This window comes from Malus domestica, chromosome 10, assembly GCF_042453785.1.
Source record: "Malus domestica chromosome 10, GDT2T_hap1".
NCBI lineage: Eukaryota > Viridiplantae > Streptophyta > Magnoliopsida > Rosales > Rosaceae > Malus > Malus domestica.
Window position 1 is genome coordinate 41,280,345 of NC_091670.1, and position 125,056 is coordinate 41,405,400.

General features: G+C 37.8%; 17 protein-coding genes, 1 long non-coding RNA gene and 1 pseudogene across 23 annotated transcripts; 9 read left to right on the plus strand and 10 right to left on the minus strand.

Moving 5' to 3' along the window:
- Positions 1-981: 981 nt before the first annotated feature.
- LOC103446594 (uncharacterized) lies at positions 982-6,118 on the minus strand. 2 transcript variants are annotated; one of them, XM_008385729.4, is made up of 3 exons: positions 5,639-6,118; positions 4,850-5,015; positions 982-4,758 (listed from the first exon to the last, which is right to left on the minus strand). In XM_008385729.4, the coding sequence occupies exons 1-3, from the start codon at positions 5,750-5,752 to the stop codon at positions 1,238-1,240; spliced, it is 3,801 nt and encodes a 1,266-aa protein (XP_008383951.2). In that variant the 5' UTR covers positions 5,753-6,118; the 3' UTR covers positions 982-1,237. The 2 variants fall into 2 exon arrangements, with proteins under 2 accessions (XP_008383951.2, XP_070662130.1); XM_070806029.1 differs by having other exon boundaries at positions 4,850-5,004; positions 5,639-5,971.
- Positions 6,119-6,511: 393 nt separating this feature from the next.
- LOC103446593 (uncharacterized) lies at positions 6,512-10,750 on the minus strand. The gene is made up of 6 exons (XM_008385728.4): positions 10,190-10,750; positions 8,965-9,961; positions 8,676-8,863; positions 7,712-7,748; positions 7,542-7,609; positions 6,512-7,446 (listed from the first exon to the last, which is right to left on the minus strand). The coding sequence occupies exons 1-6, from the start codon at positions 10,285-10,287 to the stop codon at positions 6,978-6,980; spliced, it is 1,857 nt and encodes a 618-aa protein (XP_008383950.2). The 5' UTR covers positions 10,288-10,750; the 3' UTR covers positions 6,512-6,977.
- Positions 10,751-13,162: 2,412 nt separating this feature from the next.
- Positions 13,163-14,341, minus strand: LOC114827794 ((E,E)-alpha-farnesene synthase-like; annotated as a pseudogene).
- A 500-nt stretch (positions 14,342-14,841) lies between these two features.
- Positions 14,842-15,785, plus strand: LOC114827483 (uncharacterized). The gene is made up of 2 exons (XM_029109319.1): positions 14,842-14,854; positions 15,400-15,785. Exons 1-2 carry the CDS (start codon positions 14,842-14,844, stop codon positions 15,783-15,785), a joined length of 399 nt encoding a protein of 132 aa, XP_028965152.1.
- A 5,792-nt stretch (positions 15,786-21,577) lies between these two features.
- Positions 21,578-25,237, minus strand: LOC103446592 ((E,E)-alpha-farnesene synthase). The gene is given in 7 exon segments (NM_001293893.1): positions 21,578-22,006; positions 22,095-22,343; positions 22,565-22,706; positions 22,845-23,063; positions 24,152-24,533; positions 24,647-24,914; positions 25,023-25,237. Coding segments are annotated over 7 exon segments (1,731 nt in total). The 5' UTR covers positions 25,194-25,237; the 3' UTR covers positions 21,578-21,706.
- A 2,390-nt stretch (positions 25,238-27,627) lies between these two features.
- On the plus strand, positions 27,628-28,256 carry LOC114827484 (uncharacterized). The gene is made up of 2 exons (XM_029109320.2): positions 27,628-27,669; positions 27,762-28,256. Exons 1-2 carry the CDS (start codon positions 27,628-27,630, stop codon positions 28,254-28,256), a joined length of 537 nt encoding a protein of 178 aa, XP_028965153.2.
- A 13,421-nt stretch (positions 28,257-41,677) lies between these two features.
- On the plus strand, positions 41,678-50,929 carry LOC139188478 (uncharacterized). Of its 3 annotated transcripts, XR_011571943.1 has the most exons (6): positions 41,678-42,238; positions 44,192-44,325; positions 48,635-48,797; positions 48,994-49,123; positions 49,443-50,146; positions 50,277-50,929. It is a non-coding gene; the product is annotated as an uncharacterized lncRNA (long non-coding RNA). The 3 variants fall into 3 exon arrangements; XR_011571942.1 differs by lacking the exon at positions 44,192-44,325; XR_011571944.1 differs by lacking the exons at positions 41,678-42,238; positions 44,192-44,325 and adding an exon at positions 47,648-47,942.
- Positions 50,630-54,605, minus strand: LOC114827797 (anthocyanidin reductase ((2S)-flavan-3-ol-forming)). The gene is made up of 6 exons (XM_029110431.2): positions 53,881-54,605; positions 52,142-52,308; positions 51,855-52,055; positions 51,601-51,760; positions 51,294-51,510; positions 50,630-50,989 (listed from the first exon to the last, which is right to left on the minus strand). Exons 1-6 carry the CDS (start codon positions 54,008-54,010, stop codon positions 50,845-50,847), a joined length of 1,020 nt encoding a protein of 339 aa, XP_028966264.1. The 5' UTR covers positions 54,011-54,605; the 3' UTR covers positions 50,630-50,844.
- Positions 54,606-55,868: 1,263 nt separating this feature from the next.
- On the minus strand, positions 55,869-58,252 carry LOC114827798 (protein HEAT-STRESS-ASSOCIATED 32). The gene is made up of 5 exons (XM_029110432.2): positions 57,934-58,252; positions 57,485-57,676; positions 57,148-57,355; positions 56,284-56,507; positions 55,869-56,184 (listed from the first exon to the last, which is right to left on the minus strand). The coding sequence occupies exons 1-5, from the start codon at positions 58,054-58,056 to the stop codon at positions 56,074-56,076; spliced, it is 858 nt and encodes a 285-aa protein (XP_028966265.1). The 5' UTR covers positions 58,057-58,252; the 3' UTR covers positions 55,869-56,073.
- Positions 58,253-60,725: 2,473 nt separating this feature from the next.
- Positions 60,726-62,152, plus strand: LOC114827800 (protein DESIGUAL 2-like). 2 transcript variants are annotated; one of them, XM_029110434.2, is made up of 3 exons: positions 60,726-60,976; positions 61,105-61,310; positions 61,791-62,152. In XM_029110434.2, exons 1-3 carry the CDS (start codon positions 60,878-60,880, stop codon positions 62,005-62,007), a joined length of 522 nt encoding a protein of 173 aa, XP_028966267.1. In that variant the 5' UTR covers positions 60,726-60,877; the 3' UTR covers positions 62,008-62,152. The 2 variants fall into 2 exon arrangements, with proteins under 2 accessions (XP_028966267.1, XP_070662131.1); XM_070806030.1 differs by having other exon boundaries at positions 60,744-60,976; positions 61,770-62,152.
- Positions 62,153-62,260: 108 nt separating this feature from the next.
- LOC103427812 (histone H2A.6-like) lies at positions 62,261-63,116 on the minus strand. The gene is made up of 2 exons (XM_008365893.4): positions 62,723-63,116; positions 62,261-62,637 (listed from the first exon to the last, which is right to left on the minus strand). The coding sequence occupies exons 1-2, from the start codon at positions 62,909-62,911 to the stop codon at positions 62,428-62,430; spliced, it is 399 nt and encodes a 132-aa protein (XP_008364115.2). The 5' UTR covers positions 62,912-63,116; the 3' UTR covers positions 62,261-62,427.
- A 1,751-nt stretch (positions 63,117-64,867) lies between these two features.
- Positions 64,868-66,446, minus strand: LOC114827799 (probable transcription factor At1g61730). The gene has a single exon (XM_029110433.2). It carries the CDS (start codon positions 66,304-66,306, stop codon positions 65,146-65,148), a length of 1,161 nt encoding a protein of 386 aa, XP_028966266.1. The 5' UTR covers positions 66,307-66,446; the 3' UTR covers positions 64,868-65,145.
- A 967-nt stretch (positions 66,447-67,413) lies between these two features.
- Positions 67,414-69,209, plus strand: LOC114827801 (putative F-box protein At1g47790). The gene is made up of 2 exons (XM_029110435.2): positions 67,414-67,528; positions 67,881-69,209. Exon 2 carries the CDS (start codon positions 67,939-67,941, stop codon positions 69,025-69,027), a length of 1,089 nt encoding a protein of 362 aa, XP_028966268.1. The 5' UTR covers positions 67,414-67,528; positions 67,881-67,938; the 3' UTR covers positions 69,028-69,209.
- Positions 69,210-76,620: 7,411 nt separating this feature from the next.
- LOC114827802 (oxygen-evolving enhancer protein 3-2, chloroplastic-like) lies at positions 76,621-78,023 on the minus strand. Its single transcript, XM_029110436.2, has 3 exons — positions 77,601-78,023; positions 76,948-77,243; positions 76,621-76,856 (listed from the first exon to the last, which is right to left on the minus strand). The coding sequence occupies exons 1-3, from the start codon at positions 77,902-77,904 to the stop codon at positions 76,758-76,760; spliced, it is 699 nt and encodes a 232-aa protein (XP_028966269.2). The 5' UTR covers positions 77,905-78,023; the 3' UTR covers positions 76,621-76,757.
- Positions 78,024-79,328: 1,305 nt separating this feature from the next.
- On the plus strand, positions 79,329-84,535 carry LOC114827803 (kinesin-like protein KIN-14C). Its single transcript, XM_029110437.2, has 17 exons — positions 79,329-79,605; positions 79,813-80,055; positions 80,170-80,314; positions 80,562-80,671; positions 80,798-80,917; positions 81,032-81,235; positions 81,409-81,618; positions 81,719-81,793; positions 81,878-82,024; positions 82,095-82,233; positions 82,338-82,447; positions 82,889-83,050; positions 83,117-83,337; positions 83,496-83,577; positions 83,670-83,774; positions 83,876-83,980; positions 84,086-84,535. The coding sequence occupies exons 1-17, from the start codon at positions 79,561-79,563 to the stop codon at positions 84,263-84,265; spliced, it is 2,403 nt and encodes an 800-aa protein (XP_028966270.1). The 5' UTR covers positions 79,329-79,560; the 3' UTR covers positions 84,266-84,535.
- Positions 84,536-85,164: 629 nt separating this feature from the next.
- LOC114827804 (thioredoxin-like protein CXXS1) lies at positions 85,165-87,345 on the plus strand. The gene is made up of 3 exons (XM_029110438.2): positions 85,165-85,479; positions 85,691-85,813; positions 86,822-87,345. Exons 1-3 carry the CDS (start codon positions 85,366-85,368, stop codon positions 86,972-86,974), a joined length of 390 nt encoding a protein of 129 aa, XP_028966271.1. The 5' UTR covers positions 85,165-85,365; the 3' UTR covers positions 86,975-87,345.
- Positions 87,346-87,657: 312 nt separating this feature from the next.
- Positions 87,658-90,047, plus strand: LOC114827805 (transcription factor ILR3-like). The gene is made up of 5 exons (XM_029110439.2): positions 87,658-88,117; positions 88,836-88,898; positions 89,048-89,125; positions 89,265-89,427; positions 89,550-90,047. Exons 1-5 carry the CDS (start codon positions 87,972-87,974, stop codon positions 89,814-89,816), a joined length of 717 nt encoding a protein of 238 aa, XP_028966272.1. The 5' UTR covers positions 87,658-87,971; the 3' UTR covers positions 89,817-90,047.
- A 12,103-nt stretch (positions 90,048-102,150) lies between these two features.
- On the minus strand, positions 102,151-106,292 carry LOC103441039 (cysteine-rich receptor-like protein kinase 29). Of its 2 annotated transcripts, XM_070806031.1 has the most exons (9): positions 106,072-106,292; positions 104,528-105,348; positions 104,465-104,494; positions 104,136-104,273; positions 103,866-103,993; positions 103,418-103,628; positions 103,071-103,308; positions 102,811-102,961; positions 102,151-102,722 (listed from the first exon to the last, which is right to left on the minus strand). In XM_070806031.1, exons 1-9 carry the CDS (start codon positions 106,137-106,139, stop codon positions 102,366-102,368), a joined length of 2,142 nt encoding a protein of 713 aa, XP_070662132.1. In that variant the 5' UTR covers positions 106,140-106,292; the 3' UTR covers positions 102,151-102,365. The 2 variants fall into 2 exon arrangements, with proteins under 2 accessions (XP_070662132.1, XP_028966273.2); XM_029110440.2 differs by having other exon boundaries at positions 104,465-105,348.
- A 9,934-nt stretch (positions 106,293-116,226) lies between these two features.
- LOC114827485 (auxin-responsive protein IAA8-like) lies at positions 116,227-116,739 on the plus strand. Its single transcript, XM_029109321.1, has one exon. The coding sequence runs from the start codon at positions 116,227-116,229 to the stop codon at positions 116,737-116,739; it is 513 nt and encodes a 170-aa protein (XP_028965154.1).
- Positions 116,740-125,056: the final 8,317 nt, after the last annotated feature.

Here is a 125,056-nt window from a genome sequence, read left to right on the forward strand (position 1 = left end):
AATTCTTGGGGAGAATCTAGCCTAAAAAATTATTTTCTTCCTAAGGGTTATTTTAACCCAATATTGAAAATGGTTTGAAGGAAGTTTAAAGCTTAAACTTCAACCTTTATTCCAACCATTGCAAATGGTGTTAGAGATGCTATTAGTCTAAAAGCACGTTTCTTTTATTTCTAAATGCTACTAGCTAGAATTCATGCACAGAGCAGGCATGAAAATTATGAAGTCAAGAAACTGAATGGAGAACAAATTAAGGATGATGCTGAATTGCTGACAGATGGGTTGTATACACTTGGGTTGGGTTGGGTTGGGTTTGGGCTATCAATTTTGATTGTGTTGAAAATCGGGTCTTTAAGCGTCCCCTAGATGATCATCGCTGTAACTGCAGCTTCTTAAAATAAAAATAAAAAGAGGACTATCATTTTGAAGCAAATACAACAAAAAATTGAATAAATATAATATGCTATATGAAGCTGTTCAAACCATCAAATGAGGTCCGAATGTAGTTTTTTAAACTAAAAATGGATAACTTAATCCAAAATTCTAGCCAGAATATTACCAAAATATCCTATACGAACTTTAAATTAGACATTTACGATGTGGCGAAAATTTGTTAAACCAATTAAAAATCATGTGTTATTTTTATTTTTTTGTTAAAATTTGGTAATTTTTTGCGACATCTTTCCCCTGAGCTTTAAAGAAATACTTGTATGGTCCATGACATATTCCTAAACAGAGTTACGTCGCCCAGAACATTCCTTGAATGTTTTACATGAATTTTAAGATGCTTAGAAGCTTACGGTCCTATAAAAAAAAATGCAAAAGTAGGTTCTAAAATAAGATCAGATGGTAGCTTCGTCACAACAGTCCACCATTCTAGAGAGCAGAAAGACTCACACCGTGTCAGTGAAAGACTCACACTTTTTTGTGTAAAATGAGACCTTTGGAGTTATGCGAAATCTTTTCCGTCGGAAATGAGGTAAATGTTACAAGTCATATACCATTTATTGACATATAGGAATGGTGCAGGAAGGAAAGGTGCCTTTACAATACAGATGATACATTTTCGGTTACGATCCAATGAGTACAAACTAGCATAACGATACTCGTCTTGCATAAATCGTGCATCCTGCTTCGTGGTGAATTCTGCGTACCAACAACATTTACAGACCTATCGAGCTTCATGGTTCGTAAGCAATATAAGATCTTCTAACTTACCAAGGTGATGTTTTTATTTTGTTTACTTTGAAGACGGAGAATTCAGCTTCTTTTCGAGTAGCTTGGCCTTTCGAAGAGCATCCAAGGCCTCCCCTTGTTTTCCAGCACGTTTCAAATTTACCGCCTTTACCTTCTCTGCCTTGATCTGTTCTTCCAGCTGACTTCTATCTTGGATTGTGTTATTGCTCTTACCAACATTAACTTTTGCAGGCTCTGGTCTTTCGGGGCCTTGCGATAAATTACTAGCATTTTCGATTCCAATTTCTTTCAAGGCAGCCAGTAGTTGAGGATCAAGACCCTCAACAGAGACATCATCCATTGATTCTCCTTTGTCAACGGTTGCGGAATCATGAGCAGCTGATAGATCCAACTGATTCTCAAGTGCCTTGGCTAATTCAAACTCGGCTTCTGCTTCTTCCATCCGACCCTCCCTCCGCAACTTCATAGCCTGACGTTTGTGGCCAAGAGACTCCTGTTGCAACTTGAAGCGATCACGACTGGACAAAGGTTTTGGGTCCGAAGATGGTGAACCGTGATGCTTTTGGCTAGAACAAGGGATGTCTCGTGACTGTAATGATTGGGATTGGCTCTGCTCTCCAGTTGTATTTTGTACGGCACTGGACACCTCACTTGAAGTAGTTTTGGACTGAGGACTATCTTCGTCAAGACGCTTCTCCAATAACTTTGCCTGACGAAGTTCCTCTCGAGCTTCTGTCAGTTTCCCTTCTCTCTTTAAAGCTAATGCCCTCCTCTTAAAAGCTAGGATTTCTTGCCGAATGGCACTTTGGCTGCTCTGAGAAGCAGCTTCCTGAACTGAATTTGCTACATTAACATCTCGCTTATCTTCCTGTTTATCAATTTTATCATCTTGGCTTCCCAGATATACATTCGAACAGGTCTGGGATCCCAACTGCACAGGAGGACTGGCGGTAAAGGAACCAACAGAAACAAACTTTAGGCCATCATCTTGTTTTTCAGCTGGCCTTTGATAACTTCTCCAGTCATCCCCTGTCAACAAATCAACTAAGTTTCCAGATTGGACAGGTGTAGATATCTGACTAAAGCCTTCCGCTATTTTTTGGTCATCCGGAAAATAAGTTTCACACAAAGCACCCAATTCCACTGGAAATGGTTGGCTTCCTTTAGCTAGCTGTGTGGTTAGAGGAACAAACTCAGAATTCTTTGCTGACAACTTAACAACATCGTCAATTGGACCCATTGCTGCCTCAGTAAACCTTCTAACATCTGTATCATCCTTCAAATTCCCTGGCTTTTCGGTGTTAATTAGATATCCGAAACTCTCAGATTTCTCTTCCTTTGAATCATCATGCAGACTCAAATCCCTTGGGGCTTCCATCTCTTCAATTTGAATCTCTAGCACCTTTGCCATCCTCAACACTTCCTCAGCTTCTTTGGTTTCTCCCTTCTGTCTAAAGGCAAGAGCCTTTCTCTTCAAATCCAAAAGTTCCCTTTGGATTGCACCTTTATTTCTGGGTGCAGAAACGGCTGGTTTGTATGAGTAAGTTCCCTCTGAGATAAGTGCTGGGTCCAGCATACTACTTTCTGTTACATCACCTCTATCACGTTCCTCCTCAGCACTATTAAGAGGAGGTTCAATGATATTTTCCTTGGGTGCTTCCATTTCCAACATCTGGCCCTCTAGTGCTTTTGCCTTTTTTAGAAGTTCTTCTGCATCCTCAGTCTCTCCTTGGCACCTCAGAGCAAGAGCTTTCCTTTTCAAACCTAAGAGTTCCCTCTGAATTTCACCTTTGCTTCTCCTTGATCCTCCAGCCGGGACATTAACCGCGGCTTGAGTTACAGCGGGTTCACTGACCTTCATTGAGAGACTATCCATTCGCTTAGAAGTTTCCAAAGACGAGTTGGTCCCTTCATTTGCTTCATCATTCCAACCCAAATTCTTTAACATAGAAAGGTATGCTGGATCATGCATATCTTGATCTGTTACATTTTCTCCTTCCTCATCTGCAACTGGCAGACCTGCAGAAACATTGGGAAGCTCATGTGCCAAAACTGGGACTTTACTGCCAACAGTCCCAGGCATTTCCTTCCGCATAGAACCATTCTCTAGCTCTTCAAGCTCCTGCTCAAGTACCATTCCTTTCTTCAATTCTTCTTCAGCCTCATTTAGTCTTCCTTCCCTTCTCAGAGCAAGGGCTTTCTTTTTCAAGCCCAGAAGCTCTTTCTGAATCATTAGTTTAGTCTTCCTTGCAGGTTTGGAGTCCGTAGGTTCCATTGTATGAATATCACCCACCATAGGTGACTGCAATGATTTATCAGCAGCTTGTTTATGAATTCTCGCAGGATCATTTGCAACATTGCCCTCTTGAGACTCAAGGCTTTCAAGGTCCCGTTCAAGTAGTTTTGCCTTCTTTAGCTGTGTCATTGCCTGTTGCACATTACCTGCCCGTTTATGATTAAGTGCCTCTCTTTTCAATGATTGAATTTCGCTTAATAGAGCTTCCCTGTCAACGGAAGGTATCTGGGGAGAAGTTTCCGGATTATTAGAATCTTGAGACCATCCTAAAGATTGTAAGGCAGCACTTATTTCTGGGTCCTCCATATCTTCATCTGTCACTTCAAAATTACCATCCAGATCATCAGCAGCACTAATAAGATGATCAAAATTGAAGCTATCCTCCTGCTCGTATTGAATTGAAAATTCTTCCTGTTTGTCATCATCCATACTACGAATCAACGCAGATAGCTCATCATCAGAATCTTCAGCCTCAGCCAAGAATTCCTGTTCCTCGAGTTCCTTCTCTAGAATTTTCGCTCTTTTTAGTTCCTCCTTAGCTTCTGTAAGTTTACCCTCACGCTTCAGCATGAGAGCCTTCTTTTTAAGTGCAACAACCTGGGTTTTGTCAATGGCACCAGTACCTTTGTTTTTATTGGTCTTTTGTGAGACCTCCCCCAGAAGAGAAGAAAGTTCGCCCTCCAAACTCAGACTTGCTTGTTTTTTGTTTTCATCAAGGAGATCCATATCCGACCATCCTAGTTCTTTAAGCTCAGTAGAAAGGTCATCCTTTTCTTTACCAACTGGAGGAGTGACCTTATTTCTTCTTCCAGATTCAGAAGGCCCATCTTTAATCTGGCTCTCCACCACATTGGCAGAAAGTAAAACCTTTCTACGCTCTTTTCTCAAAGATGTTTCCAATGTGTCAGCCTGTCTCTCAAGCTCCTTCCCTCTCTTAAAGGCTCTTAATGCTTCCGCAGACTTCCCTTCTCCTTTAAGAACTTTATACTTCTTTTTCTCTTCCAAAGCTTGCTGGCGCAATTCATCAGGAGAAGCAGATCCACCACCACTCTGTAAATTAGGCTCATCAACGGAAAGACTTCTATGTATTTCTCCTACCCCATCGTGGCTGGAATTTTGTTGACTACTTGAAGATGACGCACTACTAGCGGCTCTCTGCATACTGGAAACCATATTACTGTTCAACTCTTGTCCTAATTCCTTTCTGTCACTACCGAGAATCTCGTCCAAAACTTCATCATCATGATTTGATGTCAACTTTGAACTGCCTGCACAGAAGGTAAAATTATAGGGCAGAGTAATTAAACAAAAAGCATGTGGCAGAAGCACAAACCGTGTTTGAACAGACAAAAATGATACCTCTCCCGGCTCTACTCTTGTGTCCATATCTCTCAAAGCGTACTGCTTCTTCTAGCTTTTTACAAGGGTCACAAATACGCACAGGCGAATCACCTTGCCCGCGTAAGAGCATTCTTTGCTGGGTGCAACTGTTGCAAAACAAGCCGCCACACCTCCTGCAATGGTGCTGAAATCCCACAATGTGCATTGTCAAGAATCGGGAACAAACCAACAGATAAATAGACAAGAAAGAAATGTCAAATTTAATCCTATCACAGCATTAAGTTTATACCATTAGGCAAAGAGGTTTAAGGGCGTGTTTGGAACTGCTTCTGTAAGGGCTAACAGCGCTTTCTAACAACCAAAAGCACTTACGAACTTTAGGAAGCACTTCCAATAGGTTTTTAAAGAAGCACTCGAAATTTCAATGTGTTTCTAACAAAAGAACTTCTAGAAAAAGCGCCTATGAGCAGAAGTGCTTTCATAGGAAGCAGTCACAGACGGTCCCTAAGTGTACATCATTAAACCCATTCTTAGCACAACGCAAACTATGAATCTCCAATACAATCTTAAACTAAACAATCACCATTCTTTCCAAAACATTAAAAAATAGACAACCTATGATTTCTACAACGTTAAAAATAGAAAGCCAAGATCTAAGTATCCTAATCTTGATCGAATCCACATAATAAAACAAAAAAAAGCAGCAATCTTTCGGCACCCAAAAATCGAAGACTGAAGACATACAAAAATTTGTAAAGAATTAAAAGATGGGTCATTGGATCGAGAGGGACAGAAGAAGAAGCGAACCTTGCGATTGATGAAGGTGAACTGAGAAGAACATCCCTGGCAGTGAGAGCAGTCAACCACCCAAGTATTCCCTCTCAGTGACGGCTTCGCCGGCAGCCCGATCTTCTCCAACATCTTTCCGCTCCGATTACGCCGAATCAATCAAATTAATCCCCCCAAAAAATCATTAAAAAAAATCGAATTTCTATGATTTTTCAGCTCTTATTTACCCTCTCGGATCGTTAAGCTTTGATACTCGCAAAAAACGATTAATTAAATAATATCTGATGGATTTGATGAATCGAGAAGGAAAGGGAAAACGTGAAGGGGAAAATTAGTTGTGACTTGTTCTATGTCCAACGATTAATTCACGCTGGGTTAGAAGACGCCTCGAAACAGCGTCGTTTTGCAACGAGGGGAGTCGGACAGCGACATTTGAGGACTCGACGACGACGACGAGATCGTGGGAGTTGGACAAGTTTTCAAGATTTTTAGTGAAACGACGTCGGAGAGAGACTCGGTGCAAATATAACAGCCCAAATCTTTGGGTATAATTGGGCTTTAATGTAGCCCATTATGTATTTTTTGGTTTAACATTTATTTGAGGCCCATGGTGAGAACACAAAGCCCAGCAACATATCTAGGTCCATGGAGGGTTTTACACTTGCATATATTAATACTAGTCTATCTGCATGCGCTGTCGTGCGTGAAAGCGCATCATTCTCGTCACGACCACGAGAAAACAACTTTTAAATTACTTGATGAGCGAGATAGAGACAAGCGTGCGTGCAAGAGGGGAGATCGCAGATTGTCCCCGAGGGTGAAGCTATCAGTTAACGAGTTCTTTAATATCGATTTGTACTTTAAATCGGGACTACAATCAGGAGAACATGCTAACACAGTAACTTTCTGAAAATTATCAAACAAAAGAGAGTCGATGAACACTTCTCCGAACCTTTTTTAAGGGAAAAGGAAGGGAAGGAATGAAATTAAAACAACACTCACTTAAAACAAGAATCTGTAGCGTAACTCTTGCTACAACTGGCCTCATAGGCAACAGAACACTCTTTTTCCACCTATGGGGAGGAGAATACAGTTTTTCAATGGTGCCAACGGAACCGCGAAAAAGGAAAGACAAATAGAAAACACAATACCATTCTGCGGAAACCTCTCGGGCTAGACGATTGCAATCAATTTTGTGTGGCAATAACCATTCTGCGGAAACTGGAAAATTCTTGTGGAGGCAGGCACTCACAATTGAATGTGACTTGGTCGGCCTGCTTGTAATCCCAGCTACTGCAAACGAACAAGTTCGCCAGCAAAACTCTGAATCTCTATACCACCAAGTGATCTCGGACATTTAGTAACCATTTATCTGAGGCCTTGGGGTCGGGCCCATCAGCCGTGAAAAGGGCATTTGGGCCCGGCCAGGAATGCCCCTTGGGCCAGAAAACCGATCAGCTAATTTTGGATCGGATACTGATCTGGAAAATGCTTGCGCAAGCTCAAGAGCTGAAGCCGCTTTCCCGTGCTGCAGGCCAACAGCGTCAGGGGAAGATGGTTTAGGTTGTTCAGGCTTCCGCCAGGTCTCTGGTGATGGTGGCCTCTCTGACTGTTGCTGCAGTCTCTCAGGCTCTCTGATGCTCCTCCTACTGTCATTACGCCAGTTCTTCTGCATGTCAATTCTCTCACCATCTACCCGATTATCCCTCCTTTCGAATGTCTTTCCAGTCCTCTGATCAAAAGGATAATTCTCAGCTTTCTCACTATGGCGAGAAGGATTTGCGGACGCAGGAACTCTATCAGGCCTGGCAACTTGATGTTTAACCCTTCAAACAACAGTTATTTGTTCGTAAGTTAAAAAAAACCCCAAATTTCCAAACTTAAATAATAGAAATTTTTGAGATATAAAATAAGTCACTACTTGTCAGAATGCTGAGCTGTGTCAGGATTGGTGATCACAACATCGTCAACCCCTCGCTCCTTCAGAACCTGACATACAAACAGAAAAGGTTTCATAAAGGGGACATGAAGCCACTCAATGCTCATGAACAAATGGAACTTAAATGTCAAACCGTGGATAAAAAAACTCACCAGTTCTCGTGGGCGAGCACCACCAAATAATACAACCCTGCATAATTCACGGATCTCATCAGATGTTACTCGCAACCATCAATGTAGAGACCCAATATTAAGAACAAGAAGCACATATTCTTTTGTGAATGCCACCAAGAAGTAACAGTGGAAGGGTAACGTTCTGTCATGGACTCATGGTACAAATTCAATCAATGCTTCTCGAATAACTGCTGGACTCCAAACCCAAATTTTGCCTTAAGCGGTATAGTGTACAGGAGGAAGTGGGATCAGGAGTAGCATATTTAGGTTCAAATATTCATGTAAGCAAAAAACAAAACAACTTACTAGACTCTGAGAACAACTATAGTGGCACAGCTTCATCCAGAAGTCAGGAAAATAATAAATCAGACAAAAATTGAAGTCATTTGCTAATTCTGTGGAACAAAAGTGGAAGACAAGATTTTAAAATTTTTCCATCAATAACAATATATACACACAACACAATAAAACATTACTTATGATGTATTTGAAAATTGTTCGTAACATAACCAACCCATGGGATTGGTTCAATGGCCTAAAGAGCTCTAAAAATCAATCATTATGGCCTCAAATCAGGCCAACCTTATTTTTGGGCAACAACCGTGAGAAAACATTCTTCAATTTAAAAGATTTCTCCAGAAGCCTTTAGAGAAGCCCATTGCTACAAAAAGAATATTACTTCTATGAAGCAAAAAGTGTAATCGAAGTAGAGTATATGAAAGAGGAGTGGTGGCAAAGGATAACAACTAAAGAAGCAAATTGAAACAATTTCACGTTTTAATCTGGCCGAGAATTTCATTTATTTTTTAATTGTTGGGCTGAATATCATAATTTCCATAGAACAAAACCACAAAGGCCCTGGCCTAATACCAGAAGAACATGGCCAGTACGACCAGATAGAAGGCCCAAAGTCGAGAAAACCACAGTCAAAAGCATTGCATACCTGTCTCTTTTGGCATTTACTTCCAAGTGTTGGAGATGCTGAGATCGGGGAATTAAATTCAATTTTGGACGCTCCACCGCCTGTTTCCCACCATCAGAGCCTGCTGAACCAGGTTTTGGAGCATTAGTACTTCCATACGCTTCATTGACAGTTTCGACATGGACGGACTCAGTCACCCTCTGGTACTTCTATAATCAACCAAACAATAAGAATTTAGTGCATTCAGTGCAAGGTAGAACCCCATAGATTTGATTATCTCTATAATACACTTTAATAACCTTGTAAATACCTGTGCATTAACAACAACTGTAGCTTCCAAACCCTCCACTGGCTTTGTTCTTGGAAGTAACTTCAACTTGGGTCGCTCTACAGGCTCTGAAGACGCTACGAGATGCAATTCAGCCAGACCAAATTTGCCATCAGATGGAGCAGGTTGAACCCTGTTGTTATAAACAGTTGGCTTCCTATCTCTAAGCTCTGAATTAATAGGAGCCCTAGAACTCTCGTGATCAGGTAGCTGAACACCATCATCAATTTGAAGACCCCTTTCAGCCTGCCTTGCCAAGGCTGCATCCCTTTCAACCATTACATCTGTCCTCTTGTATGTATCACTACCATAACCCTTGGAATGCAAGCCACTCTCAGTTTCGGGAGATCTAACGACCTCGATATTTGTCTGATAATTGATTGAAGGCTTTGATTGCCATCTACCTGAAGACACCTTATCGAGTGCACTGGCATGGGCCAGCTTTTGAACAGCACTTTGTCCAGACCAAGCAGATTGCACTGGCTCAGATATACCCGCCATCTCCTTCCTCATTGCCCATGCATTCGGACAAGCCCCATCAACACCACGCCCGCCATTGCCACCTATGATATGAGAATTCCCTCCAACATGGGATGTCTCGCTAACCCTCTCCAAGTAAGAACTCACTGCCCCACTCGGGGAGAGTGGTGCTTGAGCCCGCGCCTGCATGCTAGATGGCACACCGGATGACACACCTGCAGATACAAACGCCTGCTTGGGTTCGGCAAGGGTCAGGGGAACCCGAATGCTATCATCGCCGATGGTCCGGCGCGGCATCGACCCACCATCGAGTGGCTTGCGCTCGTCCTCATCAAAGTTCCGGCCAATGTGCACGGAGTGAGTGAGAAATGGAGTCTTGTCATCGAAATGCCTCGTGGCAGGAGACGTGTGGGGCCGAGAGCGATGGTCCGCCCGCCCCATAGGGTTTCCCCAAGCGGTGGGACGGTCATAAGCCGAACGATCCGTAGGCCTAACAACTCTGCAGAACAAAAAAGAATCCAAAATTGGTGCAAAAATCAACCAGGGTTTTTCAATCTCTCGCTCTAGGGCAACGAAAATCAAAGCAATTACAAAACCCAGATCTAAAAATCGGAGCTTTACAGATATGAATCAAAAGCAATACGGTTTTTCAATCTCGTAATTTCCCATAGCAATAAAAATACACAGAAAATATATAAAGATTAAGAAAAGGGTAAACGGGACTTACACACCAGGAGCAGAAGGAAGAGGGAGATCAGAGGGAATCGAACCGCCATGGAAGTCCTTGAGCGTCATGGTATTCCCACTCACTTTCTTCTTCGACATTTTTCTCTCCCCCTCCTCTCTCTCTCTCTCTCCCTACTTTCTCTCTCAAGATCTTCCCTTTGATTCAATTTGTAGATTTTGTTAGGAGATTGGGATTGAAGAGGACAGAGATTGGATGGACGGAGAAGAAGCAGAGGGAAAAAGCTTCGGAACCTTGAAAGATCGCCTCTCTGCTTCCCTCGCTTATTGGAACTCCACCACTGCGTTCTTTCTTTCTTTCCCGTCCGTACTGCTCGCTGGGCTTTCTATTTTGATGAAGATAGCGTCTTTCACCTCATGATGATCATGGCCGTCCGATCATTGACCGACCCTTGCAATCTACATTTTTTTTAAATCTACATATCAAACTTAAATACAACAATATTTTCTTCAAAAGCAACTATAAAAGTTTATATCACTTAAATCTTCTTCAAAAACGTAGAATTTAGCGGTACAAAAAATGAATGATTGAAATTAAAAATAGAAGAAATAACAGTTGATGAAATTAAATATAATTGTTAAAACACTTGCAGCATTGAATGTTACACAGCATTAAAAAGTCATAATGAATGCTACAATCACTAATCCACGACCCAATGTACCTCGCCATCAAACGCACAATACGTGGCCTCGAGAGGATTTTAAACATCAAACATAGTTTTTATTTTTTTTTAACAATCGATATTATCTACCCTAAGGGGAGGGGGTGGGCTTAGCCTTACAATGGGCTAGCAATAAATTGGTGCAAATTCGCCTTTGGCGAGATTGCAACCTAAGACCTCTCACTTATCAGTGAAGAGGAATACCACTAGACAGTAGTACTAGTGGCAACACCAAACATAGTTGAGTGAACACGTTTTTCATCAATCTAACTTCAGATCATAGCTAATAGAGACCCCAAATAAAAGAACAATGGCTAGAAAGAAGAAACTGCAAAATAACAACAATCAAATTGATTTTTGTTGTTTAAAACCCTTCAATATAATTATTTTTTGCCTTTTAAAAAGAAAATATATTTTTGTTTTGCCGAAAATGTCCTTTATTTCATTTTTGTTGGACTGTAGATCGAGACCATGATTTTTGCACAACAAAGCCGAAGTCAGGCCCAAAACTGAAAAATCTTCGAAGGCCGAACAAATCGAAGTCCATCCAACTCGTCCAATATATTGCTCAAATTTCACGGCCCATTCTTTTAACCCTCAATAAATAAAACCAAATGAGAAATTTTATTTGAAACAATATAAATTCATTCTACATTTAATAACATTAAAATCAAAATTTATCAATAAACTAACACCCAATAATCAAACAACTACTATCGAATTATTACACTAACACTCTATGAGGTTTATCAAATGTACACGATATCTTTTCACATTTAAGACATTATACTAAAACCTCTTTAGATTTTTTTATCAAGAAAAACAATTTATTAAACCCTCGAGTCAAAAATCTGCTTATAAATTTACTAATTTACCTTTATAATTAAGAAAAGGTTTTATTTTTTTGTTGAATAAGAAAATCTTTGTAAATATTTAGCAAAATAATATCAAATTAAAACATTATGTATTAAAAAAAAACAAAAATTAAAGATCAAAACGTTAGCAAGAGAGACTGGTAGAGCCGTTGATCCCGCCAAGGCCAACCCACTAGGAGTTCGTTACTAATTTTGAAGCTCAATGAATAACCTTGTCTTCCTCGCAGGAATAGCAACAGTATTGAACTTTTTAAAAACCTTTGTCTTTGAGAACCCATATGTCACTGTACACAGTGATGAATTCAGAATTTGAACCTTGAGTGGTTCCAGTGTTAAATACAAGTTTTTTATATAGGAATAAAGCACAAAGTGCGTAAAAGAAAATCAATTTATTCATTTGGTAGGCTTGTTGTGCACATGTTAATAGATATCACATATGTTGAACCAATCTGATGAGTGATATAGGGAGAATTTGTCGAGTGTTATTGATGCAACATGTCAAGGTATGCCTAACATGCATTACAACAAACATTTATTAGGCACAAAAGAGATCATACTAAACATTCAGAGGGTACTCGAAAGACATTCACATATATATTTTTGGGACTCAGACCACCTTAGTGCCTATTTCCCTCCCGCCCCCCCCCCCCCCAACTGTGCGTAGTACATTCCAACACCTATATTGGATTGCAACAAGCAAATTGATCCCTTGTACTCTGCAATATTTTGTGTTTTAAGTTGTAAACCTCAAGTTACTGCAAGGCTCCCCTCACAATGGAAATCGAGAGACTAAACGCTCACTTTCTTTATTTTACACAATAATCAAACCCTTACCATCTCACAATCTTTATTATACGTTCTATTATGACTAAAACCCTAGCTGCTTTCATAGAGAAAAACAAGTTCCTTTTTACTAATAAATGGTCTATTTTGAAGATTTAGAGTCAAAAACTTGCTATGAAGATAAAGTATTAGGGGTGTGTGGATCAATTTAAGCAACTTCGAATGTTAAAAAATGTAGCCACTAATAATATTATGGCTCTTGAAGATGATTATAAATGCTTTGATAGATACGTTGATATTTCTTTTTCTTTAAAAATATATTTGTCGATCTATTTTTCTATTTATATTTGCTTATTATTCTCCTATGTAATCAACGACTTCAATGAACTGGAAGACTTCAGATAAAACAAAAACTTCTTTTTCTTTCTGTTTGTTTGTTAAGATTTTTTTTTCTATTTGCATTCGCTTATTATTTTTCTCTGTATTCATCGACTTCAATGAATTGGAAGACTTCGGATAAAACAAAAAGTTCCTTTTCCTTCTGTTTGTTTGTTTCTTAAGCTTTTCTTATATGCATGTATGTGATAAGTGGCAATAAGCATCAGAAAGATAATAACTTTAATTCAAAGAAATAACTTTGATTTTAAAGGTAATATCTTTATTTCAAACCGCATGAGTACTTGCTAGTTTACAAGAGGTTCGAATAGTAAAGACAGGAGATGGGTCCGAGTCCCTTTCTCTTGGTCACCAAATCCATCTCCATCTTGGTAAAGGCTGTGCGCCACTCGAGCCATATTTGTGGCAGTGTTGCTGAACGATGACAGAAAAGGCACTTGGTTTGTTGTGAAGCATTTTCCATTTATTTTCTTCCATGCCTTGTCTATCATGCCCTTAATGTTCTTCCTAGCATTTTCACTTCTCTCATGTAACATAGGATTGATGAAGGAGAATCCCCTCTCTCTTGCTCGGCCTGTTAATCATTTCGTTAATTATGTCATGATTAGGATTTTTGCTTAATTTCTTCCTATTGTAAAGAATGAATGAAGATAGAAGAAGAATACCGCGGAAGTTCCCAAATCATTGGTGAGGCGAACGATGAGAGAGATATTATACAAAAGATCTTCGTTCTTGGGGAGAAAATCAGCCATCTCTCTGGTTCCCTCATGAATTGTAGAGAAAACTGTGTGAACCAAAAGCTCTGAAACTGATGATGAAATGCACCCATTTCTTAGGTACTCTTCAAGGATAGGTGTCTGGCTCTTATTGTACCACTCTGCCTCCACCAATAATGCTTTACAAAAATCTGCCCACTTAGAAACAGAAATAATTTTTTTAACTATAAATATATACATAAAATTCAAAGCAAACAAGAAAGAAGAAATGTTATGGCAATCTAAAAATGTTATCTGCAATTAACCCATATAAAAATATGCAAAGAATTTACATTTCGGAAAGTACAGGATGACCTTTTCAAAATGACCTTTTCAAAGTGAAAATAACAGTTAAAAAAACAAAACAAAACCGGGTTAGGTTGAGTACCACTTTGGTCAAGTGAGGTAATCTATTATCCAATCTTTCTCCTCCTCAAGTTCATGAGCAATTTCACAAGTAGTGTTGCAGAGTACTTTAAACACATCTTCATCCGCGAAATGGTGGTTCTCTAATGTGCCCTTTTCATCCATGAATCTACCAAATATATTTGTGTTTCACACCACACATAATCAGTTAAACAATAAGACTTGTTTAATTATAAGATAAATTTATGGAAATGATTTAGAAGTGCTTAGGTCTAAACGCATGGCTACGAATTATTTACCTTGTGAAACTTTATTGCCATGCTGCCTGAGGATCTTGAAGTGTAATGCAGTAGTTGATTTCCTTTTCGAAGTGGTTCGCGATGCCTAGTTTTTGGATGCTGTCAATCAGCTGTAAGTTCTATTTGAGAGCAAACACTTTGTGATTTGTACAAAGTCTTTTGGGACGATAAGGAGATTAACTTTATCACATGTGGCAGACTTATAAGGAGTTGTATTACTTAGGTATACAAGTCAGAAACATTCTTAGATAAACTAGAACTCTTCTAGCTGATTTATGCACAAGTAATCTTCGGTGATAAAGTTCATCTTTGATAGGGTTTACTTAATGGGAGGACTCCTAATCAAAGACCATCACCTATAGTATATAACTGAGGTCCCTGTGCTCTCACTAAATACCTGCAAGTATACAGAAATCCTCAAGCCCCATTGAGTGAGCCTTGCTTCCGGACAGTGCAGAGACACAGAAGAGCCTCAGTTCTTTACCCTATTTCTGAGACGATGTCTTCATCAGGTTAGTGGTTAGATTGGTATATGAGTCAGTCGTTATATATGTATATAACCTAAAGAATTAACTTACATTTGGTATCAGAGCCCTCACATATCATCTGACCCTATGTGAAAGGCATCAAGAAATTTCATTCTGTCTTGCAGGTTATGGAACTGGAACTGTATCATCAAGGAAAAATATATACAACACGTTCAAGGACGACTAAAGTTATCCTTGATCATAAGGATATTATGTTTTTCAATCGATACATGTACCAGTGATGGTGCTTAAAATTCAAGACATGATTATTGATCATCTAAAGATGATTTTTCTTTCATGCTTCGAATTTGAGCAGCATATCATTTTATATATATATATTTGAATCAAATTAATATTGTCAAACCACAAAGGCTTGTGATTTTAATTACAGAAATTCGAATGTTGACTATAAAAGTGATATGATTAAAGAAAGTTTTCACATATTCATCAATCTAAAGATGTTGAAGATGTGATTTATGGTTTGGGGTTAAAGATTAATACTCTTTACATCATGAACGTTTCCTTTTCAGTGAATCCCAGCTCTTTGAATCTCAATACAGTTGAGCCTCTTACTGGTGTCAACTACAGAAAGTGGAAACAAGATCTCGAAATCGTTTTGGGAGTTATGGACTGGGATTTGGCACTGAGAACTGAAGAACCTCCGGCACTCACTGATGACAGCACTGCAAATCAGAAATCCAAGTATGAAAAATGGCACAAATCCAACAGAATTGCCCTATTGATCATCAAAAGGAGCATGACAGATGTGGTGAGAGGTGGCTTTCCTGATGAAGCAAATGCAAAAGATTTTTTGAAGTCCATTGAGGCAAAGTATAGGGAATCACCAAAAACTGAGACAGGTAATCTCATGAATGCTCTCACTACCATGAGATATGATGGGGTTCAAAGTTTGTGAGAATACATATTGAAAATGGTGGACGTTGCTGGAAAACTCAATGCACTCGAGGTACCAATTTCTGATACTTTTCTGGTACATGTCATTATGAATTCTCTGCCTGAAAGTTATACACAACTCAAAGTTTATTATAATGGTCTACGTGAGAAATGGGATGTGAATGAATTGATAGCTATTTGTGTGAGTGAAGAAGAAAGGATGAAGAAAGAAAGGTTTGAGAAAGAGAGAATTGAGTCTGTGAACCTTGTCCAAAGTGTCACTAGGGCCACTAAATTTCATGTTCCCGATACTGCCAAAAAGGATTCTACCAAGTCAGTTCCCTCTCCTAAAAGAAACTTCAAGCTTAATAAACTTTCAGTTTTCAAGTGCTATTTTTGCAAAAAGGCAGGCCACATGAAGAAAAGCTGTCCCAAATATAAGGCTTGGCTTGCCAAACAAGAAGCAAAGAAAGGTAAAAATGTTTTTGCTTGTTTTGAATCAAATTTAATTAACATACCCAGCACTGAATGGTGGCTTGACTCGGGCTCTTCTATACATGTTACAACTTCATTACAAGACTTCACAACATGGAGAACACCAAATAAGGATGAAGTCAAAGTTTCGGTTGGCAATGGAAGAAGAGTTGAAGTCAAAGCCCTAGGAAGTGTTAGACTAAAGCTAGAATTTGGTTTTTATTTAGAGTTAGATAACGTTGTTTATGTGCCTTCCATGAAAAGGAAGTTGATTTCTATTTCAAAGCTAGTGTTATTGGGTTTTTATTTTACTATTAATAAAAGGGGCTTTAACGTTTTTTATGAATCTTCTCAAGTAGGACATGGTTTCATGAGTGATGGTATGTTTCAACTTAAATTAAATCAAACTGAATATGTTTTCAACGTACAAGATGATAAAATCAAAACTCAACAGTCTTCAATATTATGGCATAAGAGACTCGGCCATATTTCTAAACAAAGAATGGAGCTGCTTGTCAAAAACGAAATTCTACCTCCATTAAACTTCAATGACTTTGAATTTTGTGTGGATTGCATTAAAGGGAAAATGACAAACACTAGAAAGGAAGGCTCAACTAGGAGTAAGCAACCCTTAGAGATCATTCACACGGACATTTGTGGTCCTTTTCCCACACAAACCTTAGAAGGAAACAAATATTTCATTACTTATATTGATGATTTCTCAAGATTTTGCTTCATTTATTTGATTTCAGAAAAGTCTAAAGCACTTGAAACTTTTAAAATTTATAAAAGTGAAGTCGAAAATCAATTGGAAAGGAACATTAAGGTTGTAAGATCTGATAGGGGAGGGGAGTACTATGGTAGATATACTGAAATTGGTAGAAATCCTGGACCTTTTGCGTTATTTCTGCAAGAACATGGAATTGTAGCCCAATATACCACACCAGGTACTCCGGAGCAAAACGGAGTAGCCGAGAGGAGGAATAGAACTCTCATGGACATGGTAAGGAGCATGATTTGTAGAACTAATCTGCCAAGTTGTTTGTGGGGAGAAGCAGTGAAAACTGCAAATTATATATTAAATAGGGTACCTTCTAAATCTGTGGAAGGGACACCTTTCGAACTATGGACAGGCAGAAAACCGAGTTTAAACCACTTGCATGTATGGGGCTGTAGAGCAGAGGCAAAGATATATAATCCAGGCTACAAGAAACTTGATTCAAAGACTGTCAGTTGTCGTTTTATTGGATATGCTGAAAGGTCGAAGGGTTTTAGATTTTATTGCCCTAACCAAAATACAAGAATTGTCGAAACTGGAAAAGCAGTTTTCATGGAGTCTGATGCAAGCGTCGATTCTGGGACAAGGGTTGAAGGGTTTGTATTTGAAGAAGAAATAAACAATCAAGAAGCAGCAGTTGAAGACGTTGATCGTAACACAGCGATTATGGCACCGATAGTTGTAGTAACCGAGATAATGGGAAGCAATGATTCTGATGAACCAAGTCACGAGATAGAGGTTGCACATGACATCGAACTGCACGATAACACTGTTGTACAAGACGTGTTTGAAGAGGTTGTGACAGAAAATCAACAACAACAACACCATGCACATGAAGACAACATCACGGCTGCGGGTGCTGCAAATATAAGAATGTCATCTAGGGTTAGAAAACCTACAACCCTAAATGATTTCGTATATTTGACACAGGTTGACACTGATCTTTCAGAGTTTAATGATCCGATGAGTTACAAAGAAGCAATTGCAGGACCAGATGCTGATAAATGGATAGAAGCCATGAAGAGTGAACTGAGTTCGATGGCAAACAATCAAGTGTGGGATCTAGTGGAACAGGCAGAAGGATCAAAACCCATAAGATGCAAATGGGTTTTCAAAACAAAAAAGGATTCAAACGGAAACATAGAAAGGCACAAAGCCAGGCTTGTTGCGAAAGGCTTCACGCAAAAGGAGGGTGTAGACTACAAAGAAACATTCAGCCCCGTGTCGACAAAAGATGCGTTTAGGGTTATTATGTCTATGGTGGCTCATTTTGATTTGATTTTACATCAAATGGATGTAAAAACGGCGTTCTTGAATGGGGACCTGGAAGAATGCATTTACATGCGTCAACCAGAAGGTTTCAAGGAGGGAGAAGGAAGAAACCTAGTGTGCAAACTCAACAAATCCATATATGGATTGAAGCAAGCATCACGGCAATGGTACTTGAAATTTCATAGAATTGTGAAAGAACATGGCTTCACCGAGAATCCTTCAGACAATTGCATTTATCTGAAGTTCAGTGGTAGCAACTTTATCATCCTAGTTCTCTATGTGGATGATATATTACTTGCCACGAATTCTCACAGTTTGTTGGATGATACAAAAACTTTTTTGCAGAAGCATTTTGAAATGAAAGACATGGGAGAAGCGACATATGTTTTGGGCATTGAGATCAAAAGGGATAGAATGAGAGGTTTGCTAGGCTTGTCACAGAAAGCATACATAGAGAAAATGTTAAGAAGGTTTAATATGTCTTCGTGTGGAACTACTGAGATGCCTATATCGAAGGGTGATAAATTGAGTAAGCAGCAGTGTCCACAAACAGACTTAGAGAGGAAGGCTATGGATGACAAACCATACGCCTCCCTGGTGGGAAGTTTAATGTATGCACAGGTGTGCACAAGGCCTGACTTGGCTTTCACCATTTCCGTGCTTGGGAGGTTTCAATCCAATGCAGGTGAAGCTCACTGGAATGCTGCCAAAAGAGTTTTGAGATACCTTCAGAGAACCAAGGACCATATGTTGGTGTATAAAAGAACCGAGAGTTTGGTTTTGGAAGGGTATAGTGATTCTGATTTTGCCGGTTGTCCAGATGATATGAAGTCAACTACAGGTTATGTTTTCTTAATGGCATGTGGTGCGGTTTCTTGGAAGTCTGTCAAACAAGGAACTGTGGCAGCGTCAACAATGGTTGCAGAGTATTTATCAGTCTGTGAAACAGTGAATCAAGCTGTTTGGTTGAAGAATTTCATAGTTGGGCTTCAAGTAGTGGACTCTATATCGAGACCTATACAGATTTTCTGTGATAATAATGCAGCCATATTCTTTACTAAAAATAATAAGAGATCTAATGCAACAAGGAATTTGGATATAAAATATCTCATTGCTCGAGAGAAGGTGATGGCCGGTTTAGTTAAGGTTGATTATTTGGAGACTGGATCCATGATCGCTGATCCGTTAAATAAAGCAGTTCCCACCATCGTTTTCAAGAAGCATGTCACTAGCATGGGAGTCTTGGCTGGTTTTGATGCAGCGAATTAGTGGGAGCTATGCAACAGGTTTCAACTTTTATGCTAGTTTTCATTCAATAGCAATTTATGTTATAGAGGATAAGTTTGAGTATTAACAATGAAGTTTTCTTAGCTAATAAAGAATAAAGCTGAAAGGTTGTTCAAGTTTCCTTAAAGGGTTCAGTTTTTAGCTATGATAATGCATGAATATTTTGCATGCTGTTTATGATTTTTATTCATTACACAGTGTCGGACAACCTGAGGGCTTTATATAGAAGCACATGGATCGTTTTGATTCTGAAAGGGACCAAATGTTAGACATAATTAATACATGTTCGGTTGTGTCTTGCATGCTATATATCTTGTTGGAATCTTATGTGTTGATAAGCTTTACTGCAAGTAATTATGGGGACGGTACTCTTCAGTGTAATGAGTGTGTTGCCCTATAATTCTCATGAATGCTTAACAATGACGAAGACTGGAAAACTAAGAAGTGTCGAAAGTTAATCTCATGGCCAATTCAGATCCTTCCCAACTCCAGTATGATTATACAACTTTACAAAGTATTTGCTCTAGTGGGAGAATGTAAGTTCTATTTGAGAGCAAACACTTTGTGATTTGTACAAAGTCTTTTGGGACGATAAGGAGATTAACCTTATCACATGTGGCAGACTTATAAGGAGTTGTATTACTTAGGTATACAAGTCAGAAACATTCTTAGATAAACTAGAACTCTTCTAGCTGATTTATGCACAAGTAATCTTCGGTGATAAAGTTCATCTTTGATAGGGTTTACTTAATGGGAGGACTCCTAATCAAAGACCATCACCTATAGTATATAACTGAGGTCCCTGTGCTCTCACTAAATACCTGCAAGTATACAGAAATCCTCAAGCCCCATTGAGTGAGCCTTGCTTCCGGACAGTGCAGAGACACAGAAGAGCCTCAGTTCTTTACCCTATTTCTGAGACGATGTCTTCATCAGGTTAGTGGTTAGATTGGTATATGAGTCAGTCGTTATATATGTATATAACCTAAAGAATTAACTTACATCAGCTCCAACTTAGCTACTAAATGGAAGAAGCTTAGAAATATATGTATAACTCACACCATATTTGCTGTTAAGAGATTGATCTAGGAAATCATACTTCCAAATACTTGGTTTGTAATTGGCAGATCGTCTTTGATTAGTCAAGTAAGAGGTTTCGGGTTCGAGTTTCATCTGGTTTTGAAGAATTTGCTGCTCATGATCAGCTTGCAAGTACTGTAAACTCCATGGTGAAGACTTAGTCTGATGTACAAGAAGCTCGAGATATTTGGGATATCAAATGAATCTCCGGAGGGGTGGGTCATATAGGCAAAGGTATTGGAAACTCCACACTGTGTTTACTGGTCAATATATTAGTCATGGGTACTGTTTATAGCGTTCACAATATTTCACTTGGAAAACGAGAAAAATATCAATGAGTTTATGATATCAAGGGGAGGGAAAAAATGGTGGAGAGAATCCTACTCCTTTTTTTATGTTTAATATATATGAAATGTTGGCTTTAAATCAGATCAACTCAGTTATGAGATGCTTTGATATGTTGCAAAACCTACATCTGAAACGAGAAAGTTTCAGCCATCCGCTTAGATATATATTTGACATTTTCGCAAGAGACTACTCTAATTAGGTTAAAAGATTGAACTCGGGGGCACATTAGAGTGAGCGCTTTAAATAACTATTTTGATTTACACATGTCATTGTTTTAATTCACATAAAGATGATTGAGCTCGAATACAAAAATATTAGACACATTAACCTGAACAACCTAGTCTAACTCACACATATTTCATCATAACCAAAATCAAGTTGAATTCTAATTTGGCTCCCGGAGATTCTAGTACAGAAAAATCATACAACAAATTCGAATCCCATAATAAGCAAAACTTTGCTTTTCCAATTAATGTCGGGCAATGATATTTCATTCAATAGCAAATTCAAGATTTTAATGATGGGTGATCTCAATATAAAAGTTCAAAAAAAATAAATAAATAACATTAAAAAAATAAACGACAAACTACAACTTTTTATTCATAATCTTTGTGCAACAACGTTACAAACTGTAAAGATTAATTTATCCATGACGAACTGAACCGCAAACTTCTTGCTGCTATTTATTTCAAACTATATGAGTACTAGTTTACAAGAGGTTGGAATAGTAAAGACAGGATGTGGGTCCGAGGCCCTTTCTCTTGGTCACCAAACCCATCTCCATCTTTGTAAAGGCTGTGCGCCACACGTGCCATGTTTGTGGCATTGTTCATGAATGATGACAGAAAAGGCACTTGGTTTGTTGTGAAGCATTTTCCATTTACTTTCTTCCATGCATTGTCTATCATGCCCTTAATGTTCTTCCTAGCTGTTTCTTCAGAGGCATTCACTTCTCTCATGTAACATACGATTGATGAAGGAGAATCCCCTCTCTCTTGTTCAGCCTGTTAATCATTTCATTAATTATGTCGTGATTAGATTTTTTGTTTAGTTTTTTCGACTGTAAAGAATGAAAGAAATAAAAAAGATTACCACGGAAGTTCCCAAATCATTGTTGAGGCGAACGATGAGAGAGATATTATACAAAAGATCTTCATTCTTGTGAAGAAAATCAGCCATCTCTTTGGTTCCCTCATGAGTTATAGAGAAAAACGAGTGAACCAAAAGCACTGAAACTGATGATGAAATGCATCCGTTTCTTAGGTACTCTTCAAGGGTTGGTATATGGCTCTTATTATACCACTCTGCCTCCACCAATAATGCTTTACAAAAATCTGCCCACTAAGAATCAGACAAATAAGTTCAGCTATAAATATATATACACACATAAAAATCAAAGCAAACAAAAAAAGAGAATTGTTATTGGCAATCTAAAAATGTTATATGCACTCATCCGTTATAAAAATGTAACGGAGAATTTACACTTCGGCAAGTTTAGGATGATCTTTCCAAAGTGCCAATAACAGCTAAAAAACAAAACAAAACTGGCTTAGGTTGAGTACCACTTTGGTCAATTGAGGTAATACTTGGTTCCAACCATTCTCCTCCTCAATTTCACGAGCAATTTCACAAGTAGTGTTGTAGAGTACTTGGAAACACATCTTCATACACTCTGGAAGCTGCTCAGTTTCCCTAGAATCCCACCTGATCAATTCAAGAAATCTTTTAAAATTTTGTATCAACAATTATCGTTTATGGAATTTGAACTCACAACTTCCTCAAAAAATGTCAAAACTCGACATTTGGCATTTGAAAATTAAATAACTGAATTAAATAACTGACCTATCAACAGCATTGGTGAAGTGCTTTAGCTCTTCCTCTGAGCCATAAATATCATAGACGTCGTCTATGATCAGTACTAAGTTGATGACTTTGGTAAGACATATTCTAAAAGATGAGTGCTCAGGCTCGAATGCTACTCCCACAGCACATGAGAAACATTCAACCAGTCTATCTCTTGCAAATTTCAAGTTGTCTGCGAAGCCCAGATTTGCCCACCACCTTAAATGACACATTAAAATCATTATGAGGGTCGTTGGAGCGGTTGAGAATACTGTCAAAATACGGAGAGAGAATCTCGCTCACACTCACATGCATTAGGCCAGCACGACGGTCACATGCCACAACATGCATTAAGTCCTTCTAAATAAGACTATCCTTTTCATAACATAGACTTTCCTCACATCCTCCCCCCTCTCTCTCCCCCACCCCCCAAATGGATTACTTTGATGACATTCTGTATTAATGACGTAACATCATGTGTTTTATTGTTTCAGAGAGTTTCCTCACATCCCCCCATAGGTTACTTTGATGACATTATGTATTAATGACGTAACATCATGTGTTTTATTGTTTTCGCATGCATCGTATCATTAGTTCAAAAGTAAATTGTAGCAGTGGTCCCTCAACTTTAATTAAATTGGAGCAATGGTTCCTTAACTAAAAATTCATTATCATTGGTCCCTCAACTCATCAAAATGTATAGCTATGGTCCTTTTCGTCAACTTCGTCATAATTTTGTCAAAATAAGTTATATTGGAATAATCATTGCTATAATTGGGATCCCTCAACTCATCAAAACGTGCAGCTATGGTCCCTTTTGTCAACTTTGTCAGAATTTTGTGAAAATGAGTTATGTTGAAAGGACCATTGCTACAATTGGGCTAAAGTTGAGGGACCATTGTTCCAATTGGGTTAAAGTTGATGACCATTTCTCCAGTTGGATTAAAGTTGAGGGACCATAGCTGCACATTTTGATAAGTTGAGGGATCAATGGTAATAGATTTATAGTTGAGGGGTCATTGCTCCAATTGAGTTAAAGTTAAGGGATCATTGCTACAATTTACTCTTAGTTCAAAATGTCGTCATCATAATAAATATATAGAAATAACATGGGGTGTGCTATCCACACATCTCTTTTTACTTCTCACACACCATCTTAATTTTAGGCCGTCAGATCGAAAAAAATTGAAGAAGACAAATGATATAAATTAATAAGGGGTGTATGAGAAGTAAAAATGAATATGTGGATACGACACCCGTAAATAAATTAAGAAGAAGACGAATGATGTTTTTTTTTTTTGCCTTACCTGGATGCTTCCCTTAAGTTTTTTTGGAGTTGGGCCTGAACTACGTTGAAATTAAGCTTTGCTAATTCGAGTAACGTGGCGTTGACGCGACAAATGTCTTTTTCATAGGCGTTGATTTGCCATTTGACATCAAACCACTGCACTCTGCGGTGTGATGGAAGCTCCAGGGAATGAACTACGTCCCTGGAAAGGTTACTGTCTGGATAACAAATATGACCACTATCTCTGAGAGCTAGCGTCAAGGAAGCTTTCGCCTCATCTAAAATATCTTCACCTTCGAAACCCAGGTTTGAGGCCTCGAAAAGTTCCAGCATTCCTTTTAAATGCGCGAAATGGTGGTTCTCTAATGTGCCCTTTTCATCCATGAATCTACCAAATATATCTGTGTTTCACACCACACATCAGTTAAACAATAAGAGTTCTTTAATTATAAGATAAAATTATGGAAATGTTTAGAAGTGCTTAGGTCTAAACGCATGGCTAATCATTATTTACCTTGTGAAACTTTATAGCCATGCTGCCTGAGGATCTTGAAGTGTAATGCAGTACCATAGAGATCGTCTCTTGTGCCGAGATTGTCGCTTTCGATAGCTGCAATGCTGTCTAGGGCTTCCTTGATTTCCTTTTCGAAGAGGTTCGCGAGGCCTAGTTTTCGGACGCTGTCAATGAGCTCCAACTTAGCTACTAAATCCATTGTTTCAGCAGATATATAAATCTTAACTTCTTCTATTAACTTCTCAGACAGCTTCCGATACTCATCTCCCTGCACTCAGTTTATAATAAAATAATTAAGACAATTCACGTTAATTAAGCTTAGACTTTAACTACAACATTAATGGAAGAAGCTTAATTAGAAACATATATAACTCACATCGTATTTGCTGATAAGAGATTGATCTAGGAAATCGTTCTTCCAAATATTTGGCTTGTAATTTGCAGACCGTCTTTGATTAATCAAGTAAGAGGCTTCAGGTTCGGGTTTCATCTGGTTTTGAAAAAATTTCTGCTCATTATCAGCTTGCAAGTGAACTCTGAATTCCATAGTGAATACCTAATTTGGTGTACAAGAAGCTCGAGATGTTTGGGATACAAGAAGCTATAGAGGTTTTTGGGATATCAAATGAATCTCCGGAGGGGTGGGTTATATAGGCAAAGGTAGTGTATACTCCACACGTCTACTGGTCAATAATATTGGACTATGCATGTTTATAGCGCTTTCACATTCCTCGTGAAAAACGAGAAAAAATCAATGAGTGGATAAGTTATATGGTTCTTCTTACAACTACAGGGTCGTCTCTAAGACTTTTGGAGGCTCTGTGCAAAATTTATGAAGATTCTTCTTTAATATAGGTTTTCAAAAATATAGGACAATATATTGATTTGAGAAAGCAATAATTTAAATTAAACAAACTTTAGGACTCATTGATTATAAGTTTACAAATGTCATTAAATAATATGTAAAAGAACTACAAACATAACATTCACTAGATAATAAAAAATAGTTCAATCTTAAACAACCAAACAGAAAAAAAAACTTCAGAAGTTCTAACTTTAAAATTTCACTTGAATATATAGCATTATTATATAATAATATTGAAAAACTATAATTTTTTAGAGTGTTGTTATTGACACTCCAAATATTTCACTGTGCACTACAATTTTTTTTTTGTTATTGACACTCCACATAAGGTTGATACACCTCACATTAAAATTTGATATCAAATGACTTATATACCTTATTATGTAATGACAATTTTGACCTCATAAGGTTTTTAAAAAAAATTAAATACACCCCAAATCATTTTTTACATATATCCCAAGATTATTTATTTTCTTCAACTCTTAAAATCACTCTCCCTCTCTATTGCAGCACAAACCCTAATCAATAAAACTACAAACACATTAAGGTCGTACCCAGTGCACAAGGCTCCCGCTTTACGCAGGGTCTGGGAGAGGTGAATGTCGGCTAGCCTTACCCCCATTTATGGAGAGGCTGCTCCCAAGTCTCGAACCCGAGACCTACCGCTCATGGGCGAAGGCACTTGATTAAAAAAATTTATTTTAGACGAAACATGAAATCGACGTTTCGGAAGCTTCACATGATGTGAAGGTTTCATATTTTTTTTTAATTATTTTAGTGACTCCAACAACATTGGGATGCCTATAACTACAATATGTCTGATATCTCTTGAAAAAAGTATGGTCGATTCATGGATCACTCTCACCCTCTATCTGTTACTGCTTGCTGGGGTTTGTGGCTCAAGATTGAGATGCCTACTTATGTTATTTTGTAATTATCTTATTGTTATGTGCTTCAGCCTACATGCCATTATGTTTGTGATTGTGCCCCCACTCACAGTGAAAGCTAGGCGGGGTGATATGGCTGGATGATCGGCATGAAATCGACTCTCACCCTTAAAGCATCTACTCAGATGCTTATGCAGGTTAAGGAGTTTCGATTGGCTTTAAACTTTCGAGAGCTGAAATTCTTCTACATAAATTCTATCTTTTAAAACCGGTTTCATTGTTTTGTGATTATACAGAAGTAAAAAATAAAATATGTATTTGCACTTAAGACGTGAAAAGTGTGGGGTTTATGTAGAAAGGCGTGGGGTGTATGTAGAAAATGTAGGGTGTACATGTAGAAATGTGGGATGTATGTAAAAAATGTGGGGTGTATTTTGAAAGTGTAGGGTATGAGGGTATTATGAAAAAGTATGTGGGGTGTATTAAGATAAATTTTAATTGAAAAAAGCAAATGTGAGGTGTATTAAATATGTGGTGTGTATTCAACAATATGTGTGATGTTAATAAAACAAATCTTTTTTTAATATAGTAGTTTTTTTTTTGGGCAAACTTTTAAATAAATGACAAATTTTTGGGGAACTTTCAAATTTGAGGTTTTGCTTTGATTGGAAGTTTCGCTGGCTCAAAGCCGCCTCTAAATTATAGTGAATGCGTTTTTTTATATTTTATGTATGAAATGTTTGCTAAAGTCACATCAACTCGTTTACAATTGCTTTCATGGTGTGATATGTTGCAAATCCTACACCTGACACGAGAAAGCTTCAGACATCCGCTTATATATTTGCCATTTTGGCAAGAAGGTATTATAATTTACGGTAAAAAGATTAAATTCGGGTGCAAAATAGAGTAAGCGCTATCCACTACTCTAACTAACTATTTTAATTCACATATAGTATCGTTTTAATTTACAAGACTAAGATTATGTTCAAATATGAAAGAGTAAGCACACTTACCTTACATGAACAACTGAATCTAAAGGCCAGTTTGGGATTGTTGTGCTTTAAAAAAAAAAAAATTGTTTCTGCTGTGCTTTAAGAATAATCAGCTATAAAATAAAGCTGATGAGCGTTTGGTTAATTGAATTTTAAAAGTGTTGTGAGCATGAAAAGCAGCGCAAAAGCGTTTGGTAAAATTTAATGTAAATGTGATATAATTGTATACAATGACAAATGGACATAGAAGTAGGAGTAGGGGTGACGACAGCAATGATGGTAATGGTGGTGGTGGTGGTGGTGGTGGTTGTGGTGGAGGTGGTGGTGGTGCTAATAGTGAGATGTAGTGGTGGTGGTGCTAATGGTGCTAGGGCGGTGACAGTGGTAGCGGTTGTGGTTATGGTGGTGTTGGCGGTGGCTACAACGGTGGCAATTGCGGTTGCGGTAATGGTGGCGATAATTGTGGTGGCAATGGTGGCGGTTGTGGTAATGGTGGTGGCGATGGCTGCATCAATGGTGGTAACAATGGTGGTAATGGTTGCAGTAATTGTGGTGGTGGTGGCGATGGTGGCATCAATGGTGGTAGCAGTGGTGGTGGTATGAATGGTGGTGGTGGCGGTAGCAGCAATGATGGTTGTGACAATTATGGTAGTGATGACAGTGGTGGAGGTTATGGTGGCAATGGTTGCGGTAATTGTGGTGGTGGCGGTGGCAGTATTGATGGTCGTGACAATGATGGTAGTGATGACAATGGTGGAGGTTGTGGTTATGGCGGTGGTGGTGACAAAAATGGTGATTGTAGTGGTGGTGATGGTGTAAGGTTAGTATTTGTAGTGGTAGGTAGTAACGTTTACTTTATTCTTTAAGGGATAGAATGTGTGTGGAAGGCTAAACAATGTCATTTAAAAAAAATAATAAAGGTATTACAACAAGGGAACTGTTATTAGCACTCCAAAAATCTCATTCTACACTCCTCATAAGTGTATTTTTCTTTCTAATTATAGAAAGTTTGGAGTGGCAAATGAGATTTTTGGAATGCTAATAACAACTCCCTTAGATCAATTGAAAATAAGGAAAATTAATGAAAATGGCTTGAAAACTTTGAGTTTTAACGATAAGGACAAAAAAAAAAGGGTCAAGTGAACAGTACCGAGAGTTTTTCGTTAAAGTTCCCTTGAAAATAATTATTAAAGACCCAACTCTGCTATTTATTAAAGCAGCTTTTAAAAACAACCTACATGCTGCTTTTAAAAACTGCTGTCTAGAACTCATTACTTTTAAAATAAGTAGGATATTTTACTTTTACTAAACATTTTTTTACTGCTTAACTTTAAAGTTAAGCATTTTTTAGTGAAAAAAAGCAATACCAAACGGGCCTAACTCACACAAGGTCGTCTCCGACATTTTTGAGGACCCTGTGAGAATTTAATAAAAAGGCTCTCCTTAAAAAAAAATAAAAAAAACTAATTTTTTGGACAATATTTTCCTACATAATTCAATATATCAAATTCAAACTTAATTAAAATATGTATCTCACTCTTACAGTCTTACTAATTGAATAATCTCCAATTGCCATGAAATTCTTCGGGTCCATCTACGAAAAAAAAAGAGCAGGATTGAGAAAGCTACGGAAAGACGTTTGTGTTTTTGGAATAAAGTAGCACGGAAGTTAGTTTTTTATTGCTAAAGAAAAGTGAACGAAAGGAATACATAAGTTTTTTTTATTGCTAAAAAAAAGTGAAAATTGATATATTAAGTATCCTTGTTGTTCGGATCTTGATCGGGTCCGAGCTTCCGTAGCTCTATCTTGTTGGGGAACTCTACAATTGTAATATAAATAAAATCATATGATGATGATGATATTATTTTTTTAGTCAAACACTTGTTTATAAATTTTTTTAATCATATGTAATACATAGTAGGATGAAATTTTTTAAGGAACCTTCTAAAATTCGAAAGCATGTGTCACAACACCTTTTAGACAACGCAACGCCGTCTTTGAACTCGCACATATATCATCGTAGCCAAAGCCAAGTTGAATTCTAAATTATCTCTAGGAGATTCGAGAATAGAAAAATCAAACAACAAGTTTGAATCCGAGGAAGCAAAACCCTACTATTCCAATTAAAGTCGGGACAATGATATGTCAGTCCAAGTACTAAGAATCTAGCCCTACTAGAAAACAAAATTCAAATTAATTAAAAAAATATGTGCATGCATGTCCAAGAGATACGTGATGAGTGAAGTTACGGGGTTAATTAGCTAGTATTAAGAGTTGGTAAAGTGATGAGTAAGAGTAGGCTATAAATTCAGATCGTTTCAAATAATGATGAATATAAATAAACTAACCCTCCTTTATAATCAGAAAAACAGAAAATAAATAAAAGTATGTGATGAGTGAGTAAGGGAGAACTAAAGAAAATAAATAGAAGTATGTGATGAATAAGTAAGGAAGAATTGAAAAGGGCTTCTCGCATTTACCCGCATTTCACTACATGTTGTGTCGTGTCTTTAGTTTTTATCGTCGTGCATCTTCGTTTGTTCGTCCTGCACAGCTGGTTGAAAGAATCTTCATATTCAACCAAGTAACGATTTTTCTTTTTCTTTTTTATTCATTGGATAATTGTTGAATTGTGCGTTAAGAAAAGAAGAATGGCTTTTTGTTGGTCACTGGGGGAAGCTGGGTTTACATTTTTCCCGGTCAATCGTCTCTTCGAAAAACGCTGAATGGTCCCATTCCTCTCCAAAACATATGTAATTGTAGCCGATGTGTCATTGTCTTAAATCGTTGGATTACTGTAATAATTAAGCTGTGACAGAATCTCGGTACATGCACGAAACTTAAATATAGAAACTCGGGTTCTGAATGTCGGGACATGCTATAGAAATTCAGGTTTTGAATGGGGGAGCGTATATCTCAAAAAATAGAATTAATATTTCCGGAAATAACATTTCACCGCAGTGACGAAAAATAATCAGACATATACATTATAGTGCAAGTTCGATTATCACCGGTTCTCCTCCCAATAACTATTAACTATTTAACCCACTAACATATCGTTCTACTAAAAAAAATCTTGTTTATGACTCGTCGATCCAAGCCCTTGCATTTCTTAGGAAGTATTTTAAATGCTTCTTCAAGAACCACTTACATTTTTATTAATAATTTCAAAGTGTCCTAATAGAAGCTGTTTTAGTACAATTGTTTCTGAGGGTAAGTGTTTTATAAAAAAAGTAGTTACATATGAGCTCTTATATTTAAGTTCATAATGTATAGATCTAATACACTGCTTAACAATGAGCTCTTATATTTAAGTTCCTAAAATAAGATAGATACCAATTTAAATTGATTTCCAATTACACAAGAGTAATGTTATTCTCATCCCAATATCTTATCTTCCCACCCATTTTTAATGAATTTTTTAATTACAAATTTGTCCATTTGCAAAAAGACTGATAAGGACATTAATTATCTTGTTTTGCTTAATTTAAAAATAAAAAAAAAGTTGGGCATGGGAGACGATTTGTCTACCTTAAACCCTAATTCATATTTTCATCTCCTTTCATTCAAAGAATGTAAAAAAAATATCAATGGATTTAGAAGATGACTTTTTCATTGAAGAGGTGGAATATGACGTTTCTACGAAAAATGTAGAAGATTATGTTTCCATTGAAAAGGTAGAAGAAAAATTTGTGTGTGGGTCATTTGAATTTATCAATCGTATTTTTGAATTTGGCGTTGTCGATTTTTTTTTTAATTTGGATACCTTTGTCGTTTCCATTTGAATATGCAGACATTAGTGGTTTTCATTTACATATTATTTGTTTATATTTTTTAAGAGACAATTTTTTAATTCCATATGTATGTATATATTAAAGGTTATTTTGAGAATAATAGTGGATGGAGAAATAGCATTTTAATTTTTTAACTTTTTAAGGTGGGTGAGATTATAACGTGAGTGAAAAAATAAGACAATAAGATGGATCTAGTAGCTCTCTTACACAATTACACCCCCAAGCTTGTCCCTTTTGGGTTTTTACATTGTATGTCGCTTTTAAACGACACGTTACCTAACTTTTTAAAATGACGTCAAGAAAACCAAAGGGTGTGAACTATCGTCTTCGTAGTCCAATGATCATTCACTCGCCCACCTGTACGTCCGGTTTGCGGGTCATTCTTTCCTTTCAAACTTGCGTGTCAGTTTGAGCAGACAGTGTGTCGAAGTCGAAGTCCATCACGTGGGATTTGTGATCGGCATTGCGAGGGGGTCCGCATTGGGACTGGTGATGCCGTGATGGGATGGTAACACTTATGCCGATGCCTCACAGATTTTTTAGAATTATTAAAATATGGACGGTACATCATATATCACTGTATAATTAAAAAAACAAATCTTCTTTCTAAATGTACATTTAATTATATAATGACATCTAATATACCCTATGGTATCCTCGTCACATTAACAACTCTCTGACCGAAGAGGTGTAGGCTTTAATTATGTTTCAAATTTTTTTCCTTAAATTAATTAAAGAGAGCCTTATATATAAAATCAAAAATATATATAATATTTTAAGAAACTTCATTAGTTTTTAAATATTTTTATTAACAAATAATATTATCTACATTAAGAAAAGAGGTGGGATTAGCCTCACAATAGGCTAGCAATAATGTAGTTTAAATTCGCCTTTGACGAGAATTGAACCTACAACCTCTACTTACAGGTGAAGAGAAATATCACTAGATCGTAGTACTAAGGGTTGGTTTGAGGTTGTGGTGCTTTAAAAAAAACACCAACTTATTAAAAAATCTGGAGCATTAAATATGTCTAATAAAACAAAAAAAAATATGTGTTTTTTTTAAAACTGCTGTCAATGAAAGTAGAAAAACATAGAAAAGCAGAAGCATGATCTATTATGCTTCTAAAAAAAGTGTTTTTTTTTTCAAAACATAGTAATCAATGCTCATTTAATAAAATTTTCAAATAACAAGTATACCCCAACATGTTTTACAACATTACAATTTTTGTCATACATTATTGTCTTTAACAATTATTATATCACATTAAATACTATATCATTTTTAATCATTTAATATATTTCAAAGCAATTTGTATAAAAGTTTACCAAACACTCAAACACTTTTTTTTTTAATTAAAAGCACTTTTACAAAAAAAAAAAGTTTACCACACACTCAACAACTTTATTTTACAGTTGTTTATTTTCACAGCACAACAGAATCATTTTTTTTTTAAAAGTACAGCAGTACCAAACTAGCCCTAATTGCCTAGTTTTTAAACATTTTAAGAAAAAACAAAAACACCTAAAACCTAGTCAAAAAACATGAAAACAATTTTTTAAAATAGCCCAACCAACACAACTTCAAAGAAATTAATGTGTCTCATCAACTTAACTTATCTTTGATTATTTTTGCAGGATCACTTTCGAAACTATATGTAGAAGCAATTTGTATCTTTTATTTCTAGAATCAGTTCAATCCGTTCTCGATTATTTTTACAAAATCAGTTTCAAATACATGCATAACCAATTTTGTATATTTTTTAGTAGAACCAGTCTCCTGCCACAAAATTCGTTTGAGGTGTAGACTTTAATTAGTAATTACGTATCAAATTTTTTTTCCTTAACTTAATTAACAATAATTAGAATACAAGTTAACATAAAATGTTTATGAGGTGGCATGCACTTCATCATTTGATACATAAATGTAGTGACGTTAGCATTACTCATAATAAAATGACTCCATCAATGAAATTTTTATGAGAATATTTCTGTTCGTATTGGGGAAGTTTCCCGAACATAGCATCAAACAAAATCACCGCCCAATATCTTGCAAGCATCGAATTTTTGTGGTGGATATATTGATTTTCAGTCCTTTCTTCCTCCTCTTTTTAGCAAAGACACAAACCATGTACGAGCAACACAGGAGTTGAGTAGTCCTTTCGTGTAGGGTCATTTTTATCTGTCAATCTTGCGGTCAGTTTGATCAAACAGACAGTCGAAGTCGACCGCGTGGATTTGGTGATCGGCATTGCGAGGGGGTCCGCATTGGGACTGGTGGTGGAGATGGCCAACGGTTCGCTGGTCCCAAATTTCATGTCTCTTTTGTGTCTTCTCTAACTTTACTCCAAACTAACACCGTTAACTTTTCATATAATTACAGATAAATTACATTTTCTTTAAAAAGTAAAAAAAAAAATCGAAAAAAACAAAAAAATCTGAAACGATCTTCATTTTTCCTCACTTGATCTCCCAGAGCTCACCTTCGAGCCAACCACCCCTTCAGGCATCCCCCACTCGCTTTTCTCCTCTGCCCTGATCCATTTGAATGAAATGAAGATTTAATTAGAGGAGACATCACCCTTGACTTGTTTCAGATAATGGAGAAATTCAAGCTAGTAAACGAAGTTGGGGCTTCCAACTTTCAATCGAGGAAAGAGAAGAGAAAGCATGAAATTTTAAGTTGGGTTGATCTGGGTGTGGGTCTGGTGGTTGCCATTGCTCACCACCGACGAAGCATCGATTTAATATCCTCCTTGAATCCAGGGCCGGCCCTGAGGGTAGCCTAAGTAGGCGTCCGTCTAGGGCCCCATTTCAGAAGGGCTCTAAAAAAAATTTATATTCTGTAATTAACATATAAATATAAAAAAAGTAAGAAATATCATAATTCATTTGTTCATGCAGTGGAAATGTTGGCTTTATTTTTCTTTGAGGTGTTGAGTTCGAAACACGAAGCTGCCTTTCAGTCACTAGATTTTTCTTAATTTTTCTTGTTTTTCAAATTTATTGCCATCCATCTATCCAATTCCCAATCCATCTCCAAATGCATATAAAGTTATAAAACTCAAGTCTCTTTGCAATCTTTTTTCTTTCAACTTCTCATTCTCTCCATTTCTATCGAATATTTAAACGAACTTCTCATTCTCTCCATTTCTATTGAATGTTTAAACCAACTATCATATGGTTTTAAAGATTGTACTTTAAGGTAATCAAAACTTTGAATTATATATTTTTCTTTTCAATAACTTTTTATTCAATGGATTATTTTAATATTCAATTTGTTAGTGTGATATTGATTTTAGAAGAAAAATAACACAAGAGAAACAATTGGCGTTGAATTTATTATACTTGTCAATCAAGTTTTATTGTTATTTACTCTCTTGATCATCAAATTTTATTGTTGTTCACTCTCAATCTTAAACTCTTGACTGCAAATATTTAGTACATTTGTGTCTAAAAACATGAATTGTGTAATGTTCAAATAATGTTTGTATATTTATCTTCTTTTGATATTAAATTTTAATGATATTTGATGTGAAAATAGAACTTTTTATGTATTTAGCGAATTCTTTTTTATACAAATCAATATACAAAGAACCGGAGATAAGAGAATTTTAGGGCCCCACTTCGAATGATCGCCTAGGGCCCCCAAATTCTCAGGGCCGGCCCTGCTTGAATCCCAAATATCAAACTTTGATAGAATATTTGTTCTTTGACGTGCTGGAATCACGATCTAGTGCAAGATTTGAAGAGAGAGAGAGAAAGGAAGCTTTGCCCGGCGGTAAGGTGGAGCGACATCGGCGATGGGGTTGTGTGTCGTGTGTGCTCGAGAGTCTAAATTATTTCACTATTGGTTTTTTAAACATTTAATTTTTGGTAATATAATTAATTTTATGAAAAATTTAATAGTGTTAATTTAGAGTTAAGTTGAAAAACACGTGTCAAAATAGGATAAATGTGACACATAAGAGACATGAGATTCGGGAAAACCCACCCCTCCCCTTATTGTAAATTTCCCCGCCTAGCGAGCGGTGCACCACATGGCATTGTACATTGGAGAGAAGTCTTCTTTTTTTTTCAAGTGTCTTTCCAATTGAATAATGACATCCGGCATACCTCCCTTTTATCCTTGTCGCATTATAAAATCTCTCTTGCCACATAATCCGATTGAGGAGGTATAGCCGCACGCCTAGCCTTGCCTATGTCACAACTCTCACTTATACATGAAATAGATAAATTTCATTTTACATTTTATTTTCTAATAAAAATGAAAGATACTTATTGAATACTCGAATGAACACTCATTATATGATTGTTCTCCATGTTTTCAATATATTTTAACCCTTTATAACTTAAATGTCATTTTATTTTGTAATTTACGTAACTCAATACAATGATGTATTTTTAAATGTAAATGAGGCTTCACTTGCTACTGGATAATGTTAAGTGGCACTACCGTTTACTAAAGACATGCTACTTGGTATGCATTAAGTACAATATTTGTCATAATTTTATATTTAAAGTTTTCATAATAGAATTTTCTTTTAAATGGCTAAATAATATACACCATTAAATTTATCTATTGTCCCATTTTTTCCCTCAGCCACGCATCTCCTTTTTCTTATCTGATTGCCAGCCGTTAATGTCTTATCCTCCCCTTCCTTTGTTTTGTTGTTTTTTTTCGGAAAATCTGGAAGAAAAAAAAACCCACCTTTGTCTTTTTAGCAAAGACAAAGCATCCTTTTAGCAAAGAAACAAACTGTGCACCGACAACATAGAACTTGAGTTGCTTCTGTTCATGGTTGGCCGAAAAGTTAAAAGTACTTAACCATAAAGCATTTTAAGTCTGTTTTCAATAAATACTTGCATTTTTATTAAATAGTATAGTTAATACACTACGTAATAGTGTGATTATTAGACTTAAAAAAGTTTCAGTAATGTGATTAGTAAATGTGATACAAATAGTATTATTAGATACTAATTTAAATTGATTTTCAATCTATTAGCTAGAGAGCCGTTCACAATCAGATAATACGAGAGATACTACATATTTAAACCAAATGTAAATTTATAACGTAGACGTTGATAATTAGGTTGGTCTACTAATCATTACTCCTCACCATTACACACCAAGCTTGCCTCTATTGGGTTTAACCTTGTTTGCGTCACCCACCCATATTCTTCCTCTTTAAAATGACGTCAAAAAAAGCCAAAAGTTGTTAAATTTTCGTCTTTTGTACTACAACCACTTACTCACCCACCGACACGCGGTGGTTTGGTCAAAAAATAGAGTCGAAGTCAATCACGTGGGACTTGTTGATCGGCATTGCGACAGAAACCAACGGAGAAGGTGTAGGCGGATATTGTCGCAGAGGTCCATTTCGGCCCTTAAAGAGGGAGTTGGATTTTCTTCCTTCTTTTTTTTCCTCTCATTTCCTTCCTTTCTATTTGAATAGTAACGGTTAAGCCACGTCAACATTTTATATTAATTTTTTATAGTAAGAGAAAGATAAAATAAGAGAATGTGAGAGGAGATGATAGAAAATGATAGAAAGAGGAGAGGAGAGAATCATAGTTCCTGAAAGAGACGGTGGCAGACAAAGAAGTGAGTAACGATGGCGCAGGCAAGTTTCACGTTGATCCTTCAATTAAGTTTCTTTTTAAATGTAAACTCTAATTGTGTTACGTGTTTTATTTTAATTTTTAGACAATTAATGTATTTGGTTTGACCATCTTATTACTATAGAATTATTATTTGACCCTTGAAATAGACACCATTGATAAACAAAAGTGTACACTCTATAGGACTAAAGTAGAAGAAATTTTTTATTGTGACGGAAATATGGATGATACATCATATGTTTTTATATACGTAATGAGAAATTTTATTTTTTAAGTTATTAACTTTTTAACAAACACATCAACCATTTATATAATGACACGTAATATATTACCCCGTGTTCCGTCTCTCCTAAAGTGGGACATTGTCATTAATATTGATTTGTGACATATCCTTAGAACCATTGATTGCATAAAATATCTGATGTAATGCAATTAGAAACCATAGTATTCGATGACACATTATTCCTCGTGTACAAGTATGAGAGAAGGGGAATGATCACAATTTATGACTTTCCCATGCCTAGTACTTTTTGGCTTATTATATTAACATCGTATAAAATATTAAATAAATCTCACGTACTTAATACACTTCATATTTGCTTTTTTAATTAAAAATTATCTTAATACACCCCACATAGTTCCCCATAATACCCTCACACCCCACATTCTTAATATATACCTTACATTTTCTACATGCACTCCATATTTTCTATACACCTCACATTTCTCAAATTTTATAAAGCTTTTAATTTGGACAAAAAATGCCAACTGAAATTTTGACAAAAGATGCCGCCTAGGATTTAAAGCATATGTGGATTGTTTTCAATTCCACCATTAAAGCTCATGTCGTATGTTTTTAATATTTGGTGGTAATTTTAGGTGTTTAATTCTTCATGTAATCCCTATGATTCCTCAAAGATGAATACGAACATAGAAGCTTGAATAACGCATCAAAAGAAAGATTAAATAATTATCGATGTCATCAAAATCACTAAAACAATACAAAAATATGAAGTCTTACCTCATGTGAAACTTTGGAAACATCAATTTCGTGTTTCATTCGTCAAAAAATATTTTTTTTCTCAATCAACATGTTTGCAGTTTCATTGGTTATGGTTTTGTTCAACAATGGAGAGTCGGAGGGGTTTTGATAGTTGAAGAAGATAAATAATACGTTAAAAGTTATTTGGGGTGTTGTTTGGACCCGATTTTACATCATCGGCCCGAGTAATTGAGGTCGTTGAGTGAGCATGGTTCTTAACCGTCGGATGAGAAAGTTAAGATAACTTGTCATTGTTAAAAGATAATATTATGGTTTTTAATCATAATAATTATCTTTCAATAAATTATCTCGATTTTCTTGTACAAAATAAATGGGATAAAAATCATAGCCCCAACGAAGAGACAGGCGGAACAGTCCGAGTTAATTTGGATTTGTTAGCAGTGTATTGTGTGGATCAGAGCAACTCGACTTGGCTTCTTATCACGTGGCATAGCATGGGATTTGCAAGGCTTGAATAATGGTGAGATAGGAGACCTAAACAGGCTGGGTTATTTATGGATGTTGTCAGATGAATTGAATTGATGATGGACTTGGCATGAGTGCCGTGTGAAAGGCTACTAGCTATATAATATATATATATAGCTGCCGTATAGTCTGCATGCCATGTGAAAGGCGCAAACTATATATAGATATAGATATATATAGATATATATAGATATCTATATATATATATATATATAGATATCTATATATATCTATATCTATATATATATATATAATTGGTTGCTGTTTAGATGAACGTTATTTGTTCAAATCCAAGCATGCATGTTATCTTGGGATTCGATGTGATAAGACTAAACACAAGGATCGAATTTGGTTGCATTTTGACTAAGTTCAGAGTCTTGGGAGTAGTAACTAGTAAGTCTTATCCAAGGCTCAAGTCAGTGGAAGAGTTTTAATAGCTTAGGAGTCTTTATCAGCTTATCAACCAGCGCATACTCGTCCTTATAAATACAAGACACTGTGCAACATTTCAGTCTTTCCAATTCAACACACAAATTTGCCCTACGCAAACTCTCTCAACAACTTTGAGATTTTTATTTTCTTTTTCCGCCAACACATCTTCAGTTTGGATAAACAGCACTGTGAAGGCAACCGGTGATACATTTAGTTCGGATAAACAACATTATAGCCATAGAACTAGCTAACCGTGGAACACCTTCAGTTTGGATAAACAGCACTGTGTCAAGACCGACTGGTTATCTATCCAAGTCTCAGTCGGGAAAGACTTTTGGGTCTTTATTGGCAGAGGTCATCTCATTAGCTTTTTCGGCGATGTGAGGTGTTACAGTTTACTAAGGCTCGACACATTGAACGCTGAGTTGTTTTTATGATTGGATACTCATGAGTAAGTTTTAGAGTTCGACATTCTGACGGTCGAACCATATTTACCATTAAGACATATATCTGTTTTAAGTATATGTGCCCCTATACTGTAGTGTTGATTCGGTGTGCTTATACCCTTACAAATATAATCACCGTGACCGAATCATAAAATTGAGGCCGTTGAGTGAGCATGGTTCTTAACCGTCATATGAGAAAGTTAAGAAAATTTGGTATTGTTAAGAGATAATATTATGGTTTTTAATCATAATAATTATCTTTCAATAAATTATCTCGATTTTCTTGTACAAAATAAATGGGAAAAAAATCATAGTCCCAACGAAGAGACAGGCGGAACAATCCGATTTAATTTGGATTTGTTAGCAGTGTATCGTGTGGATCAAAGCAACTCGGCTTGGCTTCTTATCATGTGGCATAGCATGGGATTTGCAAGGCTTGGATAATGGTGAGATATGAGACCTAAGTAGGCTGGATTATTTATGAATGTTGTCAGATGAATTGAATTAATGATGGACTTTGCTTGAATGTCGTGTGAAAGGCTACTAGCTATATAATTATATATATATATATGGTTGCTGTTTAGATGAACGTTATTTGTTCAAATCCAAGCATGCATGTTATCTTGGGATTCGATGTGATAAGACTAAACACAATGATTGAATTTGGTTGCATTTTTTACTAAGTTCAAAGTCTTGGGAGTAGTAACTAGTAAGGCTTATCCGAGGCTCAAGTCAGTGGAAGCGTTTTAATAGCTTGGGAGTCTTTATCAACTTATCAACCAGCGCATACTCGTCCCTATAAATACAAGACACTGTGCAACATTTCAGTTTCTCCAATTCAACACACAAATTGCCCTGCGCAAACTCTCTCAACTAGGGGTGGGTTCAAAAAACCGAAAACCGAAAAAAACTGAAAACCAAACCGAACCGAAACCGAAAAAACCGAACCGAACAAAAAAACCGAACCGAATTGAAAAAACCGAACCGAACCGAATTCTTTTGGTTCGGTTCGGTTTTAGTGATCTAGAAACCGAACCAAACCGAACCGAACCGAATTAATTAAATTAATTTTTTTATTTAATTATTTGTTTTGGATATTATTTTCTAAACCCAATTTGTAAGTTAAAATATGCTAAACCCAATGTGTTGCCAAACTTTAAGCTCAAAATATTAAAAAAAAGTCCTATAAAAACTTTAAACCCTAACCTATTATTTATCCCCCATATAAGGTTCCGGAGCCAAACCTCATCCTGAAGTACCTACATCCATCTCCATAGCACTGTCTACTTTTGTCTCAGCTTTCTTTTCCAAATCTACTCTCATATAACATGTAACAGAATCTATAAACATTTATTTCGGGTAGATTACTTAGGGAATTTGTGATGGAAAAGAATCCAACACACACTAAATAAATCCACCCACGCATTTCTTTTACTAATCAAGTTGTCAACATGCAGTTACAAGCAAACAACCCTGATCTTTGAACAACATCATACAATTTAACTTTTCTAAGTCATTTGTACGATTTTTGTGTTGTGATGTTGTTAGTTTGGACTTTGGAAGACTTGATTGATGATTTTAGTTCAACTTTAAATGTTTATTTTCATTGTCTTTGATTATAGTTAGAATGCTTGTGTTATGATTGTGTTGGATACGTTAAAATTTAAAATTTCAATGTTTTTCATTTTTTGAAAGAAAAAAAAAACAAAAAACCGAAACCGAACCGAAACCGAACCAAAAAAAACCGAACCGAAAAAAAACCGAACCGAAAAAAAAATGAACCGAACCGAACCGAACCGAAATTTCGGTTTGGTTTCGGTTTTGGCAAAAAACCGAACCGAATTAAACCGAACCCACCCCTACTCTCAACAACTTTGAGATTTTTATTTTCTTTTTCTGCCAACACATCTTCAGTTTGGATAAACAGCACTGTGAAGGCAACCAGTGATATCTTCAGTTCGGATGAACAACACTATAGCCGTAGAACCAAATGACCGCTGAACACTTTCAGTTTGGATAAACAGCACTGCGTCGAGGTCGACTGGTTATCTATCCAAGTCTCGATCGGGAAAGAATTCGGGTTTTTATTGGCAGAGTTCATCTCATTAGCTTTTTCAACGAAGTGAGGTGTTACAGTTTACTAGGGCTCGGCACATTAAACGCCGAATTATTTTTATGATTGGATACTCACGAGTAAGCTTTAGAGTTCGGCATTCTGATGGCCGAACCATATTTACCATCAAGACATATATCTGTTCTGAGTATCTTATACCCTGGTGTCGATTCGGCGTGGTTATACTGTGAAATCCTGTTCCTGGACTTCACTATTGCAAACTACACTTTAATATTAAGGAGTTTTTATAATTTATATTTTATTTTTGGGAATTTAATATTTATGGGGTCCTAATTAGTTTGTAAAGGGACCAATAAAAAAAAAGAAAAGAAAAAGGGGAGAGGGTGCAACGAATCAGGAGAGGAGGAAAATGAGGGACCAATAGGGGGAAGAAGGAAAAAATGAAAAGGGAAGGAAAAGAGGGTGGTTGCGGGAGAGAAATGAGGGAACATGGGAGGCCAATCAAAAAAAAAGAAAAGAGAGAAAGGGGAGGGGTGCAGAGCACCCAACCTGAACCCTTTCTGTGACCCATACACCCGCACCCAACCCGGTTGAATTTCCGGCCACCTCCACCATAGTTTAAGGCGATTTTCACCCCTTTAACACCTGCAAACATCATTACGCCCCTTCTCCTTCGTTGATCACCCAAAAATCGACAAGAATTGGTTCGATTTCATTAAGGTTTACACCGTGGGTGCCGCGAGGAACCATGACGAAATCCACCAAATGTGAAACGATATCCTCCAATTACCACCACCATTAGACTTCCCTTGGACCTAGGAACAAATCTCGATCAGTGGTTGAGGCGTCGAAGTACATTTTGAGGTTGAATCGGAGAACACCCAATCCTAGGGTTGCATCGGATTAAGGCTGATTTTAGGTGTTTCCCGGCCGAATTGGACTTCGTCCCAGGTATGAAAATTTCTCATCTCACTAAGAACTACTTGCCTGTAAAATTTGGTAATTTTTAGAAATAGTTGGAATTTTCCGGTGAGTCGAGGCGGCCGGTCACCACGTGCAGCGGCGCATGGGCCGAGACCCCCACCTACCCTTCCTAGATTAATTTGGATATCATGATTCCATATGTGAAGTTTGATTGACGAAATCTCATCGTATGACTATAATTTGGATAGAGATTGCCCTTTGGACCTTAAGTGAATGGACGATCTGACCGTTGGATCGTCACCAAACTTTAATACGTTATAGTATGTAATAGTTGAGGACCTTAGGAAGTTACGGATCGGGAATTTGATGTACGGATCTTCCTGAAGTGGATTTGTAAGTTTGTAAAATAAAACGTTGACCGCGCACCGGAAATTGTGATTGACGAAGATCCGATCGTTGGATCGTAATGAAATTTAGTATGTTGTTCTTGAAACATAATGTGGGCTGTGGGAAGTTATGGATCCGAAATCCGATGTACGAATCTTCATGATCAAATTACGTAGAGTTGTGGACCTTATCGTTGACCGAGAGTTGACTTGTGGTAACCAGTCTTAAACCGTTCTAAATATTAAAATTAGTACTACGAGACTAATTGAAATCTAGTGGGCCTATAGTGGTAAGATATCGACTTGAATATATGGAATATGATTATTATCTTAATTTCTTATATTAGTATCATTTGTGAATATGAATTGGTCTTATAAATATGATTTCTATTGAAATGTTATTTTTATATATTTAGCCATAGACCAATGCTAATTAAATATGATTTGGCTTGTGTATTGATGATGTTTGTGATATATATGTGTTTAAATTAACTTTTAATAATGTGAATGATAATTATGATGAATGATATGGCAATTATGGAATCTAAATATTGTTTGATAATTATTTGGATATGATTGCCAACTGAATACCTATTTGAACTTGGCACTATTACCTAGCATGAGATGGAGATGAAAGTCAGGAGATGAGTTAGGTACTTTATTAGATTTTTAATAGGAATAGTAATTGAAGGATTCCTTGTGTTGTGCTCCGTATGACTAGATGCTGGTTGATATGTGGAGTTGATAGCATGTATGCGTATAATTATGTATAATGTGTGATGATGAGACTGCACCATGTAGCCGTAGTGCATGGATGGTCCTGGTTGGTTAATCCGCATTAGGGGACCATACTATTTATGGATCGTGCTTGGTTAATCCACATTGGGCGATCCTTATGGCCATTTATACTTATGGGTGATCATGCTTGGTTAATCCACATTGGGTGATCACTGCCTAACAATTATGTAGGTATGACTCTGCTTGGTTAATCCGCGTTGGGGAGTCATTACCTACTTAGTTATCCTAGTCCTGCTTGGTTAATCCGTGATAGGGGACCATAATATTTATGGATCGTGCTTGGTTAATCCGCGATAGGTGATCCTTATATCTTTGGTATAGCCGTACACGCACATTTAGGGGTGATCATGCTTGGTTAATCCACGATAGGTGATCACTGTCTAACCGATACATAGGAGTGACTCTGCTTGGTTAATCCGCAATAGAGGGTCACTGCCTACTTGGTTACTGAAGAGGTGGTTCTGCTTGGTAGGGGGCCACTTCCTGTTTGGTTACATATGTAGGCTTCAGCTGAATTGCGTCTTTCTAACCCTAGTTTTTAATGCACATATGAAAGATGGTTTTTTAGAATTTTGTGGTTTGAATTAGAAAAGTCGTTGGATGTATGGGTGACTCCTCTGGAGTTTTTAGCGGCTTGATTATGATTTCATAAAGCATGATTCTATACTCGACATTTATAGATTGTGATTGATGGTCTGATTTTATTGAATATCACATACTTGTATTATTGTCACTCACCCGGGCTTTGCATCTTAACCAAGTTCTGATTTGCTAGTGCACTATTCCCTTGATGTAGGCACTGAATATGACAGGTCTGGGTAAAGTACAAGAAGTAGCTTGGTGTTTTAGTTCTGTTGAGTGGTCTGGAACCCAAGACTGTTGGATTTTGTTGAGTGGTCTGGATTCCTTGCTCTTGCTCATTTCCATAAGGTTAGTCTAGAACCTTAGATTTGAATGAATGAGAATTACCACGATAAACCTTGTGAATATAAATTAGAATTATCAGGTTATTACTTAGAATCCAGGCAGGGAGTTATGTAGAATTCCTTTAATTAATTTCGTGCATTGATATGTGATCTGGTTGACTGATTAACGTAATTAAATGTTAATATCGTGTCTCCTTGACTCAGGGAATGGGTTACTTGAGGTGATTGTGGAATGATGTTGAATATGATTGTTATTAATATGATTAGATCAGTGATCAATGCAACTAGAGGATACTATTGTGCTTTGTTGATTCTTTGATATATTACATGATATGAATTGCGATTTTATGTTGAAACATAATGATATATATGATGGATGAAATAGAAACCTTGATTGTCATGTGGGTTGTTATGTAGCTTGAATTAAATAATTTCATACTTGTCAAGTCCAAATGTTTGATTGAGGAATGTTATGCCTTTTGGCTTAAACAAACTGTGTTATATGTCGAGTTGTAGCGAAGACGAACTATGAATGGCTTGATCCATGTGTAGGGTACGTAGGCAGTCTAACGAGAAGGTTGCAGCCATAAAATGAACAAAAATTTACTTCGCAATTCGAGGCATGGCATGTGCTTGGTACATATCTCGGAGACGGGTATGTTAGATATATGGTTATTTGATGACATCACGTGTCAATCCTGGACGTACGTCGGGATCGGGGCGTGACATATACCCTTACAAATATAATCACTGTGACCGAATCCGACGCTGACGAATTATGAACTCCTTAGAACTAGCAGCCTTGTCTTCCGGCTCTAGAACCCGAAAGCCAAGAATGTTCCTTCCTCGGCTGCAATCGCAAGATCGAGAAGTCAGCAGCGCATCCAACGCAACATCAACACATTTTACTCTGCGCACCACGTAGGCTTGGTAGTTTTTAGAGTCAACATTTTGGCACGCCCGGTGGGACCAGTGCTAAAACTACAAAGTTCACATGATATATCAAGATCTCAGTGAGGGTGAGATTTGGCGCCTATTAAAGGAAAATGCCGAGAGGTGTAACAAACTCCTTAACCAGATCATTGAAGCATATAAAGAAAAGGAAAAATCTTTCTCTCAAATGATAAAGGTGAAGGTTCATCACAGCTTACAAGATCAATGGTTAAAAAAAGGCAGAGCTCGATTTGATGAGTGGTTCGATAAGAAAACGCCGTTTTGTCCTAGGTTCAAATAAATTCCATTTGAAGAATGGTTGGATCAAAAGATTGGGGGGCAATTTTTCGCTCCGGACACAATAAAAATTCGGCCTCAGGATATTGCCAAGACGGCCAAAGAAACACCTAGGCCACATGTTGTCTCGGTTGAGACTGAAAGTGTAGTAGGCATAGAAGAAAGAGTTCAAGTTTATGAGCCAAAAGTCGATTTAGAAAATGATTTATTAGAGGAGTGCTCTAATGATGAACAAGGCCGAGACATGGGCCTAGCCGAAAAAACCACGCCAATCGATACGATTATTGGCGATAAAGCCAATATAGAAATATCTCATTCGGCTAAGTTAATCGAGTTAAAAGCCGAAATTGACGAAATTATTATGCCTGGAGGGCATAATAATTGTTTAACACATTCGGCGGCCAATGAAAAATATTTCACCAAGTCAAAAGTATTTGGAAGTGATTCTTTATTCGGCATAAAGCAAAATCAAATTGAGAATTTTGATATAAAAAGTTCTCAGCTCGGAATAAAACATCGTTGGCCTCCTCCTCTTTATAGTTCGTCCACTGTCATTTTCTTCTAAAAAAAAAGGATGAATAAATTATTTTCTTAACCATTCGGCCTTTTAGGCCCATGCATAAGAAAATAAGGGGGTAACAAGGTGGTGCGGCAATCCAAAAGATGGTGTGCTCGGCTTAAAAATTAAAGTCTTCGGTAGACTATTTTGGTCGAAACCCACAACACGAACCACCGATAAAATTGGGTATCCTGGACAATTAAAAAGAATATTTGCAGCATGCTCTACACCTACCCATCCTCGGCCATTCTTCCTTACCAACATTTCGGCCATGGGAGTTTAGTTTTTCCACAAGAAAGATTGGCCGAATAAAGACCGCGGATTTGATAGTAGCTTTGGAGTCTATACCTTTGAAATATTGATTTGGATGCCTCATGTTTTGGATGGAGTTAACTGTTCAGAGGTTGGTTTTCCAAAGATTGGTTATATATATATATAAGAGTCGGCCATGAGGTGGAGTATATATATATATATATAAAAACAAGCAAATGCCATGCTGCCAAGTCGGCCAAATTTTTAAGAGAAGGAAAATGGGGGATTGGAAGACTATCAGAGTGTTTATATATATAGGCAGGCCAAGCTCGGCCAAAGTTTGATTATCATGCCAAGCTAAGATAAAAATTGAGATCGGACCGAGGTCAACGAGTTGGCCAAGATGCAAATTGGCATCTTGTACGAGTTCAATTATGGGTTCTTAATAGCATGGTGTGCTTTTCTTTTGCCAATAAATTTTTGTCTTCTTCGGCGATACCATGAGATTTTATTGGGCACAAAGACTTAATTTCCTTAACCATTCGGCTTACAAGCCAAAGTTCAAGGAAACTGGGGGGGGGGGCAATGTTTGAACCCGATTTTATGCCATCAGCCCGAGTAATCAAGGCCGTTGAGTGAGCATTGTTCTTAACCGTCGGATGAGAAAGTTAAGATACTTTGCTATTGTTAAGAGATAATATTATGGTTTTTAATCATAATAATTATCTTTCAATAAATTATCTGGATTTTCTTGTACAAAATAAATGGGATAAAAATCATAGCCCCAACGAAGAGACATGTGGAACATTCCGATTTAATTTGGATTTGTTAGCAGTGTACCGTGTGGATCAGAGCAACTTAGCTTGGCTTCTTATCACGTGGCATAGCATAGGATTTGCAAGGCTTGGATAATGGTGAGATAGGTGACCTAAGTAGGCTGGGTTATATATGGATGTTGTCAGATGAATTGAATTGATGATGGACTTGGACTGCATGTCGTGTGAAAGGCTACTAGTTATATAATTATATATATAGTTGCCGTATAGTCTGCATGCCATGTGAAAGGTGCAAACTATATATATATATATAATTGGTGGCTATTTAGATGAACGTTATTTATTCAAATCCAAGCATGCAGGTTATCTTGGGATTTGATGTGATAAGACAAAACGCAAGGATTGAATTTGGTTGCAGTTTTTACTAAGTTCAGAGTCTTGGGAGTCTTTATCAACTTATCAACCAGCGCATACTCGTCCCTATAAATACAAGATACCGTGCAACATTTCAGTCTCTCCAATTCAACACACAAATTGTCATGCGCAAACTCTCTCAACAACTTTGAGATTTTTTTTTTCCGCAACACATATTTAGTCTGGATAAACAGCACTGTGAAGGCAACCGGTGATACCTTTAGTTTAGATAAACATCACTATTGCCGTAGAACCAACCGATCGCAGAACACCTTTAGTTTGGATAAACAGCATTGCGTTGAGGCCGACTGGTTATCTATCCAAGTCTCGGTCGGCAAAGACTTTCGAGTTTTTATTGGCAGAGGTCATCTCATTAGCCTTTTTGGCGAGGTAAGGTGTTACAGTTTACTAGGGCTCATCACATTGAACGCTGAGTTGTTTTTATGATTGGATATTCACGAGTAAGCTTTAGAGTTCGGCATTCTGAGGCCAAACCATATTTACCATCAAGACATATATTTGTTTTAAGTATCTGTACCCCTATACTCTGGTGTCGATTTGGCGTGCTTATACCCTTACAAATATAATCACCGTGACTGAATCTGACGCCGACGATTTGTGAACTCCTTAGAACTAGCAGCCTTGTCTTCAGACTCTAGAACCCGAAGGCCGATAGTGTTCCTTCCTTGGTAGCAATCACAAGATCGAGAAGTCAGCAGCGCACCCAACGCAATATCAACACATTTTACTCCTCCGCCGAGCTCGGCCGAAGAGTTGGCACGCCCCGCATCAATGCAAAGTTTATTTTCTTGGGGCTTCTACCCTTGTGGCAGTTGGCGTGGTGGTTGTGTTGATGTCAACGCCGAATTTCTGCTTGTGCAAGATAGGATTTAGGGGTTTATTTATTTATTATTATTCTCCCCTTTTTTGTTTGGGCTTTGGCTACCCCCAATTGTATTAGGCTTATCTATTGTCATTGGTATTGATCCACAGTTTTTTTTAATGAAATCTTTGCTTTTTGACCCCTAAAAAAAGGAAAAAATAGTGAATAATTAGCTTGCCGGCTTTTTTTTTCTTTCTAGATTTTGACAGACATACAGAAAGCAACTTATAATTTCACGACAACAATTGAGCAAGGAGCTTTTGGGCCCGTTTACAAGGCCCAAATGAGCACTGGTGACACCTTTGCCGTCAAAGTTCTTGCTTCAAATTCCACCCAAGGCCAGAACGAGTTTTTGGCTTGAGGTAAATCCCTACATTCATAATACAATGGGATATTTCTATGGTACACTGGAGTGAGATGCATCGGTGTTTAAATGATTATATTATAAGTGTTAAAATTAATTATATAAATTCAGTTGTCTAATATATCGATGCATCTCATACACCGGTCACTTTGTAAAATCTTGATATATACGCACGTACATATCTGTGTGTTCAGGTTCTGTTGCTCGGAAGATTATTCCACAAGAACCTCGTCAACTTGGTGGGATATATTGTAGAAGAAGTTGGACAATATATGCTTCTTTATAAGTACTTGAGCAACGGCAGTCTCTTTTCTCATTTGCATGGTAACAAATCTCACAACCCTAGACTTTCCGTCCGTAACGCACCGGTTTATTTGATTTCCTAGCACGAATAGACACATCTTTTATCGTTTTGAGCCCCTTGAATAGTTTCGGGAAATAATACACAGACAAAAACTGGTTCCAAACTTCAAATAAACAATATGCACAGTTTAGTGCTCATTTTATCATTAGTTTAGTATCCTTCACCTTCAATTTCTAATTTTAGTTAAAAGTTTGTAACCAGTTCTATTTGTTGATAATTCTCGATAATTGTTCATCACCAAGGCACTTAAATTTAAGATTTATCTGTTTGGAAATGTAGAGGAGAGTCAGAAGCCATTGTGCTGGGATTTGAGAGTTGACATAGCTCTTGACAATGCAAGGGGATTGGAATAACTGCATTTTGGGGTATACTTTTCATATCAGTTTCCAGGTTAACACAACTTCCTACTTATTCATCTCCATTCTCCTTTTCACAGGCCGTTCCTCCCGTTGTGGATCTTGAAGATGACGCTGTAAGAGTATGAGTATGATTCTTACAAGTCTTGGGATAATTGATATTATAAAGAAGTCTAAATCATGTTGACAGGAGTTAATCCAATCATATTGGTATATTGAGGACTCTTATGTTTGCTCGTTTATAGGACTCATATTGATATAAGGAATGCAGTCTTGTATTTCTTGTGGGATTGTTATAGGGCGATCCAGGTCTTGTAGTATAAAACCACAAGCCCCTGCTCTCACAAAACGCGCTCTTATTGTTCCAATTACCTATAACTTGGAGAGCATTGAGTTTTGCAGAGAGGAGAAGGTTATGTGTAGATTTCTCCAATGGTTCTTAATCCTAATATGTTGAACATTAGATATATGGTGTCTAGTACTACTCTTTCTTGTGATCAATGCCGTGAAACATGAAGAAGTTATTCAAGATAAGAAAGAGAGTAGCAATTGAAAGAGAAGCGATCTGCCGTAAGAAAGAAGAATGGCAGCAACCCAGAGGTCCTCGCAGAATTCAACAGTTTGTAGGTATGTGTTGTAGATATTACTTCAGTATTTACATATACAGAATATATTTGGAGTGATGATTGTGATTTAGTTGGTTAAATCTTATGTTCTTGGCTAGTTTATTATAGAGCTTATATGGTTGCTCTTACAGACGCATCACTCGAGGAACTACACGTACTGCTCAAACTCCTGCAGCTGAAGAAACTTTCATTGAAATCGGTCTGCTGAAGAACAAAGATGCTTTGATTGAACGCTGAAGGCGGACAAAGTGGTCACCGAACTTAAAAACTCAGAGTCTTGTACTTGTACATTAAACTTGTTCATGCTTATTCATCTTTTAATTGTAACCTTTTCGGTTTTGATTCGTTAATTGTGCTTAAACGATCAGCCGTTTTCCTGAAAGGACTTATCGTGTAGAAACGGCATCCTACATGTTGGACTATGAACATGCCTTCACACAGAACACAGCCACTCCTGCGGTTCAACCAAAAAGCAAGCATCTAATTCTCATCAGAAAGCAACACGCCGCTGTTGCTTTTTCGTCGCTGCTCGATTTTATTACCATTTGCCAAACTCAGCAAATTACGATGCTTTTTAACAAGAAAATTTACGGTAAGCCAGACAATAGAGAGATAGCTAGCTCGATACATGCTGATCGATTACACACTTTTTGTGATCCACATAACAGGAGGATCACAAGCTAGTGAGACTTGGTTTTTCTAGTTCTGCAGCAGCCCCTTTGCCTTGAAGTACTCCACAGTTTGGTCATATATTTCTTCGATGCCATACTTAAAATCGAACCCCTCCTTGATAAGCTTCTCTGAAGAGATGATCAGTTTGGCCTCAGACGGAAAATCTCCAAACCTGCAATTACAACGGAGAATGAAAAAACCATCCGAAATTGTACAATAGCTAGTTGAGCTGGAGTTCAAGTCTAAACCCTTTCAATTTTACTTCGACAATCAATGCAACTTACCAACTTTAAGTTCCAAACCTTAATCAGAATTTTCTTGGTAGAAACATTTGAGGGTGACTATAAAAAGCGAATGCAATGTCGAAGTACTAGAACGAAAAAACACTCGGTGTACATAAATCTAAACATACCACTCATCATCAAAAACAGGAATTTATAAATCTAGGTTTTCGAATACTAGGATTACGGGCGTACTCAGTGGGGACTTTGTACTGGGGGTATCTTTTGTTGAGGAACTTAGCAAGCTCAGGAACGCCGGTGTTGGCAGCACAGCAAATGTACCGACCAGATGCAGATTCTTTCTCAGCCAAAAATATATGAGCCCGGCAGACGTCCTCCACATGTGCAATGGATATCGAACCTGATAACATTTGCATACCTTTCAGGGCCATATTTATGAGGAAATCATCTCCTGTAAACCATTAAAAGAAACCATCAGATCACCATGCCTTTCGGAGATGTAGTGCAACGTAGTTCATTGTTCTAGCTTCTGGTTTCAAACCTGTGATTAAAGCCATGGCAAGGCCGATACTGCTGGGAACGTCTGGAGTGAGAGAAGGACCGGCCATAAGAGAAGGGATCACAGTGATTAGATCAATGTTGTTTTCTTCGGCAAATTTCCAAGCTGTCTTCTCAGCTAGTGTCTTGGAGGCAGGGTACCCCTGCGAATTTGAGAAAACGTTCTTGTTTGATCATTTCATTCGGCGAATTTCTAGACACTAGGCCTATTTAAAGACAAAGGCTTTGGTGACATACCCAAGTGGGTGGCTTTACATTAGTCAAGAACTCCAAATCACTCCAATCCTTTTCATCCACGACCAAACCTGTTCCTTCAAGTGTATTGATCGAAACTGTAGCAGCTGATGATGTCAAAACAACGCGCTTAACTGTTTTGGCTTTCACGCACGACTTCAGAACATTTAGTACCCCTTGGATTGCTGGTTTGATCATATCATTCTGTTAATTGACAATGTTAGTATTACCACTGTCCTCAACTATACAGAATGCAACATTTCATCAAGAAATTCTCACAAAATCCAGACCTCCGGGTCCTGTGAGGCAAAGTTGACAGGGGTTGCAACATGGAAAACAAGATCACAGCCTGCTATTGGGGCATCGAAGCTCCCTTCATCAGTTAGATCTCCTGCCAAAATCTCTAGCTCACCCAACTCTTGTAGTGCTGTGAGGTGGGAGACCTTCTTGTGGTTGTCTGCACCCAAATGTATCAAAAATTGAAAACCAATTCATGCCAGCACATTAAAACAAGAATTTAACTGATAAGTTTTCTCAAAATTTACTGATAACCTACAAAATTACGAAGGCCTCTTTGAATTCCAACAGTAAATTCAGATGAGTAATTAAATCTTATTATGAACTTTTACCTTGTCTTGTCACTAACACCTCTAGCATAATGGTCATATTGGATTTACTCATCACATGCCAAGTACAACGTTTTGAAGTTTCAATTTTTTCTACCAGAAACGCGTAAAATGAGAAACTTTTCAGTGCAATGGTTCTATATAAGGAGATGGAAACGGAGTAGGATTCTCTTCCCTTCGAATTCCCCTCCTCTATTGTCCCTTTCTATTTGAGCGGTCACAAAAGTGAGAGAGGAGAGGAAGGAAGGGGAGCAGTGGTGGAGCCAGGATTTCATGTGTGGGAGGGCCTCTCACAAACATAGGTAATTTTAACTCAGAGCATGAGAGATTGGAGTAATTTGCATAAAAATTGAAAGACCTTAAATTCAATAGAGGGAACTAAGAAACATTGCACAAACCTAGAACCTCGAATATGAAGTAAAGAGTAAGCAAGAATTTAAAAAAAAAAAATATAAGTTAAAGCCAAAGCAAAGTTGATAGAACAAGGAAGGGAAGTGAAGACTGCACTGCAATAAGAGGAATTGAGGAATTGAGAGAAAGATGATGCTGGCCTAGAACATAAAAGAGTTTGGATTGAGAACACGCTTGAATTTTAAAGATATTATATTAAGGGATGTGATATCCACACACTCTTTTTTACTTCTCTCACACCCTTTTAATTTTCGGTCGTCGGATTGAATGAATTGAAGAAGATCAAAGGATATAAATTAACAAAGGGTATGAGAGAAGTAAAAAGGGGTGTGTGGATAGCACACCCCTGTATTAATATGCACCAGCCGCATCTGTTACAGTAGCAAGAAAGAAAAAAAAGGCCTGATAGGCCAGGGACTATTTTGGTCTCTTGCGTTTGTTGCACTGGACTAGTTTTAAAAACTGAGCTGAATTAGCTTGACACTGACTATGTAGTATAAGAATAATATGTAGTACAGCGAGGGAGTTAGTCCCTGCATGTCCCCTTTAGTCTCATTTAATTTAATCCCTCCACTTAACAGACACAGGAGTATGTAGTCTGGTCCAGTAACAGTTAGTGAGGACAAACAATCACATCTTTAGTGGATCTGCCATTGAAGAAAAGGTAATTTGGAAAAAAGAGAATCTTACTACGACAAAACAACCTAGTCAGGAGGACTGAAAGTGGGGACAAAGCATCAATACTGACAATACAGATACTTTGTCTTCGTTCTTTGGTTATGAACATGGTTTTTCACAGGGCATAAATTGCAGTTGACAAAAATAAAAAATAAAAAATTGAAACTTCAAAAGAAATTGCATACGAGTTGGTCAAGATATTCACCAGCGTTTTTAATGTCGTTATGTATCAGAGTAGTCTAGAAAATCGTCTAGTTAAAAAAAAATTAGATAAATTAAATAAATTAGGAAAAAAGGAGAAGAGGGAGTCTGACCAGGGTCTCTGACGGTGGTTCTGACGGCGTAGCCCTTCTGGAGCAGTAGCTTGACCAGCAGAGACGCCATGAACCCGGTTCCGCCGACGACGCAAGCCGTCTTCTTTGAGATGGGTTGTTGGGTGGCCATGGCTTCCTCTTCCTCTGTCAGATTTTCAGCTGAAAAGGTAGGTGGGAATTATGGGAGTGGAGTTTTATGTGACGGAGGATTTACTGGTTAAATAGACTGAGTAGGCGCGGTCGCTGTTGTTGCAGAAGTTTCGTCCAATCGAATCGGAAGAGGAAGAAGGTGAGCACGTGAGGATCTAAGACGCCACCAACTCACTGTGCAATTTTAGTTCTTCCGTCGTAATTATCCCCCCAGGTATAAGGAGTTTTTCGACAAAACACCAAAAACAACTTTCCTGCTATAATTTATCTGTCGAGCCAAAACAAAATGGAAACAAAATTTGTCATTCAACTGACAAAAATCTTATCCGTGACTTTTTTGAAGCACCGATAATAGGTTACAGTACATATAGAATTCGTTTAAAAGTGTTTTAAAAATAATCGAAAGAACTGCTATTACATTTTGAAAGAAGCACCAAATATAGCATTTAAATTATTTTTTCATAATTTACTCGAGTTTTTACTAATGGTTGATTTAAAAGACAATTTTCATTAAAAATGTTATCAGTTATTTTAAAAGCATTTTAAAACGAGCACATATCTCCCAATTATAAAGTATTCTTACTCTTGATTCTTATGCTAAAACCGTCTCCATCTTCTTTTCTTGAATTATATTTATTACGACTTGCTTTATCAACTAACGCTGAAATAAGCGAAACGATATGACTTTTTTGGTCCGTAAACAACGGAGACTTGTTTGAAATGAGCTAACATTCTGAAACGTGCAACACAAATTAGGAAGGAAGTAGGTCCTTTTTCCACACACTATTGCACACCTAACCACAAGGGGAGCTGTCTTGCATTATTGCCAAATAATAATATCTTTACACTTTTTTTTTATTAGAAAAATAAACGTATAATTACATTTTACACGCTTTAAGTTTAGAGAGATTTTTTAAATAAATCACGAAAATTTTATTTTATCACATTAAATAAGCCATATTCGCGTCATGTTGACAAAAAGAGTCACTTTAATTGGGAGAGATGTTTAAGGAGTCAATGTGAAAAAATTAAAATTACATTACTCGTTTTAAAAACCACTTCAAACCTGAAGGTGTAAAATGTTAGGCTTCAAAGAAATAAGCATTGTGACTAATTGATCAATTGCTAATAGAAACATAAGAGTAGAATTAATTAAACAACAAAGAATAATGTTAACTGCGAAGTAACATTGATACAAATCTTCTTGAATGCAACCGCCGTATGTACCCTTGTGCCTACAGCACGTGAGAATCGTCTATAAGCACAGGGGTAAAAGTCTCACGTGAACCCTCGGGTGACGATCCACCTGCACCTAAGTTTCTCTCTGCCGCATGATGATCTTCACTACAAGAGTTACCTAACATGCCTGTGGATGTAGTAAAGAATATAGATCCCTACAAGGCTACAACATCAATTTTTCGCTCGAAAGACGACGGGCTGGTTTGGTATTGCTGTGCTTTGAAAAAAAGCTGCTGTGAGAATAAACAGCTGTAAAATAAATCAGCAAAATGTTTGGTAAACTTTTTTGTAAAAGTGCTTTTGGAAAAAAAAAAAAGCAGTCTAATAGTAGGTCTTTTCATTAAAGAAGCACTGTAGCTCCGTGTGCTTTGAAAAAAAACCAGTTTTCCAAAACTGCAAATAGCAGCTTCAGCTTTTTCCTTTAATTTCAGCTTATTCTCACAAAAACTTCCAAAATAAGCCTTTTTTTTTTTCAGTTTACCAAACACCTAAAACCCTCAGCTTTTTTTCATGGGTGTTTTTTTTTAAGCACCTCACTCCCAAACTAGGTCGACGTCAATTATTCAACTTCAACTTAGGTTACAGTACTCAGAATTGAATTGTCTGAATTAAAACGATTACACAAAAACCTGAACATACATTTACTGCAAAAATGACCAAATATAAGCTACTTCGTTAATGTCACACGCAACGGAGGAACACATACAACGTGACATCAACAGCACAAAGTTACAGGACAACGGAGACGCTTCCACACATTAGCACAACTTTTGGTTCTCGCCCTTTGTTTAACTATAAAAGGTTTTAAAACAGAAAATAAGAAGAACCCAGCACAGATGCATGATTTTTACCTAAGTTGCGTCCCCGGAGGCACTCGAGATCCATCACATGGGAGTGGTCCACGAAGAGATTCACCTAGTAATTCAGGCAAACAAGAACGATTTAGCAGCATGTGCAATGCACTATACACAAAGAAGAAATGAAGAAAGCAAAATATGAGAGCACGTTGTATACCCTTGGACCATATTGTTTGATGAACCACTCTGATGTTCTTGGATTTGAAGCTTCGAACATGGTCTTCTCAACCCCCAGGCGCCCGATAACCTTCGCAATTATGTCTGCCCGCAATGAGTCAGCTTGTTTACAGACATCATCAGCGTCGATCATTATCATGTCGGCCCCAGCCTCTAAGCATCTCTCAGCCCTTCTAATCAGAAGATCAACATCTTCAACAAATTCTAAGAAAACAAAGACAACGGTCATGTTTATAAGTTATAACCAAATAACCATAGGGGTGCTCCTACCACTGCACCATCCTTCGTGTAATATGATCACAACACACGTCAAGGAAATGTTACCATCACAAACAAAAAGCAATAATCAGAAAGACGAATGCAAGAAGGAAGAACCATCAGCGTGAAAAAATGACTGCACAACTTTTCTCGAGGTGCCGTGCAGCCTAGTAATAATATCATTAGTTGCTAACTCTTATTCATGGTATCATGCAGCCTAGTAATCAAAGTAAAACAGATATTGATATCACATACACCAGACAAATTCAATTACTTGGATTCATGCCATTAAACCGAAATTCTACGTTTCTTTACTTAAGGTTGAAGCGCAATTTTTTCCTCCTTTTCGGCCTTTGTGGTAGGCTATTTGTTTGCGAATGTGAACTAACCTTCACATAACAGCGGAACAAAAGAACGAGGACTGGCAATTTCTGGAATTCAGTTTCTATATGTTTTTTAAGCTCGGAGCTATTAAATGTCCCAACAAGAAAATCTACAAGTTGTATGCAGAGCTCTCGGACAATATCTAGCTATCAAGGCAAACATATCATTCACTTATTTTTTGAGGAAAGATTGCACGGCATACCAGATGATCGTGGGCTCGGAACAACGTAGGCTCCAAATGCTCGATCACCTACAGGAATGTCGGACTTGTTAAACTTGACCGCAAACTGTGGCTTCGCTTTCAGACCACCGCTCTTAATCAAGCGCACATATCTCAGAAGAGTTTCTTCAGGAAGTTCAAGAGATCCCACATTCAGCTCGATTGTGTCAAACCCCAAGCTCTTACATTCCTAAAGAAATCATAGCAAAACACTGAATCAATGCCACTGACAGCATACATATACAAATACACATATATATATATATATATACACACACACATATCACTGAAATAATGAAATTTCTTTCAAGCCTCTCACCTCCACATACTCTTTGAAAGCCGACGGACCTTTTCGAAGCAAATTTTCAGCCCAATCGCCGGTGCTGACATATACATCATGCTGGTGAGCAACATCAGTCACTTCTTTGATGAACGATTTCGGCATTAAGCTGTCGGAACCTCCAGAAAACTTCAACCCATCAACAAACTGCCCCATTGACTCAAAAATACCCTGTTAAAATGTAACATTTGCAAACATTAATTACCAATTACAACAAATTATGATAAACCCACATCAACTTTTCCACAAATTCAAAAACCCAAGTCCTAAAATATTGAAAGAAAAGCAAAAATTTGAAATTTTGAATGGGGGCAAGCCAAAATTTTGAAAGTTACATAGCAGAACAACATTTTGTGAATACCCCAAAAGCAAAAAAATGATGAAGAAATGAATCCAAGGGAAAAGAAAGACGAAATTTTGGGAAGTACCTGGAGGACGTTTTGGCTCAAGAGGGAGTAATGGGGGCCTCTCATTTCTGTGACGCCATAGCTTCGAGGTTTTTCGGGACGGTCTTCGTTCTCCTCGAAGTGCTTCCATCTGTACGCCGCCATCGTCTTCCTCCTCAGGAATCGAGCTCACAGGACGAATCAGAGATTGAGAGAATTGGAGAAAAGGGAAGGGAAAGGCAATTTCTTATTGTGTTTGTCAGCAACGTTCTCTGGTTAATTCGAGAAGATGACAGTTGATCTAGTTGGTTCTAGAAATGTTCTGAAGATCAGATACAGGAGGCAACTTAAATGAGCTGCCACTTGTCCGCTCCTCCATGTGTCCAACTGTATCGGTTGAATGGGTGGGTTGATTCGGGTTTACGGGTTGGGTGCAAATTGTCACCTCTATGTACAATCCAACTTGAGAAAATAGTTTTGATCATCACTTTATTATTTTTCGTTATATGAGTTTAAATTTAAAAAAATAAATGAAAATGATTTGAAAAGTTTTAGTTTTAATAAAAAAATCATGTTATAAGTTTTGTTTAAAGATTAGTACAAGGTCTATATTAAAGTTGTCCAACTATAATAAATTATGATTTGTTAATTTTACCCCTAATTTTTTTAGTATGAGTTCCAGATTTTCATCGTTAATAGAGTTTATCATTGTTTTGCAGACCTTCTTCTTTTTCTTTGAAACAAAAATATAGACCCTCATACTATTTAATTTATATTTTGTATTATTTCATTGAAATGTGATCGTCGTTATTATTCATAGTGTATTCGAGGTACTGTTTTTCAATTTTTCTTCGTCAGTGAAGTTTATCGTTTGTTTCTCAATAAAATAAATTTGAGATTTGCATGCTATTTAATAATAACGACGGTGTCACTGTTTCTGGACTGTAAAAATAAACTGTTTATGGATTTTAAGTAACACTGTTTCTAGAATCTAAGTTATTGTTTCTGGAATCTAAGTCACTGTTTATGGATCCAAATGAAATAGACACATTGTTTCTTAAATGTAAGCTAGAAAAGAAATAGTGAAATTCATTGTATTTGGATTCAAAGCAAAATAAGCACCATGTTTCTTAAATATAATCAACTAATATATGAAAGAAAAGAAACAGTCAAAGGTTAAAACATAGACTGTTTCTAGAATTTAAGTCATCGTTTCTGGAATATAAGTCACTATTTCTGAAATTTAAGTTATTGTTTCTGAAATTTAATCACTGTTACTGGATTTTGGTTCTTTTCCCGTGATTGTTTGTGCACAGACAAAACAAACACTGTATTTGATTTTTTTTTTCCAAACACTTTTTCGCTGGTTTCTGCCATTAAACTTCTTTGAACTTGTTTCAACTGCTTTGTTCAAATAAATGCTTACTTTTTCAACTTTGATTTGGTTGTTTTTGAAATGGGGGAATTCATTTAATAGGAAGACAAAGAGTTATTATGGAGATTTCGTGCTGGGTTGAGGTTGGTAAAAAGTCAAGATAATATCAAATCATTTAAGGGTATTTAAGGAAGTGTAGATTTGTAGCGGGTTGGGCTTGTAAGTTTGACCCATGGACAATAGTTTTGGATGATTTTTTATTAAAATTTGAGCTCTTTTGGTTAAATAACATTTTGGGATAGTTTTTTGTTAAATATTTGTTGGCCCAAACCCTTTTCATTAAAGCTTGCTTTAAATTTTGATATATGTGTAATAGATAGATAAAATATAACTCATCTAGCTATAAATAATAAGGTGATGAGCATCATATCGTTTAAGTGTAATGAGCAAACAAATCCTCCCAACTAGACCATCTTAGGCATCAGTGTGTGACCAAATACAAGTGGTATAACATGATTGTGTTACATTGTTTAAGAAGTTGAGACTGTTATGCCCAAGAATTTCGCCCAATTAGGATCCAATATACATGAATTTTTACTTGATTTAGGCAAAATGATATCTTAAACTACTTTTACCGATGAGGAATAAATTTAGCTTTCGTGCAAAAAAGCGAAGCTATTGCTTTAGCTGTTCTAATCGACGGAAAAAAAAAGGGTTGAACTCGGATACAAAAAGTCACGGAGCCACTCTAATCTACAAAAGAGGGGATCAAAGACATAGACACTGCTCTCTTTGGAGACTTGACCTCAATTCAAAGCAAACTATTGCACTGCCCTAATCGCTCTATTCTATGAATAAACAAACCAAACTTGGGTGCAAAAAGGCAGACACACTATCCTAAACACTCTAGTCTACAAAGAGAGAGATCGAGCTCAAGTGCGAGCAAGTAGTTGCACTGTCCAACTGATCTAACCCTTACACCCCAATACTTTGGTTTATTGGATCAGTTTACATTTTCTACCTGCACATTGAGTACTTGAGCTCGTTAGAAACTATAAAATGACCATATGATCTTTGGGCCAAGAGGCTCATGGAATTGAAGGAATAATTTGAAGAGAAGTGTGATTCTTCTCGGCTGTCATACACGTAAGAATCAAAGTTAATTCCCAATCCCAACTGCATGTGGATGATGGGAAATTTTTCAGTGTGCCGGCAACACGGTCCAGTGCACAAAGTGTTACAATACAATTGGTTGAAACTTTTTTACAAGTTTTCAACTAATTATATTATGATACTTGGAGTTCCGGACCGTGTTCCCGGCACAATGAAAAATCTCTCGTGGATGATACTCTGCTTTCCTTGCTCCCCATGAAAGGAATGCAAAATTCAGAAAGCAAAGAATAACAACAGGAAAAAGAAGGAAGAATAAAGTGAAAACTGTTAAGACAAAAGAAGCTTTTACTCATAAAACCACAGCTAATTTCCCTCTTGATCTGTCAGACAGACAGCCTCTCCCTCACCCCTCCTCTACTACATAAACCCACCGGCAGGCAGAAGCTGCCTATAAATCCACACCCATCATCTCCGCCTCCTACAACCAACCCTGCAAAGATGGTTAAAAACGCTACTCCTCTCATCTGCCTCTCGGTCTTGATTATGGACGTCGTGGCCGGAATCCTTGGGATTCAAGCCGAGATTGCTCAAAACAAGGTAAGACAAATTACTGTTTGACACGTATGCATACACTTCTGTTTCCGGCATGTGTAACGAGCCAGGCAATGCGCTTAAATTTGAATAACTAATCTATGTATGGAAATTTATTGGCGTGTGAAAAACAGGTGCACCATTTGAAGGTGTGGATCTTTGAGTGCAAGGACCCAAGTTACCAAGCCTTCAAATTAGGGTTGGCAGCTGCTGTGATACTAGCAGTTGCACATGTTATAGGCAACTTGCTTGGTGGCTGCATTTGCATCTCGTCCAAGGAAGATTACCAAAAAGCCACAGCAAATAAGCAATTAGCAATTGCTTCCCTCATCTTATCATGGTAATTAACTAGTTATCCAGAATTAATTAACTTTCTGACCTTTTATCGTTTTTCAAATTAGTATCTTTTCACTTTGATTCCTGAAATTTAAAATTAATATAAGCGGCCCTTTAATTGTCCATCATCAATCATGTTGTTCGAAATCTCTGTTAAATTAAAGATATTTTTGTAAAATCAACATCTCCCTTTAAACTATGAAATTTAAAATTAATATAAGCGGCCCTTTAATTGTCCACCGTCAATCATGTTGTTCGAAATCTCTGTTAAATTAAAGATATTTTTGTAAAATCAACATCTTCCTTTAAACTAGTGATTTTTTTAATTAACGGAAAATTTTCACATCATAACCAAAATATAATTAACGGCGAACAAACTTCAAAAACTTCTAATATTAAATCCAGAAACTAAAGTAAAAAGTTACGAGTTTGGTTAAAAATCGTTTTAACTTCCTAGCATTAGTCTAAAATCAACATTATGCAGGATCACATTGGCGGTGGCATTTTCGCTGCTGATTGCGGGGGCAATGTCAAACAGAAAGTCGAGAAAATCGTGCGGGTTATCACACCATCGGGTTCTGTCCATCGGAGGGATCTTATGCTTCTTCCATGGATTGTTCATCATTGCATATTACGCCTCTGCCAAAGCCACGTTCAAAGAAGGGAAACCCAAACCCACCACACCCAGCAACCCAGCTTGACCTCCTCCAGCTTAATCACTTAATTATCTTCTGATTTACTCAATCACTTTCCAAATTTGAAATTCATTAATTTTGTGGTTACCGTTTGCAAAACCAAGTTTAAGTTCTAATGAAGAACAGATTGGAGTTGGAAGTTTCTTATCAATCGCCAAGAACTTCTCAAATTTCCCAAAACCCCAATTCGAAATTCATGTCAATTTCGTATTTTGATTTGCAATTATTAAGTTTAAAATTCCCAAGTGGAGATCGAATATAATGATCAAGAAATTCGACCCAGAATTTCATTTCTTTAAATTGATCAAACCAAAAAGCAATCCAAAAATTGCTCAGTTTCTAAACTCTCTAAACCACACTACTTTCCATTTTTTGCATTTGCGTCATCTCTTTTTTTACAAAAGGGAATTAATCCAAGCTCGATTTCTAATCTTCGGCGGGGCCAGATTTGCCGGTGCCGGTTTTCTTGGGGAGGAGCATGTTGTGGATGTTGGGCATAACGCCGCCGTTGGCGATGGTGACGGCGCCGAGCAGCTTGCTGAGCTCCTCGTCGTTCCTGACGGCCAGCTGGATGTGCCTCGGCACAATCCTCGTCTTCTTGTTGTCACGTGCGGCGTTTCCGGCCAATTCCAAAACCTAAAAATCGAATTTTCAAAGAAATCAACTTTAATTCAACAATTCAAAATTGAGAAACAATTAAGGTTAAGGTTGAGAAATTGACCTCTGCGGCGAGGTATTCAAGGACGGCGGCGAGGTAGACAGGGGCGCCGGCGCCAACACGCTCGGCGTACTTGCCAGCTTTCAAAAACCGGGCGATACGGCCTACGGGGAACTGGAGACCGGCCTTGCTGCTCCGAGAAGTGGCCTTCTTGGCGGTGCCGGAGCCGATTGATTTTCCTCTTCCGGCCATGGATTCTGAGAGCGGTGGATTCCGAGGAGAGAGAGAGATGGAGAATCTCAAATTATCTGCGTAGTAAATAAAGTTATGAAATAGCAGGTTGAGTGTTTTGGGGAGTTTCTAGCTTTATATAGGGGGTTCGCATGGAGAATTAGAGCCAATGAGAGGGAGCGGCGCGGATTGCAATCTGTGGCCATTTGTTTTAAAATAATTGGACGGTTGGATGGTGATGTTTGGATCCAGCGGCTCGGTTGTGCTTCTGTATTCGCGTGGAGCGGGAAGTACAAATTTTCACTTGGATTAAATATGGATTGACCAATTTTGACCTTGTGCTTTTCAAATTTGTTTTGCTTCGATATATTAATTCAACAGCACAATTAAGGTATCGTTTGGTATGCAGACGGGACGGAACGGAACGAAATAAGGCGGGACGGGACGGCCGATTCAATCCCTACTCCACCTTCCGGCTCCTCTCTTTCTACCCCAAAACCCCACTTCCCCGCCGCACCCCAACTCCAATTTTCCCGCCATTTCTTCCCCGCCTCTCCCGCGCCGCCACCTCCCCTTGTCAGAGGTCCTTCTGTACCCTCATCTCCGCAGCTCTCCACTCCGGCGAAGCTGCCGAGAGGACGAAACCGGAAATTGCTGAAGAGCGGAGGTCCAAAGGCGGCAACAACAGAGTTGGGGAGTTCAGGAAGAAGCTCAAGGTTATGGATGTCAAGGGAGGGTCCGATGAGGGGCTCGAGCGCCTGGGCCAGAGCTTGGTGGTTAGATGTCCTTAGATGGAAACAAGGAGGAAGAATAAAGAGACGGAAATGTTACAATTTTGTGCTCCACGGATGTGGAACGAGTTGTTTCAGGGGATGAGGCGAAACGAAATTCATCCAAAATTTGTCATGTGGATCAACACGTTCCACCCGTTTTAGGCTCACCAAACATGAGATGGAACGCCTCATCCCACTTTATTTGTAGTCAAAAGATCGTTTATTGGTGGAAGGATGGGTTGGTTTTAATTAAGTTTGTCAAGCCTCCGTCACTTAACACTATAGTCTAATAATATTCTTCTTCACTTATAAATGAAAGGCCTTTAAGTTCAATTCTCACAAATGACGAATTTAAACTACATTATTATTAGCATGTTGTGAAGCTAAGCCCACCCCTTCACCTTAGTTGGTGGCTGGACAGGAGTTGGACGCGCCCTAAAATCAGCGCATGCATACTCCCCATTCCTCCACCAAGATAACGGATTAGATTGTCTCCCCGATACAAATCGTACACCCTTGTACTGGACATCGGAGACGACCTCACTTGGCTCCAATGTCAATATTTGGAAAACCACCACTGCTTTGTGACGACAGATGAACCATACTCGTAGTCCAAACCCTACCCCATTACGCTAATCACTTGCATTCGAAAAGGTTCGTGAAACTCTAGAAACCAAGAATCCCAAACACAACTCATAAGGCACAGGATAAATCCTTACGACACCAACTCAGCCAGCCCTTGGTTTTTCTTTGGTACTAAAAACAGCGTTATAAGAACAAAAACAGGAAATAAGCATCGCACAACCAATGCACATCACCACCGAAGTCTGCATTCAGGAAATGGAATCAACAGCTCCACTGCCTGGCCACTGGTGCAAACATTTTGGAGATAATGTAAGACCTCCAAGCATGTCAAGTACCAGATTACTGGGAAGATCATATGAAAGACCCAATCAAATGATTGAACCATGACTGTGAGGATAATGAAGTGTCTAGCGAATTAAAATGTGTTTTGAATGATCTTATTCGATCATTCCCTTCTACGCTAAGATTATAGTGACCGAAAACAATTGCAGCTATTTAACAAACCGAATAATACCACAACATTAGTTTTCAAATGTCAGTACAACCTAAACAAGTATAAACGAGGTAATGTAACTAAGATTTCAACGACACTCAGCAAGATCACTGATTCACCGCAGCATTATGTAACCCTGCTTAACATTATCAGAGACAGCAACATAACACAGCAGAATTATAGATACTCGATGGAAACAAAAGATAGCACTCTGCCACAATAATAACCTCAAATAAACACATAGGAGCGCACCGATGGCCAGCCATTATCCGTTCAAAGATCTAATAGACAAACTAAGCAGCTAAATGCTACAGAATTCTTAATTAGCAATTACTAAAACCTTAAGCATGGTCTTTCTAGACATCAACACAAGCATCTCGACTTGCTATACCTGATCCAACGTTCTAATGGTCGGATGACTTTAAAGCCTCCAGAATCACCTTCGTCTGATCTCTCATTAACTCGGACCGCTTCACAAAAAGCTCCAATTCCGCAACATGCAGCTTCCTCCATTTCTCCTTCAACTCAGCTCGCTTGGGCCCTCCAATCAACTCCAAACCCTGTTTCACCACACCCTCCGGCAACCCCAGCTTGCCGAAACCCTTGTCAAACCCAATCACCTCACTCAAACTTTCCGAAGAGCACGGGTTCAGACCAAAATCCACCTTCGCAGCCTCCTTTGGCGGCTCCGGTGAGCTCAAACTATCAGCTCTTATCGAAGCGAGAGTCTTGGTATTTCTAACTTTCCCATTAGACTTTGGCTGTTCAGACACCCCGCTGACACCACTCGACCCCTCCCCGCTACTGCTGCTACCCCATACCTTCTTGGACAAGTCAAACACCTTCTGGTCATGAGGTTTAGTAGGATTAAACTTCTTCTTCTTCACATTGGTCTCATACTTCTTCTTCAGCCGACGAATCTTATCTTGCAATTGGGTTTTGTTCACATCAACCTTCAGCGATTTCTTGATAAATTCATGGAAGGCACCCATATCGGAATACGGGTCCGCCCCTTTCTTGGTGGTGTAATCAACCATGCCTTTCAAGATAATTATCTCATCCTCATCGCTCCAAATCCTCTGGAACAGCTTGGACTTCTTTGCTTCCTCCTCGAGCTGGTCCGGGTCCTTCTTCTTGAGCCGCTTTGAATCCTTCGGCTCGGTCTCGCTAGGCCGTTTCGACCCAGATTTCGCCACCGGCGTAGCAGTAGCCGCGGGCTTTGATCTGGGCTTCTTTGTCTTCGGCGTCTCTTCCATTGGCTTCGAAGCAATCGGCTTCACCACCAAATCCTTATCCACATCGGAATCGGAATCGGCCTCGGAACCAGAGGATGAAGACTCCGGCTTCGAATTGGCGGCGGAGGAGTCCGGTTTCTTGGGTGGCGGCTTTTTCTCGGAAACCGGTGCGGAAGACGAGGTCTTCGGAGGCAGAGGCTCTTCGGGTTCGGAATCCGACCCAGATCCGGATTCCTCCTCTTCCCCTTCTTCTTCCGACGAGACTTCCTCATCCTCCGCCGAAGAAGCTGCCGGGGGTTCGTCCAGCGGAGATGGGCGCTTGGGAGCCATGGGAAGAGATGGAGATTTAGGGTTTTTGGGAAATTAGGGATTCGAACTGGGCACTTGAGAGACTGACCTTTTTCTTTTATGAGAATTTGTGTGCGCGAAAAAGGCAAATAAAAGTCACCGCGTGGAAGTTGAGGAGGTCAAGCACCTTGAAAAGTAGCACTGTGTGTGAACGATATAGGACCGTTGGATTTAGGTGCTCCGTTACCTTTTATTCCTGACCCTTCGATTGGATGAAGTCATTAAACAATATTATGAAATAAAACTTTTAGTCAAAATGATTACCGAGAATAACATAACTCATCGCTTTGGTCTTCGACAATGAAAGTCGATATCAATGGTCTTTGATTTTTTCCATCGTAAATCATTTTGATATTTTCGAAAAAAATCTGTCAATATATTTCATAAAGTAAAGAAGCTGATTTGATAAAAATGATCATCCACATGCCAATTTAACAAAATATTAAAAAAAATTATTCTACACGAAGATCAATATCGAAATGCGATTAATTAGTTAAATCATTTGTTGCATTAATTTGCATCTTCTAGAAATCAAAATACAGAGTTGCTTTACCACATAGCAACTTATTTTAATGGCTGCAGCTTGTTTTGAATTGATTGGGAGGGGGCAAATATAAACAGTGAATCAAGTAATTAGCCTTCTTTGTTCTATTAGTCTTGTCTAGAGGTGGTAAAATTAACACATTCGATTGTTAATCGGAACTCATTAAGATTTGTTTAATTTGATATCACTATAATATAAAGGTGAGATAGGTAGTGGTGATGATGTTGTAAGATGAAATCAAATTAAATGGATCTTAAAGGGTACCCATTAATAACTCAATGTGTTGATTTGCCACATATAGTCTTGTCCACCAAAACCTACAGAAGTTTGTGAAATTGCGATCACAGTGAATTTCTTATTTCGTTAGTTTTATTTGTGCATATATTTCTCGTATATATTTACCATTTGGGCGTCACTTTTTTTATTCTATTAGCCTTGTATGTGTTGAATAATGTGAAAATCGTCCCACATCGGTCATCTTAATTACAAAATAATTGCAATTTGTATTAAATAGTTTCACGCTTAATTGTATTGATATCCGGTGTGATTGGTAGTGGCCCGTTGACCCATATATGTCTTTGATTTATAGCTTAAAAGACATTCCAAATTTCCCATAGATTATAGCGGATGCAAACCTCAAATCAAATTTGTGGAATTCAGGTAATTTCTTTTCTCATTTTTTCTAATCCCTTTTTCTTTACGGTCTTTTGATTCAAAGCTGGGGCTTTGAATTCAAAGCTAGGTTACCTTAGGAATTAGGGTTTTGGTTTCGAAGCTAGGGCTTTGAATCAAGGCTAGGTTATTCTTAAACCTTAGGAATTAGGGTTTTGGTTTCAAAGCTAGGGCTTTGATTAAAGCTAGGTTATTTCTTAAACCTTAGGAATTAGGGTTTTGGTTTCAAATCTAGGGCTTGCGTAAAAATCAAAACTGTGTGCATATCAATTGACTAGCTGGCTTAATATTAACCTTCTTGTTCTAATTCTGATTTGGGATTTGTTCTCTGGCACTCTAGCTTTGAATCTCTCGTGCTCGTGTTCTTCTAGTGTCCTTGAAATATATTGAGATCGACAATGATGTGTTACTACCAACGAAGAAAAAGGCCGACACAAGTATCGTCAGAGCTTCCTTTTGAAATTATCAGTGAGATTTTGAGTTGGCTTCCTGTATTGTCTTTGTTGAAATTCAAGTGCGTGTGCAAGCAATGGTTTTTGTTGCTTCAAGACTACAAGTTCATTGCAAAGCATAGCAATCAGACCTGTTGCATCCTCTCACCTTACTATCATTGCGAATGGGAAAACAAATCGATTGTCACTGTTAGTGATAAAAAGTATGAGCTCAAAGGTTACTGTTCTGGCTTGTCTTTGGAGAAGAGCACAACATCTCAAGTTTGCCGCATTAGAAATCCTGCGACCCGCAAAGTACTCTACTTGCCAGATGCACACGATGAGGGTTCCAAAGAATTAATGGACCTCGGTTTGAATTCACTCACTGGTGAGTGTAAAGTGTTCCGTGTCTATTTCGATACGGCACAGGAACAGGTAGGTATTGAAGTGATAACAATTGGAAAGGATGAAATGTGGAGACCTTTGCACAAACAAAACAAGAATTGGCTGGGACGAGGCAAACCGGTGCTGAAACAATCTCGCTGTGGGGCAGATAAGGTTGAATGGGCTCTTCACTTACCCGAAATTATAACCGAGGGACGTAAGTTGTGCTTACAAATTCATTCTCTTGATCTGTGGAGTGAACGTCTCACCACTACTACTCTGCCTCAAGGAGCTTTCATAGATTTGGAGAATCTCTGGCCTTTTCTTTGGGATAATCGTCCAGCCGTTGCTGGTATAGTAGGGGGGGACCTTCACATCTTGGTGTTAGTAGACTTCAAGGAGCACAAATGGAGTCAAAACAAGATCATCTTTCCCTTGAAAAATTTAGAGGTCGACGACACAATTTTGACGGATAAAATTGCACTCATACAAGGTCGTTCAAATCAACTCGTGTTTCTAAACGGAGAACAACTTATTTCATATGACATTGAAAAAAAGACTGTTAAGGTTTTTGCCAATTTAGAATCCCTGAAGGAACGAATACCTCGACTTAAGTCAACCCTCGTTACTCTCAAGGAAATGACATCAGAAATTAAAGGAGCACAAGACTAGAGCAATGATGTGTACTTTCACTCCACATGGATTCCTTGTTTGCAAAATCTCGTCTTTCTGTTCATCTTTTTAGATTGTTTATGTTACAGTTTATGCTGCTCTCCAAAGGGAAGTTTGAACTTTTTAGCCACACCAGTTGGAACATAGCACTTGTGCCAATATTACATTATATGTTTTGCTGAGTTTTGTCATGTCATGTGGAAACATAGCTAGTAACCCTTAATTTAGTTGTACCAGTTGCTAAATTTTAGTTTTCTAGCTAAATTAAAAACAACCCTACAAGCCTATGTGTTGCGAAACATATATAGGAGAGTCCCCATACCAGAATTTCTCGTCTAAAAACCTCTAAATAGTAAACTTGCAGGCCTTTACCACAGTACGTGGTGGAAAAGAATTGAGCCCTTGCATGACTGTGTGGATTCGAATCCCATCGGTGGCTAATCTAATATCTTATCTAACAAAACCTATCGTTTGACCCAAAAAAAAGAACTTGCAGGCTGAGGTGTTATCATGGAATTTAGATCACTGTAAAATTCATCTCTCTCGACTTTTTATTTCTGCTTTTCTTCTTTTAAGTAATTTAACATGGAATTTTGGTGATTCGAAAGTTGTATGTTTTGGTTTTAGAACATTTTTCCAGAACCTTTCTGGAATTCAGCACTAGGGTTTTTATACAAATTATTCCAAACATGAATTATTGAATCCCAAAAGCGCTTGTTCTTTCAATAATTTTTGTTTCCCATCAATCTCTTCCACTGATAAAATAAAGATTTATACCCTCTGAAGATGACTTCAGTTAACTTTCTGATACAGTAAACGAGTGGTGCGACCAGAAGCATCGGAGCTTCCCTTTGAGATTATCGTTGAGATTTTGAGCTGGTTGCCTGTAGAGTCTTTGGTAGGTTCAAGTGTCTGTGCAAGTTATGGTGTTTGTTGATTGGTCAGGACTATGAGTTTATCGCAAAACATGAGAGCCTGGCCTGTTACGAGCGGCTTCCTACCGATTATAATTTCAACATTGAAAGCCGTTATGCTGGCTTATTTCAGGAGAAGAGTGGTTCTTCTCAAGTTTGTCGGATCAGAAACCCTGCAACCCGACAAGTACTTTACTTGCCAGATGCACATGAGGGTGTCGTACAAATGGACATCATTTTCAATTCACTCACTCATGAATGTAAAGTGGTATGTGTTCATTATCTCGATCGAGAAGCAATGCACTTAGGATTTGAAGTCCTAACGGTAGGGAAGGATGACAAAATATCCTTGAAACAACCAAACCAAAACTTTTGGGAACATGACAGACTGGTGGTGGAACAACATTTTTCACTTCAGATAAGGATGGAGGGATTGTTCATTTACCTGAAATTCTAACAGATGGACATGATTTGTACCTAGAAGTTCATTCTCTTGATTTGTATGAAAACAAAACGTTGCAGCTTATGTAACTAAAAGGTTTCAAACTGCTCCTAAAGAGAGTAATAAAGCAAGATTGTCTAACATGAACATGAAGTAAACAAGATTCTCTAAGATGACATCATATCGCTTTCTGGTCTCATTCCCTTCAAACTCATCAGGCTTGGCATATACATAGCAAAACTGCGAAACATATTTTCTCGAGTTTGTCGCGTCATGTGGAAACATAGCTAGAAGCTCTTAATGTTTTGGTGACCAAAACTTGTAGGAGTGGTTGAATTTTCTCTAGTTCACATCAAAACTGTGTATTTGATTCATGACTAGCGTAACAGTGACCGAGGGTCTACTTCGTACTTTTCTTCTATGTCTGATTGGGATTTGTTAATTTTGTTTTGTCATTCTAGCTTTGAATTAATCCCATGTCCAATACGATGGGACAATGTGTTGCTACCTATTGGAAGTAGGGTTCAATGTTGGAAGAATATTGGAAGAATAATGCAAGAAGGGTCTGTAGGGTTCAAAGGGTCCGTAGGGTTCAATGATAATGCATCCATTTGTTTAAGTTCTTTGATAGATAACAGCTCATCCTAGTGCTATGTTAGCTGGTTGTTATTCCTCCAGCTTTGTAAAGCTAATTAATAGTTTAAGTTAGAGAGAGTGGAAGGCACAATGATGCTTTGTTTAGCTGTCAGGAAGGTCATAATGATGCTGCGATTGCTGCCATTATTCTCTTCCTTTCCGCTCCACCCTCCTGCTTGTTTTTCTTTTCATATATATGCTGTCCTTGTAGCTGGTTCTTCCTTATGAAAATTACATCATAAATTCATCATGGTATCAGAGCGGGCATCATCCTGAGCCAGTTCTGTATATTGAAACTGCTGTGTTTATTTTTTTTTTTTCAAAAACAATGGCAGATGGAAGTATCATTGCTTCTCCATCTGTAAGCGCTTCTGAAATGGATATCAATCCAAACCAACGACTCAGTTCAGTATTATTGAATGAGTTTAATTATTTGCCATGGGCAAGGGCTGTTAGTCTTGCTCTCGGTGGAAGATCCAAACTTGGTTTCATCAATGGCAGCCAACCTGCACCAAATGCTTCTTCTCCAGAATATGGAGGGTGGCTATGTAAAGATCAACTGGTCATGTCATGGTTGTTAAATTCTATGGAAAGGAATATTGCTGAAATCTTCAGCTATTCCGAGTCATCTCTCATCCTTTGGACCACCGTGAAGGAGATGTATGGCAATCAAAACAATGCAGCTCGCATCTTTCAACTCAAGAAGGATATCTCCAACATACAGCAAGAAGGTAAAAGCTTTGTCCAACATCTTGGTTCTTTGAGAAGCATGTGGAATGAGTTAGATGTGTACAGACCTCACACAACTGATCTCTCTGTGCTCCTTAAAAGAACTGAAGAAGATAAAATTTTTCAATTATTGTCTAGCTTGAGCTCAGAATATGAGGATTTGAGAAGTCACATTCTCATGAACTCGGAGCTACCATCCTTCACTAGTATCTGTGCAACTATCCAACGTGAGGAAGTAAGGAGAAAAGTCATGAACAATGGTATAAAAACCAACGTGACAGAAGCTAGGGCTTACCTGACAAATGAAAAAAGATATAAAGGGAAAAATCCTCATTTAAAGTGCCTACATTGTGACAACATCGGGCATGTGAGAGACAAGTGCTGGATCCTACATCCAGAACTCAAACCTGACTTCATGAAGGATAAATCCGCACCAAAGACAAGTCGAGCACACCCTCGTGCCAACACTGCAACATCTTCATCTATCAACAATGTTGATACCTATCAACAGTTCACTGCAAATCCTGCCACCCTTTTAAATGAGTTCGCAGCGTATCTTCAACAAAAGAAAGGAAAAGAGGATGGATCGGTTGATCATAAAGATGGAAGTACTACTGCATTGATGGGCAAATTTGCAGGTTTTTTAGCTGATGCCGATTATGTACCTCAGACAGACTTGAAAGGTATCGTAACTGCTTTCCAAACTGCTCTTAAAATAAATGAGTTACATGATTTTTGGGTTGTAGATTCTGGTGCCACAGACCATATGACTAATCAATTGTCAAAGTTACATAGATTTGAGAAACTACATAATCATTCACATGTATCTGTTGCTAATGGTGAAGGTGCTAGGATTGTAGGAAAGGGAAAAATCCACCTGATATCTGATCAAATAGAGTCTATGGCCCTATATGTCCCATCATTTCCATTTCAACTTCTCTCAGTGGGAAGAATCACAAATTCCTTAAATTGTTTGGCCATTTTTTCACCAAAAACTGTCATTTTTCAGGATTGTATAACCAAGAGGACGATTGGTGAGGGGTTTTACCTTGATGGTCTCTATTACATATCAAAAAGCTCTTCCTGTGGATTTCATGCCAAGTCAAAGTCCATCCATACCTCCATTCAAGCTTTCTCTTTGTGGCACCAACGTCTAGCTCATCCATCTCAACCTATCTTATCCACCTTATTTCCTGACTTAGGCAAAGAATCAACCCACTGTGAAACTTGCCATTTGTCAAAGGCAACAAGACTACCTCTAGGGTCTTCGATGTCTAGAGTTTCTCACTTTTTTGAGCTTGTACACTCTGATATATGGGGACCAACAAGTGAATCTTTTGATGGTTATAAATATTTCATAACTTTTGTTGATGATTATTCAAGAGCCACCTGGTTATATTTGTTAAAATCAAAAAGTGAGGTGATGGAAGTGTTTAAGGACTTTCACAATCTTGTCAAAAATCATTTTTCTTCTCAAATCAAAACCCTAAGGTCTGATAATGGCACAGAATACATGTCCCAAGTCATGACTCAATATTTGAGCAACAATGGCATCATACATCAAACTAGCTGTGTTGGCACACCCCAACAAAATGGTGTTGCCGAGAGAAAAAACCGAGATCTCCTTGAAAAAACTAGGGCATTGATGTTACAAATGAATGTACCAAAACGTTTTTGGTCTCAAAGCGTCATGACAGCAGCTTACCTGATCAACAGGTTACCTAGTAGGGTTTTGGGGTTCAAATCCCCAATGGAGATAATCAAGAACAGAAAGGTGGACTTATCTCACCTTAAAGTCTTTGGATGCATCTGTTTTGTTCATGTTCAGTCATTACATCGAGACAAACTTGATCCTAGGGCAACTAAATGCATTTTCCTTGGCTACTCGTCCACACAAAAAGGGTATAAGTGTTATAATCCACAACTTAAGAGATTAATTGTTTCAAGGGATGTTCAATTTCATGAAACTAACTCTTATTACAGTAAGTCTCTGGATAGTACAAGTCAGGGGGAGATTATCTTGGACAGTTTTCCACTGCCAAGGACTGAGATATTCAACAATGCGGGTGATCAACCTCACACAATGGATCTTGTGGCTCCAAATCAACCGAATTCATATGACGACAGCAACATGCCTGTAGAAGATGAAACTCTACGTGGTATTGATCCTGAAGAACCTTCAGAAGAGTCTCCTCCTACCATACCTCGACGAAATCCAACTCGTGAGAGACACCCACCAGCAAGACTGCAAGACTTTGTTACGTACAAGCTCAAGCACCCCTTATCCAACTACTGTTCTTACCAAAGGTTGTCTCCTAATTACACTGCCTATTTGAGTAATATATCTGCGCATGAAGAGCCTCAATCATTTCAAGAAGCCAACCAATCCCAAGTGTGGCAGCAAGCAATGCAGGATGAACTGCATGCACTCGATCAACATAAAACCTGGAGCATTGTGCCACTGCCCAAAGGAAAGAAGATAGTAGGCTGCAGATGGATATACAAGATTAAATTCAACTCGGATGGGTCTATTGAAAGACACAAGGCACGATTAGTGGCCCGTGGCTTCACTCAAACATTTGATGTGGATTACAAGGAAACCTTTGCTCCCGTTGCTAAGATGAACACAGTGCGTGTACTCTTGTCTGTGGCTGTCAACAAAGGATGGCCTATGTATCAAATGGATGTAAAAAACGCCTTCTTACATGGTGAGCTTGAAGAAGACGTCTACATGAGATTACCACCGGGTCACTCTCAAAGTCATAAACAGGATGTTGTGTGTAAACTACACAAATCAATTTATGGTCTTAAACAATCACCGAGAGCCTGGTATGCTAAGCTCAGTTCTGTTCTTATCAGTGTTGGTTTTGGAAGAAGCAATGCGGACTCCTCTTTATTTGTACGTTCAGGCACCGCTGGTACATTAGTTGTTCTTGTGTATGTTGATGACTTGATCATCACCGGAGATAACCCTGAAGAAATCAAAGAACTCAAGCACTTCCTTCAGCAGCGCTTTGCAATAAAAGATCTTGGTGTTCTGAGATACTTCCTTGGCATCGAAATGGCTACCTCTCACAAGGGCTTCTTCCTTAACCAGCGCAAATATGTTCTGGATCTCCTTAAGGAATCAAATATGAGTGATGCTAAACCGGTTCCTACACCTCTCGACATTAAACTTAAGGTCAGCTTAGAGGGTCAATCTCTTCCAAACATAAGTTATTATCAGCGGTTGGTTGGTAAGTTGATATACCTAACCATCACAAGGCCCGACATTACCTATGCTGTCAGTATTGTTAGCCAATTTATGCACTCTCCCACGATGGAGCACTTTAACCTAGTCAAAAGGATACTTCGGTATCTAAAAGGTTCTGTGGGACGTGGTATAATCATGAAGAAAAATGCAAACACTCAGATTACAGGTTATTGTGATGCAGATTGGGCTGGCAATTCCATTGATCGTAAGTCTACAACGGGATTTTGCACGTTTGTGGGAGGCAACCTTGTCTCATGGAAAAGCAAAAAACAAACTGTTGTTGCAAGATCCAGTGCTGAGGCAGAATATCGGGCAATGGCATCTACCGCGTGTGAACTAATCTGGCTCAAAGGTTTACTGTGTGACTTAGGTGTTTTCAATCATCAATCCATGTCCCTTTTCTGTGACAATCAGGCTGCAATGCACATTGCTTCCAACCCAGTTTTTCACGAGAGAACCAAGCACATTGAAGTCGATTGTCACTATGTTCGTACACAAGTTCAATCTCAGGTTATCCAAACGCATTTTGTAAGGAGCTCGGATCAACTTGCGGACCTATTCACAAAATCATTGGCCTCTCATCAGTTTCAACTTCTTCTTGGCAAGCTTGGATCCATCAATCTTCTGGATCCAGCTTGAGGGGGAGTATTGGAAGTAGGGTTCAATGTTGGAAGAATATTGGAAGAATAATGCAAGAAGGGTCTGTAGGGTTCAAAGGGTCCGTAGGGTTCAATGATAATGCATCCATTTGTTTAAGTTCTTTGATAGATAACAGCTCATCCTAGTGCTATGTTAGCTGGTTGTTATTCCTCCAGCTTTGTAAAGCTAATTAATAGTTTAAGTTAGAGAGAGTGGAAGGCACAATGATGCTTTGTTTAGCTGTCAGGAAGGTCATAATGATGCTGCGATTGCTGCCATTATTCTCTTCCTTTCCGCTCCACCCTCCTGCTTGTTTTTCTTTTCATATATATGCTGTCCTTGTAGCTGGTTCTTCCTTATGAAAATTACATCATAAATTCATCACTACCGAAGAAGAAGAGGTGCCGAAGCAATGATTACCAGAGCTTCCCTTCGATACTATCACTCGATTTTGTTGTGGCTGCCTGTGGTGTCTTTGAAGAGCAATTTGGGTTTGAACCTTTTTGTTATGCCAATTGCTACATCGATGCAAAAAAAAAAAATTGTCTTCTGAACATGAACGTGTCGTACAAATAGATGCTGTTTTCAGTTCAGTCACTCGTGAGTGTAATGATGTGACATGTGTTTGTGATCTCGACCGGGAGGCAGGGCGCTTATAACAGTTGGGAAGGATGTCAATTGGAGATGCTTGAAACATCCAAACCAGAATTTGTTAAAACAGGGCAAACTGGTGGTGGATCAAGCAGAATTTTGTTCATGCAGATATAGCGAAGGAGGGGTTTGTATTTTCTGGGAGGGATTCTATCAGTTGTTTTACCTTTGGGGTAACCGTCTAGCGGTTGCCGATACAGCAGAGGGAGCCCTTAACGTCTTTTGCTGTTAGAAACTTTATGTTCATCTTAAGAATTTTGAACCTTTTTTGTTACACCAGTGTTTTCACCGCATCTATTTATGTGGAAAACAAAAGAATATGTTCATGATTTTTATGCAGAATATAACGACATTTAAATATCACTAGATCTCCTCCAAATAGCATCCAAACAATTTGATCTCACAAACAGTCAAACAAAGCTCTTAAAAAGCCTTATACATCAAATACATTAAACCCTTTTAGGGTTTAACCAAGCTTTGCAAGAACATCATTGAGGGAAGATACGGTCGCGGCGTAGTACTTCTCTGCTTCCGGGGTGCTCTTGATCTTTGCTGCATGGTCCAACTGTCCCCAGACACAAAACAAAAGTACATGAATCAATACAAACCAAAATCTATGTCAAGTAAAAGACGTGTATGTGACATGGTGAACTTACGCCATCAATGTCTTTGAAGAGCTTTCCAGCGAGTTCCTTGAGGGGCTCCTTCTCGGGTTTAGGTTTGGCAGAAATGACGGTCTTGAGGTCATAACGGAGATACGAGGATCTGAGACGAAGATCGTTCTGGACGTAGGGCCATGCCTTTTTGTCAATGAACTCCTTGACAGCTACAATTTCCTTGGCTGACTCCTTCGCCCGCGCGGCAGCCTGAGCCGGAGTGAGTGGTTGGAGGAAGAACCTCTCCTTCAACGGCAGGTCAAGGTCTCTTGCCTCATCCGAGTTTAGGGTTCCAGCTGCCACAACAAAAACAAATTCACCTTCGTAAGTTCATCAACGCACCCAATAAACAATTCATGCATTTCATATTCTCAATGATTCAGATCAAACTAAACATATTGTGTTGCAAATCCAATTCCAATGTTTAATTCTGCATTCAAATTAAGTGCTTTTGAAATAAGCACTTGAAATTTTGTGTTTCTCATAAAAACAACGCTTATGAGTAAAAGTGCTTCTACGGAAACAGTCTCAAACGAGTCCTAAAACATTGTACATTTTTCATGTAACAAGTTTCTATATTATGTTTTAGTATTCTAATGCAATTGCCATGCTAAGACTGAAAATAGTGACAAGGTCAAGAGTGAGGGTCTTACGCAATCCACCGGAGGGAGGTGGAGGAGGACCGATTTTGATGGGCTTAGCCTCGGCAAGCACAGCTTGAACAAATGACCCGGAGGCCAAACCAACTGCGACGAGACCAAGCACGGCCCTACGACTAGTTTCGGGCTCTGAAGGCACTTGCTGGGCTCTAATGGTGAGCCCGGACCTCGCCACGGCTAGCCTGCCGGTGCTGCTGACCGCGTTCAAGCGTGATGAGCTGCTTAGGTGGAGGCTGCCCTCCAAAACTGCCTGGGAGGAACCGTGCAGGCCAGCCATTGAAGCCATAGCTTGTGCCATTTTCTTAACCTCCTTAACTTTTTATTTGCTTTGTTTTTTTAACAATGATCGGTTTTCAGTGGCAGAAATGTGGAAATTATATGTTTTGTTCTATGCTAATGTGATGTAGAGTGGTCTTGGGCAAGGACCTTATCTGCCATTTTCTGGTTGGATAAATTGGATATGGTTATTAGCCAATTGGGATTTGACAAGTGTTCCTTGTTGCATTTTCTATTTGACAAACTGGATAATGTTCCAACTAGGACTGTCATTTAGAAGTTAAAATTCATAGAGGCATTAAACTTGACTCTCTTTAAATCATAATAACGAGAGCGCCTTGCATGGTGTCATATTGAATTCTGATGAATGAAAATTCTAAGAAAAATTCACCTACACTGTGATGTTATTGTGATGTTTTCCAACTCACTTGTGCTCATGTGTTAGAGTTTTCATATGTCAATGCGTAATGGACTTTAGATAGTGCCATAATGACATACTTATCGTATGAAAGTTCTTAAAAACTCTAAACAAAAATAAATTAAATAAGAGGAATCATCATGTCCATCTATTTTAAGTTCATTTTTTTGTCAAAATCTCATATAGTGTATAGTCGTATACCAAATAAGTTATGAATTTGCCATTTATGTGTTAAATCCAAATTTAAATGTCTTCCAAAATTAATGAAATTTGAAATTCCATTCAATGAATTACTAGCGATGCAAATCTAGGTTTTATGTCTAAATACTAAATCCAATTAGTTAAAAAAAAGGAAAAAATATTAAATAATTAATGAAAATGCTTCATTTCATTTCAGTTTTCAAATAACGATATTCGAATGCAACAGCATCCACAAGGGTCCAAAATTACAATACATGACATGTGAAAATGCGGTACTTCGTACTTTTTAATCTGTTATTTCTTTTTTTATTAGTCTTTTGGTGTTGCTTATCCGCTTTACAAATTTCATAAATTTCAATTATTGTGTGGCCATTTTGACTTTATACCATTGAACCCGGACCTTCTCCAGATCCCAATATCCAAAGCCTAGGGATCATTTAATCCGGGTCGTTGAAATTTGATCTAACGGTTACAATTATTATAACTTTAGAGGTGCCTCCTGTTTGTAGCCGTTGGAACAAATTTCAACGCCCCGAATGATTTGATCTCTAGGATTAGGATATTGGAATCCGGAAAGGATCCGGGTTCTATACCATTAACCACAAACAAAATGTAGAGTTAGGGATGGTTTAGGAACGGTATTAGGAGATGAATAGTTTTTAGTGTTTGAGAACACGACTTGAATGATCAAGTGTCATAATACAATTGATTGGACTTTTAAAACCGTAATTGATCAAGTAACTTGGCCCTTTGAAACCCACATAAACCGGCCCCGCCCGGCCCATATAATCACCAACGTCTTTTTGGAAGAGCGTGTTAATGTTTGTACCGCCAGATCCAATTTCAAATTTTCACTCACTCTCTCCCTCTCTCTCTCTCTCTCTCCCTCTCTCCCCTTCTTCTCTCAGACACTCTTTTCCAACTCTCAAGCCCTATCTTCCGCCAAATCCCCAATTCGATTTCACCAATCGAAACCCCAACTCTGCAAATTCAACGTCACACCCTTATATCCGACCGTCGGCTCCACCAGATCGGCAGCTAAGAAGCGGGACCTGATTAATGGCGTCTCGCAACCAAAACAGGGCTCCTCGGAGCCCATTTTCTGTAAGCGAGAAAAAAAGAATTAAAATTTTCAGTTTTGATTTTGTTTGCTTAATTCGGTGGGCGATGATTTGTTGTTTTGGGTTCAGAATGGAAGAAAAATGTATGAAATGACTTTTGGTGTTGGTTGAAAATTAATGGTTATGTAGGATTGTGTAAATAAAGGTTTCAGATGGGGGATTGTAATGGTGAGTTTTTCGTTTTGTGTAGAAAAAGAGTAGTCTTGATGAAGTTCCCTTAGACAAGCGGCGGAGAATCGAAACAAGAAAACCGGAGGTACCGAGTAGTATGGGCCGCCAACGACCGCCACTTGCTGTTGTTAAGCAAGACGCAGCAGGTACAAGCGATATAGGCAGTGTGGAGGGATCAGAGTGTGCCAATGTTGAGTTTACGAAGGAAGAAGTCGAGGCGTTGTTGGTTGAGAAGTTAAAAGTGAAGAAATTTGATCATAAGGTTTATTTCTCACCCCAATTGTTTTAATAAACAGGGCTTTTTTGTGTGCGTCTTTTGAAATCTGAATTGTTGTTTCTTTTTTTTTGTAACGTTTTTTATCCGGTCATATGGCAGGGGAAAGCTGAGCAGTTAGCTGATTATAGTAAGAGGCTGAAGCTATGCATCAAATGGTTGCAGGAAGTTGAGGAAGGCCATATTCTCGAGGAGGAAAAACTACGGAATGCATTGGCTTCTGCAGAAAAAAAATGCGCGGATACTGGTAATTTCTTTATTCTTTATTCATGCCATTGTCTGTTGGAGTTGCATAACTTCGTAACTAACCGATGAATTGCTTATATGTGGTGGTGGTATATTAAGTATTATAGAGTTTTCGGATGGAAATCTCAAGCCATTTGTCAAGTAGTATCGTGCTTTTGTTACAAGTGAACCTATGTGGTTATGATATTTAAGAGATTTTGTTCAAAGGAACAGATTTGTAATATGTGTTCAATTTGTTTATTTTTAAGAGGTGGAGATGAGAAACAAGGTCGACGAGCTCAATGCCGTAAATTTAAAGCTGAGGGAAAATATAGCTACTTTAGAAGAGAAACTTGCGAAAGAAGAATCAGAGAAGTTGGTAAGGTTTCCAGTCATGCAGTTGCACACTAATTTTTGTGATAGGATTGTCATTCCCGCTTTTGGTTTTTTTGTTCTTGGGTCTTTTCTTCGCATTTTTATTTTCATCCTTTTGTTTGACATTCAGGATGCGATTGCTAGTCACAGAAGTGAAAAGGAAGCAAGGGATGCTGCTGAGAAGTTGCAAGCTTCTCTCTCACAGAAGCTTGAAATAGTGCGGGAGGAGAAATTAGTTGCAGACAAGAAGGTAATACAGTCAGATTTTTCTCTTCCTTCTGCATATTACCTATTCTTTTCCGAATTCCCCTCCGGTTTATCAAAATTTGCATTCGGTAATGTTCCTAAAATTGTGCTGCTGCAGGTTTCTTCGTATCAGGATTTATATAATCGAGCACAAGAGTACAACAAGAGTCTACAACAGTACAATAGCAAACTCCAAAAAGATCTCGAAACTGCCACCGAGTCTCTCAAACGAGTTGAAGATGAGAAAAGGACTGTTCTGGAGACGCTTAGCAATTTGAGAGTTCACAATAAGGCATTGCAAGATGAGTTGACTAAAGTAACGGTACGTATGTACATGATATATACCTTTTTGTCACCTTTCACCACCCTATATATATCCTAGTTCAATTTTTTTGTAAACTGAGAGACGGTTTTCTTGGGAAATGACCCATTTATTTACCTGAAATCCAAGAATATAACATGCCTCTTCACTGTATGTACATGATTTGCGTGTAGGCCTCACTGGACGAAACATCAAAGCAGAAGGAATTATTAGATAATGAAATCAAATGCCTTCGTGGGGAACTGCAGCAAGTTAGAGATGACCGCGATCGCCATGCAAGAGAGATTCAAGATATGAGGGATCAGGTGGTGAAGTACAAGGAAAACACCGAGATGTCGTGTGAAGAGTTAGATAGATTGATGAGAAAATCAAAAGCCTTGGAGGTTCATATTAGATTCTTTATTTTGTTTTAGTTTTTTTTATATTTTATTTTATGATTTCCTGCTGTATCAACTTTTTAATATTGTGGGCATGCTTTTTTAGGAAAGAGATTCATCTCAAAAACAGGAGATAGATACCTTAAAGCATGAGCTAAATGCTGCAAATGATAAATTGAAGGTAATATGAATTCAGTTGGGGTTTTAAAATGTTGCTTGTACCAGTCAATTTATAAGTTAACATCTACTGTTTACTTTCTCTTAGATGGTCAGTCAATCCGCTTCAGAAACATTGAAAGAATTTGAAGAACATAAGAGAATCGTACAGGAGTTACAAAATCGCCTCGCTGAATCAGAGCTGCAAATACTGGAAGGAGAGAAGTTGAGGAAAAAGTTACATAACACTATTCTGGTAATTTTACTATGCTTAACATGTTATAGAGTTAATAAGATTTCAGGGTACTAATCTTTCTCTTTAATAGGAATTAAAAGGTAATATTAGGGTGTTCTGTCGAGTGCGTCCGTTGCTACCTGACGATGCCAATGCAACAGACGCCCCTGTAGTTTCTTATCCTACAGGAACAGAAGCTCTTGGCAGAGGCCTTGACTTGGTACAGAGTGGTATGGGCATGTCTAATAATTTTTTACTTTAATTAGTTTAAAATATAAGTATACACCACTTTACTCAAGTTATTTTAATCTAATTCCACTATAAATGTTTGCAGGCCAAAAATTTAATTTCACATTTGACAAGGTGTTTCACCACGAGACTTCCCAACAAGACGTTTTTGTGGAAATATCGCAACTTGTACAAAGTGCACTTGATGGCTACAAGGTATAAGTTGAATCTTGTTCATGTGTTTTTAAAGGAACTAAATGTTCATTAGATTGATTTTTTTTTTTTTGCACTTTAAACCGTAACTCTTTTTTTTCCCATTATTTTGGTTTTTGAGTCCATAATTGAGATAACTTTTGCCTTTAGGAATTAGCTGCCAGCGTTTAATATTTTGTGTATTTGGTTATGTATTGATCTTGGGAGCAGCCTCTCCATAAATGGGGGTAAGGCTAGCCGACATTCACCTCTCCCAGACCCTGCGTAAAGCGGGAGCCTTGTGCACTGGGTACGGTTATGTATTGATCGTTTTTCTTTCCCCATTAAGTATTTTATGGAATATGTTTTTAGAATTAGAACGGCTTCCAATTTCTTCAGTGAATTCTTTTACCTTTCATACAGGCAAATGCATGCATTAAAATAAATATTGATTATCTTTTTCAGGTCTGTATATTTGCGTATGGTCAAACAGGTTCCGGAAAAACTTATACTATGATGGGCAGACCAGATGCTCCAGAGCAAAAAGGTTTAATACCTCGTTCACTTGAGCAAATATTCCAAACGAGTCAAGCTCTTCAGGCCCAGGGTTGGAAATACAAAATGCAGGTACTACAACTTGTTTTTTGTTTGTTTAGGTTTGCAAATTATAATGTCCTTTCAAAATATGTGCAGGCATCGATGCTTGAAATATACAATGAGAACATTCGTGACTTGTTATGCACTGGTCGTTCAAGCAGTGCAGACTTGTCAAAGACAGAAAATGGTGTTTGCGGAAAGCAGTACACGATAAAGCATGATGCAAATGGAAACACATATGTTTCTGACCTAACGATTGTTGATGTTTGCAACATAAACCAAATTTCATCTCTTCTACAACAGGCTGCACATAGCAGGTATGCATCAAAAGTATTCGAATCGGTCGTGATATTTCATATATGTTAGTTCATTTTGAGTCACTTTCATATGAAAGGCTGCACTTAGCAATGTTACTGTCAAGTTTTCAAAACATCAAATCTGATGTGGCTTTTCATTCTTGAATGCTATTTCTTAGGTCTGTAGGCAAGACTCATATGAATGAGCAATCTTCGAGAAGCCATTTTGTGTTTACCTTGCGTATATCTGGGATTAATGAGGTTTGTTTTGCGCTGATGTGATGTTATTGTTCTTCCTCACCAATCTTCCATTCGCTTTTTTTTATTACTGACATGCTTTCTTGCCTTGGTAGAACACGGAACAACAAGTCCAGGGGGTCTTAAATCTTATTGACCTTGCTGGTAGTGAAAGACTATCAAGGAGTGGTGCAACCGGAGAGCGTTTGAAGGAGACTCAGGTTCTTTTCTTCTTGAAATCCCCAATCTTCTTTCCCGAATAGAAGTAAATATATTCTCAAGTTTTATATTGGTTAGCTAACAATATGACATTAACAACCAGGCCATTAACAAAAGTCTCTCATCATTGAGCGACGTCATATTTGCTTTGGCGAAAAAGGAGGACCATGTTCCTTTTAGGAACTCCAAACTGACATATCTTCTACAGGTATAGTAATCTTTGATTATTTTTACCATTATGGCAGCTTGCTGTATTCTTGAACAATTGTAATAGTTACATTGTTGGATGACATCTCGTTTAATGTATAAACAGCCTTGTTTGGGAGGAGATTCGAAAACATTGATGGTTGTTAACATCTCCCCGGATTCCTCTTCGGTTGGGGAATCCCTCTGCTCACTTCGATTTGCTGCTAGGGTCAATGCTTGTGAAATTGGGATTCCTCGGAGGCAAACCTCCATGAAACCTGCAGATAATCGATTAAGTTACGGCTAGCTTTGTCATCTTTTCTGTTTGGAGGTTGGTTGCTGTCGTCTGTATGAGGGAAAGGGTGTGTTTTTGTAGATCTTGTGCTTTAAGGTACTACAAAATTTGTACTTGTAGATTTGTATCGTGTACTGAGAGATCAGTACTTTTTTCTCTATGCTTATGAGTTATGACTATATAGATTTATTGTTTCAGTAACTTGATTTATTGCTGTATGAGAAAATGTTCCTTATTGGATCAACACTTATCCCAAGTAATGATTGGCATATTCCTTTGTTAGTTGAATACAATAACAACAAATCTTAATCTCTCTAATTGGGTCGGCTGTATGAGTCCAGAACACCACGTGTCCTATTTTACCTCCATAAGGTAGTTGAGTTCGTTGAGACTTCATTAACTCTTTGATGTGGAACTATTTTCACATTTTTATATGTTTACTCACGTGTTGTTCGGTTTCACGTGCGTTTCGAGTACTATAAAGGTAGTTGATGTTACACTCCAAAATTGATTTGCTATAGAGATAATAGCATAACTCTTTATAAGCCGTTGATATTCTTTAACTTTCTGATGAGAAACAATCTCCACATCCTCATAATAAATAGCGGAAAAAGTACACTAAATTTTTTTATTTAATTTTCATTATTTATTGTCTTTTATTCATCTGACAAACATATAGATTTAGTCTCGTTCGCAAAAATAAATTTTTTCTTCCTATGCAGCATGCACTAAGTTTGAATTTCCCGTCTAACACTATAAATTGATAAAATTAATATATTTTACTTGTAAAAAATTTGTCAACTTACCAATGAGGATAAAGGGGGCAAAATCATCATACCATAGTTTGGATTATAAAACGGTGGGGTCCAAAAACATTCATATTTATCCTAATCTCTTTTCTCCTCCTTTTTGATAAAACTAAACTATCTAGCCTGTTGTTTTCAAACCGTGACAAAAAATAAGAATAAAGTGGTATTAGCAGCATCAGAATTCCAGAGTTATACACACAGTCACGGATATCCCAATCAAACTACAAAAGGCCACTCAACTGAGCCAACCGTGCCAAGCAGGGAAGCAACAGAAGCAACAGAAAGCAGAGAAGGAAGGGGAAGATGGCAGGTCAACTACGAGAAGAGCAGCAGGTAACTAGGCCCAAAGTCATGAAGGTTGACTCTGTGGAGACTTGGGACTCGCATGTTTCCCAAGCCACCAACCAAGGCCGTCCTGTAAGTCTCCTCAACCCTCTCGATTTCTGTTTAATTTGAGCGCTGTTCTAATCTAATCTAAACTGTTTGAAAAATGGGGATTCGAATTTGCGCGAGAGCAGCACACCGCTCTAGCCGACTTGGCTGTTGCACGTGAACATGATTAATTTGATCACAGTTGTGGAATTATGAGTTCGTTGTTGAATTGGTTTTTGGTTGGATGTGTTTGCAGATTATTGCACATTTCACTGCTTCGTGGTGCATGCCTTCGGTGGCTATGAACTCATTCTTCGAGGAAATTGCCTCAGATTATCCGGATGTTCTGTTTCTCACCGTTGATGTCGACGAGGTTAAGGTAATTAACCTAAATTCTTCAAACAAGCATATGTCTAATCTGTGTATATGTACAGATACATTTTTATCGAACTGGTAAAGTTATATGTTAGAACCCTGTTTGCATTTGGTGATGGTTTATGTTGTGAAGGAGTTTGTTCAAGCCTATCTTGAATCTGTTACTCAACAACACTTCATTGATCTTCTGAACTCGACTTGATTCCGACCTTTTGGTCCGGTGTTTTCGAGTGATTTCTAGTTTGAGGTTATGTCAAACTTTACGAGTTTTACAAACCATTTTGGTGCAAAAGAAGATTCAAAGAAATGGTAATGGAAGAGGACTAAAAACTCGCATTCATGGGAATTTTCGTTTAGGGGTTCGATTGGTGCTTGAGTTTCTGTCTATGATTTTTCGGATATTGCTTGTTGAATTGAGTTTTTGGCTTGACATCAACCTCTTTTGGAGCGTTCACTCGTGTGAACCTTTTCGCTGCGAAGAAAAGGAAGTTTGAAGACTTTCCTATCATGTAATTGTAGTAATCTAGCAAAAGAGAGGGACTAAGGTGCAGTTTGGGATTGAGGTGATTAAAAAAAAAGCTGGGAGGTTTTTTATGTTTGGTAAACATTCGCTTCAGTTTTTTTTCACAGTTTTGGATGAAATTGTGTTTGTTAAACATTTAGCTTCAGTTTTTTTGGATGAAAAAAGCCAAAAACAAGAAGTTGCAAAACCCAGCTTTGAAAAACCGGTTTTTTTCACATCTGTTTTACATAAAAGTTCACCAAACACTATAATACTGCTTTTTTTTTTCAAAAGCATTTTTACAAAAAAGTTTACCAAACACTCTACAGCTTTATTTCACAGCCGCTTATTCTCACAGCAGGGCAGAAGCAGTTTTTTTTCAAAGCACAACAATACCAAACCAGCCCTAAAACCTCTTATTACAGGAATTTTTCTCTAAAGATTTCGATGTTGTTTATGATGGCGATACCGATATGGATGTAACTATCTCTCTCCCTTTTGTTTTCATAGGAGGTAGCGACCCGATTGGAGATAAAGGCGATGCCAACCTTTTCGCTGATAAGGGACGGTGCAACGGTTGACAAGCTCGTGGGTGCCAATCCGGAAGAGATAAGGAAAAGGATTGAGGGTTTCTTTCAGTCCAGACGTGCGGATGTTGCATAGCACTAGCAGCAGTGTGATATGATACAGTTTGAAGTAGTGAAATAAGTGGTTGTGAATGGTTTTAACACAGATATGGATGATAAGCTTTTTCTTTGGCTGCTGTACGGATGACGTACACCGAAAACCTACCGATGCTCCGGTTGATAAGCTTGTCACTATAATGTTTTGTGATTTGTAATTTTGTTTCTTCTGTTCTTTCTGTCTCTAGTGATTGTGCTCTGAAGATGTTGTAATCTTTGACCTCCAGAAGTTGTAAATTGTGGTTGTAAGTGCGGTGGGAAATTCCTATAATGTGTGAAGAAGTTGTAAAGTGTGCTTGTAAACGTTTTTAGTACAATCTTTAGTAAAAATGCAAGTAAATTCTGGTAAAACCACATAACTGGTGCTTCTTGCAGAAAGCACTTTAAGTGCTTTTAGAACCCAAAAATATTTTTTTTACAAGCGTTTTCAGTCATTTTAAAAGCACATCCAAACGAGTACTTAATAAAATAACTGCACCAAACAATCAGGTCTGTATTATTTATCATATCCCAATCCTTATCCGAGCGGCCAAACAAGGCCTATTAACATAAAAGCTCCTTGATTTCATGGATTGGATCCAAAATAAAAGGCCCATTTGTTTGGAATTCAAGGCCCAACTCAAAGAACAAAGGACTAAAGATAAAATAAATCAAAATAAAGAAGTGCAAAACGGAAAAAAGAAGAATTTTGTAGCAGCACGTTCCGTGGTGGATGTGCAATATGGCGACGCACCACCTCCATTTTGTTTGCTTTTCCATAAATTCGCAATAAAATAATATCTCTTCCCCTTTCTCTTCCTCCCACTATATTTCCCACCACCGAAATCCCATCGACCAAAATTCACTCAGAAAATTATTTAATAAAAAATATTAATTTCGGAAGATTCCATCCCATTGCGTTCCCCGGCCCACCACGGCGGCGCTGTCTCTGCGAGGGTTCACCGCCGGAAATTGGGAAATCCGGCAAGCATTAATACATGGGTTCGCCGCCGCAAAATCCCAACTGGGTCCTCGATTATGGTGTGATTGACGACATTCTTGTACCTGGTGGTGAACTTCCCTCTCTGGACCCGCCCGGTTTCTCTTGGCCGGATCATTCATTTGCCGGTCCCACCGCCCCCAGGTACCGTATTCACATTTTTTGATAAAGTTCATCTTTTTGCTGCAATTGGATTTTCCTTGCTGTTGAATGTGATAGTAAATGTTTCTGTGGAGATTATTCAATTTATTTTAATACTGGTTTATTCGAAGTGTCAATTATCAATTTTGTTTATTAATTCCGGATTTTTTTTTAATTTTTAATTGTGGTTTGATGAGTGAGCGGTAATATAATAATATTTGAGGACTTAATTTGATGATTTATGATAAGATAATAATGAACTGATAGAAAGTTCATGAGTTCGAGTCGTGGAAACAGCAAAGCAAGGGTAAAACTGATAGAAAGATCATGAGTTCGAGTCGTGGAAGCAGCAAAGCAAGGGTAACGCTGTATAACGTTCACGCGACCCTCGCACAACGCGAGCTTTGTTGGCTTGAGGGAGTTTTGCGAGTATAATATTTGTCATTAACTGCTTAATTTTGTTCTATTTTTATTCCAAATTTTGAGAAATGCTGGCCGTTTTGGGTTATGAAATTGATTGATGTTATAGTAAATGTGCTTTGACCATTTAGTTGAATTTACTCCGAAGAGTCCGAAGAGGATGGCGGAATTTGATGAGTAACGTGCTTAGACATTGTGTTGAAAGTGTTCCCTTTGATCATTATCTGGCTGTACCATGTTGACAAGATCAACTTACCTTTGTTTCGAGGACGAATTCATTTTCGTGTTGCTATTTTCTCAGCGTGGAATTTGATGACTCGTTTGGAAATCCAGATGGCATGAAGGAAACTGGGTTGCGGAAACGGTATGTTTACTCTGCCTTATTCCTCATCTTAACTTGTTTGGAGTTCATAGGTTTTTGGACTTGTTATTGAACTTGTTCAGAATAATTTTGCTGTGTATTTATCCTTCAGTTTCATCATGATTGAATTACACTTGTTGTTTACATTGCAGGGCGAGGACTGGATCATGCAATGTGTCTGGTTCTAAAGCATGTAGAGAGAAAATGCGGCGGGATAGACTGAATGACAGGCATGCTCTAGTTCTATAGTTCTCTAATGCTCAATGATCTCTCTGTTTCTCTGTCTGTCTGTTTGTCTGTCTCTCTCTCTCTCTCTCTCTCGCTCTCTCACTGTGTTTTTCATTTTGACATTTTTCGCGTAACTTTAAGGTTCGTGGAATTGAGTTCTATCCTTGAACCTGGAAGGCCACCCAAAACTGACAAGGTTGCAATACTGGGTGATGCTGCTCAAATGGTAACTCAGTTACGCGGGGAAGCCCAACAACTAAAAGAGTCAAGTGCGAATCTGCAGGAGACGATAAATGAATTGAAGGTATGTGTGGGTTTGTTATCCAGTTTCTCTTTCATATATTTTAAGGTATATGAATATGCAGTTCGTGTGAGAAGCTTTGTTCACTTAACTGCTTGAATAGCTGAGTGGATGCTTTTGTGTAGGCCGAGAAAAATGAACTTCGTGATGAGAAGCAGAGGCTCAAAGCAGAGAAAGAAAACATTGAGCGGCAAATTAAAGCGTTGGGCACTCAACCAAGCTTCTTGCCTCACCCTGCTGCAATTCCAACTCCGTTTTCTGCCCCGGGCCAAGTTGTTGGCGGGAAAATGATGCCCTTCGTCGGATACCCTGGAATGTCCATGTGGCAGTTCATGCCACCGGCTGCCGTTGATACCTCACAGGACCATGTTCTCCGCCCTCCTGTTGCTTGAGTTGGCAGCTTTGAATTATGTCTTCCCGGTGCTTGTAGAATCCTTGAAAGTTGTTTCTCGTTAATGATTATCGTGTTCTAGTTTTCGACTTTCATTGACTGCTTCGGATGAAAATTGTAGTTTTCATCAAACATTTACCTTGGTCATTTGTATAATTTTCCAAATTTTGACCTGTATACTGATCGGGATCGACGATTTCTGTGCTTTAAGATGCAAACTTTGAGGCATTTATTACACTTGTGTTTTAGTTTAGCAACTTATGTTTCCTTCTATAGCAAGTATTCGAAATTGTTCTCTTGAAGATCGAGATGCTAGTGAATTTGCACGATTGGTCGTTACGAAATTGTTCTCTTCAAAATCGGGTTTTAATAATTGAATTCAATAATTAATTTCAAATTTAATCAATCTTTTTATTTTTCAAAAGACTCATAATTTCAAATGAAGTTTGAGAATGTCTGGAAAAGTTTGAGCCACACACCTTTTATGTTGAACAGTCGCCTCCCAAAATCATATATGTTGTGAACAGGTATATGACTACTTTAAATATATGCATCTACATTTCATTCAAATCACCGAAAATCATTCTTCCTTCCAATACTCAACATACTAAGAGAACCATAAAAAAAATCGCCAGAAACTAAGTTTTTGGGTGTTGGAATCCTAGTTTAGATCGTTGAATCGTAAAGCAAATGCTGACAGAACTACATACAGTAGTGACGAATTTTTGTTTCAATGACATTGTGGTATGTAAGCCTAGATCTTATCTTCATTTTATCTGTTTAATATTAATTTCGTTTATCCATACTTTGTCAATATACTTAATTGCAATTCATTGTTTATTAGAATATTCGAATTTATTTCTATATATATTTATTATTGATTGCTAATAAATATCAAACAAAGTCTTTTGTTAGATCTTGTTAGATCCAAGTACTCTATATCTTTCCTTAGTGTCTCTTTCAAAATTTTCATAAGTCTTCCTTTGCCCTTTTTGGTCTCATAGTCGCATCTTCTAATTAAAGAATATGTCGGTCTTCAGTTTACGTGTCCAAACCATTTTAACTGATTTTCTTTCATCTTATACTCAATTGCAGTCACTCATACTTTACCTTGGATATTCTCGTTTTTAATCTTATCATTTCTCATGTGTCCACACATCCAACGAAGCATTCTAATCCCCGCTACACTCATTTTTTGCACGTGTTGCTTTTTGAGCTCATTGTTTCGTTGTGGACAGGTATGGTTCAAGAAAATAGTAATATCAGTTTTTAAATTAAACCCTGTTGATGCACAAAATCGGGTCGATCTTGGACCAACGTAAATCCGACCATGAATCACACAAACGCACAAGAGCACGAAGATATATCGTGGTTCACCTTAAGTTGAGGCTACATCCACACTGGTGTTGATTCCATTTCACTATCTCAATGAATGTTGAATATACATGGAGGCTATAGAGGCAATGTTTGCTCTCTTTGCTATTATGTTTGCTCCCCCCTTTAAGTAGGTGTGAGGGAGCCATTTTATAGAATAAGGGTTTCCTCCCCTCTTACATGAATCATGGGTTAAGTAATGAAGCCCAAATACAGAGGCCCAATATATGGTATAACAGGAGTCCCCTAAGCCTTCAGTCAATAGGGTATTTTGGCTGGAAACTTCAAATCCAATCCATGTGCGGGCTGAAGTGACTAGATGTCATCCAGAACTAGTACTCGACATAAGATGGTGCTTAACGTGAAGCAATACTCAGCTAGAGGTAGCATACATTGCGGGGCTGCTCGGCTAGAGGCAATACTCGCGGCGAGGCGGTTGCTCGATTGAAGGCGGTGCTCGTTGCGAGGCGGCTCGGCTTGTGGCATTCTTCATTGTGAGTATGCACTCGACGTCAGCGTGCACTCAGTATGAGTTAATTCTTGACATGACTCGGATCCGCTTCTATGTGTCGGGTCCGCAGATTGGGTCCACAAGTTGGGTCTTTGAGTCAGGGCTATCCGTAGGGTTCGTGAGTTGGGTCTATAAGTCGGGTCTTTGAGTTGAGGCCATCTGTAGGGTCTGTGAGTTGAGTCCACAAATTGGGTTCGTGAGTCGGGGTTCGAGCTCAAGGGTGTCCGATCTTTTAAGTGCCCAAACGAATCCAAGCTCGCGGGTGTCCAAGCACATATGTGTCCAAATGAGCGAGTGTCCAATCAGACAAGAGATTACCGTTCGGACTAAATCTTTGTCACCATAAGCATATGGCTTAGTGATCCATAAGCTGATTAATAGTGTCGGTAGGCTTCTTTAATCAGCAACAATGTTGATCAATAGAGCTAGTTGCTCAATAATTCCTGACAATAAATAATCGTATAAGTATGAATGCATAATGAATAAATCAAATTGACAAAGTTTGTCAAGGCAAAATATTGTACCATGTGCCTACTACAAATAAATAATTTATTAAGTTGTGTGGTAAACCACATATTGCATAAGTGACATAGTTAAAGGCAATCACATGACACTAGGCAGCATGTTAAGATTGTACAAATAAATGCCTATTTAGACATATGTGATGCAACTAGGATTAGTGAAATTCGAATTATGGATATGGGAAGCATTCTTAGCATAATAATCTAAACATGAACGCATACAAATATATACATATATATACACACAAAAATTTGTATTGTGTACCGTACCCACCGTGCCTTAACATTCAAAGAAAGAAAATGTGTCATGTGTCAGACTTCCCACATAGTGGAATAGTCATGTGGAATAATCATGATAGAGTCTTATTATAATGATAAGCATGAACGCACAAGGTATGTGGTATTAGCAGCTTGTGTTGGCATAGTAGTAATGATGCGACAAAAGATTATCATCATAATAAAATCTTTAAATAAAGACATATCTGTATACTTGCATTGTGTAGTGTGCCCTGAGTCACTAAAGTTCATCCCAACATTTAAATAATGAATATAATATTAAAAAATGATTAAAGCTATGTTATTTTAAAAGAAGGTGGCTAACACCTTGTAACAAATATTATAAAATAATAATAATAAAATATTAAATAGATGATGATATTGAGAAAACAAACATAATGATGTTTGCTGAAAAGGAAAAGTAAAGGTGTTTTTTTTTTCTTTTAGCAGATGGAATTGGGTGGATACGGTTTCCCTTTGAAAACTTGCAGTGTGCTTGTAATTTTGGCAGAGAAGAGAGAGATCTAGAAAGCCTAAAACAAGGAGGAGCTGCTGCTCCATTTGTTAGTTATCATTCCACTAAAGTGTGTGTGTATATATATATATATATATATATGCATAACTTTGTGTGATGTGCTTTGTCACGTTTTTTACAGTGATCATGTGATAAAATCATTAAATAATGTAAATGGTGTAGTGGATGTACAAACTTTACCACGTTTTATGATAATGATCACTGTGATATCACATGTATAGCAATAATAATATTATTAGACAATGAGTTGTCATGTTAATGGGGCATAAATGATAATAATAAAGTAAGAAAATAACAAAAGAAAAAGATCTCATCTCCTCTTTGTCGTGGGGTTTCTCCGGAGCGCATTTTCTAGATTATTCACCACAGCCTGATAGCAAGTCACAGTCTGAAAGCATCTCAGCTCTTGGCTAAAATCTGGCAACCCAATAGTGTGGTGAAGAATCTTGTTGTCCCGTAATCGTTCGACCCTCTAACCGGCGTTGAGTTCATTGCAGCAGCCGGTGTTGGTGAGCCCGAGCTCGGTGACAAGGTGGTCAAGCAGAGTCAAGTTAAAGTCACTAGGGACAGTGAACACGTCGCTGACGTCGATTTGGACGAGTCGGCTCGTGAGGTGGCGACCAAGAGCGGCGTCGCAGGAGTTGATCACGGTAGAGGGTAGATGAGTTGGAGAAATAGGCATCATTTTGGAGGGGTCTCTTCTTCGTCTTGGAAGGAAGAGAAGACGGCAGAGGTTGTCACGCCCCGATTCTGACATACGTCCAAGATCGACAAGTGACGTCACCAAGTACTCGTATCTCTTACATACCCCATCTCCGGAATGTGGCAAATCACAACTCAAGAATCAAATTGCAAAGTAATTTTTCGTTTACTTTATGGCTGTATCTAACCTCATCGTTAGACTGCCTACGTATCCTCAATAGGATCAAGCCATTCGTAGTTCCATAATCGTCAACTCTAATCTTTCCGTAAAATACTTCTAACAGAAAATCATAAGGCACCATATTACATATCAACCTTACGTCAACAACAATTATCATCTTTCATACACGCATGTAACCCATTCTCACACAGATACTTTCCAATTCATCCATCATATAAATCACCCCGTTTCACATAATCCTGCAAATCATAATATGTAACATATCAAAGAACCAACGAAGCACAATGTTATTCTCAAGTCACATTAATCAATTACTCTAATCATAATAATCTCAATCATACCCAATGTCATTCCACAATCACATCAATTAATTAATCATGAATCAAAGATACATGATCTTAGCATTTAATTGTTTAATCAATGAATGCAGTAACATATCATTTCACAAATTTAACCAAAGAACTCTAACAACTCTGAAGGAGTCATCCAGACATCCAACGGTTCGTCTGGATCAAATCACAACAGCTCATAATCATAATCTCATACAACACCATGAAAAGTATGGCTAGAGCGACACAGTTCGGCCGAAGCCTACATCTCTGAAGCTATCTCGATCCAAACTCAATAAAACCTAAGGTGAACACGATCCCGGACCATCTCTCAACAGAATCACGAAGTATGAGGGATTCCGGACCAGCTCTTAACGGAATTCAAATGCATACGATTCCTGACCATCACTTAACGGAATCGTGGAGCACAATGCATAATCACCACTAAATGAAACCCAAGTTAGATACGATTCTGGAACATCACTCAATGGAATCGCGGAGTAGAAGGGATTCTGGACCATCTCTTAACGGAATCCGAGTAGATACGATTCCGGACCATCACTCAACGGAATCGCGGAGTAGAAAGGATTCTGGACCATCTCTTAACGGAATCTGAGTAGATATGATTCCGGACCATTACTCAACGGAATCGCGGAGTAGAATGTGTAACACCAATCAATGAAACAATACATGGATCAAGTTCTTCAAGGTATAAAGACTCAATGAAACAAGAATGAAATAATGACACGAGGGTTGAAACATGTTTCGAAGTAACAAACCCCATAACAATAGGTTAATGGTCCACTACTAGCCCTCGCATTTCATCACATCAATACAATCATACAATACAAACCATATTTCCAATGCACAAGTCAAATCATACTTAATGAAAATAGATCAATGACCAAAAATAAAATAACACTTCAATAGAATTCACATTTAAGTAAGATGGGTCTATGGCATATATATATAATTCACATTTCAATGTGCAATTCGAATCACTTTTCCACAAATAATACCCATCCATGAATCAAATCACATTTAATAAAAATAGATCGATGACCAATTATAAAAGAATCACATTTAATAGAAAACACATTTATAAAACCATGTCATATCCACAAATGATATTAATACCATCACTCAATTAGTAGTAAAGAAGATTAGAAAGGAATCTGGAAAGAAACTAGGTGTGGCAAAAACAGTACTCTGCTTCTCCACAAAATCTGCAGAAAACAGCACCATTGGACCAAGTTTAGGCTCTCTTTGGAACATTCAAAACTAAACTAAATCAGGTAATATTATATGGGTTTTGAAGCTTGTGTTCTGTACTTTAAAAGCATACAAAGTTTGCGGAAAACGAAGCTCTAAATTGGAAGTTATGCCAAAAGAAAAACGGAGTCTTGAAACTGGACACCCAATTTTCTGTTGCTGTTTGGCAGTTCGCGACCCAAGTTTAAATAAGGTTTTGATCAACCAAAACTCAACGGATCTGAGTGAAAAAAATTGGGTTACAACCATGAACATATGTACTTTCAACACACTAAAATTTTTCTCCAAAGGAGCACATAGAGGCCTAGAAATTAAGAGCCAAAGAAGGCTACTCGAAACTTGAGTTTTCTTTGCAATGAAATTAATTTTCTGCAGCTTACGTAACAGCCCACTTCCAATTCATATAATAAATCCCAAAATACTTCCAAGTAGTCCAGAAGTCATGTATACAACATCCAAACTAACATGACTCAAAATTAACAAGAAATTGACCTTTTGAACCAAACCCTTGATCAAGAAATTTGATCTACACACCCAATCCAAAATACCCAACTCTAATTCATGTTTAGACTAGTTCATTGAATGGTAGAAAACCCTAAACAAAACCAAGAACTCCAAATATATCATGGCAGTTTCAATTCAAATATATATGTAGCAAGCGTCGACAATACCGACTAAAACCAGAAAAGAAATTGAAGTAAAAGAACCTCATGCTCATTCATTGAATCTGATCAACATACACCACACACAAATGTAGAACAACAGATATTGTAGGACATGTGGAATTAACCCATGGATATCAAGCACATTTTAAAGCCTTCTGTCTGTTATGCTACTCACCATTTATATGTATAATCTCTTGGTAGTCTTGCTAAACTGAAGGGCATCAGAGTGATTGGACCAACATGGAGTCCATCGAATCTGCATTGGCATCAATTGAAAGGTGAGGGTGTGTGAACCGAGAGAGAGACTCCTCCCCCTTCCCCTGGATGAACGGAGATCAGAGAGTCTTTCCCTTTTTTTTTGTTTTTTTGTTTTTTTTTCTTCTGTCCACTCCCCCTCATTCCTTCTCGATAGTTCTCATTTTCTCTCCTTTTTCTGATGGTCCCTTGCCTTTCACTCTCTTCTTCTCATTGGGCATCCTTCCCACAAAGTGGGATTTTAATTAATTAAAAACTATAGTTTAGTAAATGATTTCAAATGTCCATAACTATACCGTTATAATCTGGACTCACAAATGGCTTTCGACCATGCGTTCGTGGTTTCAAGATCTATTCGAAAACGTTACTTGTGACCTCGAAAGGTCAACGAATTTTAAATAATTATTTTCTAAACTTCACTCTTGGTAACTAATTTAATTGAAATCTAAATTCAATAAATTAATATAAATTTTTGAAAAATAATATAAAATCTCAATAATGCAAATACATAGATTATAACAGTGAAATTTGGAAACGGGATTTCACAGAGGTTGTGGAGGGAGGATTTCAGTGGAACTCGGAAGGGTTGTGAGGATTTCGGTGGCTGTGGGCTTGGCCGGCTTTGTTTCTTCCATTGGTTCCTTGGTGGTGTTTGTCTGGGGAGTTGAGCAGACTGTTGCTTCGTGATTGCAGGAAGTGAGGTGTTTGTGGTGTGTTTCCTTCGCTGCTGCCGTGACCGGGAGATGGAGCGGAAGACATGGGTTTTGCTGTGACTGTGCATGTGTTTGGTTATTAGGTTTCTGTCAATTCACGGTGGAGGTTGTGAGGTTATGAGGGTTTCTCGGTGGTGTGATGAAAAAATAAAAGAGAACCGACATAGCTTTTCGTGTCGATTCCCACAGACGATGCCAAATGTTGATGCAAAAAATTGGGTCGATCTTAGACCAACATAAATTCGACCGTGAATCACACAAACGCATAAGAACACGAAGAGATATCGTGGTTCACCTCAAGTTGAGGCTACGTCCACACTGGTGTTGATTCCGTTTTACTATCTCAATGAATGTTGAATATACATGAAGCCTATAGAGGCAGTGTTTGCTCTCTTTGCTATTCTGTTTGCTCCCCCCTTTAAGTGAATGTGAGGGAGCCCTTTTATATAAGGGGTGTGCTATCCACACACCCCTTTTTACTTCTCACACACCCTTTGTTAATTTCTGTCCATTGATCTTCTTCAATTCATCCAATCCGACGGTCGAAAACCCAAAAGATGTAGGAGAAGTAAAAAAGGGTGTGTGGATATCACACCCCTTATATAATAAGGGTTTCCTCTTCTCTTACATGAATCATGGGCTAAGTAATGAAGCCCAAATACAGAGGCCCAATATATGGTATAACAAACCCTTTTGTTCAATTTGAATATCTGCATATTTGATTTTGGTATTGTATAAATAGGATTTTTAATTTTAATCTTGAATTGGACTTTGATTGATTGTTTCGACCTCTATCTCACAAACCCTTTTGTTGCTCTCAAACCTCACTTTTCCTCGCTCTCCGATCTCAACTTCTCTCTGTCTCTCACTTTCTTCCTGAAAATGATCAAGCCAGTAATAATTTGTTTAGATCTTTTTGTCAGAGATTACAAACCAGAGTGCTCTCTCACTGAAAAATAGTAAAATTCGTCTCGATTTGAAAAAAATTTGGGGCCCATAAAAGATCGCATTTCCTACAGCCGATTTGGTGTAGGTAATTCTCTGCTTTGAATGTTTAGGAGTGTAAATTTGGATTTATAAATGGGTTTATTGTTCAAATTTTGTTATTGTGATTTTGGGGATTTTGTTTGTAGCTTCCGAATTCCAAGTCATGGTGTTTAATTTGGTTTTGTTTTCAACTTTAGGAGGTCGTGGTTTTCATATTTTGGATTTTTCTTTGCGGCCTACGAAGCCCTCTGTATTTAAGGGGGTGTAGTCAATTTGGATTTCAGAGGATTTTAATGGATTTTTTTAAGTGACCAATTTGAAAGGATTTTAATTAGATTTACAATTCTACGTGGATTTTGGTAGATTTATATGGATTTCTATTATAGATTTTTATGGATTTCTTAGGATTTTAGTTGACTCCTACAACATAAAATGAATTTCTTTTTAAGCACACAATCTGAAAATAACATAAATTGAAAGGAACATAAACATATATCCATTGATATAGAAATACAAACCAATCAAATATGTAAAAAGAATGGGTCATTGAGAATATTGATCCAAGAGTTTGAATAATTGTAAAGGATAGCTTCTGCTTTAGAACATCATATCCATTCAAGAATGATGATTTCAAGTTCAAGAACAGGATATCCAATCATGAATAATAATATATGTGAAAGAATACCAAATGACAATTGAAATTGAGTAGGGCATATTTGGGTAGCAAAATACTGGGATAAAAACATTTTAACCACAACAAAAAAAAAAAAAAAAAAAAAAAAAAACAAAAAAACAAAAGAAACATTTGAACCCAAAAACATGGACCCTAATTTGCAGAAAAAAAGGCTTTAAATCAGAAGTGCAAATGGGAAAAGCCCAACTTAGAAAAATCAAAAGTACAAATGAGAGAATCTCAATTCGGAAAAAGCAAGAGTATAAAGCAAAACAACATACAACTATAATCCAAATTAAAAAAAAAAGAAAACTAATGAAAAGGGTTTCAAATCTTTACATTTTAATAAAAAACCACTCACTAACTTTATTTTAATAATAGGGACAAAAGATCAAAAAAAAAAAAAAAACATAACAAACCCACTAGCGTTGGGCGCGTACCCCCCCACCCCCCAATCCACTTTTTTGCTCCTACCTTTTGTCCCATCATTCAGCTACATTAATAGTTTTTTTTTGGCATAGAATTAAAAAAAAAAAAACTTCGAATTGAATTACATTCTCATGTTTTATTTTTGTGGTGTTGTTTTCTAATAGTAGTCATGATGATGAGAAACTTTTCAATGTGCCCAGAACACGGAATGGTACACTCCATACAAGTTGTGAAAATCTTGTGTTAAAAAATTAATAACATAAAAAATAAAATTTTCCACCACACTTATATAATAACATGTGGTATATCATTGGTGTTACGGGCACAAGGAAAAATTTCTCGAAGATGACACCTAAGCTCAAGAAATTGGATGGAAAGCTACATTTATTATTGTAGGTATATGAAAAAAGTGAGGAAATTTTAATTTGGTAATTGAAAACAGCTTTTTAAATATAATTACTGAGAATTAAACATTATTTATAAAACTTGACCAATAAAGGTCTAAGTTTCAAACCTTATGAAACTGAACCAAGAATTAAACACTATTTATAAAATTTTACCAATAAGTAGACACTATTAATGAAATTAGACCACTAAGTAGACATCATTTATGAAACTAGATCAATAAGTAGATACTATTTATGAAACGAAAACAAGAATTAAGCATAGTTTGAACACTGGACTATACACTATTTATGAAACTGGAGTAAGAACTAGACAATATTTATGAATTATGACCAAGAAATAGGCATTATTTATGAAAGTTGACAAATAACTAGACACTATTTATGAAACCGGATCAAGAAAGAGACACTATTAATGAAATTGTATCAATTACTATACATTATTTATGAAACTATACTCAATAACTAGGCATTATTTATGAAAAATGATCAAGAACTAGACATCATTTTATAAAAGTAGACAAAAAACTAGACATTATTTATGAAATTGAACCAATAAATAGTATAGTACCGTTCAGTTTCATAAATAGTGCAGTTTCATAAATAGTGTTCAGTTTTATAAACAGTGTTCAGTTTCATAAACAGTGTACATGTACTGCGCGCGCGTCAGGTTTTTTGTTTTTTTTAAATTGTGTCCTTTTCGTTAAAAATTAAGTTTTTTTGTCATTTTTATTAAAATTTAAGGGTTTTTCATTAAAATTTAATTCTTTTTTATTAAATAAAGTTTATAGCATGGTTTTTTGTTAAAATAAACTTAGTCCAAGCTCTTTTCATTAAAATTCCCAAAAGAAAAATCATGTTCCGATTGTTGCTCATCTTCCCAAAGGAACAAACCAAGAGCATGAATTCAGAAAAATACATAAACAATGCGAAAATGGGGAGTCTATTGGGAAATGCTCTATGGTAGGACTGTTCACCTTCTATGGTTTGTTGTGAAAATAAATCTGAGGGGGGGGGGGTGTTGAATTGTTGATAGCATTTGTTATTTATATTACCCACTCTCTAATTCATTAAAACCCTTCATTCACAAAAATCCTAGAAAATCTTTGACATTTCCACTACAGCTAGATTTGTATGGACTTTTTAAAATTTTAATTTACTACCATGAATTTGGATGTATTCTTTAAATCCTCGTACATCCTAATTTAACTACACCATGATTTTAAAATCTTTTAAAATCCACATTCAAACTCCTAATTGACTACACTCTAATTTTAAAGTCTATTAAAATAATATCAAATCGTAGTTTGACTAAGGTGAGCAGTTTTAAAATTCCAGAGTTTTGATATAAAGTTGTGTTTGGTTTTTTTATTATATTCGACTTGAATTTGGTTTTTTGTTGTTTGATTTTAGTGAAATCACAGTTTGGGTTTAGACTTTTGGTTGGGTTTGGTTATAATTTTCTGTGTTGATTAAATTTGATAACTCCAAAACTGATTATTGGTTTGGTTTCATAGGTGAGGGAGATAGAGGGAGAGGGGGAAATTGTGGGTTCAACACTCTCGCTTCCGTTCTTGGAAGGTAATTCTTTACCATTTAAGTCTCATTCAATTTCTGTGAATTTACAGTTTTTGGTTGTTTTAATGGAAAATGGTTTCTGGGTTTTGTTTGTTTTTTGGTGTGGGGGGTGGGGGGTGGTTTATATATGTGTGGAGAAATTTTTGGTGAAATATGGTCAGTATAAGGCTTTTTGGGTTGTTTTGGTTCAACTGGGAGTAGTTGCTGAATTTTTCGTGGTGAGAAAGAGTTTTTATTTTTCCTAAATAGAGTTATTTATTTTGAAATCCCAAATTGAATGAAGACTTTATATATTGCTGTAGCAGTTGCAAAGAAATGAAATGTAATTAGGTGATTACTTTGTTTGTGTTTATGTTAAAATAGAAAATAATTGTTAGATAAGTACTATGTTTAAATCAATTTATCATTGATAATTTAATTGTGTTACCATGGTTCCATTCTTCCGAAATTTCTGAGTTCGAAGCAGATCAATATTTACATTTTTATGTTTAATTTTGGGAAGAAATGAAAATGAGTTTTGCCTTTTTGAGTATTTCATCAGTACTAGCTTGCTGCATATGCTGTTCTCTGGGTGTAAAGATAATTCTCTTCTAAGCAAGCTCGCTTATCTTTGAACTATTTAACTGATTTGTGGTTGCAACAAGATTTTTCCGAACTTTTCCCAGTCTTTTTAACAGTATTAGGTCTCTGTCCTGCATGTCACTAGGCTTATTCATTTTTCAATTCACATTGATCACGGATTTATAGTTGATTGCATTTCATTTTGACTGCTTTAAACGGGTTTTCATCAGCATGTCTGACATGATAAAATCGTGTCTTTTGGATTAATTCAAACAATGTAAACATTTCATTCGTATTCTTGATCGTTGTTAATATTACAGTGCATTTTGAAACCTAAGTTATGGATCTATTAGTTTCAATTTAAACATATTTGGAAACTTAGAGATACGTTTATTAGTTCACATGTATTACTGCTGGAAAGTTAGAGACTGCTGATGATACTAGATTTATCCATACAATTTCTAACCTGCAGCAACGCTTGGGCATCACTTTCTAGTAAATGCTAAATTACACATCATAACAAAAAAACAAAAAAACAAAAAAACAAAAAAACAAAAAAAAAACAAAAAAGAGTTTCCAAAGAACTATCTAGGATATACTTCGGTGATCAATGAAACCTCATTTTTTGGTGCTTTGACAGAGCTGTTCTTGGATCGATCCGACCCGGTTGTCATCACCTCTGAACTATTCCTCCATCCCAAAGACACGTCAGATCCAATGTTGCTATCCCTGAAAAATGCTGGTTGTGGGGGTACCGGAAGTGTGACTGAGTAACTATTAAGCATTAGAACAATAGCATTCATGGTTGGCCTATCAGCTATATTTTCTTGCACACACAGTAACCCAATGTGGATGCATCTCACTATTTCATTTCTTGAACCATTCGTCAATGTGGGATCAATTAGATTTGAAGTTGTCCCTTCCCTCCAACATATCCATGCCTGCAACGATTGTAAAATTTGTAGAAACATAATTAGGGGTTTAATTATTTTTCTTGGTTGCAAGATGCATATTGTTTCAAGTACTTACATAGCTTAGAAGATCCTCCACATTTTGTCCATGACGAAAGCAATTATTTTTTTGACCGCTTACTATCTCCAAAACTAAGACACCAAAACTATAAACATCTGACTTAACAGAAAAGTGCCCATGCAGTACATATTCTGGAGCCATATATCCACTGCATATCAATAACAAGAATAATGTTGTTTTTAACACTGACATATTGAATTATTGATATAGATTTACACAATTCTAATACAAGCCATGTAGACTCATCAAGTACTTACTAGGTCCCCACAATTCGACTGGTGTTGCCTTGTGTTTGATCAAGCTCGAACAACTTTGCCATGCCAAAATCTGATATTTTGGGGTTCATTTCTTCATCTATCAATATATTACTAGCTTTGAGATCACGATGAATAATTCTAAGCCGAGATTCCTCATGAAGGTAAATAAGTCCTCGAGAAATGCCTACAATGATTCTATGGCGCCTATTCCAATCCAATTGTGCGCGCTTGATTGAGTCTGCATGTTCAATTAAATTGAAGAATATAATGTTTGTTGTATGTTACATAATGATAAAATTTTGAAGTTAAAGCCAAAAAGGACAAGAAGATCACTGATGCACAAATACCAAATATGATGTGGTCGAGACTTGCATTAGGGACAAACTCATAAATAAGAAGCCTTTCAATTCCTTCCAAGCAGAAACCCAAGAGCCTAACTAAGTTCCGGTGTTGAAGCTTTGCCACTAACAAGACCTCATTTTTAAACTCCAAATCTCCTTGTCCAGAATTTACGGAAAGCCTTTTCACTGCTATTTCTTCTCCATTCAATAACCTACCCTGGAAGAGTATCAAAACAAAAAGGTTTGCATTGGTGTTGCCCGTGTGATGTTGTTAAGATTTCAAAGGGATGTTAGGTTTTATCACAATAAGCCGGCCTCGGTGTTACTAATGGTGGAATAATTGTTATGTTGTATTTTATCGTCAGGTATGAAGTGAGATTTTATATTCTTCAATAGATGTGTTATATATATATATATATATATATATATATATATATATATATATATATATTACCTTATAAACAGAACCAAATCCTCCTTGTCCTAGTTTATTGGCTTCAGAAAAGTCATCTGTGGCAACTCTAATGGTGTCAAAATTGAATTGCAAGGATTCTGCCCTTCCCATTTCGTCCGCGTCTTCTCCTAGGGTACAGATTTAACAAAATTTACGTAAGTTCATATCTAAAATAAATAGATCTAGATGCTGTAACAGTAGTAGGCTTCTCCACTTGAAGGAAATTGAGTTAAATGTTGCTGTGTTTATTTTGTCACAGTATATACGTACCTGGAACTAAACTACTTTGAAGCTTTTTACTTGCCTTCCGTACTCTTAGACAAAAGCACATTAACATAACTAGTAACAAAGAAGCAATAATTGGCACGAAAATAATGATGACAGTCTGAGATTTGTTGCTCTTCGATCCTGCAAAGTAAAATCAGAAATATATATATATATATATATATTTTTTTTTTTTTAGAAAACCTCGACGGTATGAGGGGAAGAAATATATCTTTTTTCATTGATCAATTAAATGGAGACCAGTGTAAAGCAAATTACTAGAGTCATAGGTGTATGTAATGGAGTGTACATACATCTACGTTGTGCATACGTACCTTGTGAAGTATTTGTGGTATTGTTTGATGGTGGAAGAGAAGATACTGATGGTGGCATTGATAGTGGCACTGGTGGAGGGCCTGGCGGCGATGTCAATGGTGTAAAAGTTGTAGGGTCAATGAAGCTGAAAACCTCGAATCTAAGGTTACAGCTGGGACTAAAAACTCTCCCACCTTCTGTCCCTTCACAACATTGGTGGATATCCACAAAAGCTCCACTTAAGCAATCACTGCACGCTTGCTTGGATATGTCCGGCGTGCACTGCGCTAGTGCATACACTGTTTTGGAAGTTGGGACACTTGCGTTTCCGAATGCAAACTTCCGAAGAGAACCACCAGCTGCAGCCTCACTTCTTATCCTGTCCACTACCTTCCTCAGCTCTTGGTTGAATCCATCCAGGCCCGACGACGATATTTTATTAGGATTCTGCACATAGAAAGAAGGACTAGTTTCCATAACGCCATAGAAGAAGCGGTTTGAGTAGCGTAGCATGCATTCGTCGTGCCAACCAATTGCTTCCTTCTGATTAGGGCAACGCTGAGGCAGAGCATATCGGGAGTTATTTAGGCAGGTGCGGCAATCTTCCGCCATGACATCTGCCCTACAAAGTCCGATTGCATAAATTTGTTCGTTCGACGAGTTTTGACTATAGGATGCATTGTAAAAACCGTACCCGTTGCTGTTTTCTTCGGAGGGCAGGGAGGAGAGAAGGCGGTTGAGGTTTGTCTGATAGGTAATATTGGTGGTGTAGTTTCCATTCTCATTTACACAGAAGTGGTGTAGAAAATCTGGAACTTGACCAAGGGCTTGATTAATCATGAGAAGCAGAATCGGATAGAGGCAGGATAGAAATCTCGAGGAAACCATTTGTTTGATATTTTTGCTGAAATTGGTTTGTAAAAGGGGATTATAAATTTAGAATTATGACAGAAAACTTGCTAGATTTCTATATATGAAGAATGAAGTCAAAGAACATCTCACTTTATGCTATGCATGTGATGAGGATATAAGGTTGATAGAGATGGGAGTGGTGGGCGACATGCTAAATGAATCAAAGTCGTCGTTTGGCTGGTTAAATTTCTACCGTGATTGGCACGCTGGGAGTACTGGTCCCAAAACAACTCTTAGTCTTTCTCTTACACAAAATCACTAGACTTATTGCAATTACCTAAACAAGAATGAATTAATATTGCACCATTGAAAAGCAAAAATGAAACAAATAAATGCTAAATTACACATTATAATTTCAAAAGGGTAAATTACATTTTAACGCTCAGGTTTACAGTCAGTTGCAATTTTATACAACATGTTTAAAATATTTCAGTTTCATACATTTACTTTTATTTTATTTCAATTTCGTACAACCGTTGATTAAACTGTTAAATAAACTATTAAGTGATGATGTGTCATGAGTGGAGTCCATATTTTGCTGATTTGGAATTCAAATTTTGCCACGTGGGTAACAAAAAAAAAAGAATATCTGAAATGCTAAGGGTGAGAGGTGAAAATTTTAATTGTGACGATAACACAAGTGGTCTACCACGTGTTTTAATAGAAGTGGTGAAAAATTTTATATTTTAAGTTATTAACATTTTAACACACATACCCAAACACGTGATGCACAAAGCGCTGAAGAAGGAGAACGGAGTGCAGACCCAATCGCCGTCGCGACATCGCAATCGACCCAATCGCCCAAGAGGAGAAGGAGATGCTGAAAAAGGAGATCGGAGAGCATGGAGACCCGATTGCCAACCATCACCACGATCGCTTCTCTCAATAGAGAAATGGCTGCCGTGATGAGGTTATCGATACTGACGTGGTTCAAATTTCAAAAAATAAATAAAAGAAATTAGGAAATCGAAGATGGAAAATGGAGAGAATTCTGATATGGGTTTTTAAGATTGAACAACTTCTGAAGAACCCAGAATTTAATTTCCATTTTTGACGTAGGAATTTCAAGAAATGGAAAGCTTTTTGTTGGTATTAGGTTTTGCCAAAAAAATTATAAATTAATAAAAAGGGGAAGCAAGGGTCTTGGATCCTTATAACAAGGAAGATGATCAATCATTAAGAGAAATCAAACTCCATGGGAGGTGGGAGGGCTCTGGAGATTTTGGAGACAATGAAGAAGGTGGGAAGGCTCTGGAAATTTTGAACACCCAGAAAAGAGAAGACTCAGATTTGAGAAGACACGCTTCGTTTCTCGAGCGGGAAGTAAACAAGTTCAGCCACATCCAATTTGGTGAAAGTGTTTCCTGGGATTGGCCGAGAAAAGTGCTGCGCTTGGCGGCCTTCTTGTCATTATGGATGTTGAAGTCGTAGATCTGGGGCCATGGATTCGTTGTCGTGGATGAGAAATTCTAGCTTCTCCGTTCTCCTTTTTCAAATCAGCAAAATATGGACTCCACACGAATTTTAACAAATTATATTTATTTTGGGCTTTTGGGGTTGTTTGGGAGTGAGCTGTTTAAAAAAAAACAACTATGAAAAAAAAACTGTGAGGGTTTTAGGTGTTTGGTAAACTGAAAAAAAAAAGTTTATTTTGGAAGCTGCTGTGAGAATAAGCTGAAATCAAATGAAAAGCTGAAGTAGCTATTTGCAGCTTTGGAAAACTGGTTTTTTTTTTCAAAGCACAACGAGCTACAGTGCTGATTTAATGAAAATACCCACTATCAGACTGCTTTTTTTTTTTTTTTTTTTTTTTCCAAAAGCACTTTTACAAAAAAATTTACTAAACATTTTGCTGATTTATTTCACAGCCGCTTATTCTCACAACAATTTTTTTTCAAAGCACAGCAATACCAAACCAGCCATTTGGATGATGAGAAAGATTGAAGCTTTGAATGTTTTAATGAATACAACGAGTCATGGTGCACGAAGTTTAATTCCTTATTTTAAAGGAGATTTGTTTTTGGTCGGTGAGGTAAGCAGATATATATCATGCACGCGGAGGATGAATATTAAATTTCTGCTGTTTGCTTCCCTTGCCCACTTGAACCTTTCCGGTTAGTCCTTTCTAATCTTGATTAGGGAAAATAAGCATTTGCCTCATTACTATATAAGTAATGAAATGTGGTGTTCTGCTGTCAAGCTTGTTTCCACGTCACCTTTTCTTATTTGGTAGATCGGGTATATATATATTAATTTATTTATATCAACACAATGCATGTGACAAAGATTAGTGATAGAAAAAAGGTTGATAGAGATGGAAGTGGTGGGCGACATGCCAAATTAATCAAAGTCGTCGTTTGATTGGTTAAATTTCTACCGTGATTAGTGCTGGTCCCCAAACGATGGTCCTTTGACTCAAGAAAAACAACTCTTGGTCACTTACACAAGGTCCATAGACTTGTTGCAATTACCTAAACGAGAATAAATTGTTGCACCATTGAAAAGAACAATGAACCAAATAAATGCTAAATTACACATTGCAATTGTTAAAAAAATGCAGTTTCCATCTTAAGGAGCTATTTAGGATATACTTCGGTGATCAGTGAAACCTCATTTTCTGGTGCTTTGACAGAGCTATTCTTGGATCGACTCGACCCGGTTGTCATCACCTCTGAACTATTATTCAATCCCAAAGACATGTTAGATCCACCGGTACCATGCCTGAAAAATGCTGGTTGTGAGCGTACCGGAAGTGTGACTGAGTAACTGTTAAGCATTAGAACAATGTGGATGCATCTCATTATTTCATTTCTTGAACCATTCATCAGTGTGGGATCTATAAGATTTGAGGCTGTCCCTTCCCTCCAACATTTCCATGCCTGCAACGATAGTGAAATTTGTAGAAATATAATTAGGGAGAAATTATTTTTCTTGGTTGCATTATGCATATAGTTTAAGTACTTATATAGGTTAGAAAATCCTCCTCATTCTCTCCATGACGAAAGGAATTACTTTTCTGTTCGCTTACTATCTCCAAAACTAAGACACCAAAACTATAGATATCCAACTTAACATAAAAGTGGCCATGCATCGCATATTCTGGAGCCACATATCCACTGGATAGCGATAACAAGAATAATGTTGTTTTATCACTAACATATTGGATTATGGATATAGATTAACACAAGTATAATTGATAAATGAATTTTATATTATATATTTTACCCTATTCTTCGTATATTTTGGTTAATATTTTGGAAGAATTTTGATACTTTGAATTGTATTTTTAATATAGGACTTTTGACTTCCTTTGGAGCAAAACGTGGTCAAATGGACGAATGTTGGAGTAATTCCAGTCAGAAGACGTTCGTGAGTCACTTAGCTTGATCGTATCAAAATTTAGGATTTTTCCACCAAGCGGTTATTTTCTGGTGATAAAATAAAGGAGCGATGTGAGGTGCTGGAAAATGACGTTTATGGGCTTAAATTGTGTTTTTGGAGCCCAAGATGACCTCAAATATTTTCATGGAATTCTAGAGATGTGTTCGGAACATCCTGATCTTTAAAACAAGCTAACTTGGGCCGGATTTGGAGGAGATCTGAGGCTAAAACGTGGTTGGACAAGTACTTGGCAGATTCTCCTAGTTTAATTAGGGTTTTATTTTCTAAGATATTTTATTATTTTTCTTAGTTTCCTAGTTGGAATAAGAAACCAATGTCTTAGGGTTTGTGGAGGGCTGAGAAAATGTATTGCTTGGCCGTCTACAGTTTTTCACTACGCTTATTATTATTCAACTTCAGAGACAAAGAACTTTGCTAGGGTTCTGGGAGATTTTATACTTTAAGGTGTTTTCATTCATTTTCTTCTTAATAATATTTTCTATGTTTTCAATTATGAATATGCGTAACTAATTCCTCATGCTAGGGCGAAGCCTTGAAACTTAGCATGAATATGTAATTTTTATTTAATTGCTTATGATTGATTGCATGCACACTTTGAATTATTGATCACTATTTTTAAACTATCTAATTGTCTTGATGACTGGCCACCATTAGGATATTTAGACAAGTGATTGGATGCAATTCGGTCGGAATATCACCGGAGGATTGAGTATTGCTTCTTGTGATTGATAATTGTAATTTCATCTAAGGCGAATATCACGTTCTTAGGGGTTGCATGGTTCTTCAAAAGGTTTTCATAAAACTTAGTGAGCCTTGCATGTTCATATTTGATCTGAATATCACAGACGGATTGCATAATAGATATACGTTCTTGCTTGAATATCACAAGGAGAAATATATTAGGAAAACCTAACCTTCGAAGTGGCATGTGTAAATCATAAGTAATTGGTAGAAATTCATAGGATTGCTAGGTGATGGTGGAACCCTAGTGTCTTTATAAATTGGTATTTAAAACTCTTTTCTTCAATTATATTAGTTTTTGTTTAAAATTCGTTTTTAATATTACCCAATCTCAAACTCTCTTTTCTCAAGTTTTAATTCTAAGTATTTAATTAGGAATTGTTTCTACATAAATTGTCCAAATAGTCCTTGAGGAGAACGACCTTGCATGAGCATCTATACTACAACATCCTTGTATTCTTGCAAGTATTTCATGTGATTTTGACCCTATTTGCATAGACGTTAAAAATCCTATCAATAATATAAGCCATTTAGCCTCGTCAAGTACTTACTAGGTCCCCACAATTCGACTAGTATTGCCTTGTGTTTGATCAACCACAAACAAACATTTCTTCTACAATTCCAAACCTTCTTACTAAGAAAACCACAAAGAAATTTGCCAGAAGTCTAGTTTTCCGGTGCTGGAATCTCGACTTAGATTGTTGAATCCTGGTGAAGTAAACGTTCGTAGAACTACAAGCACATAGTAGGGATGAAATTATATGTCAAGGAGATTGCGGTACGCAAGCCTCGATCTTCAGTTTGTCTGTTTAATATTATTTCGCTTTGTTCATACTGTTAAATTATTTGTTCACATTTATTATTTTTTAACATATATAAATTTATGATTGATTATTGATATTTATCAAACGCAAGGTTGCAATACTGGGTGATGCTGTTTGAATTTCGTTTTGTTCATACTTTGTTAAATTATTTGTTCGCATTTATTATTTTTTAGCATATATAAATTTATGATTGATTATTGATATTTATCCAACACAAGGTTGCAATATTGGGTGATGTTGTTCAAATGGACAAGGCCGTCCCTAAGATTTCGGTACAAAAGTGAATTAGAGGCCTTAAAAATTGCGAATTTTTTTATTTTTTCATTTTCAGATGTGATTTCCATAAATTGTAATAGCACAAACAGGCAAGCCTCGAATCCATTCATAGGCGGATATAGAGAAGCCTAAATATCACTTGTGCTAATAATTGATTTTATAATTTTCTACACATATTACTATAATAGATATATGTATGTAAAATTGAAAAAATCAGGGCCCTTCTGATTTGGAGCCTTGTATAGTGGCATCACTTACATACCTATAAAGCCGGCCCTGCGACTGGTAACTTAGTTACGCGGGGAAGCCCAACAACTAAAAGAGTCAAGTGCGAATCTGTAGGAGACGATAAATGAATTGAAGGTATGTGTGGGTTTTTCTTCAGCTTCTCTTTTATTTTAAGGTATATGAATATGCAGTTCGTGTGAGAAGCTTTGTTCACTTAACTGCTTGAATAATTGAGTGGAATGTGGATGCTTTTGTGTAGGTAAAAATGGCGTCAAACGAGTGTAAGTTTTGAAGAAAGTTGAGGTTGCATTATAAAACTAATTGACAATATGAGGAGTAGCCCAATTTTTTATAAGACCTTGCATAGTTTGGTTCTTCACCGATGTGAGACTTTGTCCTCACATTCTCACAAGTCTCCTTAAATGCGGCGAATTTTTAAGCCCAACATGTGGACAACACAAATGGGATGACATGGAGCACTTGTGGCTATTGGATTTTTAAGCCTAACATGTGGGCAACACAAATGAGATGACGTGGAGCACTTGTGGCCATTGGGCTTCACATGTGGACAACCTGCTCTGATACCATAAAGAAAGTTGAGGTTCCACCATAAACTAATTGGCAATATACGGAATAGCTCAACCTCTTATAAGTCCTTGCATAGTTTGGTCCCTCACTGATGTGGGACATTATCCTCACATCCTCACAAGTTTACCTTACACTGCCGGTCCTAAGCTCAAATAAAGGAGGCCAAGGAGGCGGTTAATTAAATAGTCGATAGCCGGCACTCCATTTTTCACATTGAATCTCTATTACAAAGTCTAATATACTTATAACACGTAAATTAGTAATATCAAATAATGATGCGAGTCCCACTAAAAAAATTTTAGGCAGTGCTTCTCTGCCTGTACAGTTTAATGTTCAACATTGCTAATCAATGGTGCTACATATTCTTTGTTGGAAATTCGAGTCCGCGACCAGAAAGTCACTCGAAAGTGGGTTTTGTGTTAGCTTTCCTTCGTCTCGGCCTAATTGGGTGCTGCTCAAATTAAACGTGTAGGAAATATAGAGAAGACCTTGACTCCATCTTTGGTCCCCATTCTAGATGGTTGCTTGACAATTTTGTTATTGGTTTTGTTTGTGGCTAGAGAAGTATAGACAAAAGGGGAGTAGCAAAAGTCAGGGAACTTTTGTTTTGCTTGTTTCTCCCCCTTCATTCTTTGGCACTAATATTTCAAGGAGAAGAACTTACAAGGCTTTAGTGATCTTCTTGTTGAGAGTATGAACCTTATATTAGAAAAATAAGAGACTTCACATATGCTTATAAGCAATTGGGTTATTCGTCATATGCCAATTGGTTTTATAGTATAACCTCAAATTTCTTTATGATATTAGAGTAGGATGCCCCGCGTACAGCCACATGTGGTCCATGTCATCCTGTTAGTGCTATCCATGTATATATATATATATATGCATTTATATACCTAAGTTCCCGAACTCAAGAATTTGCCTTTTACGGACGGTCCAAACAAAATTTCTTTTTTAGCATCGTCACGTATACAGTTCTAATATACCTAGCTAGTCAATTAGTATTTTTTTTAGTACATCGATATTTTTTACATTAATGGGAGAGGGAGTTCGGCTAAGGCACACAATTGGCAGTCTAATTTGGTACCGAATTCCTCACCCATGAGATTTAAACCTAAGATCTCTTACTTCCAAGTAAAAAAGAACACCACCAAATCGTAGTACTGAGTGACTCATCAATTAGTATTTTACCAACAGGAAAAAAGAAAACTAAGCTCTCGTCTAGTGCTGCTTCGAAAATTCTTTCACTCCAACATTATCCATTTTGTATGCATACAATCTAATTAAACTTATCACCTCGGTTAAATAGTATAAATCAGAAAGCTGGATGCTCTTTTTTCTAAACAAAAGCAATAAAGTCCGAGCCACTTGTGTGACAGATCTCATATTTACTGATTGTAAGTTATAGTATACAGAAAGTTGAGAATAAGTAACTGGACTACTCTTTATATTACTAATTAATTTTATAGTAGAATTTCAACTTTTTTCATACTATTTCTTCACAGATTTTTCATTGACCGGTGTAGAAAAAAAATTGCAGGCACTGATTGAGATATATATGTTATGCATGAACATGAGAACAATTGATTCCATTAGCAAAGATATATATATATTTTTTCCAATGATGATAAAGTAAATGAAAGTCTCCGATTGATATAGATGTAGTGACAGTACATTAATCACAAGTAGCGAACGAGGAGATGGGCGTGGAAGTCGTTTTGATAATTGAATATCTTCTCTTAATTATAATTTATAACTAAATGGAGCTCACACATGAAGATGACGACTTGTTTGAATGTACTTTTAGAATGACTAAAAATGTTTTTAAAGAAAATGTTTTTAGGTTCCAAAAGCACTTAAAGTGCTTTCTACAGTTATGTGCTTCTTCCCGGAAGCACTTTAAGTGATTATCTAGGATTTACTAGCATTTTTACTAAGGATTGTTTTCAAAAATATTTTTACCAAAAGTGCTTTCAGTTATTTTAAAAACACATCCAAACAAGCTTGATTTATTACAGTAACAAAAAACAATCATGTTCCTCCTAAAAATTTTGACAGAGTATTGCTTATTAATGAATACAAATTGAGTAGACTAAAGTAAGCCCCAATCTTTTTTTTTTTTTGGTAGAATGGGAATTATATTACCTAGGCTAAGAAGCCAAACATACATAAAAAGCCTACCACGAGGCAAGCAAACAAAACAACAAAAGCGAAACCAGATAGCAGAGGGAGTTACAAGGAAGACATCATAGCCACGCTAATCCGTCACCCACTCCACTGCTTATATTCCTTCACGGAGGACAGGGTAAACCATCATTTTGAAGCATAAAAACTAACGAAGATGGGGGTCGATTGACCCAAGAAACCTCGCACACCTCTGCGCACCTCTGTGACGCCAAGAAGTCCACCAACATGTTGGCTGATCTTGGAATCCAAGACCAGAGACAATCTTGAAAAGACTCCCCTAACCGTTTAGCATGCAGTAAAGCAAGGTAAGCCTCCCAGCTGCCATTCTCAATCGAATTCGACAGAGAAGTAATAGAGTTGTGAGAATCATATTCAACAACAACCTGTGTAAGTCTCAAAACAAGTCCACATTCACATCGTTTGAGGATTGCAACGGCTTCAGCAACACCCACCGATGGAGCGCGAATAGCATGCCTTCTTGCAGCGACAAAAGAACCCTCAACATCCTTAATGAGAATCCCCACAAAACTGTAACATGTCCGAACTGACCAACTAGCATCAACATTTACTTTTAAATAGGGCACGGTAGAGAACCATGTAAGCCCCAATCTTTTGTCCTACAAGAAACCTAATTCTTGACTTACAAGAAAAACCATAAGATAATAATAAGCAAGAAAACTCATTTTCAACGAGGTAACCAAATTATTCGAAATTGTTATATTAATTTAAGGGAGGGAAAGTTTCGAACTCAATACACACAGGTAGACAACCAACACATTATCCACTATCTTCACATCACATCGCTTAGGTAGTTTGATCATCCCCACTTACGCTTTCAGCGTCTACTTCGCTGAAGATATGTGATCGCCTTGTTGTGCCTTGACCCATTCGTTAGTGCGGAAACGAGATTCAAATTACAACCTCACCAAATCACACTCAGTTGAACAGAATAAAATACAAGAAATAAAGACACTGAGAAATTTACGATGTTCGGCTAAAACATGCCTACGTCCCTGGAGAGATATTGCTCTTCACTATGAGAATAACAGTACAAGTACACGTAAGTTAAATCAACATAATTCAATCCTAATCCCTTGCACACCCACTCTAGAATTTTCTCAAGAGCCTCACTCTACCCCAAGAGTTATTTCACTAGAATACTTTTCACTCTAGCTCTTTTGATTTTCTCTCAACCCATGTTCAACCTTTCCTATGGAAGAGCCGAATGCTCTCTCCACCTTGGATGCTTTTCTGGTGCTTACCTTCCCGCTTTCTAAGCATACTAAATGCACAAATATTGCATCTAGTTATAGGCATACACTAGCAACTATGCCAACAACCAAGACAAAAAAGTCTTAATTTCACATGACATAATCATCACCTAGCCTACCTAGCATGCACCAAAGTCTATACCTAGTCTATAAAGTACAACTTTGCTTGTGGCAGTCACCATGTCTTCAATTGTTGTCAACACATGACTCATAATTACTCACAAATGTATGAGCCAAACACAACAATCTCCACATTGGCGAATACACCATGCAAAAATCCTTGCACCCATCACCAAAGCCCATTGGCCTTAGGTACCAGCATAAACACCCTGAATCCACCTCGTTGGTCCTGTTCCAATTCAGTCACTGCTAATGCATGTGCAGCTGCTGCAAGCTAAAAATCACCATTTAGCTTCAGACAGGATCTCGACACATCCTCGTCTCCTCCAGCAGGTTTTCCTCCTCTTCATTGTCTGCAACCTGGAAACTTGTCAATGCACCCTGTTTGTACCATACTTAGGGCCTCCGTATTTAAATCTCGTATAAATACTCGGGGGACTCAAATGTAATTATGTAATAAAGGAATGGGCAAATATGTAATAAGTGAGGAGCCTTTATTTTATAAAAGGACTCCTCACTCTTCTCATTAGGGGAGGCCAATTTCTTAGGCCATAGGAGAGAGCTCTCTCACCCTCAGAAGCTCTCTTCCTCACATACAAAGCCACAAGGCTCACAAACAGAGAAATACAATATCAGTGTGGACGTAGCCCAAACATTGGAGTGAACCAAGATACATCTTGCGTTTTTTTACTTTCTTGCAAATTCACGGTCAGATTTACGTTGTTCCAAGACCCCTCCGGTTTTGTGCATCAACATTTGGCGCCGTCTGTGGGAATCGACACAAAAAATCATGTCGATTCTCTTTCATTTTTTTTCATCTCACCACCGTGGATTTGCAAAAACCCAAACCCAAAGCACAAACATCTTAACACTCTTAACAAGACACATCATCCCAGCCAATCAAATGACTCCCCTCTTTCCTCTGTGTCATGAGAAGCCTCACTAAACGCGTGACAGAAGAGAGAGAGAGAGGTCGGGCGAAAAAGATGGGTCGCAGCTCCACATTTCAGTCTATAGGTCGTACCGACGTTGCTTCTTCTTGGTCATCTGGTTGCCGAAGTCTCAGCAGGTGATGCTCTGTTTCTCGGTCATCTGGTTGCCAAATTCTAGGAAGTCGTCTGCACCGAAGCACGGCATCGACGCCACCCGCTGATACCAAGGCGACAACAGCTGAGGACTCGTCAGATCAGGGCCCTACGACCAGACTTTTTGATGGATCTCGAGCCAAGAACTATGGATAGCGTCAGATCAGGGCTCTACGACGCTCCCTTCATAACTCGCCCCGCCGCTGTGAAATCAAATATGCTGGGTCTACTGCCCCTGCTGCAAAGGCACAGGTTGCAGAATGGCCACCAATTCGTTCCTTCCAAAAAAAATTCAATGGTTTCCGTTCCTTCGAAAAATGATGATGATACTGAAGGCAAGATGGGAGCATGGTGTCTATATGTTAAGGTCAGCATGGATGGTGCACCGTACTTGAGGAAAGTTGATCTGAAAACCTACGGTAGCTATCTGGAGTTATCTCTAGCTATGGAAAAGATGTTCAGCTGCTTTACAATCGGCCATTGTGGCTCACATGGAGATTCGAGAGACGGATTGAGCGAGAGTCGATTGGATCTTCCACATGGTGCTGAATATGTCCTCACCTATGAAGACAAAGATGGCGATTGGATGCTAGTTGGTGATGTTCCCAGGGAAATGTTTACCGACTCATGTAAGAGGATGAGGATCAACTTGGCACGATGACAGCGCAGAAGATGCCCACCAACTTTCATCATGCATGTTCCCCTGAAAAAACTACAGGAAAATGAGCAATTAATGCACAGCAGCCCAAGCTCTTTATTGATTAAGGGAATCAACTTGGCATGATGACATCGCAAAAGATGCCTACAAACTTTCATCATGCGGTGGTGATGAAAGCAAAAGCAGAAAGCAAAAGAAGATAAAAAGAAGTAGACATAATTGCGGTGGTGATGGCATGCATAAAAAGGAATTATGGGCGTGACCCATTGAGCAGATGATCGATTTTATTTTCGAATGATGTAATTTATTTTTCTTATCTTTTGGAGACATCTGTATAAACCCCATCAGAGGGTTAAAAAAAAAAGTACGTCCAGTACTCCAAAATTATTCGGCAACCTGCCGCTATTACCACCCACTAGGTGATCAAAAGTACGTCCAGTACTCCTAAAATTATTCGGCAGCCTGCCGCTCTTATCACCAACCAGGTGATCAAAAGTACGTCCAGTACTACAAAAAATTATTCGGCAGCCTGCCTCTATTATCACCAACCAGGTGACTAAAAGTACGTCCAGTACTACAAAAAATTATTCGGCAGCCTGCCGCTATTACCACCAACCAGGTGATCAAAAGTACGCCCAGTACTCCAAAATTATTCGGCAGCCTGCCGCTATTACCACCAACCAGGTGATCAAAAGTACGCCCAGTACTCCAAAATTATTCGGCAGCCTGCCGCTATTATCACTAACCAGGTGATCAAAAGTACGTCCAGTACTCCAAAATTATACATGAGCATTACTCATGTCAATCATACATAAACATTCATGAGCATCACTCATGTCAACCATACATAAACATTCATGAACATCATTCATGAGCATATCACTCATGTCAACATTCATGAGCATCACTCATATAAACATTCATGAACATCACTCATGTCAATCAACTTCAAAAACTTCATTTACAGAGCTCCAGCTTCAAAGCTTCATTTACAGAGCTTCAAAAACTTCATTTACAGAGCTCTAGCTTCAAAAGCTTCATTTACAGAGCTCCAGCTTCAAAGCTTCATTTACAGAGCTCCAGCTTCAAAGCTTCATTTACAGAGCTCCAGCTTCAAAGCTTCACTTTCAAAGCTTCACCTACAAAGCTTCAGTGCATGGTATACAAAGACCGTCTCCGAACAACCGCCACTTCAGCCCATACATGGATTAAATTTGAAGTCTCCAGCCAATAGCCTCTATTGACTGAAGACTTGGGGGACTACACTATGTACCATATATTGGGCCTCATGAAAAATACTCGGGGGACTTAACCCATTATTCATGTATTGAGGAGCGAGCCTTTATTTTATAAAAGGGACTCTCTCACTTTCATTAGAGAGCACCCATCACTTATGTATTGAGGAGCGAACTCTTATTCTATAAAAGGGACTCCCTCACCATCATTAGAGAGCATCGCTGCCTGTTGAGCAACCGCCTCGCTGCGAGCACCAACTCTAGCCCATCTTTTTTGTATTGAGGAACGAGCCCTTATTCTATAAACGGGACTCCCTCACCATCATTAGAGAGCATCGCCGCTTGCTGAGCAACCACTTCGCCGCGAGCACCAACTCTAGCCCATCTTTTTTGTATTGAGAGCGAGCCCTTATTCTATAAAAGGGACTCTCTCACCTTTAACGCCACAAGCCGAGCCAACCAAGGCAACATAAGCCACAAGTAGAGCAGCCTCGCAACATGTGCTACTTCTGGTTGAGCATCATTTCGGATTGGGCACCGCCTCATATCGAGTATAAGTTCTAGACGACATCTAGTTACTTCGGCCCACACATGGATTGAATTTTAAGTCTCCAGCCAAAAGACTCTCTTGACTGAAGACTTGGGAGACTACTGTTTGTACCATACTTAGGGCCTCCGTATTTAGATCTCGTATAAATACTCGGGGGCCTCAAATGTAATTATGTAATAAAGGAATAAGCAAATATGTATAAGTTAGAAGCCCTTATTCTATAAAAGGACTCCTCACTCTCCTCATTAGGAGAGGCCAATTTCTTAGGCCATGGGAGATAGCTCTCTCACCCTCAGAAGCTCTCTTCCTCACATACAAAGCCACAAGGTTCACAAACAGATAAATACAATATCAGTGTAGACGTAACCCAAACATTGGGGTGAACCACGATATATCTTGTGTTCTTTACTTTCTTGCAGATTCACAGTCGGATTTACATTGTTCCAAGACCCTTCCGGTTTTGTGCATCAACACACCCATTTCCAGCAACATCCGTCGAGCCAGACAAACATTCCTCACACTTCTCTTCCTTCAGGACCATCTCATCACCTGTGAATCCCATAGCTCCACCTGTTGCAAAAGCCCTGCAACACTTGAGACTAAACATCACCAGGAGAAGTGTTGCTTTGAGTACCTAGAGGGTATACTCGAAGGCTTCCGCCACAAAATTGCTACAACCCGGACCAAGATCATCATTTCTTTTTATCAAAGGATAATTTTTCTTTTTATGCCCGAATTCTTTGCAGTCGTAGCATTGTAGACCCTTGCCTTTGGAACTCGATTTGAACCTACTGTCTCATTCAAATCCTCTTCCCAATTTTCTTCCACGATTCCAACCTTGAACAGCTAAAGCAGTCTCGTGCCCATCATCAACAATGGTCTTCTTCTTTTGTGTATCATAAGACACCAAAGAAGCCTGCACCTGCTCCAAACTTACTGTATCTTTTCCATGCAGTAAGGTTGTCACAAGATTCTCATACGAATCTGGAAGTGAGGTAAGAAGTAAGAGGGCTTTGTCTTCTTCCTCAACCTTAACATCAACTTTCCGCAATTGATCCAAGTATCCGTTGAACACATTCATGTGGTCCATGAGATTCCCGCCTTCATCCATCTTTAGCTTGTATAACTTCCGCTTCAGATGTAACTTGTTGGTCAAACTCTTAGCAATATAGAGTTTTTCCAACTTCTCCCAGAGTGCAGGCGCATAATCTTCATCCATAACATTATTGATAATGTTGTCAGCTATACAGTGTCGAATTGTGCTAACACAACGCGACTCCAGCTCCTCCCACTGATCATCTGTCATTTCTTTAGGCTTCCCATCTTTTCCCTTCGAAGCTTTAGCCAAGCCTTGTTGAGTCAAGACATCCTTTACTCTCATCTGCCAGAGAGTAAAACTGTCTTTCCCATTAAACTTCTCAACTGAAAATGACATGTTTGTAGTCATCATGGTGACAGTCAATGAACCAAAGCTTCCAACAAAGCTCTGATACCAATTGTTGTGCCTTTGCCCGTTCGTTAGTGCGGAAACGAGATTGAGATTACAACCTCACCAAATCACACTCAGTTGAACAAAATAAAATACAAGAAATAAAGACACTGAGAAATTTACGAGGTTCGGCAAAAACATGCCTACGTCCCTAGAGAGATATTGCTCTTCACTATGAGAATAACAGTACAAGTACACATGAGTTAAATCAACATAACTCAATCCTAATCCCTTGCACACCCACTCATAGAATTTTCTCAAGAGCCTCACTCTACCCCAAGAGTTCTTTCACCAGAGACCTTTTCACTCTAGCTCTCTTGATTTTCTCTCAACCCATATTCAACCTTTCCCATGGGAGAGCCAAATGCTCTCTCCACCTTGGATGCTTTTCTGGTGCTTACTTAACCACTTTCTAAGCATGTATTTGGTAATTGACTAACTTGAATCATGTCTTGTTCTTTCGAGCCGTAGTTATGCTTCTTGGACTTCCGTTCGGTTCCGTTGAGTGGTCCGGAATTGAGTTCTGCTTGGATTTCGTTGAGTGATGGTCCGAAATTGTATCTTGATTTGGATTCCGTTGAGTGATGGTCCGGAATCCCTTCTACTCCGCGATTCCGTTGAGTGATGGTTCGGAATCGTATCCTGATTTGGATTCCGCTGAGTGATGGTCCGAAGTCCCCTTTGGTGCTTTGATTCTGTTGGATGGTCCAAAATCCCCTTTTCAGAAATGTAGTCTTTGGTCAAACTGTGTCGCTCTAGCCCTGCATTTCGGTCTATGATATGTGATATTGATTGATGTGATTGTGAATGATGTTGGTTGTGATTATTGCCATTATGATTAGACTTGTTGACCAATGTGGCTAGATAATAACATTGTGCTTCGTTGACCGTTCTTTGAGATGTTGCATACTATGATTTGTGGTGATATGTGAAACATGATGATTTATGTGATGAATGAAGTGGAAATGTTAATCGTCATGTAGGATTGTTACGTTGGATATCATTGTATTTGTTATGATTAGACTTGTTGATAAATATGGCTAGAAAATATGTTGTGTTTCATCGTTGTTCTTTGATATATCGCATAATATGCATTGTGGTATATTGTTGGGACAAAACGTTTTATGTGATGGATATTCGATTGTAGTGAAACAATGAACTACGAATGGCGTGATCCCTATTGAGGGTACGTAGGCAGTCTAACGAGGAGGTTAGATGCAACCATAAAATATACAAAAATTTCTATGAGATTTGGATCTTGAATTATGCTATATACATATCTCGGAGGCGAGGTAGGTTGAGATACAGGTATTTTGTGACGTCATGTGTCGATCCTGGACTTATGTCGGGATCGGGGCGTGACAAGTCACTTTTCAGGCTATTTTCCGGCCATCTCTGGCAACCATTGGGCTTCCAAATAGGTATAATCTTATTCTACACTTTCCTATCTTCATTTTGATATATTATGGGTCGAATTTGGTTAAGAAATGATTGAGTTACCAAGCTTTGAAAATTGCCCAAAGAGTTTTTAACGGAATGACCAAAATCATGGATGGTGGACAATCTCAGGGACCATTTCTATTGATTTTCAATCTCATGAGCCATTTCTATTAATCATGCAAATCTCATGGACTATTTTGTATAATAACCCTTCACCGAAATGACATATGTCAGCATTTCATTTGCTAAAATAAATGAGGTTTGATTAATCAAAATACTACTTGTTGCGTTAAAAGGGTATCTCTTTATAGCCAATTTGGCTAATCCAAGAGCCTGCGGTCAAAAGAGGTATGCGATTGAGTATTACCATGTGAAATATATTCTCAGGGACTATTTAGTTTGGACACTTTGGTCCACACAGTACGACCATAGCCAGAAAGTTGTATGCGAGTCCGATTAATTCTTGGTTTATTTTTCTCCCCTTGGACCAAACTCAATCCTGGGCTATTTGCCAAATTTCTCTATTTATTCCTCCCCGCACCCAAACCCAACCCAACCCAACCCAACTTAACCCAAATCAAATCTTTGGGCTAAAAACCAAATGCTAAACCAAAGTCAAATACCCCCCCCAGAATTAGCCCAGAAGCGTGTGGACTCGCCCAAACCCAACCCATTCTCGGCCCGATCACGCGCCCAACTCGCCCCACGAAGGTTGAGGCCTTCAACGCCAAACAGGGCGGGACCCATTGTCAGGGCCGCTATCAGCGACCATCATGAGCCCAACGACTCTTTTTATCATCCGACAATTGAGATTTTTGGACCGTTGGTTGATCCAACGGTCCAGATTCAAATTTTGTTTTTTAAAAAAATGTAATTTTAAAATACATTGAATCCAACGACTGAGTTCAAATATAATTAAATCTAACGGTAAAAAAAAGATCTAACGACCCAAATTTAAATCCAAAGGCTAAAATAATAAAAAAAATTATTTTACTCAAAATTCACCCAAAAACTCTATAATTACATATGTATTTGTTCAAACATCCACACAAAACTCACTTTTCTCCTACAATTCTTCCAATTTTTCTTTCTACCATTTCTTTCCATTTTCAAATTGCTCAACATGGCAAGAGAGAGTAAAGAAAATGTGTGAGAGCAATGGCGGAACCAAAAATTCATGCCAGGAGGGGCCTTTAAACTATGAAAGAAATTAGAAAAAAATTTAGTAATATCATGGAATTTGAATCAAACAAGAGTGATAGAGCTTTAAAATTTGTATGAAAAAATTAGTATTGAGAGATGTCATAGTAAATAGAACCTGTGTTGACATCTAACACAACATTGATAATAACGTTATAACTAGCTCAAACTATTATTACGATATTTTTCTTTTAATATTATTGAATCTTCCTCTCGAATATATATACCTTGTTTTATATGAACTAACAAAAAAATAAGCTATTATTACGATACTTTTTTTTAATATCATTCAATCTTCCTCCCGAATATATATACATTGTTTTATATGAACTAACAAAAAAATAATTGGTTTAAAAGAAATCAAAATGTTAGTACAAGGGTAGTTATATATGGTAATTGGTAAAAAAATACCAAAAAGTAACTTTCCGTTAGCAAGCGTCGACCCCAGGACCTAATGAAACCTTTCAAAGGTAATATTCCAACACACCACATGCACATTATTGCAAAAAATTACTACATAGTAGATATATATTTATTTCCAGGATGGGCCTTGGACTACCCTAATCTCCATGTGGCTCCGTCACTGTGTGAGAGTAAAAATGAATGTATAGATGTACAAGAGTGAATGAGTTAGTCAATAAAGAAAGAGAAAGAAACAGCCTGTTCCATCAAGAGAGTTTTAATTTCTTTTCTTCTTTTTTCCTGGTGTAGCACCGAAGTTTCAAAGAGAAGACTGAATGAGCGATTGAAAATAAGCCCGTGTGTTATCATCAGTACCTCTAAAATTTGTTAATACGATACCCTAAAATATAGTATTAATTTGTCTGTATATTCGAAACCACCGGCCCTATTCTCTCATATTTTCTGTAGATATCTATATGTTGCATTTTCACTTAAGCGGCTTAAAAATACTTCACTTAAATCATGAAAATTATAGAATAGTGTGGGAACAAACTCTAGGCCCGTATTCTATGGGGCTCATCTTGAATTTGATTCATACTGCGGCTGAACCACACGATGGTAGTAAGAAGGAAGCTGAAATGCTTATGTGAGTCTTTATGACCTCTAGAATGGTAAATTACCGTAAAGAAACCACCAGCTGGTCTTTTAAAAAATAAAAAAACTATGTGCTACGGTGAAGATTCCATTATATTGTAGTCAGACTTCATAAAAAAAAAAATTATATTATAGTCAGATAATCACGTCTAATATAAAATTTTAGCATGATTATGGAGTTTAACCTAAATTTCAAAACAAAATTAAATGTACGAAAAATATATCTTCTTTTTACAGAGTACATTGGCCGGCCCAAGGCCCTAAACACACATTTAAATACAACTGTATGTATCTGGCTCTATCCATACTCCATTTAGGGTAAATACTCTTCAAAAATTGCTGCGTGGGTGCCACAGAGAATCATCCCAGATGTGCATGGCCCAACGCTCGCCCAGACCACAGCAACTCTAGGTGAAATGGGAAGCGCTTTCTTGACATGCATGCATGGCTTTTCTCTTTGGCATTCCTGTCATGCACCCAGATTAACCAATAACCCAGAGTACCGCCACAACAACTTGAACGGTGACTCTAACAGCAACGAAAGATTTTCTCTTCCCTGTTCCTGTATGCACATATGGAATTGTACGTACGTACTCGATATTAATAATATCAAGCCAAAAGCTAATCAACATAATACTAATTAGTTAATTAAATTGATCATCATTTTAATCATAATACTTACCACCACTTTTGGTTGGTTTTCCTTCCCCGTAAAAGAGGTCAGGCCCGTACCTCAACTGACAGCTTGGCGAAAAAATCATACCCCATGTTCTTCCCTCACCTCACAAGTCTCCTGATACCAACCGATACCTGCCCTCAAACACCTTTGACAGCCAGTCCCATTTATGTCCGGAGTACATTGCAACAAACAATATATCGACGTCCCTCCGTTGCCTTTCTTGTCATCCCCGGTTGCAAAATAAATTGGTGTGGTATTGCCAACAGCTTTGTCCACAAGACCATTCATCAAACTCAACAAGCTCTGATTAAACTGGTCTTCGTTTGACTCTTTGTTCACACTGCACCAATATCGCCACGGAAGCTCCTCCTCCGTGGCAGAGATGGAGCGGTTCGAATATCCCAACATGCATTTCCTCATACCAAACGATAGATTCCCTGTTGTTGGTGCAATTTTGTTTGAGGTTCTTGGCAGCGGAGTCGATGCAGTCGTGGCAGACTCCGGACTTGACAGAACCTCGACAAAGGTACAGGCCGTACACTTTTTTGTCGTTGTCTCCGGAGGTGGAGTTGTAGAAGCTGGTGCCCGAGGATTTCGAGGAGAGTTCGGTGAGGAGTTTGTTAACGTTGTCTTGGAACGAGCCGTTTTGGGCTTTGTTAACTTCTAAGGAG

Coding starts and splice junctions, on each gene's coding strand:
- LOC114827801 (XM_029110435.2), top strand. CDS start 67,939: ATGATGTGTTACTACCAACGAAGAAAAAGGCCGACACAAGTATCGTCA.
- LOC114827802 (XM_029110436.2), bottom strand. CDS start 77,904: ATGGCACAAGCTATGGCTTCAATGGCTGGCCTGCACGGTTCCTCCCAG. Junction 77,244..77,600: donor ACCTCCCTCCGGTGGATTGC/GTAAGACCCTCA, acceptor TTGTTGTGGCAG/CTGGAACCCTAAACTCGGAT. Junction 76,857..76,947: donor TCTTCAAAGACATTGATGGC/GTAAGTTCACCA, acceptor GTCTGGGGACAG/TTGGACCATGCAGCAAAGAT.
- LOC114827799 (XM_029110433.2), bottom strand. CDS start 66,306: ATGGCTCCCAAGCGCCCATCTCCGCTGGACGAACCCCCGGCAGCTTCT.
- LOC114827803 (XM_029110437.2), top strand. CDS start 79,561: ATGGCGTCTCGCAACCAAAACAGGGCTCCTCGGAGCCCATTTTCT. Junction 80,315..80,561: donor AAAAAAATGCGCGGATACTG/GTAATTTCTTTA, acceptor TTTATTTTTAAG/AGGTGGAGATGAGAAACAAG. Junction 83,338..83,495: donor CAACAGGCTGCACATAGCAG/GTATGCATCAAA, acceptor GCTATTTCTTAG/GTCTGTAGGCAAGACTCATA.
- LOC114827800 (XM_070806030.1), top strand. CDS start 60,878: ATGGTTAAAAACGCTACTCCTCTCATCTGCCTCTCGGTCTTGATTATG. Junction 60,977..61,104: donor CCGAGATTGCTCAAAACAAG/GTAAGACAAATT, acceptor TGTGAAAAACAG/GTGCACCATTTGAAGGTGTG. Junction 61,311..61,769: donor GCTTCCCTCATCTTATCATG/GTAATTAACTAG, acceptor TCCTAGCATTAG/TCTAAAATCAACATTATGCA.
- LOC103446593 (XM_008385728.4), bottom strand. CDS start 10,287: ATGTCGAAGAAGAAAGTGAGTGGGAATACCATGACGCTCAAGGACTTC. Junction 9,962..10,189: donor CTTCCTTCTGCTCCTGGTGT/GTAAGTCCCGTT, acceptor TTTGTTCTGCAG/AGTTGTTAGGCCTACGGATC. Junction 7,749..8,675: donor GTAAATGCCAAAAGAGACAG/GTATGCAATGCT, acceptor TGAATTATGCAG/GGTTGTATTATTTGGTGGTG.
- LOC114827805 (XM_029110439.2), top strand. CDS start 87,972: ATGGGTTCGCCGCCGCAAAATCCCAACTGGGTCCTCGATTATGGTGTG. Junction 88,118..88,835: donor GCCGGTCCCACCGCCCCCAG/GTACCGTATTCA, acceptor CTATTTTCTCAG/CGTGGAATTTGATGACTCGT. Junction 88,899..89,047: donor GAAACTGGGTTGCGGAAACG/GTATGTTTACTC, acceptor TTTACATTGCAG/GGCGAGGACTGGATCATGCA.
- LOC114827485 (XM_029109321.1), top strand. CDS start 116,227: ATGGATAGCGTCAGATCAGGGCTCTACGACGCTCCCTTCATAACTCGC.
- LOC103446594 (XM_008385729.4), bottom strand. CDS start 5,752: ATGTTGGAGAAGATCGGGCTGCCGGCGAAGCCGTCACTGAGAGGGAAT. Junction 5,016..5,638: donor TCACCTTCATCAATCGCAAG/GTTCGCTTCTTC, acceptor GTGGGATTTCAG/CACCATTGCAGGAGGTGTGG. Junction 4,759..4,849: donor CAAGAGTAGAGCCGGGAGAG/GTATCATTTTTG, acceptor CCTTCTGTGCAG/GCAGTTCAAAGTTGACATCA.
- LOC114827798 (XM_029110432.2), bottom strand. CDS start 58,056: ATGGCGGCGTACAGATGGAAGCACTTCGAGGAGAACGAAGACCGTCCC. Junction 57,677..57,933: donor TGAGCCAAAACGTCCTCCAG/GTACTTCCCAAA, acceptor ACATTTTAACAG/GGTATTTTTGAGTCAATGGG. Junction 56,508..57,147: donor TCCGAGCCCACGATCATCTG/GTATGCCGTGCA, acceptor TTGTTTTCTTAG/AATTTGTTGAAGATGTTGAT.
- LOC114827484 (XM_029109320.2), top strand. CDS start 27,628: ATGGACATAGAAGTAGGAGTAGGGGTGACGACAGCAATGATG. Junction 27,670..27,761: donor GGGTGACGACAGCAATGATG/GTAATGGTGGTG, acceptor TAATGGTGCTAG/GGCGGTGACAGTGGTAGCGG.
- LOC103441039 (XM_029110440.2), bottom strand. CDS start 106,139: ATGTCGCGACGGCGATTGGGTCTGCACTCCGTTCTCCTTCTTCAGCGC. Junction 103,309..103,417: donor TCTCGACCACATCATATTTG/GTATTTGTGCAT, acceptor TTGAACATGCAG/ACTCAATCAAGCGCGCACAA. Junction 102,962..103,070: donor AGTCGAATTGTGGGGACCTA/GTAAGTACTTGA, acceptor ATTGATATGCAG/TGGATATATGGCTCCAGAAT.
- LOC114827804 (XM_029110438.2), top strand. CDS start 85,366: ATGGCAGGTCAACTACGAGAAGAGCAGCAGGTAACTAGGCCCAAAGTC. Junction 85,480..85,690: donor CCACCAACCAAGGCCGTCCT/GTAAGTCTCCTC, acceptor ATGTGTTTGCAG/ATTATTGCACATTTCACTGC. Junction 85,814..86,821: donor TTGATGTCGACGAGGTTAAG/GTAATTAACCTA, acceptor TTGTTTTCATAG/GAGGTAGCGACCCGATTGGA.
- LOC103427812 (XM_008365893.4), bottom strand. CDS start 62,911: ATGGCCGGAAGAGGAAAATCAATCGGCTCCGGCACCGCCAAGAAGGCC. Junction 62,638..62,722: donor TTGAATACCTCGCCGCAGAG/GTCAATTTCTCA, acceptor TTCGATTTTTAG/GTTTTGGAATTGGCCGGAAA.
- LOC114827797 (XM_029110431.2), bottom strand. CDS start 54,010: ATGGCCACCCAACAACCCATCTCAAAGAAGACGGCTTGCGTCGTCGGC. Junction 52,056..52,141: donor TTGCCTCACAGGACCCGGAG/GTCTGGATTTTG, acceptor GTCAATTAACAG/AATGATATGATCAAACCAGC. Junction 51,761..51,854: donor ATGTAAAGCCACCCACTTGG/GTATGTCACCAA, acceptor TCAAATTCGCAG/GGGTACCCTGCCTCCAAGAC.